The sequence below is a fragment of the Chiloscyllium punctatum genome, chromosome 49, assembly GCF_047496795.1.
Source record: "Chiloscyllium punctatum isolate Juve2018m chromosome 49, sChiPun1.3, whole genome shotgun sequence".
Classification (NCBI taxonomy): domain Eukaryota; kingdom Metazoa; phylum Chordata; class Chondrichthyes; order Orectolobiformes; family Hemiscylliidae; genus Chiloscyllium; species Chiloscyllium punctatum.
In genome coordinates, this window is record NC_092787.1 from 52,194,975 (window position 1) to 52,339,153 (window position 144,179).

The following is a 144,179-nucleotide window of genomic DNA, read 5'->3' on the forward strand; positions in this document are numbered from 1 at the left end:
CCAAAGGTGAAGTTATGGTGAGTGTCCCTTACATCCTGGCAACATTTGACCGAGCGCCATATCAGTGAACCCAACCAAGAGTAATGGTAGCAGGAATCTAACTGAAAACTCAACTGGTTGGAGTCATACCCTACACAAAGCAGAATGCTTGTTGGCTATCATAACAAAGCTGTTGACCCCAGGAAACATTGAGGAGCTCAAGAGGGACTACGCAGGTTGGAGAACCGTGAAGCCCCTCTTTGAATTCCCAGCGGACTGGTGGGAAACAGTAAAAGGGAACATCAAGAGGTTCTTCATCCTCAAAGGTGCTCAGGAGGCGAGAGAGAGGTGGGGAAAACTGTCCCAGCTCCAGAAAAGTATGCAGAAGCTGCTCCTGCTGCAGACGAAGGGAGTTGATGTCACAGAGGACCTCAAGGAGGTGAAGGGCCAGCAAGCCTCGCTGTTTGCCTCGGAGGCCTCCAAGATAATCTTCCGGTCCAGGGTCCGCTCGGTGGAGCAGGACGAGACGTGCTCACGTTACTTCTTCCAGAAGGTGCACAAAGAGAGCTCCGTGCTCAGCAGCCCAAAGGAAGAAGATGGCTCGATAACGTCATCTCAGGCTGACGTCATGAGGATCAGTAAATCCTTCTATGCCAATCTGTATGACACAAAGCCAACTGACAGCGCGGCCTCCCAATCGTTCCTGTCCTCTATCATGGAGGTCTTAGATGACAACACGGGAGAGGCTGGACCAGCCGCTATCTCTGGACGAGCTGACTGAGGCCCTCGAGTCCTTTGAAAAGAATAAAACTCCCGGAAATGACGGCTTACCGGTTGAGCTCTATTCTGCTCTGTGGGACTTGATTGGCCAGAACCTGCTGGAGGTGTATGTCAGTATGCTTCGGGCAGGTACTATGAGTGAATCCATGAGGAAGGCATCATCACCCTCATCTACAAGCGGAAGGGGGAGAGGGAGGAAATCAGAAATTGGAGACCAATCTCACTATTGAATGTGGATTACAAAATTTTGTCAAAGGTTCAAAGTTTGTGAGAAGATTTGTAACTCGGGTGCTCGTTGTTGTGGTTCTGTTCGCCGAGCTGGGAATTTGTGTTGCAGACGTTTCGTCCCCTGTCTAGGTGACATCCTCAGTGCTTGGGAGCCTCCTGTGAAGCGCTTCTGTGATGTTTCCTCTGGCATTTATAGTGGCCTGTCTCTGCTGCTTCCGGTTGTCAGTTCCAGCTGTCCGCTGCAGTGGTCGGTATATTGGGTCCAGGTCGATGTGTTTGTTGATAGAATCTGTGGATGAGTGCCATGCCTCTAGGAATTCCCTGGCTGTTCTCTGTTTGGCTTGTCCTATAATAGTGGTGTTGTCCCAGTCGAACTCATGTTGCTTGTCATCTACGTGTGTGGCTACTAAGGATAGCTGGTTATGTTGTTTCGTGGCTAGTTGGTGTTCATGGATACGGATCATTAGCTGTCTTCCTGTTTGTCCTATGTAGTGTTTTGCACAGTCCTTGATTGGGATTTTGCACACTACATTGGTTTTGCTCATGCTGGGTATTGGGTTCTTTGTCCTGGTGAGATGTTGTCTGAGAGTGGCTGTGGGTTGGGTGCTGTTATGAGTCCTAGTGGTTGTAGTAGTCTGGCTGTCAGTTCAGAAATGTTCTTGATGTATGGTAGTGTGGCTAGTCCTTTGGGTTGTGGCATGTCCTCATTCCGTTTGTCAAAGGTTATCGCCAACCAGAACAGGTCTGCTCTGGGGTCAGTGATTCACCCTAACCAAACCTGTGCTGTACCGGGCAGGAAGATCGCTGAGAGTCTCGCACTCCTCAGGGATACAATTGCCTATGTGCAGGACAGTGGGTTGTACACCTGCCTCATCAGCCTGGACCAGTAGAAATCCTTTGACAGGATATTACATACGTATATGAGAGATGTTCTCTCCAAAATGGGCTTTGGGGAGGGAATCTGCAATTGGATCAAACTGCTCTACACCAAGATTGTCAGTGCAGTCTCAATCAATGGGTGGGAATCAGATAGCTTTCCAGTCAGATCTGGAGTCAGGCAGGGCTGCCTTCTCTCTTCTGCCTTGTTTGTGTGCCGCATAGAGCCATTTACCGAGTCCATCAGGAACGAGCCTGAGAGGGGTGACTATTCCTGGCAGCGGGGGCCTACAGGTTAAGGCCTCCCTGTACGTGGATGACATCGCCGTTTTCTGCTCGGATCCGCTGTCCGTGCACAGACTCATGTGCATATATGACCAGTTCGAACGGGCCTCAGGGGCCAAGATAAACCGAGGCAATGACCACCTCCAGCACAAGAGCATCTAACCATCCCTTTTGATATTTAATGGCATCACCATGGCAGAACATTCCACAATCAATATCCTGGAAGTTACCATTGACCAGAAACTACACTGGACATGTAACATAGATATAGTGGTTACAAAAGTAGGTCTTAGTCTATGAATTCTGCAGCAAGTAACTCACCTTCTGTCCCTCTAATGGTTGTTCATATGATCTAGGGCAAAGCAATTGGCTTGACTGACATTCTATCCACCAACTTCTACTGTACATTTACTCCTTTCACCATCAATATACAGCAGCAGTAGGTGCCATCTTTAAGATGTACTGAAATAACTAACCCTGTATCCTTTGTTAGCACCTTCCAAACCTACAAACTCCTCCATCCCAAAGGACAAAAGCAGCAGATGCCTGGGAATGCCACCATCACCTCTAAGTCACACATCAATGTGACTTGGAACTATGTTGCTATCGCTTCAATGTCACTGGGTCAAATTGCTGCAACTCTCCTAACGAGCAGCATTGAATGTCATTACACTCAAAGGACTGCAGCAGGAAGCTCATTACCACCTTCTTCAGGATAATTAGAGATGGATAATAAATGCTGGCCTAGCCATCGATGCCCATGAATGAATAGAGAAAACCCTAAATTACTTCAGATCTGTATCCATGCAGTGAAGTGTTGTGTATGTTTGAGAGGCACAAATGAGTAATTGTACAAATCTACTTTTACACTGTATATCGATTCATGTAGCAGATTGCACTGCTAATCTTTTTTTTCCCTTGAATGCTTCTCCTGCTTTGCACATAATGTTCAGAGAATGAAATTTGCAAGCTGGAAGTTACACAATTATTTCACAAAAGCAATTGTCTGCTCAGTTTGAAAACTGCAAAGAACACTCTGAATTCATTGAGCTAAGATCAGGCGGCAAAGTTGGGAAGTTTGCACAATAAATTGGTTCTCTCTTCCCCCACCTCTCCAACCATAACTCCACCCCATTTAGATACAGTGCACGCCATCTACTGATGAGTATTTCATTTGCTCGTTTTGAATAATACCCCAGGCAATATTGACGCACAGACGGACATACCACGAAACAATGGAGGAATTAACATAAGGAACTGGAGGTAAGAAGTTAAGGTAAGTAATTCAAATGTAGAATAACTTTTTATCTGTTTCCTCCTGAAATACATGCAAGGTTCTCAGTAACCTAAGATGCAATTACAACACTTATGCAAAGTGATCCATTGAACATATTTTAACATAACACAATGAGCAATCAGGCAAATGCTTACTTTTCCACATGGAATAGCATGATGTCGATGCAAAGTGCTAGTCAGTGACATTGTACTCTGAATGTCGACTGTGAGCTCACTTAATCAAAGTAACTTTGAAGGTAATGGCTAATGTCCATCATACAATACAATAGCCACTGACATTCCATGTTTTCCTCTCTAGGGGAGTTACGTTGAAACTTTTCATTCCAGCAAATAACCTTTTCTGGTTAGTGATAAAATGCACGAAAGAATGGCTATTGTTGTGGAATTTGTTCCGTATAAAGCTTCAATGTTTCGCAGTTGGCTTCCACCCTCCCCTCCTTGACCTATCACCTTCATCTCCTCCCCCACTCACCCATTGTACTCTATGCTACTCTCTCCCCACCCCCACCCTTCTCTAGCTTATCTCTCCCTGCTTCAGGCTTACTGCCTTTATTCCTGATGAAGGGCTTTTGCCCGAAACGTTGATTTCGCTGCTCGTTGGATGCTGCCTGAACTGCTGTGCTCTTCCAGCACCACTAATCCAGAATACAGTATGCGTTGATAATCAAGTTGGGCTGCATGCAGTGTCGGTGACTTTTCTAGAATGAAATCCAAGAAACTTTCAATGGTGCAAATATATTTCCACACTATATCTTGGGATACAAATGATTCCCACTCATCAATTCAATCTGTCTTGAGGCTTTCCTGTGTTTGGAGTGATTCAGAAGTTCAGGTTGAAGGGAAGAAAAAAAAAGTGTGTTGATTGCTTTACAAGATTTTGAAAAGTTCAGTTTTTAGCATTGTTGCACTGATAACACTTCTGACAAACCGATGAAGCTCTCTAAATGTCTACTTTGGTACAGCTTTGTCTCATTATCCACGTGACCTCATTTCCTGGGCACTTAAGAACAGTACTTTCTCCAAAGCATTTGTTATCCTGATTTCATACCCACTCAAGTCTTTTCTATTACGTTCAGTTGATTTGAATTTGATTTCACCGTAGTATTGCAAACCTCCTTGTTTTCAGCTTTTGTAACTCTCCATTATTTAGTAATGATGATCAGCTGAGCTGTGTGACTTGCTAAGCCTGGATTGAACACAACAGTTCAGCAACCTTTTACAATTCTTTTTTGTAACGTCAAGACCCACTATGCTTTCATTTAAACAGTTTATTTTTTAAGACAGCATGTTGGAAATTTGTGTCCTAATGCGGCCTCAGAAAGCATGTTCAAATGATTCATTTGACAATGCAAGCACATATTCACACGTAAGTCTGATGCACTTATCAAAAAACAATCTCTTTTGCGCAGCATTTCAGTGTGAAAGACTTGTGAGCCATACAATTGAAAATTATCATTTTCAGAAATTATGGCTTTTTGTGAGGTTTAAACAAGAACAGCACCCACAGGAACCCTGTCTACCTGCTATGCTTGGCATGTGCCGTCGCGGTAGTTTCACAATGACCCACTGTCTTCATTCAGCAAGAATCACTTGACTCCAATAAATGAATGCTGCATGCATCAGCAAAATTGACCTCATACTGTGTTTCATCAGATAAAAGACACAGTTTAGACATACATAATCATTGCTCATTCCATCCTCCATTTATTTGAGATCCCCTGCTTATTTTTTCCATCTAATTTCACAAAGATGATGAATCTGGTTAGATTATAGGTGACAGACACAGTTCCATAATTTAGAGCTTAAAAATGTGTTGTTGGAAAAGCGCAGCAGGTCAGGCAGCTTCCAAGGAGCAGGAGAATCGACGTTTCCGGCATAAGCCTTTCTTCAGGTTGGCTTATGCCGGAAACGTCGATTCTCCTGCTCCTTGGATGCTGCCTGACCTGCTGCGCTTTTCCAGCAACACATTTTTAAGCTCTGATCTCCAGCATCTGCAGTCCTCACTTTCTCAGAGTTCCATAATTAGCAAGAAAATGAAACTTATGCAGAAACTGAGTGTGAAATTTAAAGTATGATTGGAGGGCCATTGAAAAATTCGAGATTGCGTGTCACCTTGTTTTCTGCAATTGGCGGTTAATTTATAAATGTGGCGTGGGTGTGGCAAATTTAAACTGGGCTGCATCACATTTGTTGCATAAAGTAGATTTTAATTCAGATAGTGCTAGAGTGCCTTAGAGGATATGTGCAGCTTAATGCACTGAGCACAAGGAATGGGAAACTGAAAAGCGAGGAAATGGAAGCTCTTCATTAATGTGTCTTCCAACACAGATACCATGATTTATGCTTTTGAAAAATGTATATTTACAAAGAAACAAAAATAATCCCCAGACACACTCCAGGAAAGGTCAAAGCTAGCAGCTGAAATTAGCAGCGAAGGCCTTGTGATATTATCACTAGCGCCCCTGGGGAGTTGGGTTTGCATCTCACTAGGCAGATGGTGGAATTTGAAATTTAAAAAACGTCTGAAATTAAGAGTCTAATGACGGCCATGCAACTGTTGCTGATTGTCGATGGAAAAAAAAGAAACATCTGGTTCACTAATCTCCTTCAGGGAAGGAAGGCTGCTGCACTTATCCTGGTTTGCAAAATGGCTGATTCTTAACTACCCTCTTGCTTTGCCAGTTAGGAATGGACAATAACTGTTGGCCTGGCCACTGATGGCTGCATCCTGTGAATGGATTAATAAAAACAAAAACTAAGTTCAGAAGAGAAAGCAGATGGGTCCAATATATAAACATCCTGTCTCCACTGAGAGGCTAAAAGAAGAAGCAAATGATACATATTCCCACTCATTTGGGAAAAGATGTGAAAGATTCAGGAAGAGGAGTTGAGAATACAACCAGTTAAATCTAAACTTTGCACTGCCTGGAAGGTTAAACCTGTGTTAATTAGTTTAATCATTGTGACAGTGGTGTTTGTTATATGATTTTCTTTGTCAGTGAAGTTGAAATCTACACAGCTATGACAATGTATATTCATTTGTTAATTCCAGTAAGGCAGCTTTACAATTTAAGTCCAGCTTTATTTCACTGCAAAGTTACTCAGCCTGCATTGTACTGAATGGTAACTGCAGGTCTGAGAATGTGCATGATGATCATAATTAAAACATTTGTGTAGCAATGGAGTCTATATGTTAAAGAGCTGAATCATGTGTGTTTATGAATAAGCAAGTAAATTTAAGATGGTCCTGCATCATATTTGCTGCTGGAGAGATCTAAGGCTGAAATGCTGAGAAATATTTCAGGCAGTCTCTGTAACTGTACCACTTAAATGGCTTCCCACAATCAATGACAATCAATATAGGGCCAGTTCTTGTGGCAACACAGCAATACAAGTACATGATGCTTCTGTCACTGATGGGTGATGTAGTATTTGTAACAAGGTCAGCCAGGTGGACCTCATAGAATATGAGTTACCTGATTGGGGATGATAATCTGATCCAGTCAAGGAGCCCCAGCTGACAAATATAAACAAAAGTGTCAGAGGTTCTTTTTACTCTGAGAACTGGCTGTGATAGGGATGGATCAGTGTCAAGGAATCTTCATCAGTAAATTAAGGGTGACTTGGTGACAGGATACTATGTCTGTGGAGTTATTTCAGATGTCTTTGCAACAATGCATTTTTTTAACATTTGTTCATGAGATGTGGGTTTCACTAACTGGGCCAGCATTCATTGTCCATTTTAACTGCCCGTGCTGCAGTGAGCCAATTGTAGTCCATTTGATGAAGGTAGACCCATATTGAAATTAGAAAGGCAAATCTAGTCTTTTGGCTCAACAACAGTGACACAACATTTTGGAAAGTGCTGTAGAAGGAGTTTAGATTAGATTAGTTACAGTGTGGAAACAGGCCCTTCAGCCCACCAAGTCCACACTGACCCGCCGAAGCGCAACCCACCCAGACCCATTCTCCTACATTTACCCCTCCACCTAACACTACGGGCAACTTAGCTTGGCCTATTCACCTAACCTGCACATTTTTGGACTGTGGGAGGAAACCGGAGCACCCGGATGAAACCCATGCAGACACGGGGAGAATGTGCAAACTCCACACAGTCAGTTGCCTGAGGCTGGAATTGAACCCAGGTCTCTGGCGCTGTGAGGCAGCAGTGCTAACCACTGTGCCACCGTGAGTTTTGCTGAATTTCTGCAGTGCATCATGCAAATGGTGACTGATGTGACACAAATGTTACTTGTCACTGTTCAGCTTGAACCTGGATATTGTTTAGTTCTTGCTGTTGTTACACGTCACTGAGGAAATTTATTGGAAATCAAGCCCCGTATTCCCAGGGTCATTGCAAAAGTTAAACACTTTAAAAAGCAAACATAATTCCCCAAATTAGCATCTTCCAAGTGGAGGTCGACTGTAACGAAAGATACGTTTCAGTACTGAACAAGAATGATTACTTTATTACAAATAAATAGATTCTAACTAACATTCAACTATGAACTATTAACACATAAATCTACTAGTAAAAGTTTTAACCCCACCCCCTCTCTGCATACTTACATGATGACAGGAAAAATAAAACATAGCTGTTATGGGTGAAAGGCAAAATTGAGAAGGCAGTACAGTCCACAAAGTTTGCTGACATGGTCTGTTAGTTCATCAGAACAATGTTTCTCGATTTTCCTTCTCCCAATATTTTCACCTGCTTGCAGGAGGTACAGGGTGACTGCTTCCCACTTATAAAAGTCTTTCAAAAGGTCTGGACTGTGTTGAGAGACTTAAGGAGATTTATTTTCACAGTGAGTGTTGGAAATCTGTGCCTGAAAGAATGGTTGAAGTGGGAGCCATTATAACATTTAAGAAATATTAAGAAGCATTAAGTTGGAATGCATGCAAAGCTGTGGGCCAGGTTCTGGCAAATGGGATTAGAACAGAGCAGTGCTTGATGACTGTCGCAGACCCAATGGGCTGAAGGGTCTCCTTCTGAGTTTAATAATCTATGACCACATGGAAATGACTCTGTGACTTATCAATAAACAGCCACAGCTTACTGTAACCGGAAAGTGGGGGGAAAAAAGGTTTGAGATTTTTGTTTTACTACAGAACAAAACAGTTCTTTCTCCTCCAGAAATCTAATTTCTTTTTGACAAAGTATTCACCTCTGCACCCCTCAAGATATTGATCTGCCTGGGAACCAATCACATATAGCTGTTGGCAGGTAAAGGCATTTGACATTAATAACTGGTTATAAGTCCACAGACCAATCAGCTACTTTTTTTAAGTAAAAGCTCAATTGAAACACATTGCTTGGCTCCAGCTCTTATGCGAACCAGGCTTTGACTCCTGCTTGAACAAGTAGCTGTGTAAACAGTACTATAATGAGGGTCAGATTATTTGCTTTTTAAAAGAAGTACAACACCCTTTCCACAATCCTAGTTTTCTTTGAAACAATTCTGCCCCTCTATCAGTGCACAATATAAAATGCAGATAAAATAAACAGATAGCCTTTTTCCGCTTTATTTGGAAACAGGACTATTTCACTATCAAAGGGTCCTGAACATTGTGCAATCATTGATGAACATTCTCACTTCTGAGCTTCTTGTGAAGGGAAGGTCACTGAGGAAGCAGGTGTAGATGGATGGGCATATATCAGTAACCTGGGGAACTCTAGCAGAGATGTTCTGGAGCTGAGATGACTGATCTCCGACACCACAACCATCTACTTTTTTGTGCAGCATAGTTCCAAGTAGTGGAGAGTTTTCCCTCTGAGTCCCCTTTAATATAGGTTTGTTGGGACTCTTTGATGCCATACTTGGTCAGATGGCTGCCTTCATGTCAAGGGTGGCTGAACTCCACTTCATCACAATCTTCAGTGGGGGTCTCAACAGAAGCACATGGATCACCTCGCACTATCTTCATTCAATGCTGGTACACATGCCACATTGCCCTTGCTCCAGTTCAGGGATAGAGACAAAAAAAACTGCAGATGCTGGAATCCAAGATAGACAAGCAGGAGACTGGAAGAAGACAGCAAGCCAGGCAGCATTAGGAGGTGGAGAAGTCAACACTTTGGGTGTAACCCTTCTTCAGAACTTCTACCTGAAACATTGATTTTCCCACTTCCTGATGGTGCCAAGCTTGCTGTGTTCTTCCAGCCTCCTACTTGTCTACCTTGTTCCAACTCAAGCAGTGCACCCTTCAGTCGGCCCATCTAAGGAATTAACTACAAGAGATGAGGACCATTTTGTTGGTCCCTCCAGAAGCTCAACTGCATTTGAGTTATATGTAAGGCTCACAAAGTTAGAGACAAGAAGCAAAGAAGTAAAGGGTAGCAAAACAAGTCACAAAACCCTATGATCAGTTTCATTTAGAACAGTTTGTAACCTTTTTTTTATAAGAACAGTCTCTGCTGTATTATTTAGTAGTGCTGGATGTTTGTTTTATATCGCAGTGATTTACATACCATATTGATGAAGCAGCCATAGAGAGGTGATAACATAGTGGTAATGTCACTAGCCTAGTAATCCAGAGACCAAGGATTATGTCGAGGGAATGGGGCCAAATCCAAGCAAGGTAGATGATGAAATTTAAATTCAATCAATAAACTTAGATGAAAAGGTCTTTTAAAGTTCACATAACCATTATCCTCCATGGAGGACATGTTCCAAAATTGGGAAAGCTTTCTGATAGTCTAGGCAATCGAGAGTTTGATATAGTTACATCCCCAGAATATAACCTTGCACACAATCACTCAGACAACACCATCCCCATCTGTTCTAACCCTCTGGCAGGTCAGGCCCAGCAGAAGTGGTGACACAACAGTATAGTTGGCAGGGAGTTGCTCTGGGTGTCTACACAGGAGATACGAGATCTCATCAGACTAGACAGAGCTTAGCACTACTCAAGTAATTCTTCCAGAACTGTTGCTTTACAAAACCCTTTCCTCAAGTTTTGTTTTTCCCCTTTAGTTAACTCATTATACACTCCTATATACATTATGTCATACTTAGCACATCCTCTTTTCCCACATGTCTCTGAATTCACAAATTCCAGCAGTCTGCTCATTTTGTAATTCTCTCAGAAAGCCTTCATTTTGGACTTGAAGACTACGAGGTTCTTGGCTTGAGGATTGTTGTCTTTGATTCCATCTTCTCCATCATTACTTGGCTGGAGGATTATTTATTTTAGGGATGTTCATCACAGCAGACATCATTCTCTGTAGATGTTTATTTGATGTGGATATTGATGTAAATGCTTTGATCTCATGAGTGTCCATCATCGTAAAAATGCATACTGGTTAAAAAAAAAGTCATTTCATGTGGTGTCCTGGATTTCTTAATCAGGCAACTTGTTTCCAGTTGGAAGAAATTGACCTTTTTTTCAGTTCGAGCAGGCAATTTCTTCTCTAGGACCATATCCTGGATAAGAAGCTTACTTGCATTGAATTTTTGATCGTGTTGAGTTTCTGGTGAAGGAGAATCTCCACAAAGACATGCAGAATGTTACCTCTATTTCTCTGTGACACTTGCCCCTTAGTGTGATGTTGATGGATGGATCTCCAGTTCCTCTTGGAATGCCTGGGGAATCACTTCTAGTGGAGATATAACTTCCACTGTGGGTTTCTATGCTGTTTAAAGTTCTACTGTGTATGTGTGTACCCTGTAGTAATTTCATTGTTTTGTAACTGTTTTAAGCACTGTATTTTGTGTCGATATAATTTCAACATTGCTTTGAATCTGATGCTTAGAAAGATGGCATTCCTGTAATCAGGAATGCTGTTTAATTTTAATAGACTGTGAAGTTTGCAAATACCTTCACAGCTGTACTTTTTAATTACCAGTCTTGGTTAATTCTGCATTAAATTATTCTAGGAAAGTCTTAAAGTTGTATTCATTGGTTGCTATGTAATGATTTACTGCTTCTGGCTTTCCTCTTGCAAAGCAAATATGCTTTAAGAAATATTTCAGCGTTTATAATTCTGGATTGTAGAAATTTTCTCTTGACAAAGAATTTAAAGTCATTTTTTTAACGTTTCAATATTTGTAAATTCTCTAAAATAATTCGGAATACGTTTCAGCACAATAGTCCCAGTGTTAAGAATCAAAATGGAGAATTGTCACAATTTTAGCTCGCTCATGGGGAATTTCCCAACATTTCTTTACTAAACAATGGCTTTGGACCAATTTTCCTTTTTCCTTACGAAGATTCATGCTTTCTTTCCCTCATCATGTATATCATGTACTTTTGCTCTTTTCATCAAGAATTTATTTTCGGGTATCTTAATGCACTTTTTCATGCCTCTGAAACACTTTATTGGTCATATACTTCTGAAGTGCACTTAATTATATTTAAATTTGTTTCCAGTCTTTCCAGCTGTGTCTCAACTTGAAGTTCTAACCTTGTTTTGAATGGTTGCAGCTGACACTTATGTTGCCCATTCACAATTTTGACTGTACTTATTTTACCACTGAGTAATCCCCTTTTATTTTTCCAGCCATACAACATTGAGTGTGTGTTACAGTTTCATAGTTGGTTTCTTCTGGACTTTACGTAATGGTTCCTGCTATTGCCAGCACATCATGATATGATCCCTGGATAGCAATCACTGGTGGCCTGTGGTTGCGATGGTGTGCTTGCATTAATCCTCCCTCTCAGGGTAGTCTAAGGGGCTATTTGATACAGAGAATGGACCATAAATCATTCTCTGTATAAGTGGTTCTTATCTTATGTGTTGTTAATTACATGATGTAACTATATACAGGTTGCATTAACTCTAAGGGATATTAACTATTAACTGTTACTAATAAGACATAGACATGATGCAGGTGTCCAGCAGAGGAAGTAGTGGAGGCAGGTAGAATTACAACATTTAAAAGCCATTTGAATGGTACATGAGTAAGAAGAGTTGAGAGGGATATGGGCCAAATGCTGGCAAATAGGACTGGATCAGCTTAGGATATCTGGTCAGCACAGATGAGTTGGACCGAAGAGTCTGTTTCCATGCTGTACATCCCTATGACTCTATGACACCAGGGCACCATGCCATACTCCTTTACAATTTCTACCAGAGTCCATGAGATCTTATCAAGCAAGGTAGAGCTTGGCAGAGCTCAAACGTCAACCTTTTTAGAACAAGTACAACAGAGGGCATTCTAGAAGCAGCACCAGGCATACCTAAAAATGAGGTGGTAATATAGTGAATCCAGAACAGAGGCCCAATCACATGCTACATTGCATAAGCATCATGTGACAGATAGAGCCAAGTGATATCCAAGCAATGGATTAGCTCTCCTGTACTGCTACATCCAATCCTGAATGATGGTGGATAATTAAATAATAAGTAGGTCAACGAGGATCCACAAATATCTCTTGGCATAGTCAGGACTGAGTAGGAAAGAAAACAAGAGATTTTCAGCTGATACAGAGGGAAAAAAAGTCAGTGGAAACCTGAACTTAAGAAAACAGTTAGGAGAGGGAAGAGGCAAAACACCACTGGATAAAATTAATAGAATCTCAAGATGTGATGGAGGCTGGTGACCACAGGGATCAATGCAGCTATATAATTGTGAGAAAATGATAAGTAAGTTTGCAGTTGTCACAAAGATTGGCTGGGTGGTTAGTAGTGAGGAAGAAGGTCTGAGTTTACAGGATGATATGGATGGGTTGGTCAATTAGGCAGAGCAGTGGCAGATGGAACTTAACTATAAAAGTGTGAAGTGATGATGCATATTGGAAGAAGCATCAAGGCAAGGGAGTACTCAATGATTGGCAGGACATGAGGAAGCTCAGAGGAACAGAGGGAGTTTGGACCATGATGGCATCAGGACAGGGTTCAGACAGTGGTTAAGGTGGCATACAGGACAGTTGCGTTTATCTATCATGGCATAGATGGAAGACCAGGGAGTGTAAGTTGGAGCTGTATAAAACTTTGGTTAGGTCACAGTTGGAGTACTTGTGCAGTACTGATTACCACATAGTAGGAATGATCAAAGTTTGTGGGAAGATTTGTAGCCCAGGTGCTCATTGTTGTGGTTCTGTTCGCCGAGCTGGGAATTTGTGTTGCAGACATTTCGTCCCCTGTCTAGGTGACATCCTCAGTGCTTGGGAGCCTCCTGTGAAGCGCTTCTGTGATCTTTCCTCCGGCATTTATAGTAGTTTGTCTCTGCCGCTTCCGGTTATCAGTTCCAGCTGTCCACTGTAGTGGCCGGTATATTGGGTCCAGGTCGATGTGCTTATTGATTGAATCTGTGGATGAGTGCCATGCTCTAGGAATTCCCTGGCTGTTCTCTGTTTGGCTTGCCCTATAATGGTAATGTTGTCCCAGTCGAATTCATGTTGCTTGTCATCTGTGTGTGTGGCTACTAAGGATAGCTGGTCGTGTCGTTTCGTGGCTAGTTGGTGTTAATGGATACGGATCGTTAGCTGTCTTCCTGTTTGTCCTATGTAGTGTTTTGTGCAGTCCTTGCATGGGATTTCGTACACTACATTGGTTTTGCTCATGTTGGGTATCGGGTCCTTCGTTCTGGTGAGTTGTTGTCTGAGAGTGGCTGTTGGTTTGTGTGCTGTTATTAGTCCTAGTGGTCACAGTAGTCTGGCTGTCAGTTCTGAAATGCTCCTGATGTATGGTAATGTGGCTAATCCTTTGGGTTGCGGCATGTCCTCATTCCGTTGTCTTTCTCTTAGGCGTCTGTTGATGAAATTGCGAGGGTATCCGTTTTTGGCGAATACATTGTATAGGTGTTCTTCTTCCTCTTTTTGCAGTTCTGGTGTGCTGCAGTGTGTTGAGGCCCTTTTGAACAGTGTCTTGATTCAACTTCTTTTGTGTGTGTTGGGGTGGTTGCTTTCGTGGTTCAGGACTTGGTCTGTGTGTGTGGCTTTCCTGTATACCTTTGTGGTGAATTCTCCATTCGGTGTTCTCTGGACCATCACGTCAAGGAATGGGAGTTAGTTGTCCTTTTCTGCCTCTCTAGTGAATCGGATTCCTGTGAGTGTGGCGTTGATGATCTGGTGTGTGTTCTCTATTTTTGTGTTTTTAATGATTACAAAGGTATCATCCACATATCTGACCCAGACTTTGGGTTGAATATGCGGTAAGACTCTGTTTGTTCTTATCTTTGCATTACCGCTTCTGCTATGAGTCCAGAGATGGGTGAACCCATGGGTGTGCTGTTGATTTGTTCATATATTTGGTTGTTGAATGTGAAGTGTGTTGTGAGGCACAGGTCCAGTAGTTTGAGTATGCAGACTTTGTTGATAGGTTCACCATCCTGTTGTCTGTTCTGTATGTCCAACAGGTTGGCTATTGTTTCTCTGGCTAGGGTTTTGTTGCTAGAGGTGAACAGTGCCGTTACATCGAATGAGACCATAGTTTCTTCCTTGTCTATGTGTATATTTCTGATGATGTCCAAGAATTCCTATGTTGACTGTGTGGAGTGTCTGGTTCCGCTGATCAGGTATTTCAGTTTCTGCTGTAGTTCTTTAGCCAGTTTGTGTGATGGTGTCCCTGATAGTGATACTATTGGTCTGAGTGGGATGTCTGGTTTGTGCACTTTAGGTAGTCCATAGAATCTGAGGGTGTTGTTGCTTTCAAGTTTCGTTGTTTGTAGGTCAAACCTGGTTATGTCTCTTTTTTGTAGGTTCCTCAGTGTGTTGTTTATCCTATTAGTGAGCTGTGGGGTCAACCTCCCTCTTTTGGTAGGTGTTGGTATCTGCAAGTAGTTGTTGCGCTTTTTGGATGTACTCTGCTTTGTCCAGGATGACCGTCATTCTGCCTTTGTCTGCTGGCAGTATGATTATGTTCTTATCGTTTCTTAGTGATTTTAGTGTGTCCCTCTCCTTGGTGTTGAGGTTATGTGTTTGTCTTTTCCTTATTATCAGAGGTACGATACTTTGTCTCACTGTTTGTTTTGTCTCTTCTGTCATTGTTCCTGAGTGTGCATTCTAGTGCTGCTTGGAAGTCTGCTGTTTTGGCATCCCTGTGGTTGTAGTTGGACCTGTGCCTCACAACACACTTCACATTCAACAACCAAATATATGAACAAATCAACGGCACCCATCTCTGGACCCATAGCAGAAGCGGTAATGCAAAGATAAGAACAAACAGTCAACCAAAATTGAACAAAAATTCAACCCAAACTCTGGGTCAGATATGTGGATGATACCTTTGTAATCATTAAAAACACAGAAATAGAGAACACAAACCAGATCATCAATGCCACACTCACAGGAATCCGATTCACTAGAGAGGAAGAAAAGGACAACCAACTCCTATTCCTACACGTGATGGTACAGAGAATACCGAATGGAGAATTCACCACAAAGGTATACAGGAAAGCCACACACACAGACCAAGTCCTGAACTATGAAAGCAACCACCCCAACACACACAAAAGAAGTTGAATCAAGACACTGTTCAAAAGGGCCTCAACACACTGCAGTACACCAGAACTGCAAAAAGAGGAAGAAGAACACCTATACAATGTATTCACTAAAAACGGATACCCCCGCAATTTCATCAACAGATGCCTGAGGGAAAGACAACGGAACGAGGACATGCCACAACCCAAAGGACTAGCCACACTACCATACATCAAGAACATTTCTAAACTGACAGCCAGACTACTACAACCACTAGGACTCATAACAGAACCCAACCCACAGCCACTCTCAGACAACAACTCACCAGAAGGAAGGACCCAATACCCAGCATGAGCAAAACCAATGTAGTGTACAAAATCCCATGCAAGAACTGCACAAACACTACATAGGACAAACAGGAAGACAGCTAACGATCCGTATCCATGAACACCAACTAGCCATGAAACGACACGACCAGCTATCCTTAGTAGCCACACACACAGATGACAAGCAACATGAGTTCAACTGGGACAACACTACTATTATAGGACAAGCCAAACAGAGAACAGCCAGGGAATTCCTAGAGGCATGGCACTCATCCACAGATTCAATCAATAAGCACATCGACCTGGATCCAATATACCGACCACTGCAGCGGACAGCTGGAACTGACAACTGGAAGCGGCAGAGACAAACCACTATAAATGCCGGAGGAAAGATCACAGAAGCGCTTCACAGGAGGCTCCCAAGCGCTGAGGATGTCACCTAGACAGGGGACGAAACGTCTGCAACACAAATTCCCAGCTCGGCGAATAGAACCACAACAGTAGGAATGATGTGATCGCACTGTGGAGATACAGAGGAGATTCACAAGGATATTGCGCAGGATGAAGCATTTTCGATACGGAGAGAGTTTGTATTGACTTGGTTTGTTTTCTTTAGAGCAGGGAAGGTTGAGGGGGAGACATGACTGAGGCGTATAAGATTTTCAAACAGATTTTGGTGTTGGCACCAATCTCTGAGAATAGAGAAGAGGCTGTCAATGCATAATTAACACAAATGAACAGGACAGAAGACTGAAGACAGGAATGGTCAGAGTTTGTGGTTTGGATAACACCCAGTTCCATTGTTGGGGAGGTGTCAAAGCAAACCTGTTGTTTTAATGAAATCAGAAAAGGAAGTCTTTGGGGATTCTGTGCCGTATGGATTGATGCGAATCAAGTAAGGGTAGGCACATAGATAAGTCTTTTCAGTGGTAATCATGTATGCAGACTTATGAAGGTTTATAATGTCTGATGAATGTGACTCGAGTTGAACTGTTGAGATAAGAAGTGAATGATTCCTCCAAAGTGAAGGCTAAAGTGGAAAAAACTGAGAGGTCTCACATGATTCCACGTTTGTTTGGGAAAGAACAAGAGTGCTTATAACTGTTGGAATGGAGAAGATGTGACAGTTTACATACACAGACCTACCACAAACAGCCGTAAAGATAATGAGCAAGTAATCTGCTGAGTTATAAAAATTATCCATCTTTGATTGTCTAAGAAAAATAGCTCTGATTTTTCTTTACCAGAGTGCTTAAGGTTACTGCTCAGAATTGCTGAACTGGTAAGCAAGAAAATAGACTCTAACTGAAAACATTCAGCAAATTTTCAGAAATAAATAATTTAATCGTTGATGTTCATAGTTCCTTGAAAGTGGAGTCCCAGGCAGACAGGAAAGTGAAGAAGGTGTTTAATATGCTTGTCTTTATCTGCTAGTGCATTGTGTATAGGAGTTGGGTAGTCATCTTGTTGTTGCAGTTCTGTTCGCCACGCTGGGAATTTGTGCTGCAGACGTTTCGTCCCCTGTCTAGGTGACATCCTCAGCCTCCTGTGAAGTGCTTCTGTGTTGTTTCCTCCGGCATTATAGTGGTTTGTCTCTGCCACTTTCGATTGTCAGTTCCAGCTGTCCGCTGCAGTGGTCGGTATATTGGGTCCAGGTCAATGTGTTTATTGATAGAATCTGTGGATGAGTGCCATGCCTCTAGGAATTCCCTGGCTGTTCTCTGTTTGGCTTGACCTATAATAGTAGCGTTGTCCCAGTCAAACTCATGTTGCTTGTCATCTGTGTGTGTGGCTACTAAGGATAGCTGGTCGTGTCGTTTCGTGGCTAGTTGGTGTTCATGGATACGAATCGTTAGCTGTCTTCCTGTTTGTCTTAATGTAATGTTTTGTGCAGTCCTTGCATGGGATTTTGTACACTACGTTGGTTTTGCTCATGCTGGGTATCGGGTCCTTTGTCATGGTGAGTTGTTGTCTGAGAGTGGCTGTTGGTTTGTGTGCTGTTATGAGTCCTAGTGGTCGCAATAGTCTGGCTGTCAGTTTGGAAATGCTGTGGATGTATGGTAATGTGGCTAATCATTTGGGTTATGGCATGTCCTCATTCTGTTGTCTTTCCCTGAGGCATCTGTTGATGAAATTGCGGGGGTATCCGTTTTTGGCGAATACATTGTATAGGTGTTCTTCTTCCTCTTTTTGCAGTTCTGGTGTGCTGCAGTGTGTTGTGGCCCTTTTGAACAGTGTCTTGATTCAACTTCTTTTGTGTGTGTTGGGGTGGTTGCTTTCGTAGTTCAGGACTTGCTCTGTGTGTGTGGCTTTCCTGTATACCTTTGTGGTGAATTCTCCATTCGGTGTTCTCTGTACCATCACGTCGAGGAATGGGAGTTGGTTGTCCTTTTCTTCCTCTCCAGTGAATCGGATTCCTGTGAGTGTGGCATTGATGATCCAGAGTATGTTCTCTATTTCTGTGTTTTTAATGATTACAAAAGTATCATCCACATATCTGACCCAGAGTTTGGGTTGAATTTGCGGTAAGACTGTTTGTTCTAATCTTTGCATTACAGCTTCTGCTCTGAGTCCAGAGATGGGTGAGCCCATGGGTGTGCTGTTGATTTGTTCATATATTTGGTTGTTGAATGTGAAGTGTGTTGTGAGGCATAGGTCCAGCAGTTTGAGTATGCAGACTTTGTTGATAGGTTCCCCGTCTTGTTGTCTGTTCTGTATGTCCAGCAGGTTGGCTATTGTTTCTCTGGCTAGGGTTTTGTCAATAGAGGTGAACATCGAATGAGACCATAGTTTCTTCCTTGTCTATGTGTATATTTCTGATGATGTCCACAAGTCATCTTGTGGCTGTACAGGATCTTGGTTAGGCCACTTTTGGAATATTGCATGTAATTGTGGTCTCCCTGCTTTAGGAAGGATGTTGTGAAGCTTGAAAGGGTTCAGAAAAGATTTACAAGAATGTTGCCAAGGTTGGAGGGTTTCAGCTATAAGGAGAGGCTGAATAGATTGGCTAATCTTCCTGAAGTATCGGAAGCTGAGGGGTGACCTGAGAGGTTTATAAATTCATGAGGGGCATAGATAATTAGACAATGTATTTTCCCTGGGGTGGGGGAGTCCAGTATTAGAGGGCATAGCTTTACGGTAAGGAGTGAAAGATTTAAAAGGGACCTAAGGGACAACGTTTTCACCCAGAGGGAATTTGTACACTACGTTGGTTTTGCTCATGCTGGGTATCGGGTCCTTTGTCATGGTGAGTTGTTGTCTGAGAGTGGCTGTTGGTTTGTGCTGTTATGAGTCCTAGTGGTCGCAGTAGTCTGGCTGTCAGTTCAGAAATGTTCTTGATGTATGGTAATGTGGCTAATCCTTTGGGTTGTGGCACGTCCTCATTCCGTTGTCTTTCCCTGAGGCATCTGTTGATGAAATTGCGGGGGTATCTGTTTTTGGCGAATACATTGTATAGGTGTTCTTCTTCCTCTTTTTGCAGTTCTGGTGTGCTGCAGTGTGTTGTGGCCCTTTTGAACAGTGTCTTGATTCAACTTCTTTTGTGTGTGTTGGGGTGGTTGCTTTCGTAGTTCAGGACTTGGTCTGTGTGTGCATGAATGGAATGAGCTGCCAGAGGTCGTAGTGGAGGCTGGTACAATTACAACATTTAAAAGGTAGCTGGATGGGTATTTGAATAAGAAAGATTTAGAGGGATATGGGTCAATTGCTGGCAAATGAGACCAGATTTATTCAGGATATCTGGTAGACATGGATGAGTTGGACTGAAGGATCTGCTGTACAGCTCTATGTCTCCATGTACAAAAGTTTATTTGCAAACAGCTCCTCAGGAATGTTCTCATGCATGCCATTTTAAGACCAGTGAGCAGAAAGGAGAATGTGCTTTGTTTCCTTTGCCCATCATGGTAACCCTTGTATTATGATGAATATTTTGGAAATGGTGAGCTTTTCAGTGAGCAGAAGCTACAGAGATCGTAATTCAAATGGGAAGACATGCCCTGTCAGCTGAGAGCTCAGGCAACAATGACTGCAATACCCCTATCCATTCAGTTGTTGGAAGACACCCAAGGTTTTGCTGTTATTTAGCGTAAACTTTACACTGTTAATATAATCCTATTATGATTTTGGCTCAAGTAATAAATAATATAAATCAATAAGCAATGCTTGGCAGTAAATATTAGTTTCCAAGTGAAGACAGGTGAATTCATGAGCTTTAAATGCCATCTCAGGGGAAAAATTGCAGCTCACTGTCAAACGAAAGATATCATATATCTCCTCATAGTGTTTTACTCCCAAATTATTCAGTATTGGTAGTGTTTCTTTATCTCTGAAACTTCCCCCGGGAGTTTTGTTGATATTTGTAAATCTGGATTCTTTCAGGAAACTGAACAAAATCCTCATTCAATGTAAACGAGATGAACGAATCAAAGAACTCCAGATGCTGGAGATCTGAAATAAACAAAAGCAAAAAAGACACTGGACTCAAAATGTTAACTCTATTTTCTCTTCACCGATGTGGAGATACTACAGCTTGAAGAAGCATATTTATGTACCATTTTTTTTACAAAGAAAGGTAGAGATAGATGTGTTGAGCAGTCTGTGAGCAGCTTGTAAGGCCTTGGGTCCTTTTGTTTAGAAGTTAGAACAATAGAAACAGCCTGAATGGGTGTGGTGGGGTGTGGGTGGGTCAACCTCTCACAGAACCAGGATTTTTAGTTTTAGCTTTCAGCAGTTGTTGGAGTCTTGAAGCTGGTTGTGGAAGCTATTATTCCTCTCAATGTTACAGTTAAAAAGTTGGGGTTCTCTTCTTGTTGCTCAAATTGCATGTGAGGCAATCTATTTTACTACATTTGCCTTACCCACGGATGTGTTTATGTGATGTTGCCATATTGCAACAGTTAATCAGCAGTAATTAATATATTTATTATTTTGCTAAGCATTTCGATGAAGTTACAGTTAAGCCAATGTTTCTCTTTTATTTTTATTTTGTCTGCATTTTAAAATACAGTCTGTAGTGTAAACATAATGTGTATTTTACTTAAAGTCAAATAGATTTGACCAAACAAATTGCATTTGGAATATTAAGCCTAACATCATAACACCTTTAAATTAAGAAAATGTTAGTCTGGTCCATCTTCTTAATATATTTTGAGGAGGTTTCATCTGGTCCACAGCAATGCTTCCATCCCTGCTGAGTTTCTTCAGTAATTTTAATTTTTGGTTAAGTTACTTCTGCTTTTATTCAATACATTATATGGCCACCCATGATTTTAGAGCCAGATATGTGCCATTCCAGGGGATATCTTGAAAAACATTGTAACCCTTTATTTCCTTTTAACTTATATTTAATATTTTGTATAAGTTTGTAAAACACGACAGTCAATCTTTCCTCAGCACTGAGTGGTGGCCTTTTCCATAACATGGGGCATAACCGTTTATCCCTTCTTCCTTTATTGATGACCTTTGTTGATGATCAATATTCTTTGAATTTTTATGAAATTTCAGATCATCGGAAACAGGAAATATAGAGAGAGATATTACAACTCAAGTATTTTACTGCTTTCAAACAAGGAGTGGTCCACAATGTAAAATGGGTAGTATCTGAGTAATTGTGAACATTGTCTCTTTGAATGCATTTACATAGTTGGCTCGAAACACTGTAGGAACAAAGCTCATTCACCTTTTCTTTCTCTCCCATTGATCTCTCTCCTTTATTAATTTCCCTCTCCTTCTTTCCCCAGTCCCAACCCACATTTTTCACCCATCTCCCACCTCCCAAGGTCCATGGCCTATAATTGGGTGTACAGCAAAAGGAGCAGTAAGATTGGCATGACAGTGACTACAAAAGGCAAATAACTCGAAGGATACTTGGACAGTGAAAAGAATCATCAAATAAAGCAACAAAGCTAATAATTTGTGTGATTGTTCGAAGTAGAAACAATTAAGTCAATGCGCAGGAAATTACCAAGTTGTGAACAATAGCTGGGAATTTAAATTCTGTAACAGATTTGGTACTGGCCCTAAGAAAATGCTGCACAATGCAAGGAACCACTGAGTGTTTACAAATGGGGTTCCAGGCCCCTTCATGTCCTCAGTAAAAGGAGCAGGAACTGCCTTGGGTGACTAGTCCAATAATTTGCAGTTTGTGAGGGATCATGACAGTACGTCATGTGGTCTTGGGTAGAGGGCTGCTAAACGAACAAGGTTCATAGCTCCTTGAATGTGGGAGTCGCAGGTAGACAGGATAGTGAAGATGATGTTTATTATGCTTGCCTTAGTGCATTGAGTACATGAGCTGAGAGGTCATGTTGCAGCTGTACAGGAAATTGGTTAGGTCACTTTTGGAATACAGCAATTCTGGTCTCCCTGCTATAGGAAGGACATTGTGAAACTTGAAAGAGTTCAGAAAAGATTTACAAGCATGTTGCCAGGGTTGGAGGGTTTGGGCTATAGGGAGACGCTGAATGGGCTGGAGCTATTTTCCCTGGATCATTGGAGGTTGAGGGGTGACCTTATAGAGGTTTATAAAATCATGAGGGGCACAAGCCAAGGTCTTGTCCCGGGAATGGGTGAGTTCAAAACTAAGGGGTGTAGGTTAAAGGTGAGAAGGGAAAGATTTAAAAGTGACACAAGGGCCAACCTTTTCATAAGAGGGTGGTGCATGGTTGGAATGAGCAGGCAGAGGAAGTGGTGGAGGCTGGTATGATTACAATATTTGAAAAACATCTGGATGGGTATATGAATAGGAAGGGTTTCAAGGGCTTTGGGCAAAATGCTGGCAAATGGGACGAGATTAATTTAGGATATCTGGTCAGCATGAATGTATTGGATTGAAGGGTCTGTTTCTGTGCTGTACAGCTCTCTGACTCTATGACTCTGCCTGGGAATGGCTGTTACACTGACAGCAACCACAGAGCTTTCATTTTGACAAAGTTTGCCGTTCTCACCAGCTATAAACCTCCAAGAATAGGAGGACCACATCTGCTTGGGGACAAATCCTAACCCTATAAGGTGACTAATGACTCTGCATTATCACCCAACCATGTGAAGACAGTAGACCTATAGTGAGAATCATGGAGACCCCAGGGACTCTCAAAGCTTAGAACTCTTACAGGAGTTCTCCAGTATGTACCAGAGCAGGGCTTCATGTCTGTGGTAGTCTGCTGCTTTCTCCACAACATTGCAATCATGAGGGCACAGCCATTGCCAACAGAATATTGGGAGTCACTTCAGGAGGAAAAGGCATAAACATCAGGTACCACCCAGTGAACACTTGCTCAAAATCTGCATCAGTTGTGTAACGATCCAAGGGTATGAAGAGAGTAATATTGAGGAATGCTTTAAGCTAGACACTGATAAAATTCAACATGGAAATCAGAATGGATATCTAATGAGCTCAACCCACTGCTTGCTCAGAAGGAGCTCCGTATCGGACACTGGGCACCATCATCTCAGAGGACACTCTATGGGCACGGTGCACATGTACCATGTACCCATGAACATTGGCATCTAGGGCATAAGAAACCACTAAGAACCCTCATTTCACACTTAAGGGATACTTCTGCTCTTCAATTCTACACCTGAAGGTGCCACAGCAGCTAGCATTGGAATGCTGCAAGGATACTGTGCCCTCAGGGACTGCACCCAGCTCATGGACTGGACTCCACTGGGCACTTCACTCACTGTCACTGCACACAATCACTCTGAGCCTATTCAGTTGCCTATTGCATCTCTGCCTTGCATTGCCTTTTTGTGCTTTTCCCCCTCAACCAGCGATATCATTCTCTTTTTGCTACTTTCCTGCTGCACCTTCAGCGTAGACACAAAGGAAGGAAGCTTGTTACGGTTATCAGCAAGTCTCATTCAGGTCAAGGGGAATAACCATAGCTTCGACCATTCTCCTAGGAGCTAGTCCACAAGCTATCATTGCCTCATACATGGACTGACCCCACTTGTGTCCAGTGACTTACCACGAGAGAGCTAAACTCCAGATTAGCCTCTGAATTTCACACAGGGCCTGGTTGTTGCAAGGGGCAAACCAAGTGATTGTGCTTCTTGATCAGGGATGTGGGTATTATTCTGTCTTTCTCTTCCTCCTGGAGTTCCTGTGATAGGACAGCTGGTAGTTCTGGGGTCTCTGTATGCAATAAATCAGAAGAGATAAGGAGGGAAGGATGTAAAGCAAACGGTCTGTTGTTACACCATCTACAGCTTTTACGTTAAGTCAGAAAGCAAGATGAGAAGACAGGAAAAAGGCACATAACAGTAGTTAACATACCATTACCCTGAATACTTTCGGTGGTGCCCAGTGCTATGAGCTGTATTACATCTCATTCTGTGATGCACAGCACCAACCGCAGTGAGATGATGAAGGCATCCCTGTCCCCTGCTCATATGGTTTTTCTACATTTTATTGTTGGCATTTGAGGTCAGAGTAACAGTGATGTGTTGCAACATGTTTGGATGACATGCCTCCATGGTTGCATAGCTGGAGGACTGTGAAAGCACTGAGAGGTGGCCTCATTGGGAATTGAAAGTCAGGTGTCATGTCAAAAGGTTAAGAACCAGGGACTCAGCTGTCCATGACTACCTGGTCAGGTCTACGTCCCCCCCAACAACCCACCCACCCTTCCTGGCACCCTCCCCTGCCAACGCAGGAATTGCAAAACCTGCGCCCACACCTCCTCCCTCACCTCCATCCAAGGCCCCAAAGGAGCCTTCCACATCCATCAAAGTTTTACCTGCACATCCACCAATATCATTTATTGTATCCATTGCTCCCGAGCGGTCTCCTCTACATTGGGGAGACTGGACGACTTCTCGCAGAGCGCTTTAGGGAACATCTCCGGGACACCCGCACCAATCAACCAAACCGCCCCATGGCCCAACATTTCAACTCCCCCTCCCACTCTGCTGAGGACATGCAGGTCCTGGGCCTCCTCCACCGCCGCTCCCTCGCCACCCCGACACCTGGAGGAAGAACACCTCATCTTCTGTCTCAGAACACTTCAACCCCAGGGCATCAATGTGGACTTCACCAGTTTCCTCATTTCCCCTTCCCCACCTCACCCCAGCTCCAAACTTCCAGCACAGTACTGCCCTCATGATCTGTCCTACCTGTCTTTCTTTCTTTCCACCTATCCACTCCACCCTCCTCTCTGACCTATCACCTCCATCCCCACCCCCATTCACCTATTGTACTCTATGCTACTTTCTCCTCACCCCCCTCTCATTTATCTCTCCATCCTGCAGGCACCCTGCCTCTATTCCTGATGAAGGGCTTTTGCCCGAAACATCGATTTTCCTGTTCCTCGGACGCAGCACCACTCTAATTTAGACTCTGGTTTCCAGTATCTGCAGTCTTTGTTTTTACCTGTGTGCACAAGGGACTTGTGCTCTATTGAGCAATGTGAGCCATTGATGGTGTGGTGAGTATGAGATATCCTCAGTAGATACATTCACTAACTTACATAAGGTCATTATTCCTCCTCTGACACTGCTGCCAGGTCCTCAGGCCAGGTTCCCAGGAGTTCACTTTCTTTTCTGCCTGCTCCCTTTCCCCTTAGAGTGCATTCTTTCGGGCCTTCAGTTCTTCGTCAGGATTGTGATGTTGAACTTGCTGGTGATTTCCATTGCCAAGGCACCTTCTGCACATCTGTATATCACATATCCCCCTCTATCCTTCTCTCTATCCTGCTGTTCCCTTTACTTTCTCGACAATCACAACACTAGCACTCAGTAACAAACTGCTTTCACTTAATGCTGCTTCTGTGGAAGAGGGATAGACTACTTTGGGAACAGAAAGCCAGCTGGCACACACGTTGGCTTTGCATTCCATTATAAACATCTATTGAATGTGTAGCCAAACAACAGTGAGGGTTGTGCATGGCTACATGTGGAAATCATTCAAATAAATGGAAATAAAAAGTGAGCTGATACTTTCAATGGGACTGGATACAATCACATCATAAATAACAATTTTTATCCAAATAACTTTAACAATATGTGGCAACACAAATACAAACCATTTTTACTTGATTAATGCCCTGCACTGATGGAGTTTTCAGTATTTCAAAATTATTAGAGAACATATTATAATGGACAATCAAATTTTTTGGATTTAATGAATTTTCCTTTGAAATTCTGGATGTTGAACCTCATTGAGACACTTGAGGTTCATTAGTTGTTTCGTTTACAACCAATTATTTTCCTTATTCAGCTGAAGACCTGTCCATATCAGCTGTAGATTAAATGTTCTCCAATGGTAAGTCATTCATCATTGTGAAGTGTCTATTGCAAGCGAACTCAGCTGATGTAATGTGTTAGCTTTTAACACAAGTCTTCTGTAACTAATTAGAGACCAATACCATTGAGCTAAAATTGGTCAGGTATCAATAATTTAAGGAGAGCTGATCATTGAAGTCACACACTTGTTTTTCCAATTGATGTAACCTTCAGCTTGTAGGTCAAATGCTGTAAGGTAATTATGTTTCGGGAAAACCATTCATCAATCTTAATTGATCTATTCAAAAATATCTCTAACACCTCCCTTTTGTATATTCAATTATTTCTTAAGGGATTTTACATTCACTATTTTATCTGAAAGACATCTTTTGATGATATGTTTGAAGAATGTCCTATTTTTGGCTTTTACACTATTTAACCCCAATTTGGTTTGAGGTACTGAAATAGAGTGGAGAGACAGATCTACCGTGGTCTAAACAAATCACGCTGTATATTTATCCTTTAAGATAATCTTTTCAACTAAATTATTTGATTATGGTTTTATACAGCAGGTCTAATACTTCCTTCTGAGGTCTAGTGTCAATTAATGTCTGTGTGTGTAATGTACAAAGCATCTTGGGTTGCATTTGTTTGTCTTGTATAGGTCTGAAAGGGTTAATACGGACTGAGTACCATCCATTGTGGTGATATCATGAGGACTTGTGGGGAGAAAAACTTAGGAGCTTTAAGAGTCAGATTTTTAGACTAAAGCCTTCTCATAATCTTAGCAATAAAATCAATCTTTATTGTAGGTGGAGTAATGCAGAGATGAAATAAACAATGGTAGTTGGAAGAAACTCCCCTAGTTAGACTAGAAGGTGGCTATCCACACCCACAATAGATTCGTCAGGGTCTGGAGAAATTTGTGAGTCGAATGTAACGGTGACAGATACCATCGAAGGCCCTTGATAAATGCAAATTACTCCCATTTTAGGTTTGCTCGCTGAGCTGGTAGGTTTGATCTCAGACGTTTCGTCACCATGATAGATAACATCATCAGTGACCCTTCGTTGAATCTTCATGAGAACAAACCTACCAGCTCTGCGAGCAAATTTACAATCTGAACTTCAACCTGAGCTACAAATCTTCTCAAAAATCGCATATAAATTACTGTTGCATTTCAAAAGACATATGTGAGTTTTGGTCATATTTTGATGCAGCTTAAATACCAAATTAATTCAATTTTTCAAAATCTCTTTATTCAGGGGATGAAAGCTGAACTGCGGGTGATAGTGTTCCCCTATACTTTTAGTCCTTGTCCTTCTAGTGAGTCGTGGTCATTTGGAAGGTGCTGTCTAAGGAGCCTCAGTAAATTTCTGCACTATTTTGTACCAGTGGTGGAGGGAATGAATGTTTGTGAGTGTGGTAGCCATCAAACAGCCTGCTTAGGTCTGGGTGGTGACACGCTTTTTGAAAGTTGTTGGAGGTGCTCTTATCCAGGCAAGTGGGGAATATTGTTAGGGCCTGTAACTTTTCTGGTATCCAATGCCTCCAGTTGTTTCTTAATAACATGGAGTGAAATGAATTGGCTAAAGTCTAGAAGCTGTGACAGGTCATTCACTTGATACTTCTGGCTGAAGGTTGTTACAAGTTCTTCAGTCTTACCTGTCTCTGTGCTGGGTTCCCCTACCACTGCACCCCCCAACCCCCATCCTCCAGTGAGTTGTTTGATTGCCTACTATCGTTCATGACTGGATGTACCAGTGCTTAGATCTGATCTGTTGGTTGTGGAGTGCCTTAGCTCTGTCTGTCATTTGCTGTTTGGCATGCAAGTAGCCTTGTGTCATATCTTCATCTTTGAGCACCTCATTATTAGGCATGTCCGGTTCAGAACCTAACATCCCTGCTGAGCTCCTCACTGTAAATAGATTGATCTCCTGGCTTGATGATAATTGTCATCTTTGGTATAAGCCAGGCCATGTATTTGCAAATTGTATTTGAATACAATTCTGTTGCTGCAAATGACCCACGGTGCTTCATGGAAGCCGTCAGTGTGGAGTTGTTGGATTTGTCACACAGTGATAGTGCCACACAACACAATGGAAAGTATTCTCATTTGAAGTCAAAACTTTGGCTATGAGAGACTATGAGATGGTCACTTGAACTGATACTGTTATGGACAGATGTATCTGTGATGGCAAATTAGTAAGGATGAGGGTAAATATTTTTTATTTCTCGCAACCTCTGACGGACCCAAACTAGAAGCCCTTTCGGAGTCAAATAGTTTGTTCATTAGTGATACTAACCAGTTCACTCTGGTGGTCAGAATTGAAATTCCAACTCAGTATATTCTGCACACTCATTGCTCCCTCCAAGTGTTGTTCAACATGGGTAAGAATTCAACAGCTGAGGAGGATGGAAACATACTAATCAACAGGAGCTTTCCTTTCCATGTTTTAATCAATGCCTTGAGACTTCATGGGGCCCAGTGTCAATGTTGAGGACTCCCAGAGCATCTCCTTGCTGAGTGTATACCATTGTGCCACTACCCCTGCTGGGCCCATTCCCCGAATAGGGCAAGACATACCAAGTATTGTGATGGTGTTGCCTGCGACATTGCCTGTATATGATTCCATGAGCATAACTACATTAGGATTTTGCTCCACCAATCTGTTGACTAGAGAGTGCTCAAACTGGAGGCTTTAACCCCATGATGATGATAAAGAGTACTTCCCAGAGTAGACATTGCTAATTTTCCTGAATTTTCTTTCCGATGCCAGGCTCAAAGCTAGGTGTTCCATTTGCTTTCATTCTTTTGAGTCATTTTGGCTGCTTGGTACAACTGAGTAGCTTGTTAAGCTGTTTCAAAGGACAGGGAAGAAACAACCAGATTGTTGTGGTTTTGCAGCAATGTACAGGCTGGACAAGAATGGTAGCTTTCCTTTCTTAAAGGCTATTAGAGATCCAGAACAACATTTTACACAAACAGTTTCATATCACCATTGGACTTTTAATTCCAGATTTTATTAAAATTGAAATTCCACCTTGATGTGATTCAAACATTAGAAGAAAATTCCCAAGATCCCTGGAATACTAATCCAGTTACAATACAACTGTTTCAATACCTTCTCTTTGTACTTCTCTCTGAAAGTCAGAAGTCTGTGTAATTTGAGCACACAATCCGGAGTGTACAGTGCTTAGTGAAGAGACATTAAATTGAAGCCGTGGTGTGAAGCAATGGTACCTTAAAGAGTTAACTGACATCACAAGATTGACATAGTAAACAGGTTCCTGGTAGATCCGAGTTTGGTTAATTGTCTCAAATTTATGCATAACTGTTCCTGTTTTATTAAAGAGTACACACTCTTAGATTGAGCCTTGTGTCTCAAAAGAGAAAATTAGGCTCTACAGATGCAATCTTACAAAGTACTGAGTAATGTTTTGGGTAAATCACTACAAGTTATCTTGAATTCACCTACTTATTATCAATGAGATTTCTTAATAAGTACTGAAACAAAGAGTTAAACTTTATTGCATGTAGCAATCAAAGTAAGACCGCTCAAGTAAGCATGTTAAGTTTCATAGCCCAACTTAGCCTCACATCAATTGATGATGGAATCTGGCCAGGATTCTACCAACAGCAGTCAGTCCCTGGAAGTGTTCAAGGTTCGATCTTTATATGAAGCTGTTGTCCAGAATTCTGCTAAAAGTAGACTTCTGGCATTTGATTCTTCTTTCTTTTCTCTTTTTCCAGTTTGTGATGTGGCATTATTGATGATTCAATAGATTATTTCATCCCCAATATTTATTAATTTCCTGGGAAACCCAAGCCTGTAGTTTGTCTATTTATCAGAAGTAGCTCCCCTTGTTCCATTTGCTATCTATTTAAAATACAGGTTTTCCTCCAATTAACACCTTTACTTTAGAACATTCATTCTGCAGGCAGAGTTAATTGTCCAATTGTCAGGAGGCAGCAGGTTATCAAGCAGCATCTCTTCCCTCCCAGGGAACAGATCGTTTATGTTCCTTCAACTGCTACTCAGGGATGACTAATTTGCATATTCCTTTCATAAGTGTGTCCTTGTCTTTTTGACCTTGAGAAACAGTTTATTCCAGAAATTTATTGCTCATTCTTTTTGTTTATCGTTTGTTGATTCAATCCATGAACAGTTATTAAAGTTGACATTGTCATAGTAACACGTAATCGATCTATTCTGGTTACCAAGACGCACAGTGGCTCAGTGGTTAGCACTGCTGCCTCACAGCACCAGGGTCCCAGGTTTGATTCCGCCCTCTGGTGACTGTCTATGTAGAGTTTGCACATTCTTTGTGTCTGCGTGGGTTTCCTCCCACAGTCCAAAGATGTGCAGGTCAGATGAATTGGCCATGCTAAATTGCCCATAGTGTTAGGTGCTTTAGTCAGAGGGAAATGGGTCTGAGTGGGATTACTCTTCAGAGGGTCGGTGTGGACTGGTTGGGATGAAGGGCCTGTTTCCACGCTGTAGAGAATCTAATCTAAGACTGAACCTTCCTTCTGCTGATGGTTTTCTTCCCTACATTGGGTCAGTACCTTAGATTAATACCAAGATAATATGTGGCAGCAATGACTCCACCCATGTTTTCCAGATAGTTTTAGGTCATCTAAAGATTAATTTAAAAACTCCATTATAAAAGAGATCAGTTTTCTCTGTTCCAGGTATTCAGGTTTTAGTGAAATATCACCTGTCTTTTTGTCTTTCTGTCTGTCTCTATTTCTATGCCAATATGGATTGCAGTGTCTTTGTTTCTTGTTAATTCACTCAGTCATTGACCTGGAAAATCAATAATTTGCATTTGTTTAGTTAGGTTTGGATAAGTTTGAGATTACTTTGCAATTCCTTTATATTGCAATCTGTCCCTTCTGCAGTGTCAACAGATTGGAGCATGTTAAATGAATCTGTCACAAGAAATGCAGCGGTAAGTGATTGATATTGATTCTATTAACAATTCAGGTGCCTTAAACTTGTTTGACTAAGTACTGACTTGATTGTCATTAATTAAAATAATTAATGAAGATGATCATAAAAACAATCAGAAACTTTACATTGTGCTTCCATATTTAATGCACAATGGTTATGAGTATTTTGTTGTATTGTTGGAAACTAAATATATTATGTGCATGTGATTTAATTGTAAAATGTTCTGATGAAGTGTCACTGGACTCAAGAAGGTAACTCTGCTGTCTCCCCACAAATGCTGCCAGACCTGCTGAGTTTCTCCAGCAATTTCTGCCTTTTTTTGTTTCAGATCTGTTTCAGTTTGTTGCTTTATGTCTTTGTAAATGCACGTCAGTGTTTGAATGGCATATTGAACATGAGAAAGAACAAAATCCCACTTGTGTCGCAGGTCAGTATAGTTCAGACATCCCAAAGCACTTAAAAGTACTGTTTTGGAGCATGGTCCCTATTGTTCTATAGGCAAAGGGGGGAAAATGAGCAGATTATTCCCTTGTGATGGTATTGTTGCAGGTGCCACATTAGGAGATATCTTTTCATTTTCAAGCAATATCATGCAATATCATGTTATAATAGTGAGTGGAACTAGACTATCAACACTGAAATTAAATCATTTGACTTTCATATCCAAGATTTTGTAAATTCAAAATGATTTTTAAAAAGGATACAACTGACCTTAAAATGGCTGTTCTTATTATCTGATATGCCCAAGAAACAAATGCATAAATGTGGTCATTTTGGAATTACAATTTTAATCAAGAAGCACTGATAACTCAGTCAGGCCTCAAGAAATTCACATATCGCTTGTCTCACTCACACTTACACCTGGACTTCACCAAATAAATAAGGGGACAAAGATTGCCTGTGGAATATTCAGTTTGAAAAAGGGGAACAGACTTATTCTGGAATATATTAATTAACTACATTTTAGTTGCTTGATTTCAAGCAGCAAAGAGAAGATAAGCAACATGGACTGATAACAGCGAGGATACTGAAAGCTCTCCTCTCCCTCTCTGACCTTTCAACTAATGCAGTGAAAAAGCAACTTGGACATCAACCATCCACTGAGAACTCAAAATCTATACAGTTCACCGCTGCTAAAGAAGGAGAACAACAATTAAACATTTGTGATTCCACTCTAAGACCTCAGGACTCTAAAACATTTAAACTACACTGTCCTTCATTTCCTTTTTGAGCATGTCCCCCCACCACCTTTAAGCTTTTTATTTGTGCTTGTGTATTTGATGTCATATTATCCTTACTTTTTCCGATTAGTAGGTACTAAAATTCCTCTTTCTTTCACTCAAAAGACCTTTGGAGTTGGCTGCTTCATCCATTCAACTCAGTTCTAATTGAAGTGTGACCACAGCTTACTGAAAATAATAATAAAATATTTATTGTAACCAACCAACATAGCATTAAAAGAAAAGGAGTCAATCCTCATCTGATTTTCTGGGGGCAGACTGGCTCCATGTTTAATATTTCATTAGAAAGGTAATATCAAAGACAATGCATCTTTCCCTTAATGCTGCCCTGAAAAAATCTGGTAAAAAGCTGGCATTCCCACTTTAATTCCACTGTGGCTGTAACTACACTACATGGTTTTCTGCAGTTTAAAAAGTGGTTCATCACCAGCCCCTCCAGGCCAATAGTGGTTGGCAGCAAATGTGCTGCTCACATCTTGGGAATGGGTACAAAATGATAAACATAATATGGCTAAAGTTTGTGAAGTTTAAAGCCACAGGCATAGATGTGACATATGAACCAGACCTACACTTTCAAAAAAATCAAAGCAGTAATGCAATTAAAATGCTCAAAAGTTACTTTTTATCACAATATCATATGAAGCCCAATACATGTTTCTCTTCTTTGTCTCATGTATGATGCTATTGGCATGTTTGATATTTGACATCATTGTGTAATATACGTCGCAAAATCTTTGTCCCGTGAACAGGTCAAGACCTTCATTAGAACTGCTGACAAAATAATTACCAAGCTGGTCCCAACAAGGCTGCAAAGATGAAATGGTCAAACGAACACAAATATCTAAATGTAATCAGGCTTACAGCTTTTTTAAAAGTTAATTGTATATTAACAATCAACTAATTTGTGATGATTTCCCTGTAACTGTAGATGCAGGAAATATTAGTATAAAGTGTCCTTAGAGGGACTGATTTTTTTGTGAAGAGCAAACATTTACAATTAAGTGTCAGCTTGCTTCAGCTATTTGTATTACTCCCTCAAGGTCAGAAGGCTGCATGTTTAGAACACCAGATCTAGACTATTATTATAGTATTGGGCATTGATGCATTAAACTGGCTTACTATTCCCTATGCCAACTATTCCAGTTAATTTCAAGCCAAAGATAATATAACATTATTGAATAAAGTGCAATGAGTTTTCCATGTTAGTCAGCCAATGCAACAAGAAAGAAATTAACTGATCATTGATCTCATTGCATTACAGCTGATTACAACATTTTTCCACGTACCAACATTTACATTAAGAACTAAGAACAATACTGGCCAGGAACAGGCCCTTCAATCCTCCAAGCCTGCACCCCCACAATTTGCCCTGCTGTATTAAAACTGTCGTCATCTACAGGATGCATATCCCTCTATTCCCCACCGATTTGTGTATTCGTCCAGGTGTTTATTGAATGCTGCTATTTTGACAGCTTCCACCACCTCCTCTGGCAGCATGTTCTAGACACTCATCACCATTTGTGTAAAAAATCTGCTTCGCACATCTCTCTTAAACTTCCCTCCCCCATTCTTCCCCCACTCCCCCAACTTGAACCTGTGCCCATAGTAATTGAGAGTGTGTTGCTGGGAAAGCACAGCAGGAAGGACAGCATCCGAGGAGCAGGAAATTGACATTTTGGGTATAAGCCCTTCATCAGCTGCCTGACTTGCTGTACTTTTCCAGCATCATACTCTCGACTCTGAGCTCCACCATCTGCAGTCCTCACTTTTTCCCTAAGTAATTGACCTCTCCAATGAGAAAAAGCCTCATTTTCCACACTATCCATAGCTTTATAATCTTTAAATCTTCTAATTAATATATTAAATTCATTTACTTCATTAATATACAAAATCATTTCAAGGCACTTCCCAGGAGCATAATCACATAAAAGTTGATACCAAGCAATCCAAGGGAACACTAGAAAAGGCAACTCAGAAGAAAAAACCCAAGAAGCATATCCCAAACAATATAACAGAGATATAGGGGTGGATAGACTCAAAGAATTCGGAGTTGAGAGTGTGGTCATGGAAAAGCACAGCAGGTCAGGTAGCATCCGAGGAGCAGGAGAATTTGGGTGGCATGGTGGCTCAGTGGTTAGCACTGCTGCCTCACAGCGCCAGAAACCCGGGTTTAATTCCCGCCTCAGGCAACTGTCTGTGTGGAGTTTGCACATTTTCCCCGTGTCTGCGTGGGTTTCTTCCGGGTGCTCCAGTTTTCTTCCACAGTCCAAAAATATACAGGTTAGGTGAATTGGCCATGCTAAATTGCCCGTAGTGTTAAGTGTAGGGGAATGAGTCTGGTTGGGTTGCTCTTTGGAGGGTCGGTGTGGACATGTTGGGCTGAAGGGCCTGTTTCCACACAGTAAATAATCTAATCTAATTGACATTTGGGGCAAAGCTCTTCATCAGGATTGAGGCTTGTGAGCTGAGGGGGTTGAGAGGTAAATGGGAGGAGGGTAGTGCTAATGATGATAGGTAGGAGGTGACGGTGGAGCGGATAGGTGGGAAGGAAGATGGGCAGGTCATGAGGGCGCTGCTGTTTTGGAAGATTGAAAATGGGATAAGGTGGGGGAAGGGAAATGAGGAAACTTGTGAAGTCCCCATTGATACTGCGTGGTTGGAGAGTCCCAAGGCAGAAGATGAGGCATTCTTCCCTCAGGCATTGGTGTTTAGGGTGTGGCAATGGAGGAGACCCAGGATCTGAATGTCCTTGGCGGAGTAAGAGGGGGAGTTGAAGTGTTCAGCCACAGGGTGATGGGGTTGGTTGGTACAGGTATCCCGGAAATATTGTCTGAAGAACTCTGCAAGTAGGCATCCTATCTCCGCAATGTAGAGGAGACCGCATTGGGAGCAATGATCCAGTAAGTGACATGTGTGGACAGCCAGATAAAACTCTGATGGATGTGGAATGCTCCTTTGGGGCCTTGGATGGAGTGCGGAGAAGCTGAGGGCGCAGGTTTTGCAATACCTGTGGTGGCAGGGGAAAGTGCGGGAGGAGGGAGGGAACGGTGGGTTGGTGGGGGGTGTGGACCTTACGAGAGACCCGCGGAGGGAATGGTCTTTACGGAAAGCTGATAGGAGTGGGGAGGGAAATATATTTCTGGTGATAGGGTCCGTTTGTAGCTGGCAGAAATGGTTGAGGACGATGCGATGTATGCGGAGGATGATTTGGTGGAAGGTGAGGACCAGGGATGGGGGGGTGCGGTGGATTCTGTCCTTGTTTCAGTTGGAGGGGTGGGGTTTGAGGGCGGAGGTGCGGGAAGTGGATGAGATGTGCTGGAGGGCATCAAAAACCACGTCGGAAGGGACATTGCGATCTTTAAAGAAGGAGGCCATCTGGTGTGTTCTGTGGTGGAACTGGTCCTCCTGGGAGCAGGTGCAGCAGAGGTGGAGGAATTGGGAATACGGGATGGCATTTTTGCAAGAGGTAGGATGGGAAGATGTGTAATCCAGGTAGCTGTGGGAGTCGGTGGGTTTGTAAAAAATGTCAGTGTCAAGTCGGTCGTCATTCATGGAGATGGAGAGGTCCAGGATGGGGAGAGAAGTGTCTAAGATGGTCCAGGATGGAATGTGTTGGTGATGTTGATCCTCCTAGTGGGAGCATGAATTGGCACCGATGCAGTCATCAATGTAGTGGAGGAAAAGGTGGGAAGTGGTGCCAGTGTAACTCCGGAAGATGGACTGTTCTGCGTAGGTAACAAAGAGACAGGCATAGTTGTGGCCCATACAGGTGCCCATGGCTACCCCTTTCATCTGGAGGAAGTGTGAGGATTTGAAGGAGAAATTATTGAGGGTGAGGACAAGTTTAACCAAACGAATTAGTGTCAGTGGAAGGGTACTGGTGGGGACGTCAAGAGAGGAAGAAAAGGAGGGCTTGGAGGTTCTGGTCATGGTGGATGGAGGGACTAAATGTCCATGATGAAGATGAGGCAGTGTGGACCAGGGAAACGGAAGTCTTGGAGAAGGTGGTGGGCGTGGGTGGTGTCCCGAAAGTATGTGGGGAGTTCCAGGACCAGGGGGGTAGGACAGTGTCAAGGTAGGTGGAGATGAATTTGGTAGGGCAGAAACCGGCTGAGATGATGGGTCAGCAGGGGTAGTCCGGCTTGTGGATCTTGGGTAGGAGGTAGAAACAGGCGGTAGGGTTTCCCAAACTATGAGGTTGGAAGCTGTGGATGGGAGATCCCCTGAAGTGTTGAGGTTGTGTACGGTCTGGGAGATGATGGTTTGTTGATGGGAGGTGAAGTCATAGTCAATGGAGTGGTAGGAGAAGGTGTCTGCAAATTGGTGCCTGGCTTCAGCGGTGTGGAGGTCAGTGTGCCAAACTACCACTGATGAAGGGCTTTTGCCAGAAAAATTGATTCTCCTGCTCCTCAGATGCTGCCTGACCTGCAGTGCTTTTCCAGCACCACACTCTTGATTCTAATCACCAGCATTTGCAGTCCTCACTTTCACCCGGTTATTATGTCTGTGTTGAGTCAATCACCGTTGATCAAGATAGAGAGGTCCAGGAAGGGGAGTGAGGTGCCTGAGATTCTCCAAGTGAACTAAAGGAATTCCAGAGCATCAAGTACAGCCTCCTGTGGTAAAACTATTAAAATGAGAGGTAAGAATTTATTGGATTTGCTTCATCAATCTGCTGCCATATACACTCATTCCATTATGTTATAACAGCATCCACGACAAAATTTTCACAAACACACCAGTTAATCCAACATTCATAATGCACTTCAACACTCACAAGTTAGAAGTAAAATATATACAATGGAGTAAGTTCTTCCTGGTCCTCTCTTGAACCTTTTAACATGAGACTACTTAAAGTCAATCCCATAGGCAATTATTATAAACTAACTTCAACGTATTCCTAAACTCGACAAATGAATCGGCTGACTTTGAATGTTTGAATTGTCATGCTTTCAGGTATTACATCTCAGGAGTATTGTACGATACATCGAGATTAATGGGTCAGTGAAGCTTCTTCTATTAAGAGAGCAAAAAATTTCAGAGCTGAGACAGTCTGCTGCATAAAGTCCTATAAGGACTGAGACAAACCTGCCAATTGCAAATGAAAACATAATAAATTACCCTACATCTGAAATGATTCTCTGTTAATGAATAATTTTTCCCTTGAAGTTCAGAGACATATTTGCAGCTGTAATGACACTGCAAATGACATTTCTGTTCAAGACTATACATTGACGAAGTCTTTGGAATTATTCCAATAATATTTCCAGTGTCATCCTTTGTGATCAGAGAATTCCTACAGTGCAGCTAGAAGCCACTTGGCCCATCAAATCTGAACTGACCCTTCAAAGAGCATCCACCCTATATTTACCATGGCTAACCTACCTAGCCTGCACAGTCTTGGACTCCACAGATAATTTAGAATGGCCAATCCACATAGTCTGCACAAGTTTGGATTGTGGGAGGAAATCCAAACACCTGGAGGAAACCCACACAAGTATGGGGATAATCTGCAAACGCTACACAGTAACCCAAAGTCTGGATCGAACCCAGATCACTGCTGCCGAGAGGCACTAAGCCACTATGCTGCAATGACTCAAAATTCAACTGGGGTTCATGATAAAAATTCTGAACACTGCTGGTCAAACATCTGGATGCCAATTTACACATGAGTGAACAGTGAGAACTAGGAGCAGGAGTAGGAAATTCAGCCCTTTAAGCCTGCTTCATTATTTGAAATTAAAAATCACGCAACACCAAGTTATTATCCAACAGATTTTAACAGTGTCATAGAGTCAGAGATTATACAGCACAGAAATGCACCCTTCAGTCCAACTTGTCCATGTCAACCAGATATGCCAACCTTATCTACTCCTATTTGCCAGTACTTGTCCCATATCCCTCTAAACCCTTCCTGTTCATATACCCATCCAGATGCCTTTTAAATGCTGTAATTGTACCAGCCTCCACCACTTCCTCTGGCAGCTCATTCCATACATGTACCACCCTCTGTGTTAAAAAATTGCCCCTTAGGTCCCTTTTATATCTTTCCCCTCTCACCCTAGACCTCTGCCCTCTGGTTCTGGACTCCCCATCACAGGGAAAAGACTTTGTCTATTTATCCTAGCCATGCCCCTCATGATTGTATAAACCTTTATAAGGCGTCTGATGCTCCAGGGAAAACAGCCCCAGCCTGTTCAGCCTCTCGCTATAGCTCAAATCCTCCAACCCTGGCAACATCTTTGTAAATCTTTTCTGAACCCTTTCAAGTTTCACAACATCTTTCCGATGGGAGGAAAATAAGCAAACTAAGTTAAACAAGTGAATCACTGAGTTAATCATAGCTGGACTGCTATCTGAGCCACGAGCAAACTAGCATAGGTCAATAAAGTGAAGCAGTTAAATGCATGACTCAAAGAGTGGCATGGGTGAAATGGGTCGATCCAAGGATCCGGCTATTTTGAACCTGGTGATGCATAATGAGGCAGATTTAACAAATTATGTTAGAGTAAAAGATTCCCTTGGAAGTATTGACCAAAATATGATAGAATTTATTTGAAAGCATCAGCTTTCGGAGCGCTGCTCCTTCATCAGATGGACTATAACCTGGTGATGTGTGTTTCTTTTTAACTTTGTCCATCCCAGTCCAACACCGGCACCTCCAAATCACCACTATTTGAAGCAATCACGGCTGAGGTACTCTCAGCATCAATTCCACTTGGCTACCTGTTCTCTATAACATTTCAATCCATTACTCATTAAAAATCCGTCTAATTCCTCCTTAAATTTACTCAAATTCTCTCACTCTCATGTCGTTACATACCTGCCTACATAATGCTGCACTGAACATTCTTAATACCATCAAAGAACTATTGAGAGACCAGCGCAAAGAACGTTGCCCCTGTTCTGGAAGAACCATAACATGGGAAAACAGCATTCCCAAGCAGACTGCATCCCCTTCTGTTGGATCTGCACATGGATATGAGGAATTTAACCAACATTTCTTTACAAACAAGACCCACTCATCAATGATAAATGTAAATATTATGGAAGTAAAATAGCATTTCCCTAGATGATACGAAAATCCTTTTGTTCCAAATCCCTTATTTCAAATTTGTTTCAGAGTTCTTGATGGTGCAAGATTAGATTTTAAAAAAGGTTAAAATTGTTTTTCTGCTTGTTGGGTGTCTCGCCTGTTTATTGAAAAGCTGGTGAGATATCCAAGCTACATCTCCAGGGACAGGGACCAAATTATCTTCTTCCAGTTAAGCAGTTTGGAGGACAGCCGATGGCCTTTCTTTCAAATAGGTCCCTGAAGGGTGGAAGCTTGAGGCCAATGGATCTCACTTCGGGCATGCCACTGAGAAGGTAATGGCCTCTGCCGAATAGACAACCCGCAATGCAAAGACCAAGTAAGTATTTTTCGTTCATAGGTGCTGGTGTTCTAGCAATGTGAGTAGTGAGGAGAGGGAGGCAGGAGGAGTCAGAACTAAGGGCATAGGTTTGCTCTCAGTGTCCACTCTTTTGCCTTATGTCTTATCTTTTTATTTTGCACAATTTAGTGCAGCTGGAGGGAATTAGTCAAGGGCAACCGATTATATGGGAACATCAGTCTCTGCAAGTTCTCCTCCAAGACACTCACCAACCTGACTTGGAAATATATTGCTGTTCCTTCACTGTCACTGGGTCAAATTCCTGGAATTCCATCTCGAATGGCTTAGTGGCTCAACCCACAGTTGCATAACATGTTAGGGTCGAAAAGGGTGAATGCTGAGGGGTGCAGTAAGCCCTGGAAATAGACTTGGATGGGTGAATAGGTCTGAATCTCAAAAGAAGACAAACCTACCAACTAGATCTCCATCTTTGTCAGAGCACCAATGCCTATTTTCCAAATGTAACTTATACCTGAAAGCTATTATGCAATAATCTGCACCTTGTTTGAGACAAGAGCCTGTTCTAGTTAGATTATCGAGTAGTTTTCTTCTACTGCACCACACTCAATCTCTTTGGATCTCAACCTAAAAGAAGAATCATACAACTCGCCCTAAAGTGACTGTAGTTGGGATCCATTACAACATGAACCAGACAAAAAGAAAGCAATATTTTTAATGATATTTTTGAAATATTTCAGCTTTTGCTGAGAGACCCCGTCTTGCACTGGGCCAATTAATAATTGGAAACTTGCCAGGCCTTGATTGTTCAGTGAATGATTAGAAATTGCATCCACAAACCAAATGAAGCATTGACACTTTTGAACTGCAAAAGCACTTACAAGTAATCTTGCTACAGTTATTAAAATCACCATTTCTAATTCTGAAATGGAAGCAGTTATAATTCAGAAAGCTTTTTGTTACGATCCGGTAGATTCGTGCTACCACTCCATGCTCGAATAGTCGTCTGTAAATTATCTTAAAGAAAGTAAAACAGATATCAGAACTACATAGTACCAAAAGTGATGCATTCTGTTGTCAGTGTGAGACACTGTACTGATGTCTACATTCATGTTGTCACCAGTCTTTCCTCTCCTTCTCTGCACTAATCCATAAAGTATAATACATAGTGGAACAGAAGATATATCCTGTCAGAAATGGCTTTTTTTTCCCCAGTGAATTAAGGATCAGGGCTAAATTATCTGATTCCCAGAGCTGGGTCTGCCATTCAATTAGGTCACCGCTGATCCGCCATTAACCACATTTCTCCATCTCTGTTCCATATCACTTATTGCCCTTATCAGACAAAGACCGACCTCATTTTTAAAAGCTCCATTATCGCATTGATAGATCTTAAGGGTAGAGTTCTTAATTTCTATTATCATAGATTTGCAAACATTATCTTGACTTATTGCAGGAAGGAGAGGGGCACTAGTTAATGAAAAAAAAAAGCAATGATAATATTTTTAAATAATATAATGAACCATTTGCATCCTTTAAAATGAAGCAGATTAATTAGTTAGATTTGATGAGCAACGTGCTACACTTTCTGTAATTCCCCTCATTAACTTTATGTTAAACAGGATTAAAATGTATTTAAAATATTCAGTGTAAACTTCCCTATGGCCGAGTGAGTATTCACTAGAGCTCTCAACTGTACAGATCAGAGGTTGAAATTTCTCAGGGGGGGTACTCTCCTCATGTATGTGCTAACACATCAGTGCCAAGCTCATGTCTGCTGTTGTTGAACACAATACCCAATGCACTTCAGCCTCAGGGATGTTTCGGATTTCATCCAAATCTTCACTGAATTTCTACCGAAGCAAAATGCTGAGGATGTTGGAGGTTAGAATTACAACAGAATACACTGCCAATACTCAGCAGGTCTGGTGATATCTGTAGAGAGAGAAATCCCCCAACCACTCCCTTTCCTACATGATCATCCTTGGCCTCCTCCATTGCCAAGACAAACTACAGCTCCTATTGGAGGAACAACACCTTATCTTCTACCTGGACACCATTAAGCCCGAAGGACTCAACATTGAGTCCTCCAATTTCAAATAACCTCCCTCCCCATCCCCTGGCTCCCTTCCCAGCCCCTTCCCCTCCCTTTCACTCCTCCCTGCCACCAACCAAATTCATTCCTCCCATTGACCAACCAGGTTGTACACTCTACCTGTCTTCACTTATCCCCACTTCACCATACTGCCCCCCCCACCCCACCTCCCCCTTTATCTGCAGTTTCTCCTGCACCCACCACCATTCCTGAAGGAGGGTTACACCCGAACATTGACTTCTGCACCTCCTAATGCTGCCCGTCTTGCTGTGTTCTTCCAGCCTCCTGCCTGTTGACTTTGGATTCCAGAATCTGCATTTTCTTTTGTCTCTGACCATTCCAATTGGCTTCAACATCCATACATTCAGCCTGGGTTCCAACTGATGATAGCTGTACCATTTGCTAGAAGGGTTGGACTCATGATCCTCCTGTTGTTTGAAGCCCAGCTTGCTTCAGACATTTCCGCAATATTCTGCAGGTTAATTCAAGAAAAGTAGGCATTTGAGCACATTAGCTGAAAACTGTACAAGCCTGAGGAACTATTCCACAACAAGAGCTACACTTTCAGGATGGCAGGGAGAAAATTGAAGAGGAAAATATTTCAAGTACATTATAAGTAAAAGTATCAAGGAATGGAATTTATTTACACTCTAAGGCAAGGAATGTTACTGTAATAAACTACATTTTGTCAATTAGTTCTTGCAAAAATGAAAGATTAAATATGCAAAGTTCAAAAGAAGTGTCATTGTATGTTTGTGCTCATCTTGATTTCAGTGATATGTGGATTTTTTTTTGCAAATACCTTCAGGCACTGTCAGAGAGACTGTATCAAATTTTAAACACTGAGATAATGAAACCAGTAATCACTTCACAGATCCTATCAGGGCTTCCGTGTGATTAAATTCAAATTGCCAATGAATAATTAAAAGGTTATTTTCACAAAGTGCCTTAGCAGAGTCTGTTGGCTTTTGTAATGCTCTTGAAGAGTGGTTCCTTTGGGAGTGAGCATTTGCTCTTTGCTTGCTGGTGGGCGACTAATTGCATGTGGAATAGCAGAAAACAAGAGGAGGAGATGCAATCATCTTGCTCCCATTGAATCCTTGGATCAGCTTTCTAAAAAAATGGTCTTCTCTGCTTAAAGCCGTCATGTTCGCACTGATGTTCTGTTAACATTAGATGAGTGGTCCTCTATTTACAATGCTCATGATGTTCAGAACAGCTGTGTTGATAGTGGTAATGCTAAAGTTTCAATGGCTACAAATGTAAAGAAACAAAATCTTAAATCAAGGTTCAGTTATTCCTCTGTGAAAGTGCACAATAATTTTGGATACTTTAATATATTCCTCAGATGGGTGTCACCAGAAAGGAAGTATAATAAGTGAAGTATATTTGTAAGAATATAAGTTGGCAATTGTGCCATTAACCAGATAAAAATATTGCCATTTAATCACTTATCCCCCCTTCTCTACCTTTTTGCGATCTTTAACTACCCTTTTTGCCCTGGCCCAGCACTTAACTTCACCTAAAATTTTCCAATTCTGATGTTAAAATTGAATGGCTGTAACATCAATGTTCAAGAGAAATTATATTCAAAGCAAAAATTGTTTCTCTCTGCTTCAACTTCACTGAAGCAAATTAAGTTTGCATTGATGCAGTATAAAGAGAAAATGCTAGGCATGTTCCACAAGCCAGACAGCAATGATGGAGAAAGGAAAGAGAGACAAAGGAAGCTAGATTGCACAATCGTTGAAAATAGGCAATTGCAAAGCTCTATTAATGCACAGCTATTGAGTAAAATATAGGCAATTTCCCATCTTTATACTGCCTTTAGACTAATGTAATTGCAGCACCATATTGCTGTTCATTCACTCGACATGACAACGTCAGTCCCAAATTGTGACCTAATTGCACCACTTAAAGCCAAACTGTATCACTTCAAGTTATCTTGCATCTGCCTCTGAAATGAGCACTATGGGTATGACAGTGAGGTCTGGAGATCAGAGTTGAGAGTGTGTTGCTGGAAAAGCACAGCAGGTCATATTCCTGATGAAGGGCTCCGGCCCGAAACGCGATTTTCCTGCTCCTCGGATGCTGCCTGACCCACTGTGGGTATGACTTGAGTAGTAGACAGTGAGTTGTACTGAGGAAGCAACAAAGAATGACAGGAAATGGAGGGTATGGGCTCCCAGATTTTTTTCCGGCATTGCACTGGAGGAAGAGATGAGGTTCATGCAGCAGAACTGTTCCCTTAACATCTGAGTCTGATGTACCTCCCAGTGAGAGCCTGTCTCCTCCTTCTCTCTTTCTAGTGGATCACCCTGATCTTAACTTACTCTGTTCATTCTCCAAGTAATACTGTCAACTATGTAAAAAGGAAGCTCCATGAATGCAAGTCCTTTCTTTCAGGACACTGCAGTTCTAATTATAATATTAGTTGGAATATAAATACCATTTTTTGTGAATTTTGAGTGGAAGGGCATCAAGGCACCTGATCTAAAGTCATTGAATAAGAACGATTGATTGTCAGCAGCATTTTCTCAAATTTAAATTTGTAATTTATTATGAAAATTTATAAGCTCAGATACTCAGGCAATGATACCCCTATGAAGAATGAAATATGTTCATATAAACATTCAAGTAAGTTTGCATTTCATTTCTTTGTATTTTCTTATTTAAGCTGCTGATGGATAAGTTTCAGTCTTTATTCAAAGAAGGCCCACGAGTACCAAATTTAAAATGCCAACAAGAAACACTTCTTTTAAAATCAAAGAGAACATTAATAAATGACACAACTGGGCAACATCTGTAGCCATCATGTAATTGAAATAATTTACAAATATCAGTGAGAAAATAGATATAAACAGAAAAAGTGATCACAAACATATAGTTATTAGGAAGAAATTGAGACAGTCTCTGTTCAAAGCTGAATTGTAAAGTTAGTAAAATAATTAAAAAGCAATTATATATTTTTCTTGTCATACACCTTGTAACCAAAAGAAGGTTGAAATTCTGGGATTAACCCATACTTGCCCTGGTCTGCAGAGTATCTGATCATAACATCTACTTGACTATAAGTGGAAAGCCCGCATCTACTGTCTGAGAAGTGTCTATAATTTATCTATAATTATGTGTGAACTTCGATTTCAGGATGGAGAAAAAATACTGTGTGAATTTTACAGCTGTGTGAAGGTGATTTTTTTTAAAGAAAGAATCAGGAAGTCTTTCACAACAGCGAACTAATGACAAGCTTTCCAACAAAGCATGTGACTTAAGCTAAATTGATCATTCACATGGTGAGTTCATTGCTCAATAGGGACAAAGTTGAGTTTTATGATTTACGGAAATAGGTAGTCCAAGGTCACAAGCAGGTTGCACTCAGGAAATAATCATATCAGTAGATGTACAGGTTTTAGATTGTGGAAGTCTTCAGTCAGCGAAGAAGTCTTCAGTTCTTTTATAGACCAAGGAGACAGGCTGGGAAAGCTCAAGGAGAGCAATCAGTGTGTTATCATGTATTTTTTTGTCTCTATGAGAGACAGAGAATCTCATTTTATGAACTTGCAGAAAAACCAGTGGACAAAGCTTTCAACCTTGTCATTTAAGGGAGAAATTGAAGGGTTGAGGTTGGAGACATACTTCACTTAAGATTAATTATTTGTAAAGGATATTGTTAGGAAAAAGGATTTGTTAGTTCTTTGTGATGTTAAAAGAAGATCTTTTCAAATAGTTTCACGTGGAAATGTAATGTTTTTATTCCTTTGTGTAATGAACTTTGTCCTTATATTAAAAGAATATTGGCAACCTCCTGTGAAGACATTCAATGACTGACCTCTACAGTAACAAATTATAAAAATAAACTTTTGATCCATCTACTTATCATTTGGGATCTAACCTACCAATTATAACAATTGGTCTATCTTGCATGCTCCTTACCATCTATCGCATTCAACACTCGGAGGGACAACTTCAGTGGGGCACACTTGAGAATAAACCCATTCCTTTTCTTCTGAATAATGCAAAAATCCTAATTTATTTTATGCCAACATCTGTAAGGTAAATCTGTGTTCAGTTCTTGTTGCAACTCTTTTACTTGAGGATTTTGAAACTAATTATGATTTGAGGTAGTTAGTAAAATCAAATTATTGTTTCAATTTTAGTATTTCAACAATAAATGAGTAGATTATAATATTGTTACCTACTGTTTGATTAGTCTTTTCATGATGTCATTTGATCACATTGTTGATTCTGTCTTCTCCATGATCATCCTGCTAACTATAAAAGCTACACTGACTATTCTTGTGCATTAAGTTTGATGCCTTCAGTGAGGCATGGTGATAGTCTCCTTTCAAGTGAATCAGAATGAAAAGTTCATTATTCATCTGATTTAAAACAACACCCACCTCTCCCTTTGATAACATTCATTGTGGTTTCCATTCTGCATGTTTCAAAAACCTTTTTGTGCCTATTCTTATCAGAGGAGCTGACTGCAAATCTGGGCTATGTATTAACAAGCCAGATGGATGTTTGCTGATGTCAGCAGTTTCATCCTGTGTGCAAACATGTTGTGCTGATCACCAGTTTGTTTGACAACTTGTCTCTGCAGACTTCACACTGAGATAACACAGAATGTCTTCACCTCTGACATCAAGCCTCCTGCTATAACCTGCTGCAATGTTTTGTCAAAACATTCCCCATTTTCATTTTTCCGGTATCACTTGCAAACTGCAGCCCAATTAAATTTGATTGCGGCTACGCACAATGGGAAGTGCATTCAGCAGTTTGGTTCCTATAGTGACAGTCCAGCAGCAATACTTCAGCGCTCTGCATTCCAATTGTTGTGGAGAAAGTGAGGGCTGCAGATGGAGGAGAACTTCCTGATGAAGGGCTTATGCCCGAAATGTCGATTCTACTATTCCTTGGATGCTGCCTGACCGGCTATATTTTTCCAGAGCCACATCCCAATTGTTGACCAAGCTTTGGATACTTTGACCAGTTTATATATTTAAAAACACTTTGCCCACCTCACCTCACTTGGGTAAAGAGACACTGGGTTTGGTTTGCAGTTAAACTCTATTTTATTAACAAAATATTCCACATTCAAAATGCTGTGAGCATTTCCAAAGTTCTGTGTGGGAGCATTTCTTAAATTTCCACAATGTGTACACTCTATCTAGCTCTGAGAAAGGATATTATGTACAATGCTCCACATGTGTTTGAGCTGGGCCATTGGAATCCCCTTATTCTCTGAGATAGGGCTTGGTCTCTTTCACAAAGGTGGGTCTCACAGGTCAGGGCTGATTTTCCCTCACTCTGTCCAGGTGGTCAGATGTCCTTTGTTGGGCCAGGTTGAGCCTTCACTGTAAGCCTTCATTGAGTCTTCTCTGATGAGCTAGCTTCCAGGTCAATATGTTTTCTTTTCTCACCTTGCACCAAACCTTTCAGAATATCCTGTGACCTTTGGCCAATGGGTCATGAACTGGGTTCAATTCATCCAATTGAGTCACACCAACACTGTTGCCATGCCAAGCATTGTAGAGTCCACATATTCAGGCTATGAAGATGTCAGAATATCTGATCGATAAATTTCTAATACACAACTCTTGTGCTTTCTGTAACTGGTTCCCCTTGAAAAATTTGTAATCTCTTTGACTCTGGTGTTCACTGTTCCCTGTCCCCGATAGCTGTTGGCTGCTGCTTAATGCGGATTGACCAATTTTCTGTCAGGCCCAATTTCTCTGGCCGTGGGTCGATTTAGAATATTCCGTTTTGGGCGCCTGATCATCTGAACACAATAAACACGAAATCAAGATAATGGTCTTTTAGCAGAAGTAACCCTGTGCAATTACAATCTGTTAAATTTATTTCTGTTTTGGGAATATAGGACTGGAATGGTACTTACTTTGTGATTTGCTTTTACAGCAATGAACTTCTGATGTTAAACATCAAAATTCACCATTGGAAGGAAAATCAAAATAGACCTGTAACTTTCAAAAGGGAATTTAATATTGATCAGGCTAGGTGATGGAGGAATCAACTGGATTGCCCATTCGATGCACCCACAAATGAGCAATTGGCTAAATGGACTCTTCCTGTCCCGTCTGATTTTGCGAGGATGTGAAGAATGCGTGGATTTTGATATTTTGCATCTCTATGTAATTAATCAGTGTGTTTTGGGCCCAGCTTCATCAACCTTTCTAGAACAATATTGCCATTAGAACCCATGGGCACAGCCTTAGAATTAGAGGGGGTCAATTTAAAATGGAAATGAGGAGACATTTCTTCAGCCAGAGAGTGGTGGGCCTCTGGAATTCATTGCTCTGGAGCGCAGTGAAGGCCGGGACATTAAATGTCTTCAAGGCAGAGATTGATAAATTCTTAATCTCACAAGGAACTACGGGATACGGGGAGAGTGCGAGTAAGTGGCATTGAAATGCCCATCGGCCACAATTGAATGGCCGAGTGGACTCAATGGGCTGAATGGTCTTACTTCCACTCCTATGTCTTATGGTCTTACAATGAGTGCAATCCTCTTACCAATTAATGCAGGACTTCAAGCAATAAGCTGTTGAGTTGAAATGATGACTTGATTTTGCCTAATGAGCAGAACATGAATTCTGCTTAACCTGTTCTTAACGTGTGAAAAATAAAACACTGAAGAATGGATTGTGCTGCTCCCAAACAGTAAAATTGCAATTTACATGTTTCATGCCTGTAAAAAAGTCAACAGTATTGTGAGAATATATGTAACCTGAAACACAATTTAAAACTGAAGGATGATGACCTGAGTAATAAGCAAAACTATCCTATAGCTGTTCATTCTGCATGGAGAGACATTGGTGGCCTGAGGAGCTTGGGATGGAATGAGTTAGTTGTGTAAGTGCCTTTGCTTTTCTTTCCATCTTTATGAATTTGCATTAAAAACATAAAGATAAAGAACAGTTCAATGAATATTTATTCAGGAGCACCAATGTTTCAGTGGGCCCAAGGGTTGAGGAATAATTTCTATTAGGTTAATTTACAAACAACCACAGGCAATCAAGACACAGCCAGCTAGTTGAAGAACTGTTTTAAGAAGTACAGATTTTTGTGTATCCACAGAGGATAGAATAATCAACAGCTTATGAAGGTGAAAATATCCATTCTGCAGTTCGTCACAGTTTGCTCCCAGGAATACAAATGTTATTAGGATACTCGAAGGACTTCTCAAATCTCAATGTTTCTACATTAAAAATAATGAACAAGACTGAGGAAATCAGCAATGTAAATGTTAATTCAAACATGTACCACTTTGGGTACCATTAGACACCATCATTTTGTTTAAAAAATTATGTTCAAATACTGATGCGCTTTTTTGCCTCCTACAATTTCACATCTTCTTTTTAATGAAAAGAATATAATACTGTGAACAGGTGAACTATTTTTGAGCTTACACAGCAATCAATTTACAGGCATCAACATTATCCCTATTAACTAGATTGATGTGTTCTTCGAGTCCATTTTCCCATCTTTGATCCATAGCACTTGATAGATTCATTTTTTTTTATTGATAATGATCAGATAATTGTTGTTGACAAATTTGTTTCATGCAGATACTCTTTAGGAGTGCCAGCAGTGGGAAATAAAATCTCAGATGCTCAGTGTTAGCATTCTGCTCTCCCAGGTATACAGCATAGTTTATTCAGTGTATTGTCCTTCCTGTGGTTCTCTGACAATATGCATATCCTCAAAAGAAAAGTCACCTACTCACACATAACTTCACCAAAAGCAACAAATGGCCAAGTGCAACTGCCAATTATTGCTGAATTGATAAATTTGTGGGTGCATGACCTATTGAGAACTGAGTTAAGACAAGTTGCATATCCAGAGGTCATGATGGGACATTTAACAGACAGGAACTGGTGACTTCTACTGTACAAGGTGCAAGAGTCAAAGGGTGGCCAGACCAAAGGCCCTGTAGGTTGGCCATAAAAATCTGTTTTGCCATTTCAGAATTGTAGATAATTTGCTGGTGTTTATTGAATGACTGGTCAATCCAGCTTCACTTCAAGAAGACATTCCCAACAAAACACACCAGGGACTCAGGATTACAAAGTGCAGCACCAGGGCTTCATCTTGTTTTTTGGCCAGGGATCTGAAAATAAAGATGAAGCCGACTGTGAAATTTGTGCTACTCACAAGCCTAAACAGCATGAACTATGAAAGCCGACCGTTGTTGACACTTTTGTTTGGATTAAGGTGAAAAGTTGAAATTGTGAAGGTTTTGCATAATAAGCTTGAAGTGTATGGCATCTCTGAAGTAGTTGTCTTTAGATAATAAGATCAAAAAACGTTGGTGATCACAGTGGGTCAGGCAGCCTCTATGGGTGATCTCCAACAGTGATCTCCAGCATTTTTTGTTTTTATTTCAGATTCCAGCATCTGCAATAATTTTGTTCCTACTTTGTGTCAGATAATGGCTCACTGTTTACTAATGAGTCTTTCAGTTAATTTGAAGCCAGTTCTAGGTTTGAACCTGTCACAAACTCACTGAGGTAACCACAATTGAATGAAGCTGATTTTGGGCTCTGGATGGTTAAATTCCAATTCACCCCACTGCAGAGTGGGGGTTATTACATTCAGAATTGCTGATACATAGAAGGTTGAAAACTGAAGATACAGCTTCCTATTCCACTTAAGAAGTTTACTCCAGCATCTTAGCCCTCTTTGAACTCTCATATATGAGAGGTGACCTTTCTCTGTACCTTCTCTGTAGCTGTAACACTGTATTCTGCATTCTGTTCTATTATCCTGAAGTACTTACGTAAGGTATCATTTGTCTGGGTTGCACGCAATACTTCACTGTATCTCAGTACATTGACAATACTAAATCAAATTACTCAATTATGCCCACAGAGGTATCATAATGTTTATAGGGAACATTCTTGCCATGAACAGCAGGCCACATATTATATTAGAAGTACCAGATTGTTGACACATTTGGACCAAGATCATCAAACGTGGAAATGGGACTTTCATTGGAAAGGTACGATCATTCCAGGGACTGCAGACTAGTAACAATCTTCTTTGTTCACACATTGGAAAAAGCCTTGCAGAAAAACCATGGGGATATCATTCTATTGTAGATCAATCATTTGTCAATACTTGAATGTGACAGGCCCAATGACGAGTATCATAACATAAATGACTCTCAGACCTCACACTGTCAAGAGTGGAATTAAAATTAACAGTTTACAACCCAAAACCTACCAGTCTTCCAAGTCTTAAGACAATGCATCCTGGCAGAATGGTTCTGACCTAATTTGTGAAGTTTGAGACATGGAAGAAAGATAGGGTAAAGATAAATGTAAGCATAGGCACTGTTGGATTGGCTGGTGATAATTGGTAATGTGACTATGCCAGTGATATAACAGTTTAGGTTAATGCACTGGGGACACAGGTTAAAATCCCAACATGGCAGCTGTTGGAATTTGCATTTTTATCATGGAACTTAGCTAAGCTCAGTAACAGTGACCATGACAATGATCATTGATCATTACAAAAGCCCTTTTGATTTACTAATGTATAATAATACATTATCTTTACCTGATTGGGCTTGTATACAATTCCAGACAATGTAACTGGCTTTTAACTGGCCTCTGATATGACTGAGAAAGCCACTTATGTAAAGGATAACTAATGGTGGGCAACAAATGTTGGTCTTGGCAGTGATGCCAATATCCTTTGAAAGAATAAAACAAATGATGCTAATAACAAGGAATAAAAGCTTGAGCAGAAATGTTATATAAGATAATAATTGTCTGAAAGGTGTAATGCTGAGGGTCATATTAATATTGTCTAGAGTCATAAAGTCAAAGAGATGTACAGAACGGAAACAGACCCTTCAGTCCAACTTGTCAGTGCCGACCAGATATCTTAATCTTTTCGGGTCCCATTTGCCAGCACTTGGCCCATAATTGGGTGGGGTGACAGCATTAGATGCCGCAAGAGAAACATTGGAGCTTGTCTTATAGTCTTGGTAACATTGTCTTTAAAGCGATTTTCTTTTTATTCATTTGCTGGCTAGGTTAGCATTCACTGTTTATCTCCAGCATTCACTGGAGATAAACCCTTGAGAAGATGGCGGTGAGCTGTCTTTTTGAACTGCTTTAGTCCATTTGCTGTAGGTAGACCCACAATGCCCTTAGGGAGGGAAATCCAGGATTTTGACGCAGTGACAGTGAAGAAACAGCATTATATTTCCAAGTCAGGATGGTGAGTGGCTTGGAGGGGAACTTGCAGGTGATGCTGTTCCCAAGTATCAGCTTTCCTAGGCCTTCTAGATGGAAAAGGTTTGTGGGTGTGGTAGCCCCCGTCTGAGGACCTTCCATGAACTTATATGGTGCAACGTGTAGGTAATACAGATTGCTGCTACTGATTGTCCAATGGTGGAGGGGATGGATGCTTGTGGATGTAATATCAATCAAACAGGTTGTTTTGTCCTGGATGGTGTCAAGCCTCTTGAGTGTTACTGAAGCTGCACCCATCCAGGCAAGTGGGAAGTGTTCTTTACACTTGCGATTTGTGCCGTAAGGATAATAGACAGACTTTGGGCAGCCAGGAGATGAATTACTTACTGCAGTATTCCTCACCTAGACCGGCTCTAGTAGTCACTGTATTTATATGGTGAATCCAGTTGGGTTTCCAGTTAATGGTTAGCTCCAGGATATTGATAATGGGGGATTAAGTCAGTACCAAGAGGCAATGGTTAAGTATCTGTTATTGGACATAGTCATGGCCTGGCATTTGTGTGACATGAGCATTACTTCTCCCATCGACCCAATCCTGGGTAATGTCCAGCTTTTTTTCATTTGAACATTGTGCAATCATCAGCAAACGTCCCCACGTCTGACCTTATGATGTAGCGGAGGTCATTGATGAAGCAGATGAAGATGGTTGGGCTGAATGCAGGAAGAACTCCTGTAGAGATGTCCTGGAGCTGAGATGACTAATATAAAACTACCACAACCTTTGTGCCAAGTATGACTCCAACTAGCAGAGGGTTTGCCCATTGATTCCATTTTTGCTAGGACTCCTTGATGCCACACTCAGTCAAGGAAGCCTTGATGTCATAGGCTGTCAATCTCACCTCACCTCTGGAATTCAGATCCTTTGTCCATGTTTGAATCAAGATTGTCATGAGGTCAAGAGCTGAATGGCCCTGGTGGACTGGACATCACTGAGCAGGTTAATGCTGAGCAGGTGCAACTTGATAGCACTGTTGATGACCCCTTCCATCACTTTACTTATAGTTTAGAGTAGACTGAAAGAGTAGTAATTGGCTGGCTTGAATTTGTCCTGCTTTTTGTGCACAGGACAAATCAGGGCAATTTTCCACATTGTTCAGTAGGTGCCAATGTTTAACTGCACTGGAACAGCTTGGCTAGGTCAGAAGCAAATTCTGGAGCACAAGTCTTCAGCACTATCGCTAGAATGTTTTAAGGCCCATTGTCTTTGGAGTGTCCAGTGCCTCCAGCATTTCTTGATATCACATGGTGCAAAGTGAATTGGCTAAAGGCTAGCATCTGTATTACTGGGGACCACTGGAGGAGGCTGGGATCGATCATCCATGTGGTAGATTTAATGAAGCTTGCTGTGAATGCTTTAGCCTTATCTTTTACAATGATGTGTGGGGCCCTTATATCACTGAGAATGAAGGCATTCGTGGAGTTTGTCTTCCAATGAGTTGTTTGCACCTAATTGCTGCCATGCAATAAAGTACATTCTGTCTCTTCTTTTTTGACTTCCAAATGAGTTTCTTCTACCTCACTAGACCAAACAGGCCCTGTAGATTCCTCCAGGAAGGCAGGTGGTAACAGCATGTCTACCAGATGGATCTTAAACCAAAATGAACTGTGATGACGATTCATCTTACAACAGATTCAGTTTGGCTGGATAATCACATTCAGACAATAAAGAATCACAAATACAACCTGATTGGAATGTGCTGTACTCTGGACTTCACTGAGCTGTGCTTGGTTGTGTGGGAATAAATAGCTCCCTAGACTGAGTGCCACCATTAGTGCAGGCAGATGGGAAATGGCGCTCTCATTTAAGGTGTTATTTAGAAGCAAGTGAGGCTTTGCTGACATGAATTTAAATATTTCCCAATTTTGTGCCTGCAGTTTCTTCCACTTGGCAAACCTCTGTCTCACCTGTTTCTATTTGCATCTGTTAATACATCTAAACTGTTCTTCTCATTTCCACACAATAGTCCCAGTTGGTTGGAGCTGCTCTCTTCTTTTTGTCTTAGAAGCAAAAGGACAAGTGTCGGTCACTCAGCACATTGTGATGCTCCCCCATTCAATCAGAGCTTTGATTTTGATTTTAACCTCAACTTCATATTCCTGCATATCCCTGTTTTGTGTGTTTTCCTTTGTCCTTCTATTTCCTTTATAATCTGTTTCCATTCTCCTTCTCCTCATCATCTCGTGCTCTGTCTTTCTCCTTCTCTTTCTCACTCCCATCGCTTTCTACCCTCCTGTCTCAGTGATGTCAGTAAAAAAGCTCATAAATAGATTGACAAGCAGTATTTCAACAATCAGGACACAAGAAAACATTGGACGAAACATCTCTGATTTGTAATTATAAAGTCAGTTCTGCTATAACGCTTCTTCTGCTAATGTGATTTGGCTGTAACTTGATTGGTGAATAGGGAATGATGTTTTTAAAATGCGAATTTGTGAAACATGTGTTGGCTATAACGTGATTAGATCTTTAAGTTCTATTTGTGTTGTGTGATTTTTGTATAGCGCAGGATCACACTGGAACAGGGATATCGCGTTATAGAAGAAATGACTATGTCATATAAGGCAATCTAACAGCATGAATTATATTGAACTGAATTAACTTTATTGTCAAATATACTCAAAATAGTACAGTGAAAACTTTACAAGTCATCACTTACGGGGCCATCTTGGATACAGATTCTTAAGTATTTGGTATAAAATAGAAAATCTAATTAAATAAAATGTCTGGCATAGAAATGCAAAAGGAAAAATAAAAAATAAAAGTGGGTAGTTTACAGTCCTTCCAGCCCAGTCTGTGCCAGCACTGAGCCTGCAGACCACACCAGACCAAGTTTCCAGACCACACCAGGCTTCGAAAGCCAAGGCCTTGCCTCCAGCCTGCAAGGGACAGACAAGCAACGACCTCGAGTCCAGGCCAGGGAAAAAGCACAGTCAGAGAAAAGAAACATTGAATGCATTAATGTTTCAAAGTTTAAAAATCACACAACACCAAGTTGTAGTCCAACAGGTTTATTTGGAAGCACTAGCTTTTGAGGTCCTGCCTCTTCATCAGGCAGTATCCATTTTATATTTTCTTGGAGTTCACCCACTTGGATTTATGAAAATTTGTTGGTCAAGAAAGCATCATGGTTTCAGGTGCCAAATTATAATGATGATGCAGACAAAATAAGTAACAATAATTCATAACATAATTATAGGCAATCATAAAAATGAAAACACAATATCAAATAATAAAAGGATTGTAGAATTACTGTAGACTGACATGGCAGGTTGCCTTACTTTAAAGAATACAAATTAAATATCTATTGAATTCTGTATTTTAAATTTAAAAAGTCAGACAGAGTTCATTTACATGCTTTTTTATAAGCTTTATAAAGTGAGGAATTGGCTGTTTCATAATGTGTTTGTTCTGTAACTTACTTGTAGAAAGTTCAACTTCCTCTTTAATTCCATTTTATATGTATTCTTCTATAGTTGTGACAAGGTGCCGTAGCAACCGGAAACACGGTTTATGAGTTGAAGTCATAATTAGAAGGCACAGGCTTGTGTTTCGGATATATTTACTACAGATTTTGCAGAATAATTTTAAACCAGAAATTCCAAAGGGAGAGTAAGAAGCAATTCATATTTTTGTCTTTCTCAAATTAACCGAAATTCTAGGAAAGTAAGCTTCAGTACTTTTGAGACCTAGCAATAAACCTTAATAACCTTTGTCAAGTCAGCTTTCTTGCTCCAACTGTACATGAGCCGATGCTGGTCGAAAACTGATTGGTTTCTTGGGGGTTGCTGTTCATACCGCCCCTCTGCAACTTTGCTTCTATTTGGACTCCCTGCTCCTTTTTTTTGAAGGTGAACCACTGGTTACTGCTCTGACCTTGGCTTGGACATGTTGCCATTCCATTTTACCAACTGCCACTTCTTGCTACATCGATTTCCCCTTGTTTAAATTTCAGGCTCATCATTCGCAGAATAAATTATATCATCTACGACGCCAATGGTCAGTAAAGCACAAATCTCAGAGATTTATGCAATCCCAAGTCAATGGAGCAAGGTGGCACCAATACCCCAGCAGGTCAGATTACTTTCAGAAGGCAATAGCTAAATGCTCAGCTTGACACAGAAACCCTTCAAATTTTGAAAGTGGAACTGATGTCCATCTACAAATTGAAAAGATATTGGTGGATATGGTGAGTAGACAGATGGCTGCTGTTAATTGTGAAAATTCTGTTATAAACTTCATTCATGTTATTGAACATCACACTGCTCATCGTAATATTACTGAAGATTTTGTTACACTTTGTTACTGACCAGTATGTTGCTGATCATCATGTCACTGGTCAATAAGTTACTGACCATTGTATGTCATGCTATTGATAGCCACACAACTGATCACCATATTACCAGCTTCAGACTTGTTTTCTTCATTTATTATTTATGAAATTTGAGCTCTCTTTACAAACGTTCATCACAACGTAATTGTGAGACTTGAATATTAGTCCTGACTGTGCATATCTGCACTTTCCCAAATTGCAAGCAGAAATTCTAAATGACAAATCAAATATAAGCATCTTTTTTCTTCAGCAAATAAAGCTGGAAGAGAATTAGCCATCCAATTCAGGATAATCTACTTCACACTGATTTTTATCGCCAATGACCTGATGTTAGTTGCTGCCATAACTTGTAATGGATGAACTGATTTAAAACTTATGAGTCACTGCTGTTAAAATGGCTCAGTATTAACTCCCCTCCCCCCAAAATCCATCTCCTGATTACTTAGTATATTTGACACGTTGGCACCACAATTACTGCTTCAAATTTCAAATTAATAATTAGTTTTTTTTATTAGATCCATTATTTAAGTTCATGTTGAAACTATCCACTTTATCACTGCAATTTCCTTAAAATGAAGCCAGCCTCTTGATCTGTTATTTTTCTGGTTGTGAGAAAAGGCTATGTTGATTAGGGACTGAAAATCTTCTGAGCTCATTGAGGTACCCAGTGTGTCACTTCCAGATAAATGCGAGGTGGTGCATTTTGGAGGATCAAATTTAGGTGTGAACTATACTGTAAATGGCAGAACCCTCAGGAACATTAAGATACAGGCGGAACGGTGGCACAGTGGTTAGCACTGCTGCCTCACAGCGCCAGAGACCTGGGTTCAATTCCCGCCTCAGGCGACTGACTGTGTGGAGTTTGCACGTTCTCCCCGTGTCTGCGTGGGTTTCCTCCGGGTGCTCCGGTTTCCTCCCACAGTCCAAAGATGTGCAAGTCAGGTGAATTGGCCATGCCAAAATACCTGTAGTGTTAGGTAAGGGGTAAATGTAGGGGTATGGGTGGGTTACGCTTCGGCGGGTCGGGGTGGACTTGTTGGGCCGAAGGGCCTGTTTCCACACTGTAATGTAATCTAAACTGGGTGTGCAGGTCTACAGTTCCCTAAAAGTGACATTGCCAGAAGAGGTGGTGGAAGCAAGCATATTGGTGACATTAAGAGCATTTGGATGGTTCATGAATATGGAGGGAATAGAGAGGTACAGACTGAATAAGGGTAGAAGATTTATTTTATAGTTTATTTAGGGCATGATGATCAGCACAGGGCCTGTTCCTGTGCTGTACTTCACTTTGTTTTTTGTCCTATGTCCTGCAACTCAGATGATAGAGGTTCATTCCAGATATCCACTCAATTAGTCAAGATAAATGGCCTTGACTTGGTCTTTGGGATCACTGGTCGTGCTAAGAGGCTATTACTGTGTTGTTCAGCATCCATTCTAGTGCAGTGGCTAAGAGGGTATCGAGGTCTATTTAACATTTACTGTAGTTTGAAGCAGTGAGTGTGATTGTGGTACTTGGTAGGCACGGACCACCTTTGCATGGTCAAATAGGCTGTGGACCTGGACCTTGCTTGAGTTAAAAAAAGGCAATATAATTGATTTATTAAGTCTGAATGTGCTTCAGCAATGCAGTGCCTTTGTGAAATAAATCGAGATTATTTGCACATTTTGTTCCTTTCTTTAGTTGGTCAAATTGTCCATGTTTTTGATTCGATATATTCACTATCTCTTGCCAGAAATAAATTTCTGAAGAGCTTTTGATAATCTGAACTTCAACGATATCAGATCTTGTGATTGAGGAGCATTTGGCTACATTGAGGGAAATGCAGTGAGAGTATAGAAATAATTTTATGGAAGAGGTTTGAGTATCCTATTGGATGTGCCTATGATGAAACTGTAGAGAAAGGAATGGAAGGGGAAAGGCCCGTCAGATGGTTAATCACTTGGTAAATTCCCTTTGTGCTCTGGACTCGATGTTTATTAGCAAGCCAATTGTACTGAGAGGCATAGAGTCAGAGAGTCATAGAGATGTACAGCATGGATACAGACCCTTCGGTCCAACCCGTCCATGCCAAACAGATATCCCAACCCAATCTAGTCCTACCTGCCAGCACCCAGCCCATATCCCTATAAACCCTTCCTATTCATATACCAATCCAAATGCCTCTTAAGTGTTGCGATTGTACCAGCCTCCACCACTTCCTCTGGCAGCTCATTCCATACATGTACCACCCTCTGCGTGAAAAAGTTACCCTTAGGTCTCTTTTATATCTTTCCCCTCTCACCCTAAACCTATGCCCTCTAGTTCTGGACTCCCCAACCCCAGGGAAAAGACTTTGTCTATTTATCCTATCCATGCCCTTCATAATTTTGTAGACCTCTATAATGACATCCCTCAGCCTTCAACGCTCCAGGGAAAACAGCCCCAGTCTATTCTCCCTGTATTCTGTGAGATCTAACCTTGCTAACCAGTCTCCCATGGGGAAACTTGTTGAACACCTTACTGAAGTCCATATAGATCACATCTACCATTGTTACTTCCACAAAAAAACTCAATCAAGTTTGTGGGACATAATTTCCCACGCACAAAGCAATGTTGCCTATCTCTAATCGGTCCTTGCATTACATGTCCCTCAGGATTCCCTCCAAAAGCTTGCCCATCACCAAGGTCAGGCTCACAGGTCTATTGTTCCCTAGCTTGTCCTTACCACCCTTCTTAAACAGTGGCACCATGTTTGCCAACCTCCAGTCTTCCGGCACCTCACCTGTGACTATCACTAAGGGGCCCAGCAATCACTTCCCTAGCTTCCCACAGAGTTCTGAGGTACACTTGATCAGGTCCTGAGGATTTATCCGCCTTTATGCGTTTCAAGACATCCAGCACTTTCTCCTCTGTAATATGGACATTTTTCAAGATGTCACCATCTATTTCCCTACATTCTATATCTTCCATGTCCTTTTCCACAGTAAATACTGATGCAAAATACTCATTTGGTATCTCTCCCATTTTCTGCAGCTCCACGCAAAGGCCACCTTGCTGATCCATGAGAGGCCTTATCATCTCCCTAGTTACCCTTTTGTCCTTAATATATTTGTAAAAACCCTTTGGATTCTTCTTAATTCTATTTGCCAAAGCTATCTCATGGCCCCTTTTTGCCCTCCTGATTTCCGTCTTAAGTATACTCCTACTGCCTTTAAACTCTTCTAAAGATTCACTTAATCTCTCCTGTCTACAACTGACATATGCTTCCTTCGTTTTCTTAACCAAGACCTCAATTTCTTTAGTCACCCAGCATTCCCTATACCTACCAGCCTTTCTTTTCATCCTGACAGGAATATACTTTCTCTGGACTCCTGTTATCTCATTTCTGAAGGCTTCCCATTTTCCAGCCGTCCCTTTACGTGCGAACATCTGCCCCCAATCAGCTTTTGAAAGTTTTTACCTTATACTGTAAAAATTGTCCTTCCTCCAATTTAGAACTTCAACTTTTAGATCTGGTCTAAACTTTTCCATCACTATTTTAAATTTAATCGAATTGTGGTCGCTGGCCCCAAAGTGCTCCCCCACTGACATCTCAGTCACCTGCTCTGCCTTATTTCCCAAGAGTAGGTCAAGTTTTGCACCTTCCCAAGTAGGAACATCCACATACTGAATCAGAAAACTTTCTTGTACACACTTAACAAATTCCTCTCCATCTAAACTCTTAACATGTTGGCAGTCTCAGACTATGTTTGGAAAGTTAAAATCCCCTACCATAACTACCCTATTATTCTTACAGATAGCTGAGATCTCCTTACAAATTTGTTTCTGAATTTCCCTCTGACTGTTAGGGGGTCTATAATACAATCCCAACAAGGTGATCATCCCTTTCTTATTTCTCAGTTCCATCCAAATAACTTCCCTGGATATGTTTCCGGGAATATCCTGCCTCAGTACAGCTGTAATGCTAGCCCTTATCAAAAACACCACTCCCCCTCCTCCCTTGCCTCCCTTTCTGACCTTCCTGTAGCATTTGTACCCTGGAACATTAAGCTGCCAGTCCTGCCCATCCCTGAGCCATGTTTCCATAATTGCTATGATATCCCAGTCCCATGTTCCTAACCATACCCTGAGTTCATCTGCATTCCCTGTTAGGCCCCTTGCAATGAAATAAATGCAGTTTGATTTATTAGTCCTACCTTGTCCCTGCCTGCCCTGACTGTTTGACTCGCTTTTTTTCTCAACTGTATCAGTCTCAGATTGATCTCTTTCCTCTCTATCTTCCTGGGTCCCACCCCTCCAGCTTACTAGTTTAAATCCTCCTGAGCAGCTCTGGCAAATCTCCCTGCCAATATATTAGTCTCCTTCCAATTTAGGTGCAATCTGTCCTTCTTGTACAGGTCACTTCTTCCCTAAAAGAGATTCCAATGATCCAAAAATGTGAATCCTTCTCCCATACACCAGCTCCTCAGCCATGCATTCATCTGCTCTATCCTCCTATTCCTGCCCTCACTAGCTCGTAGCACTGGGAGTAATCCAGATATTACTACTCTCAAGGACCTCCTTTTTAAATTCCTGCCTAACTCTATGTAATCTCCCTTCAGAATCTCAACCTTATCCCTTCCGATGTCATTGGTTCCAATTGGACAATGACCTCTTGCTGGCCCCTCTCCCCCCTGAGAACATTCTGCACCCTCTCTGAGACACCATTGATCCTGGCACCAGGGAAGCAACACACCATTTTGATTTTACGCTGGTGGCCACAGAAAAGTCTGTCTGTACCTCAGACTAGACAGTCTCCTTAAGACTCAATGTACTCCTCGTTGCATTAGAGGTAGTCTCAATAGCAGAAACTTGATTGTTCGTCCTATGTTCCCCTGAGAATCCATTACCCCCTACATTTTCCAAAACAGCATACTTGTTTGAAATGGGGACTCCTGCACTACCTGCCTCCCTCTTTTACCTTTCCTGGAGTTAACCCATCTATGTGACTGTATCTGAGACTCTCCCCCGCCCCCCACCTTCCGATAACTGCCATCCATCACATACTGTTGCTGTTGTAAATTATTCATTGCCTCTGACAGTCTCTCCAACCGATCCATTCAATCCTTGGATTCGTGACCAACAACATTTATTGCAGATATACTCCGCAGTAATCGTTAAACTCTCCTTCAACTCCCACATCTGACAAGAATCGCATGTCACTCTACTAAAGGTCATTTTTGCTCCTTCACAATCTACAGACCCAGAAAATAACACTGTTTTATTCATCTACAAAACACTGCCCCAGGTTAAATTAAGAGTTATGGCTCATATTTTAAATTTAATCAAGCGACATATCTCAAAAAACATATAATCAAGAAAGAACCCACTCTACTCACTACTGCAGACTTTCTGTAGGCTACGCTTTCAAACAATTCACTTATCTGATTCTCTGCTGTGACTTTACCCAAACAGTTCCTCCAAGATCAGTTGTGAATTTCACTATTTGTTAATTTTCCTTAACTTGTACATGCTGGAAGCAAACTGTATGTAGAGGTTAGGGTTCTTGCAGGAGATTTTTCATGGCACTATAAACAATGTGCAGTCAGATGCAAAGGGAACCTCTACTGGTGCACATCTGTTTGTGGATGCCAAGGTAACTGGAATTGTTAAGATGTTCAGTTAAAAGCAGACGTCTCTGCCATTTAGTGAGGAGTACTGAAAGGAACATTTTTCACTGATAGAGGAGAATAATAGACAATCTTTAAAATTAATGAAAGGATGAAATTTTCTTTTCAGATTAATCATCAAAATGTTGTTGTGCACTTGATTAAAATTACAATTAAAGTGTCAAATGCAGCATGAGTGGCCTGAGCCCATAGAAGGGAACATGGTAGGTTTTCTTTGAATCAACATTGAATTAGCATGGAGTTCGGTCTTTTTGGAGAGTTTGACACAGCTTTGCTGGAACAGTAATCAGTTAAGATGCAAGGTTCCACTTTAGGTGCACTTGATAATACTGGTGCTGATTGTGTTTGAAATCAGGCTAGTCTTGCAAAGTAAAGTTATGGTTCAAATTTTCATGATAGCTGACTTGTATAATTATACACATAAAATCTTCTGTGAGCCAATGCAGTCAAGCATCACATTTGAACACCATCTTCTGTCTTGTGTTAAAAGATATTCCTTAATGTATTCCAGAGTTTTATTATTACAGCTGAAATATATTCATCACAATAAAATAAGCAATTTTGATAAAATTGGAAAGGCCATCACTTAGGTAATGCAAACTTTAATAACTGAATATGACATTTAGAATATATATGGTAATATTGGCACACACATTTTCTTTGTAAAATAAGTGGTTAACAGTTATAAAATTTTAAAAGTTGCTTAATGTGTACTGTATCCAAATGAAAATAAGCTCTATTGATAAACTAGCCACAAAATCATCTAGCCACAAATCCTCCAATCTGAGGCTAAGGCCAATGTTTGTGTGGTTCTCTTCAGTGCAATGCTATTTAAACCAAGGGTAAAGGTAGTAGAAACTCGATTTATCCACATTACCAGTTGTTTGGATTGAAATGCAATCCAGTCCAAATTTTCTTCCTGGTCTGCTATAGTCATGTAACCTCTAATATGCACGTCATTCAAATTCCTGGAGCTTTTATGCTCAATTTACTGTATTCCAAAGAATCCTACAATAAACATAATGGAAGCTCCGAGCCTTTATGTAAGCGCACTCCAACTAACGAGTAAACTTTAAAAAAATCCAACGAACTTTTCATTTATGCTCTCGGACTGTCTGATTACATAAGCAAAAGCTGAATGTTTACATCCCAAAGAGCCGTGTTCTCATTATGTGTGTGCACTGCATTCTTCCGTCCTTGTTAATGAAAATATGATTTGTGCAGAACAAATCAACTTTCAATTTAGAGCCAATTGATCCTTCAATGTTAATCTTACATTAACTCGTGTATAATTTCAACACTGTCAGCACTGCCACCTTGGCTTTGCAATATTGTCTATCCTGTGCTCGAGAATAGCTTCTCTAAAGCTTCTTATGGAAATAGTGAAATCACTTAATTAGTTCAATTTAGTGACATATGTGTTTCCCTCTTTGTCACTGTTATGTCCACTGGGGATGATATTAAAAACTGGCAGGCTGGTTGTAATTTTCAAGTTTGATGTCTGAACAAGTGGATCTACTCAAAATATTTTTCAGTACATGGAAAGAATACAGATTGAAAAGAACAAAGTTATTCATTGAGGTGAGAGTCTGAACAAAAGCTTCCACTGGTTGACTTTGATTGGACATCAGACCTTTGTGGTTCTCTTGTATCTTACGAATGATTACTGCTGGCTACCTGGCATTCACTTAAATGAAAAATTGTATTTGTGTACAGAACCAACCTCATATTTTGTTTCAATTACAGGCGGGTTTGTGGAGATGGAAAACTGGGCAAATTGAAAGCTCTGTATGATATCCGTTATCCTAATTGGAAATGCCACAGTTGGCCAAAAAAGTGCTTCTTTGGTAAAACGTGAATTCAGTCAGAGAGAACTAACTATACTCTGGGTTAAATATGACGGTGATCCAGTTCAAACAATGTTGCAGCATGAAATTACCAACGGCAAAGCATGATGTGAAATCAACTTTCCCCTTGAAACGTTTAATGAAAAAACAGTCACAAGGCTTCATGCTCAAACTTATTGTAAATTTAGAATTATTTCAGCTTTGTTGTTCAGTGCATTGAACTATTTTGAGCTGTTGGGATTTTGAGTAACATTCAGCGTGCCTGATTAGCTTTAAATGAGGGCAGGTCAAATTTCAGCAAAGTGAAGAACCAATAAGCAAAGACATATATGAATGAAGATGTTTGAGTTGTAAATCAAAGTTACAGTCTTTGTTATTGCTCCACACATTCATAAACTGTGTTTGCAATTCATAATTCATCTCATGGAATTAGGCATGGGTGTTAATACAATTGTACAATGCAATTCAATACAGTATAGAAACAGGAACATTGGGCCACCAAACCTGTGCTGATTCTAATCCTTATTTAGATCCATTACTTATCACTCATTCACCGTTTCTATTCCTCTGTCTCCCATTCATGTAACTATCATGATATGGCTTAAATGTTGCTAATGTGCCTGCTTCCAACGCCTCCCACTGGCGGTGTGTTCCAGGCACCCACCACACTCTGGGTTAAAAATTATCCCTGCACTTCTCCCCTACTCTTTTCCCCCTCTCAAATTGAACCTGTGCACTTCTGTAGTTGATTTTTCCAGCCTGAGAGAAAGCCTCTGTCTATCCACCCTATCTATGCCGCTTGCAATTTTGTAAACCTCAATCAGGTCGCCAAGCAGCCTCGTCTTTCCAGTGAAAACAGTCCAAGTTTATCCAACCTCTCCTCATAGCTAAAACTCTCCTGACCAGGCAACATTCTGGTAAACCTTCTCTGTTCCCTCTCCAAAGCACCCATGTCCATCTGGTAGTATGTTGTCTAGAGTTGCATGCTATATTCCAAGTGTGGCTTAACTGAAGTTTTGTACTGCTACAGAGCAATAAAAGCTAGAAAATAATTAACATAAAAGTAAGGCTACACAGAAATAAAGTCAAAAGTCACATGACACCAGGTTATAGTCCAACAAACCTTCAGAGCGCTGCTCCTTCATCAGGTGAAGGCTTAAATAAACATAGTAGTAAAAATAATGCATTTGAAAAATGCTTTCGGGTAATGTTACAAAGTAAGTCAAGAACTTTCTTTTAACTGACCATTTTCAATTTCTTGTAAATATACGTCAGCAAAGAAAAAATTCTAAAACTCTTTAATGCAGAGTTCAGTGGTGTTTCAAAGATAGTTCTTTTGCTAGCTGAACCAGACAATGTCTATTGGTTCCTAGTCCAGCTACATCTGTACTTTAAAACTTTGCATCCTGGTTTTCAAATCCTTCAATGACTTCACTCTTTTCCCATCCCTTTCATATCTTTCTTTCGAAATTCTCAGTAATCTCCAGGTCACTTCAAATGATGTCACGTGTCTCTTTGATATAATTCACTTCACCATTAGTGATTGTGCTTCATCAGTTCGGCCTTAAGCTCCAGAATTCAATCCTAAACCTCTCAGCCTCTCTGGCCCTTGAAAGTGCTCCTTTAAAAGCAATCCGTGACCACCTGTAACCACAGCGGCCTCCTCGCTCAGTGGTTGGAACTGCTATCTCACAGCGCCAGGTACACGGGTTTGATTCCACCCTCGGGTGACTGTTTTTGGAGGTTGCACATTCTCCCTGTATCTGCGGGGATTTCCTCCAGGTGCTTTGGTTACCACCCACAGTCCAAGGATGTGCAGGTTAGGTGGACTGGCCATGCTAAATTGCCCATACGGTCCAGGGATATGCAGGCTAGCTGGGTTAGCCATGGGAAATGCAGGGTTACAAGGATAGGGTAGGGGATGTGGGTCTGGTAGGGTGCTCTTCCGTGGGTTGGTGTGGACTTGATGGGCCAAATGGCCTGCTTCCACATTGTAGGGATTCTGTGGTTCTACCTGTCTGAATATCGCATGATAAGAACAAAGAACAAAGAAAATTTACAGCCCAGGAACAGGCCCTTCGGCCCTCCAAACCTGAGCCAATCCAAATGTCCTGTCTAAGCCTGTTGGTCAATTCCTAAGCATCTGTATCCCTCTACTCCCCACCTACTCATACATTTATCCAGACGCATCTTAAATGAATTTACCATGCCTGCCTCTGTGTGACGTGCTTGCCATGTGTATCCCCCTTAAACTTCCACCTCTCACCTTGAAAGCATGACCTCTCGTTATTGAATCCTTCACCCTGGGAAAAAGCTTGTCTGTACTCACCCTGTCTATACCCTTCATGATTTTATAAACCTCAATCGGATCCCCCCTCAATCTCCTTTTCTTTCATGAAAATAAACCTAACCTATTCAACCTTGCTTCATAGCAACCTTCCATACCAGGCAACATCCTCGTAAACCTGATTTTGCAGCTTTCAATATTTCACTGCATCAAAGGAACTGTGTTGTTGCAAGTTGGTTGTCAAGAAATGAGCCTTTTAGCAGTAAGGCTTGTTCTGTGGTTCTTCTTCTGTTACCTGATCTGTGCCACAGCAGACCAGTGGCATCTAAGGGGTTTTTTTGTTCAAACTCTTTCATGCAATGTGGGTATTCCAGCTATGCCAATATATTTTGCCTATCTCTATCCTTCTTGAACACGCCTTCTTTTACAGACTATTTTACCTCACTAGCCTTTTTGCTTTGGAATTATCTGATTTCTTGCTTTTCTGAAACAATGTCCCATTTTTGCACATCTTCTGGAAGGGTGACAGATAAAGCATTCACTTTTTTGTAGTCATGTGCTGGTGAGATTTCTTTGCTGCATAAGTGCATGCTGGTACTCTATCACTCTTGAACTCTCATTTGGTACTGCTCCCAATGGCCACCACCTCACTGACATAGCCTGTACCTGTTTGGTTTTACTAAGCTGTCTCCTCCAGGAAATTAACTCTCATATTGCGGTGTGTGTCTTATAAGGTCTGAAAAGCTACTACTAATAGCTGAAATTTTTTTTCCTTGCTTAGGATTTCCATGAAGTTTTCTTTTCCTTGCTTAGGATTTCCATGAGGGCTTCTTCTGTAGGGATCTGAAATCTTTAGGTCTTCACTGCTGGCATGCTGAAGGATACTGTGACCATTCAACTTAATTGGAGGAATTTATAGAGCCCTTTTTGATCTAATGTGGTAAAAGAAAACAACTTTCTGGCCTCTTGCAATTACCACAATATTGTTAATTGCAGCACAGCTTGTTATAGGTTATATTGATTGATAATAGCTCCCAGGAGGGCAACAAAAAGACTCTTTAGAATTCTCCTCATATTATCCTTTGATGAACTAACTCATGGGAGACCCTGATTGTACCTGACCGAAATGTGGGAAATCCCTGAACACATTGAAAGGCCATCAGAAACATGCAAAGGCAAAGTTGAGGTATCAGAGTGGGAATGCAGAAACCTCCAAAAGCAACTCATCCGGTCCATCCTCCCGGCCAGCCCATGGGACAGGGTCTGTAGATTCATGCAGCGAATTTATCAGCCATCTCCAAAACCATCCGAGTCATCCTCCCTCAAGAGGGCTTGTTAGTTGATTAATCAATCATGGTAGTTGGAAGTGACAGATAAAAATGAAAAAAAAAACATTGAAAGATAAGCGACTCGGCCTGCAAGTTCAAACCATCTTGTAGATTAAAAGGTACATGAGGCAAAATTGTCCTGAGTCAGTGTAAAATTTGAATAATGTCTACTGCCTTTCAATAATACCTGTACACATTGTACATGGATTCTGGATTAGTGGTGCTGGAAGAGCACAGCAGGTCAGGCAGCATCCAAGTAGCTTCGAAATCGACGTTTCGGGCAAAAGCCCTTCATCAGGAATAAAGGCAGTGAGCCTGAAGTGTGGAGAGATAAGCTAGAGGAGGGTGGGGGTGGGGAGAAAGTAGCATAGAGTACAATAGGTGAGTGGGGGAGGGATGAAGGTGATAGGTCAGGGAGGAGAGGGTAGAGTGGATAGGTGGAAAAGGAGATAGGCAGGTAGGACAAGTCCAGACAAGTCATGGGGACAGTGCTGAGCTGGAAGTTTAGAACTAGGGTGAGGTGGGGGAAGGGGAAATGAGGAAACTGTTGAAGTCCACATTGATGCCTTGGGGTTGAAGTGTTCTGAGGCGGAAGATGAGGCGTTCTTCCTCCAGGCGTCTGGTGGTGAGGGAGCGGCGGTGAAGGAGGCCCAGGACCTCCATGTCCTCGGCAGAGTGGGAGGGGGAGTTGAAATGTTGGGCCACGGGGCGGTTTGGTTGATTGGTGCGGGTGTCCTGGAGATATTCCCTAAAGCGCTCTGCTAGGAGGCGCCCAGTCTCCCCAATGTAGAGGAGACCGCATCGGGAGCAACGGATACAATAAATGATATTAGGGGGCCGTGGACCTGACCAGGTAGTCACGGAGGGAACGGTCTTTGCGGAAGGCGGAAAGGGGTGGGGAGGGAAATATATCCCTGGTGGTGGGGTCTGTTTGGAGGTGGTGGAAATGTCAGCGGATGAGTTGGTTTATGCGAAGGTTGGTAGGGTGGAAGGTGAGCACCAGGGGCGTTCTGTCCTTGTTACGGTTGGAGGGGTCGGGTCTGAGGGTGGAGGTGCAGGATGTAGACAAGATGCGTTGGAGGGCATCTTTAACCACGTGGGAAGGGAAATTGCGGTCTCTAAAGAAGGAGGCCATTTGGTGTGCTCTGTGGTGGAACTGGTCCTCCTGGGAGCAGATACGGCGGAGGCGGAGGAATTGGGAATACGGGATGGCATTTTTGCAAGAGGTAGGGTGGGAAGATGTGTAATCCAGGTAGCTGTGGGAGTCGGTGGGTTTGTAAAAAATGTCAGTGTCAAGTCGGTCGTCATTAATGGAGATGGAGAGGTCCAGGAAGGGGAGGGAGGTGTCAGAGATTGTTCCTCCGCCTCCACCGGATCTGCTCCCAGGAGGACCAGTTTCACCACAGAATTTGTCCCATAGTGTCCCATAGTGTCCAGGGATGTGCAGGCGAGGTGGGTGAGGAATAGAAAATGCAATGTCATAAGGATAAAGGGGTGGGTCCGGTCGGGGGTCGGGGTGAGCTCAATAGCCTGCTTCCACACTGTAGGGATTGTATGCGTTTCGTATTAATATATTCTTCAGTCAGGTTGTCCCGTCATCCTCCAATGCTCTAATGAAAGCACAGGCTTTTATCTTTATAAAAAGAGTTTAATTGGTTTTGAGATAAATAAGAAGAACAAGAAATATCTGACAGGCATGGTCCGCCTAAGGCTTTAATTATTAAAGCTTGATGATTACTGCAGGTCACCTCAGGGATTCAGAAGGATGCTGGAGAATGAGGTCTTATAAGTATTCTTTCATTTACAAAATGGCCTGAGTGGCAAAATTAATAATTGAAGAACAGAAGGAATACCAGTGATTCAAGCATTAAATTACGGAATCATGCAGCACAGCAGGAGGCCATTGGGTCCATTGTGATTCTGCTGGCTGTGTGGATGAGATATAATTGTACTCACTCCACTGCAGACCCTCATAACCCTGCAAAACTTGTCTTTCGAATGATTGATTCAATTCCCCTTTGAAAGTCTTGAACAAAACTATTTTGACTGTCCTTTCAGGTAGTGCATTGCAAATCAGAATAACTTACTCTTTATTTTGCAAAAACATCTCCTCTCCAATTAATTTACAACTTACTTTAAGCATATTTTCATTCTGTCTTGATCCGAGAGGATGAGGTACAACAAGCAGACTATAATATTTGCAAAATGCCAACCTTCTCTGAAAGAATTCTACTGAATGATCTCTTCCAACAGGTTGAAACATGGCTTAATGACGTTAAACAGCAGAGATGCATCTTTTGATTAAGTCTACTGCAGTTTTCTGTGCTTGGAAATGTGGTCACTTGCATGAATTTTCTCATTTTACATTAGCTGCAGTCTGCAGACCTCCAGGAGTTTTGCTGCATTTCTTTTATTGTGCAAGAAATGAAATGAATAGGCTGATTTTTATCAGAATCTTCCACCCACTGGAAATACTTAGTTAGAAAGAGGGAAACTGTTCACTAGTCACTGCGAGTCTGTCAAACTCAGAAAGTCCCATTTCAGAACTTAAATGCTGACTGTCCTGCTATTTCCAGCAATGTCAGCTTTGTTTAAAATTTACGACACTTGGCACTTATCGAATTCTGTTGATGGAGATTGGGAAGAATATGGAGGTTTGCGTCTAAAGAGAAATATTTTTCTCCATTAATCCTGCTGTTTCCCAACATATTCTGAACAGTTGTGATTCAGATATTTTTTTAATGTGTGGTTTGTCTCCCTCTTGTGGTTTATAAAAGTACAGAGTTAAAAATCACACAACACCAGACGATAGACCAACAGGTTTATTTGGAAGCATTAGCTTTCAGAGCACCTCTCCTTCATCAGCTACTTTATCAAAGTAGCTCTCCCTATTTACATCGATTGCAATGATGGCCTCTTATTCTAAGATTTTTGTTGAATGTCCTCCTGCCATTTTGAAAAGAAAGCTTTAGGTTTCGACTAACAGTTTACCAGTAAAAATAAAACTAGAACTGAACAATACAATGCTTTGATATCAAGTGAAATTCGTGTATCGGTGGACGTCGGAGTGCATCTGGGAAAATTAACAAACAGTGAAATTCACAACTAATCTTGGAGGAACTGTTGAGCGAAGTTCACAGCACAGAATCAGATAAGTTAATTGTTGTTTTAAGTCTGTCCAATAGAAAGGCTGCAGTAGTGGGTACAGTGGATTCTTTCTTGATTATATATTTTTGGAGATAAGTCTCTTGATTAAACTTAAAATATAAGCCATAGCTATTAATTTAACCTGGGGCAGTGTTTGTAAAGGAATAAGACGGTGTTATTTTCTGGGTCTGTAGATTGTGAAGGAGCAAAAATGGCCTTTGCAGTGATATGTACTTCTTGTCAGATGTGGGAGTTTAAAGAGAGTTTAAGGGTCACTGCGGATTATATCTGCCATAAATGCTGTTGGATGCAAATCTTATCAGATCGAGTAGATCAGTTGGAGAGACAGATAGAAGTGATGAGGAATTTGCAACAGCTACATTAGGTGATGGATGGGAGTTATAGAAAGGGGAGAAAGTCTCAGATACAGTCACATAGATGGGTTAACTCCAGGAAGGGTAAGAGAGATAGGCAGCTAGAGCAGGAGTCTTTTGTGGATATACCCATTTCAAACAGGTATGCTGTTTTGGAAAATGTAGGGGGTGATGGATTCTCAGGGGAATGCAGCACGAACAGCCATGTTTCTGGTATTGAGACAGGCTCTGATGCAACGAGGGGTATGTCGGCTTCCAAGAGCTCAATTGAGTTCGGGGATTCTGTAGTCCGAGGTACAGACAGATGTTTCTGTGGCCAGCAGAGACAAAGCAGAAAGGTGTGTTGTTTCCCTGGTGCCAGGATCAAGGATGTCTCAGAGAGGGTGCAGAATGTTCTCACTGGGGAGAGGGGTCAGCAGGAGGTCATTGCCCACATTGGAACCAATGACATTGGAAAGGAAAAGGTTGAGATTCTGAAGGGAGATTACAGAGAGTTAGGTAGAATTTTAAAAAGGAGGTCCTCGAGGGTAGTAATATCTGGATTACTCCCAGTGCTATGAGCTAGTGAGGGCAGGAATAGGAGGATAGAGCAGATGAATGCATGGCTGAGGAGCTGGTGTATGGGAGAAGGATTCATATTTTTGGATCATTGGAAAATCTTTTGGGGTAGAAGTGACCTGTACGAGAAGGACGGATTGTACCTAAATTGGAAGGGGACGAATATACTGGCAGGGAAATTTGCTTGAACTGCTTGGGAGGATTTAAACAAGTGGGGGGCGGGGGGGAACCCAGGGAGATAGTGAGGAAAGAGATCAATCTGAGACGGGTACAGCTGAGAACAGAAGTGAGTCAAACAGTCAGGGCAGGCAGGGACAAGGTAGGACTAATAAATTAAACTGCATTTATTTCAATGCAAGGGACCTAACAGGGAAGGCAGATGAACTCAGGGCATGGTTAGGAACATGGGACTGGGATATCATAGCAATTACGGAAACATGGCTCAGGGATGGGCAGAACTGGCAGCTTAATGTTCCAGGATACAAATGCTACAGGTAGGATAGAAAGGGAGGCAAAAGAGGAGGGGGAGTGGCATTTTTGATAAGGGATAACATTGCAGCTGTGCTAAGGGACGATATTCCCGGAAATACATCCAGGGAAGTTATTTGGGTGGAACTAATAAATAAGAAAGGGATGATCAGATAATTGGGATTGTATTATAGACCCCCCAGTAATCAGAGGGAAATTGAGAAACAAACTTGTAAGGAGATCTCAGTTATCTGTAAGAATGATAGGTTGGTTAGGGTAGGGGATTTTAACTTTCCAAACATCAACTGGGACTGCTATAGTGTTAAAGGTTTAGATGGAGAGGAATTTCTTAAGTGTGTACAAGACAATTTTCTGATTCAGCATGTGGACGAGAAGGTGCAAAACTTGACCTACTCTTGGGAAATAAGGCAGGGCAGGTGACTGAGGTGTCAGTGGGGGAGCACTTTGGGGCCAGTGACCATAATTCTATTCATTTTAAAATAGTGATGGAAAAGGATAGACCAGATCTAAAAGTTGAAGTTCTAAATTGGAGAAAGGCCAATTTTGATGGTATTAGGCAAGAACTTTCAAATGCTGATTGAAGGCAGATGTTCCCAGGTAAAGGGACAGCTGGAAAATGGGAAACCTTCAGAAATGAGATAACAAGAATCCAGAGAAAGTATATTCCTGTCAGGGTGAAAGGGAAGGCTGGTAACTATAGGGAATGCTGGATGACTAAAAAAAAAATTGAGGGTTTGGTTGAGAAAAAGAAGGAAGCATATGTCAGGTACAAACAGGATAGATCGAGTGAATCCTTAGAAGAGTATAAAGAGAGTAGGAGTATACTTAAGAGGGAAATCAGGAGGGCAAAACAGGGATATGAGATAGCTTTGGCAAATAGAATTAAGGAGAATCAAAAGGGGTTTTACAAATATACTAAGGACAAAAGGGTAACTAGGGAGAGAATAGGGCCCCTCAAAGATCAGCAAGGCGGCCTTGTGTGGAGCCACAGAAAATGGGAGAGATACTAAATGAATATTTTGCATCATAGTGTGGGTTGGAAGTTATATTTTTTATTAGACTCACAATGATGACTTGACATCTGCATACATGGGCAAAGTGTAATGATCCAAGAAAAGACTCCAAAAAGTAGCACAGGAATTGGGAATCCCTGAATTTTTTTAAAATTTATATACAAACTCAATGCTTTTGTCATTCCTGATCTCATTCTATGCTCCTTCACTAGGTGAATATTTAGCCCATCACTCTCTTTTGCCAACAGCCTGCTGCTGAATTAGATTGTTTGGAATTGTGATGCTATATCAAATTCCACTTATCACACCATCATTAAAACTGCTTAATTCTACCTCTGCAACACCATCTGACTTAATTCTTGCCTCAGATTATCTGTATCTTTTTTAACCTCCACACTTCGTGTTGCAATTTATTCCTGGCTGGTCTGCCTGGTTTTACTCTTTGCAAATTCTTGCTGTTTTTGCTAATACTATCTACATGCCAACTCTCAGCTTCTGTGCTGGCTGTCCTCCACCAGCCCTCTGTTTAACATTATTTTAAATTAAATTTCTCCTCTTCACTTTCAAATCCCTCTCTGAACACTCTCTCCCTCTCTCTCTGTGATCTCCTCCAGCCCTGCAACACATTCTGTTCTGTCAATTTCGGCTTCTTGAGCATTTGAATTTGAATCACCCCTTCATCAGTAATCATGCCTTCAGCTGCATTGACTCTTCCTCTCTACCCTTTTTTTAAAATCTCTTTTAAAGTGATCCTCAAAAGCTACTTCATCCGCCGGGGATTGTATTAGTGAATTGACCTCTTATTTTCCTAATATGATTCGGTGTTAAACTTTGTTTGAGAACACCCTGGAAATTTCATTGTAGCGTTTTATTGCCTGAGAGTTTCTGTATGAATGCAAGTTGTTGTTGAGCTCACGTGGGGCTTATGTCTATACCCCGGACATAACTACATGGTGAAATGATTGAGATCAATCACTACAAATGAGAAATCGGAACATTTTGACATGCTTCATTATCTGTAAGAGCAATAAGAGGAAGCAGACAATTAAAATTAATGATTTTGTCCCAATCCTCCACAGCAATATGACCACGATTTGGGCTGGAGGAGGGAAACTGACGGGAAAGTACAATATGCTCAAGTGTAAAAATGTGGCTCAACCAGCTCCTTATTTTCTGGTGAGTATGCAAGAGCATTCATTACTGCAGCTGCTGATTTGTCAGGACTGATGTAACGATATATAAATTTCGACATGCTACATTAGAAGACCAGCAGGTCACCAGAATGAGGGCACAGCAGAAACTGCAAACACGGCTCAACTTGCACGTACACAAACACCCCATAATAAGGCAGGACAATCGAAACAGAAGGCTTTAAGTTTGAGCAATTACATTTTAAACGAGCTGTACATCAAAGTCAGAAATCTCGATAAAAAGAGATTAGCCATTAGAATAGTTCTTAAAACGAACGTTGTGTTTGTGCTCCAGTAATTGGACTGAACTATGCAATTCTCACTCACAACATTGGGGGGGTGGGTGCTGTGGAGAGAAAGTGAGGTGATTAGTCCGTGTTCTGATGCATATGAGTCACTTATTGTCTCTGCAGATGCACTTAATAAAACGAAATGGTAGGGGATTAACCTTTCCCTCTCCACAGTTTTGCATTCCTCACATTTGCCCAGGGTGAAGAGGTTCTGCACGGTCTAAATTACCGGTTTACGAATATATGAATTAGAAGCAGAAGTAGGCACTAAATTAAGAATGACTCTTAGCTGATTTTAACACGCAAATCTATTGTGTAACGTGGAAATCACTCTGCAATTGTTAAGATTAAAAAGAAGACATCAATTTGAAGGTTAAATAAACTCCCTGTTAGCTTGAAACAAAATTGTGTAATTGCTACTTGCAATGTAACTGAGAGAGGTGTAAAAATGAAGCAGAGACTTTTAATTTAACCAGAAAATGGTTGCTGTAAGCAAAATGCTGAGTAACTAAGGGGCTTTTCGTTGGGTGAAGTAAGGCACACTGTTAACCCTCTCCTTTTATATCATAATACTTGTTAATGAAAAGTTTAGCTAGACACATTCTTTACTACTGCCAATTTCATGCAGCACCAATCCATATGTTGTTTCCAGTTATGAAGTAAAAAGCTACAGGAGCCAGAAATTTAAAATAGCAAGGTGGTTGAGTGGGGGAAGGGTGGTTCTGATTTGAATTTTTCAAACCATAGTTTTATACAGTCATAACATATTCAATACAGAGGAGGCTTATTGTCCATCAAGAGCATTAGATGGATTTTTGATCACAAGAGATTTGAGAGGTGAAGGAGATCAGTCAGAAATGTGGACTTCAGATCATCAGCTCAGCCATGATCTGACTGAATGGCAGAGTGAGCTGGAAGTGGTCACTGACTTACTCCTGCTTCTAAGGCATGTGTTCCCATGTTATGGCTCTTTTGTATGGCTCTTGGTCCCTACTTTCATAGCCCTATAACTTCTACCATTTTGAATATACATCTAACTCCCCTTCAAAAGTTACTATACTATCTGCTTCCTGGTCTATGTTAAGTATTCAGTACGTATTTCAGGATCATAATGATTTACTCCTGAGAAAACCAATTCTCTCCGTCACCCTTTTTGAACAGTATCCTGTTGTTATCAGCTGTGACCTCAGTAAAGGTTGCTCCTGATCTATTCTATCAAAACACCTCATAATATTGAAGACCTCTACCAATTCATTAGTCTTGTTTTTTGCAAATGTTTGCACCACAACTGATCCTTTCGGGTTCAATGATGTTTTGAGTTTTGCATGTTATGTAATCAACCTACAACATTGCCATTTCTGCATTCTTTTAAAAACCCCACAAGTACGATCAATGCTGTACAACTTTTACATGAATTAGTTTCACTCACATTTACATCTGTTTCTCAGGGGAAAGAAAAAATGTTCACTCCAGAATCATATCTTGAGTCTGGTGAAGAGAACTGTGGTTAAATCAGCTCACAATTATGGTTCATTCCATTTATAATCTGACAGATTGTACTTTGATATTGAGCATGATGTCCAAAAACTGGACCTCAAGCAGTTTTGTTGAGCATTAAAGTCTTTCCGATCAGGACCAACAAAACGGAGACATGGTCCTTCCTGATAAAGAAGGAAATTATTGTCCTTTAAGCCATTACTGTGTAACTGTGCTGTCCCAGCCCCTGGGAGTCTGAAATATTGAACTCTGTTATTTTCAAATGCTGAAAACGACCAAGGGCTAACGTTGTTGCAGTGGAAATGAAACATTCTGGTTTTGCAAGTCCAGTGGGAGCAAAATTTGTTTGGATAATAAGAATCTAGAGAGGGAGATACATTACGATGCAGTGAACCAATGGATATTCAGGGAAATCTGGGACCGCCCTAGAAATAGCTAAAAGTTGAAGAGAACAGAGTAGGATAAATTCTGAAAGTCCTTTCGAGCATTCACAGTGGGGATCACTTACAAGCTTGTTCCAGCTCCTGCTAGATTATTTTTCCTGAAATTCTCCTTGTAGCAATCATTTATAATACACAGCAATTTTATAGTGCTTGCACTCCACATTTAGCTAGTTTTTGCTGTGCACAGCCCATTTGTTGCACTGCACGGATCCTGTCTGATTGCCATTTGACTGTGCAAATAGCTTAAAGGGTCCACTGCTTGTGCAAGAGCTGTTGGTTCTCGTTGCTGCAGTGCTAGGCATCTGTGCAGCTTTATTTTGATTCATTCACGGGAAATGGGAGTTGCTGGCAGGACCAGTATTGATTATCTATTCCTGGTTGCCCTTGAGATTGTCATAGTCAGCTGCCTTCTCGAACTTCTGTAGTCCCTTCATTGTACTCAATACCATTAGGGAGGAAGTTTGAAGATTTTGACCGAGCAACAGTGATGGAATAGTGATATATTTCCAAGGCAGGAAGATGACATCCTTTGAGGGAAACTTTCAGATGGTGGTCCCACGTATCTGCTGGCCTTGACCTTCTAGATTGTACTGATCGTGAGTTGGATGATGTTGTCTCAGGAGTCTCGGTGATTTGCTTCACTTCATCTTGCAGCTAGGCACTGCTGTTGCTACTGAGCATTGTGGTGCAGGGAGCGAACACTGGTGGATGATTTGCTTTGTCCTGGATGATGGCAGGCTTCTTAAGTATTGTTCGAGCTGCACTCATCTGGGAAAATGGGGAGGATTTCATCACACTCCTGACTTGTGACTTTAAGTGGTAGGCAAAAGTGAGGACTGCAGATGCTGGAAATCGGAGTCTAGATTAGAGTGGTGCTGGAAAAGCACAGCCAATCAGGCAGCATCCGAAGAGCAGGAAAATCGACGTGACGGGCAAAATTCCTTCATCAGGACTGAAGGCAGGGAGCTTCCAGAGTGGAGAGGTAAATGAGAGGGGAGTGGGGCTGGGGAGAAGGCAGCAAAGAGGATAGTAGATGGATGGGAGTGGGGATGAAGGTGATAGGTCAGAGAGGAGGGTGATTTGGATAGGTGGGAGGGAAGATTGGCAGGTTATGAGGATGGTGCTGAGCTGGAAGGTTGGACATGGGGTAAGATGGGGGGAGGGGAAATGAGGAAACTGGTGAAGTCCTCATTGATGCCCTGGGGTTGAAGTGTTCTAAGGCGGAAGATGAGGCGTTCTTCCTCCAGGCGTCAGATGGTGAGGAAGTGGTGGTGGAGGAGGCCCTGGACCTGCATGTCCTCGGGAGAGTGGGAGGGGGAGTTGAAATGTTGGGCCACAGGGCGGTGTGGTTGATTGGTGCGGGTGTCCTGGAGATGTTCCCTAAAGCACTCTGCTATGAGGTGTCCAGTCTCCCCAATGTAGAGGAGACCACATCGGGAGCAACAGATATAATAAATGACATTGGTGGATGTGCAGGTAAAACTTGGATGGATGTGGAAGGCTCCTTTAGGGCCTTGGAGGTGAGGGAGGTGGTGTGGGCACAGGTTTTGCAACTCTGGCGGTTGCAGGAGATGGTTTCAGGAGGAGAGGGTGGGTTGTTGGGGGGCGTGGACCTGACCAGGTAATCACGGAGGGAACAGTCTTTACGGAAGGTGGAAAGGGGTCGGAAGGGAAATATATCCCTAGTGGTGGGGTCCATTTGGAGGTGGCAGAAATGTCAGCGGATGATGCAGTTTATGCAAAGGTTGGTAGGGTGGAAGGTGAGGACTGGGGGGTTCTGTCCTTGTCGAGATTGGAGGGGTGGGGATTGAGGGCAGAGGTGCGGGATGTGGATGAAATGCGTTGGAGGGCATTTTCAACCATGTGGGATGTGAAATTGCAGTTTTTAAAGGAGGAGGCCATCTGTTGTGTCCAGTGGTCATCCTGGGAGCAGATACGGCAGAGGTGGAGGAATTGGGAATATGGGATAGCATTTTTGCAGGAGGTAGGGTGGGAAGAGGTGTAATCCAGGGAGCTGTGGGAGTGGATAGGTTTGTTGAAACTGTCAGTGTCAAGTCGGTCGTCATTGATGGAGATGGAGAGGTCCAGGAATGGGACGGAGGTGTCAGGGATGGTCCTGGTGAATTTAAGGTTGGGGTGGAATGTGTTGGTGAAGTTGATGAACTGCTCAACCTCCTCATGGGAGCACGAGGTGGCGCTGATGCAGTCATCAATGTAGCAGAGGAAGAGGTGGGGAATGGTACTGGTGTAACTACGGAAGATGGATTGTTCGAAGTAGCAGACATAGAGACAGGCAGAGCTGGGGGCCATGGCTACCCCTTTAGTCTGGAGGAAGTGGGAGGATTCGAAAGAAAAATCGTTAAGGGTGAGGACCAGTTGAGCCAAATGAATGAGTGTGTCAGTGGAAGGGTACTGTTGGGGATGTCGGAAGAGGAAGAAACGGAGGGCTTGGAGGCCCAGGTCATGGCGGATGGAGGTATAGAGGAATTGGATGACAGGTTTTGGGGCCTCAGGAGGTGAGTTACTCACTATAGAATTTTTATCTGCTCTTGTAACCCCAGTATTTATATGGCTAGCTCAATTCACTTTATTTTGACAATGACAACCCCCAGGCAGGGAGAAGTCATTGATGGTAATGCCATTGAATGTCAAGGGATGACGATTAGGTATTCTCATGTTGGAGTTGGTCATGAAGATGATAGGCCAAGAATGCTACACTAAGGCACTCCTGTGTGTTGACCTGATATGGTTGACCTCCGAAAAAAACGTTCCTTTGCTTCAGGTATGGCGACAAACAATGGATTTTTATCACCTTTAATTCCCATTGATTCCAGTTTTGCTAGAGCTAACTCGTTAGATGAGGCTTTGATGTCAAGAGCAGTCATTCTTACCTCACCTCTACAATTCACCCTTTTTTCCAAGGATTGAGCAGCCCTGATAGATGGAGAAAGTGAGGACTGCAGATGCTGGAGATCAAAGTCAAGAGTGTGGTGCTGGAAAAACACAGCAGGTCAGGCAGCATTTGAGAAGAAGGAGAGCCCTTATGCCCGAAACGTTGATTCTCCTGCTTTTCCGACATTGCCTGACCTGGTGTGCTTTTCCAGTACTGCACTCTTTAGCCCTGATAGACCCAAATTCAGTGTTAGTGAGCAGGTTATTGCGAAGCTAATTTACTTTATATCATTGTTGATGGCCATGATTTGAAGATGCAGGTGTTGGACTGGGGTGGACAAAGTTAAAACTCACACAACACCAGGTTATAGTCCATAAGGTCTATTTGGAAGCATTACATGGTATTTTTGGAGCGCTGCTCCTTCATCAGTTGTTTGTCATTGTTGATGGCACATTCTATCACATTGCTAAGGTAATCCTGCCTTTATTGGATATGCCTGGGCAACTTTTCACATTGTTGAGTCGATGCCAATGTTTACTGGAACAGCTTGACTATCACGTAATCATTACAGTGTGGAAACAGGTCATTTGTCCAACAAGTCCACACTGACCCTCCGAAGAGCATTCCACTCAGACCCGATACTTCCCCTGTAACCCTACATTTCCCATGGCTAATGCACCTAACATTATGGGTAATTTAGTATGACCAATCCACCTAATTTACATGTCTTTGGTACTGTGGGGGAAAAACCAGAGCACCCAGCAGAAACCCACACAGACACTGGGCGAACGTGCAAACTCCACACAGTCACCCGAGGGTGGAATCAAAGCTGGGTTGCTGGTGCTGTGAGGTAGCAGTGCTAACCACTGACCCCCATGGCACGCCAAGTGGGGCAGTGGCAAATTCTGGAGAGCAAGTCTTCAGGATCATTGTTGTAATGTTGTCAGGGTCTCTACTGTATCCAGTGTCATTTCCAAATGTCATGTGAAATGAATCGACTGGCAAAATACTGACATTGTGATGCAGGGGTGCTCCAGAGGAGACCAAGATGAATTATTTACATGGTATTTCTGGCTGAAGATTGTTGTGAATGCTTCAGCCTTATCCTTTGCACTGATATGCTGGGTTCCCTCAACATTGAACATAAAGATATTAAGGTACCTCCTCTTTAGTCAGTCATTTAATTGCCCACTGTCATTCATACTTGGATGCGTCAAAGAGCTGAAAAGCTTAAATCAGCTCCTTCAGTTGTGAAATTGTTTGGTCTTGTCTATTATTTGCTCTTTATGCTGCTGGCATGCAAGTAGTTCTGTTTTGTAGCCAAGTTGACATCCCATTTTCGGATATTCATGGTTAACAAGTCGTCCTGTACACTTGGGAAGCAGGGTTGATCCCCGGCTTGATGGCACTCAACCAGAGGTATATACCAGTCTTTGATTTAACAGATTGTGTTGGAATACAATTCTACTTCTGCTGATCCTCACAGCACCTAATGTCTAGAGTTACTGGATCTGTCCGAAGATTATCCTATTCAGCACAATCATGGTCTCACACAGCACGCTGGTTGATATTGTTAATGCAAAGATAAGACTTTGTCTCTGTCAGATAGCTTCCCTTACTGATGTTGTCGTGGACAGATCCATCTTTGACAGACATTTTGGCGAGGATGAGATCTTGTATTTTTTTTTCCCCTCTTGTTGGTTTCCTCTGCTGCAGACTCAGCCTAGCAGCTGTGTGCTTTAGCAGTCACCAGCTCTGTCAGTAGTGGCAGCTGGTGAGCCGCTTATGGAATTGCACATTGAAGTCCCCCAATGAGAGTACATTCTGTGCCCTTACCGCCCACAGTGCTTCCTCAAAGTGGTGCCCGAGATAGTGCAGCCCTGATGCATCAGCCGACATGGAGGGGCTATTGATTTGTGGTAATCAGCAGATTTCCTTGCCTATGCTTGACCTGAATCCATGAGACCCATCAGAGGGTCTGGAGTCGATGTTGAGAAGTCCTAGAGCAATTCATTTTTTGATTATATGCCACTGTACAGAGACCCCTGATAGGTCTGTCCTGCTAGTGGGTGGGGCATGGTAATGGCATTGTGTGTAGGCTATGATTTTGCTGACTTGTAACTTTTCAGGGTTGGCTGGACTGAGTTTGCCTTTGTCAATTCCAGTGGCTCTAGCTGATTCTGTCATTGCTGTAGATCAGGAGGCCTTTTAGTCTGGTAAGGATGGCAGTTTTTCTATCCTTTAAGAGGCATTTCTTTGAGGGAAATCTGCTTGCACCATCTACCCAAAGCAGTAGGATCCAAATGCTGATTCCTGACAAACTACTGCTTCGTAATATCTCTGCTGAGTTGTCCTGATATGCTTGACCTATCTGTTGTTCTTTTGCAATCCTGCGTTCTCGTATTGTTACCCAATTAATCCCCTCAAAACCAGAACACTAAACTTACAAGTTTCAGTAATTTAAGAAGCATGCATGTTGTTGAAAACTTTGATTGTAACTTTGTACGTGGGATGAGTCTCTATGGTTGCCTTACTAAAGGAAGAATACGTTTACTATAAAGAACGTACGACAAGGATTTACTCGATTTGATTCTTATGATGATGTAGCTATCCTATTAGAAGAGATTGAGCAAAAGTGCCTGATTTCTCTGATATTTTGAACAATGGTACATGATCATCGAAAGGTAATTGATAAAGCAGATCTGAGATGCTACTTCCCCTGGATGGAAAGTCAAGAAACAGGGGTCATATGTGCAGTATAATGTAACATGTATTATGAGTAACAGTGCGGTGAAAAGAAATTTGTTCATTCAGACTGTTAAGAATCTTTGGAACTCTCTAACTCTGGAGAGTTGTGCTTTGCTCAGGGATAAGTATAGTCATTCCGAGGTTGATATATTTTTAGTCGGCAACGAATCACTGAAAAGTTACAGTGCTGAAGAAGGCCAGTCAGTCCCTCATGTCTGCACATCTCATCAAATGAGCATCATTAAGTATTTCCAATTTCCTGCCTTTTCCCCATTCACTTGCACATTATTTCTATCCAAAGAATTCCCCCAATGCCCTCTTGAATGCCTCCATTGAACCTACTTCAATCGCACCTCCTGACAATGCATTTCAAAGAGACAAGGAATGACAGAATTAGGTAGGAAAATGGAACTAAGATTTTAAAATCAAGTATGGGTGAGCTGAAATGTGACACACTGAGTCATTGGGTCATACAGTATGGAAATAGACTCTTTAGTCCAATCAGTCCATGCTAACCATAATCCCAAACTAAACTAATCCCACCTGCCTGCACTGGGACTATATCCCACCAAACATTTCTTCTTATTCATGTATTTATCCAAATGTCCTTTCAGTGTTGTAACTGTACCCACATCTACCACTTCTTCTGGAAGTTCATTCCACACATTAACCACTCTGTCTGTAAAAAAATTTTGTTCCTCATGTCTTTTTTAAAATCTCTGTCTTGTCACCTTAAAAATGAGCCCCAGTCTTGAAATCCCACAGCAGAGAGAAAAGACACCTGCTGTTCACTTCATCTATGCCCCTCATGATTTTATAAAACCTATATAAGGTCACCCCTCAATCTCCTGCACTCCAGTGAAAACAATCTCAGTGTATCCTGTCTCTCCTTATGACTCAAACCCTCCATTCTTGGCAATATTCCGGTAAATTCTGTCCAACTGAATAATATCCTTCCTGTAATAGGGCAACCAGAACTGGACACAGTACTCCAGAAGAGGCTTCACCAAAGTCCTATACAACCTCAACATGACGTCCCAACTCTGATACTCAAATGTCTGAGCAATGAAGGCAAGTGCACTAATTGCCGCCTTAACCTCTCTGTTACGCAAACTTCAAAGAATTATGTACCTGAACACTGCACAACTTACTTCTGCCCCCACTTATTCTGTTCATATGCTCTGTACTCCTATTGCTCAGTGTTGTAGGACTTGATAATAGATGGAATAAGATTAATTTAACATTCAAACAGCCCTATTCCATGTTGTAATCACAATGATAAACCAAATCAATGTATGGATACAGAAAATGAAGTTGAATTTAATACATTTAATCCACCATTTTCAATATTCTTTTTGTTTCTCAGTGTGTGTTGTAACTACTGCTGGACTGTTGCTCCATAAGTGACAATTTTCTCACTAATATATGATGCACATTGGATCAAATTTTCAAAGAATGGAGAGATATGTTGACAACTAGTTTAAGTTGTTACAACTGGAGCTACATGAGGAATTTAACATGGGTTTTGCATCCAGTGGGAATATTGGCTTGATGTAGGAATGCTTATGTTATCCCTGGTAAAACGTAAGAAACTAGAATGTGGATGATGTGGTATTGAAGAATCCAACAGATATTTCTTAGAGTTGCATTCACTTGCACATTGGGGTCTTGGCAAAATAAAGCAATTAAGTCATACAGAGCACTGTGGCTCTTGTAGCATATCATAATTCAAGTGTTCCAAGTTTGGATGGAGTCTGCAATCTTTGTACCTTTACGTCACATCTTATGGTACAGTGATGAGGTATACCAAGATATAAGTTGCCAGAGGAGATGATGCAGGCTGGTACAATTACCACATTTAAAAGGCATCTGGCTGGGTGTATCAATAGGAAAGGTATAGAGGGATATGGGCCAAATGCTGGCAAATGGGGTTAGGTTAATGGGTAGCTATCTGGTCAGCACAGAGGAGTTGCACTAAAGGGTCTGTGCTGTACATCTGACTCTGTATATTGAGCACAACAGAACCCTCCTACACTCAGGCCAGCATACCAAGATTAGAGAGGAATCATAAGAAAAGAACGCAAGAAACAGGTTTTGATTATTACGCTGCTGCCATTCAATCCACTCGGAGTCCTCAAATCCTCTTTCCCACCCAATCCTCATAATGCAGCCTCCAGCTAAAACATGAAGGCACAGACAGATTTCTATTTGTTTGCAACTCGTTTTGCTCCAGCCTTTGAATTTGTTTTCCATTCCATGATCATGATTACCAAAATGAAGCTCCATTTGTCCAGTGCATTATGGTTACTCCCGAATGTTTGTAGCTATCTTGTCGTAACTTCTTGTGGCAACTAAGAACCACAGAAAACACTTCAGATTTATGACAGATTGTAATCACCCCTAGTGAAGATGCTGAGCTATATTTTACTTACACTAAAATCCGGAATGGAATGTTAAAGCAATCCCCTCGTGATAACATTGCACGAAGAAGAATAGTCTCATTGATTGCTCCAGCTGGTTTAACAGGTGTTAGCCTGAGTTTTATTTTCCTGATGACAATTCAGTATTTATTGCTTGCAGACTGTGGGGATATGGTGAGATTTGCCAAGAGATTGCTGCTGGAAGTAATTCTTCTACTTACATTTGCCCCACCACTCTCAATAATCCCACAACAAACGCGCCAGTTTTCAATTACCCTTTGGACCATATACCTTCATGGATGAATATCCCAGATTTTTACTCGCCTCCGAAGGACTCCATGTAAATTGTCTTGGTTTTACCTTGGAGGAAGTGAGGACTGCAGATGCTGGAGAGTTGGAGTCTAAAAGTGTGGCGCTGGAAAAGCACAGCAGGTCAAGCAGCATCCAAGGAGCAGGAGAATCAACGGTTCTAGGACACTATAGTGGCAGGCCACCAGTTACATGCTTTACTTGGAGCCATATGCATTTCCTTTGTAGTTGTCCACTGCTATTAACCATAGAACATGCAACATAGAAAAGTGCAGCACAGAACAGGCCCTTTGGCCCACGATGTTGTGCCGAGATTTAATCCTAATGTAAAATATAGTAACTTAATCTACGCACCCCTCAACTCACTGCTATCCATGTCCAGCAGTCACTTAAATGACCCCAATGACTTTGCTTCCACCACCACAGCTGGCAATGCATTTCGTGCATTCACAACTCTCTGCATAAGGAACCTACTTCTGACGTCTCCTTTAAACCTTCCTCCTAATATCTTCAAACTATGACTCCTCGTACCAGTTAATCCTGCCCTGGGGAAAAGTCTCTGGCTATTGACTCTATCTATTCCACTCATAATTTTGTACACCTTGATTAGGTCTCCTCTCTTCCTCCTTCTCTCCAGAGAGAAAAGTCCGAGCTTATTCAACCTTTCTTCATAAGGCAAGCCCTCCAGTCCAGGCAGCATCCTGGTAAACCTTCTTTGCACCCTCTCAAAAGCCTTTGTATCTTTCCTTTTGTAGGGCAACCAAAACTGGACACAATATTCCAAGTGTGGTCTCACCAGGGACTTGTAGAGCTGCAGCAAAACCTTACGGCTCTTAAACTCGATCCCCCTGTTAATGAAAGCCAAAACACCATATGCTTTCTTAACAACCCTATTCACTTGGATGGCAACTTTGAGGGATCTGTGCACTTGCACACCCAGATCCCTCTGTTCCTCCACTCTGCCGAGAATCCTGTCTTTAATCCTATATTCAGCATTTGGGTTTGACCTTCCAAAATACATCAGTTCACATTTATCCAGGTTGAACTCCATCTGCCATTTCTCAGCCCAGCTCTGCAATCTGTCTATGTCATGCTGCAGCCTGCAGTAGCCCTCTATACTATCGACGGCATCCCCAACCTTTGTGTCATCTGTAAATTTACTAACCCACCCCTCAATCTCCTCATCCAAGTCATTTATACAAACTACAAAGAGCAGAGGCCTAAGAACAGAGCCCTGTGGTATCTCACTCAACACTGTCCTCCAGGCAGTATATTTTCCATCTACAACCACTCTCTGCCTTCTGTCAACCAGCCATGATGTAGGTTTTGCCTTCACCAGTATATTTTACCTAATACAGCAATGCTTCTGTTATTATTCAATTATTGCTATGGTCAGCAGTGGGCATGAACCCATCAGTATTTTTAACTCAAAATGCATCACCATAAAGCATTGATTCTGGAAACATTAGAATCTACATTTTCTGGTACACAAAATTTTTCAAAGCATGAACATAGTTTGGAAGAAGAGTCAAACTGGACTCAAAATGTTAACTTTATTTTTCTCTTTCCACAGATGCTGCCAGATCTGACTTTCTGCAGCATTTTCAATATTATTTCCAGCATCCACAGTCTCTTGCTTTTACTTTAATAGATATGATTCTGTCCATTTATCCAGAAAATCCAAAGAGAACACAACATTTAGGATGCTACTTGGATGGTGCTGTTGCTGACAGTTACCATTTGAACTATCAGCAAGCTCAGATATTTTCCAGGATTACCCTAAGATTACTGAAAATGTACCTGTTCATGTTGGCATAGCTGGCAAATTAACAGCCATGGGTAAGACAAGGCATAACAATCATCTTCATTTAGTGATGACTCAAATACAACAAGGATTGGCATCTAATACATGAAATGCCAGGTCAACATCAACCCCTTTAGGGACATTTACTCTGCCCATGAAATTGTTTTGAATCGAGTAAGATTATGGGGGTTAATCAAATGCTGCCCCTGAAGCACAAAGATGATTTGTGATATTTCCTCAGATTTATAAACTTGCTTTTACTGCATGCTAACAGTTTCATGGGCCAGGTATCTCTGCTGAGGGATTTGCTTAAAAAGGACATCCCTCATGTAGACCAAGATGGCCACCAATAAATCTTCAAATCTCTGACATCAATATCTTGCCTATTATAATACTACCACACCAAGAGAGAGACACATTTCAAAGGGGACTCATTGCAAAGAGGTCCCAGTGCTTTTTTTTTAAAAAGACAAAAACCCCATTGCTTTCAGTTCCAAACACTGACCATCTGCATAGGCCAACTACTCCAACCTACAACATAGACTTTAGGTTTGGTTTTCTGCATCATGTGGTTTCACACATATTTATTTGGCCAAAGATTCATGGTTGAAACCAAGCATGCAGCATTAGAAACGATTTGCCACAGGCTGCTAATGAATGGGTGGCATGGTGGCTCAGTCGTTAGCACTACTGTCTTACAGTGCCAGGAACCTGGGTTCAAATCTACCCTCGGGTGACTGCCTGTCCAAAATTTGCACATTCTCCCCGTGTCTGCATGCGTTTCTTCCAAGAGCTCTTGTATCTTCCCACAGTCTGAAGGTGTGCAGGGTAAGTGGATAGGCCATGCTAAATTGCCCATTGTGCCCAGGGGTTTTCAGGCAGGTGGATTAGCTGTGGGAAATGTAGGAGGGTTGGCGTGGACTTGATGGACCAAATGGCCCGCTTCCAGACTGTAGGGACTCTATGCCACCATCTTGCAACTTTTATGTATCAAGATTTTGAAGTGTAAAAAAAGGCTGGTATATGGATGATTATATCTGATGTAATCAAGAATTACCCAACTCACACAATGACCAATGTATTCCTCTTAATCCACATGTTGTTCCTTTAGCCTACGAAGTTGAAGATGTTTTCAGGTCAATGTCAAAACCCCAAGAAATATTTGGGAGTCTGTGGATGCCCCCAACAGCCAGAAACTAACAGTGCACTCTATTACTATTTAGTGAGAGAGTATAAAATTGTGGCTGAGCTACCAGAAGTGAGTGGCCACTGTAATCAATTGGGATTAAAGGTGTGTGTGCCCCAGTTTACAATTTCAGCTGCAACTTTGCTAAAACTGTTTTTCTCAATCATGCCCCAGTAATCCCATTCAGCACAAATTGCGTCAATGGCATGTTTGGCTGTGTCAATCAAAATACATAGAATGGAACTGAAAAATATGAACGTTTATTGGAAGATATGTAACAGAGACAATGCACTGCACCGTTCAGTCCACAGGAAGCAAGCATCCTCGCACTTATACAGAATAAGTCATGCAGTCCTAGGTGTGTCATTCACTGCACAATGATGCAGTTTTTCCAGTTGTTAACAGTTGCAGAGTGACCTATGATGTGAATTGACAGTTTTGTCAGCCCAAGCATTGAAGTCTTAGCAAAATAATCAAATAATTCCTTCACCTGTGAAGAAGTTAGTAATTGTGTGGTCACATGATCTCCAGATCCATGCAGTTCTGTTGTCACTGTTAAGTCAACAGGAAATTTGACATTAATTCTCTCTGTTTGTGGACCCTGCATTATCTTTATCATTAATATTTGCAATAGAAATATGGTTAAAAGATGGAAGCTTGGTAAAAGTGAACTAATTCCCACATGACTTTTGGTATGAATTCTTTAATTCCACCAAGCATCAAAGTATGGCATAAATTTTATGAAATTACATACAACAAGGAATATTCCTAAATGTTATTCCTAAGTGTTCACCACTTAAAATTCCCAGCAAGCGTATGAGGGCTCAGTGTCACACAACCCCTGTTTTAAACCAGTACCGACACATTAAGCTTTGAAGATGGCAGATTCAAGCTACACTGAGCCTCCCACATCATTTTTGTCCTTTCAGAACCCCACTTCTCAAGGTCAGTTGAAGATATGTGTGGTGATCGTGATAGTGATTACACTGGCAATACGTTATTGACACTAAAATGGATTGAAAATAAAGTTGTCAAGAAATTGCCTTTGATTTTTTTGCATCTTGGTTTAACAGTGGACTGCAGTTATGCAGCAGGCTGGTACAATTCTAGTTCTAAAAAAAATTACTTCCTGAAAATAAACTAAAACCATCCTTGTGAGCTGTTCACAGAATAGATTGCTAGCCAGAATCCTCAGATTTACAACATTTTTGTTTTGGATCAAAGCAAAGTGGGAACAGTCTAATATTGATGAAAACTATTGGAACTTAAACACTGCTTGAAAAACAAAGACAATAGGTCAAAGTTTTTCAACTTGCCCTCATCAGGTCTGGAAATCAAGAAAACCAACCAGAAAAAGGAAATAAACTGTGCCACAAAAGATGAGGGTAATTGTTGGCTGTGCAATGTTGGCGTAAGATACAACAGGCATAGCTGACTGTCTTAGTTAGCTGCTAAATTCAAATCAGGTATCTTGACTGATTGGCTGTTAGAAGGCAACACTAATTGGCTGTCTTCAAAGTACTTTCCTCATTGAAAAGCTGCAACTCAGAGAGTTATTCTATTGTTACAATCCAGAAGGACCCATTATGTCTGCACTGGAACGTTAGCTGAGTGTTAATCTCCTGCCTTTTCATTATTACCCTGCACGTTGGTTCTATTCAGATAAACATCTAATGCCCCTTTGATTGTCTCAGTTGAACCTTCCTCCATCATGCTTCCAGCCAGAGAAATCCAAATCTTAGCTACTTGATGTGTGAGCCATCTTTTTATATCTCATCTCGCATTTACTTCTTATGCAACGTACTTTAAATCTGTGACAAAACCAGAAATTACTGGAGAAACTCAGTAGGCCTGGCAGCATCTGCGAAAATAAAGTAGAGTTCATGTTTTAAGACCCTGTGATGATGTTGTCATTTTATTCCATCCTGCTTTTTTTTTTGCAAAGAAGTTGTCAGGCAGGTGTGCTGAGCTGTCTTCAAGAAAGTAAACAGTTTGTGAGGCCTTGGGTTTTTTTAAAAGTTGGAACAAAAGAAGCAACCTGGGTGTGGCCAGCTCTCTCAGACCTGGGTTTCTAGTTTTTTTTAGTTTTTAGGTTTAGTTTTAAGCAAAAGCTGTTTGGGGTCTCAAAAGAGCTGGAAGCTTCAGTGAATATCTCCTGGCTTCTATTCTCTATGAATCTTCTCTTGATTTTTTTCCCTCTTGGATAGGAGAACTGCATCTGAGAATCTGTGTCTGAATTTGCCTTTTTGCCAAAGGGCATATATATCGGACGTTACTACATTGGACTAGTTAATTAGTAATAAGTACTGCATCTGTTAGTTGGTTAAGTTTTCCAATAATTTAGTTATCCTAAATTCCTCTTCCTTTTGTTTATATTTTAGTGTTTAAATAAACTGTGTGGAGTGTGTAAGGTGTTTTCCGAGATACAGCTGCAGATTTAAGTACAACAAATGAGTCATCTCCATTTTAGAGACTTGCAACAAGTAGAAAGTTAGAGAGTAATTCACTCAAGGACAGCTATCTGTCCAACAGATGGGCGGCACGGTGGCACAGTGGTTAGCACTGCTGCCTCACAGCGCCAGAGACCCGGGTTCAATTCCCGCCTCAGGCGACTGACTGTGTGGAGTTTGCACGTTCTCCCCGTGTCTGCGTGGGTTTCCTCCGGGTGCTCCGGTTTCCTCCCACAGTCCAAAGATGTGCAGGTCAGGTGGATTGGCCATGCTAAATTGCCCGTAGTGTTAGATGGGGTAGATGTAGATGTAGGGGTATGGGTGGGTTGCGCTTCGGCGGGGCGGTGTGGACTTGTTGGGCCGAAGGGCCTGTTTCCACACTGTACGTAATCTAATCTAATCTAAAAAAAAGACCAGCATTCTTTTCTCATGCTGTGTGATATGTTGTTCACTTTATAAAGTTGGTGCTCTTATTTTGCAGCTCCTATAGGATTGTGCAGTTTGCAACTTTTAGACCCAGCAAGTGGTTACGATCTGGGAAAGAGGTGGAGGCAAATTCAATTGTGGTTGGACAAAATAATTTATGTAAGCACATGAAGGGTTAGAAAAACATCAAGGGTACAGGGAATGGACAGGAATCTGAGACAAACTGATTTGCTCTTCCAGAGAGCTGACTTGGTCAAAATGGTCCAAATGGCCCCATTTAGTGCCAAAAACATTCTGTGCCAAATAGCAAACATCAATTGAAATGCACTGTGCTTTAGGAACAAGCTGTTTAGCATTGCCTTGTATTCATGATAAATAAGATTCCATTTTCTGCTGTGAAGTGAAGACGCATTGTAGCCAAGTTGAATGTGAAAATTCAGCAATTAAAAGTATTATTATTGCAGGAATCTTTGCAGGTTAATTTAACCCAAGCTAGCTTGGGGAATTCTGAGAATATAGAACCCTCCCACTGGGAGAAATACTGCAATGAAGTTAAATGCAGAATACAGAGATTAGGAATTAAGCCTTCCCCTTCTGGCCCTATCTCAGAGAGAAAAATTAAAGTATAGGTCACAATGTCCTGGTTGATGCTATGATTAGGTTTGAGGAGGAAAATGGGCATGTGAATGAGCTTGATTTTGAGCCATTGAAATATTAGATAAAGATTCAACTGTGGTAAAATTAAAAATACTGTCAACTTATTAACTATCCTGAATTAAATGATCTTCCAGTGAAAGGTATTTGTTACTCTCTGGAGTAAGTAAACCCTGTCAATTTTATCTCTTTTTAGGGGTTAAAATTTCCGTGGAGAAATTGAGTACTGCAGATGCCGGAGGTCAGAGTTGAAGAGTGTGGTGCTAGAAAAGCACAGCCAATCAGAGAGGATCCAAGGAGCAGGACAGTCAACATTCTTGATGAAGGGACGATGCTCGAAACGTTGACTCTCCTATTCCGTTAAAAATTCTGCGCCAGGATTCATAAATGCAAAATGTAACCAGAGACTGATGACCCCTAATGCAACTGGATGGTTCAGGTTTGGTTCACGTGTTTAATCCTCACTTATACAAATTTGGTTAACCAGGATCTCTAGGAATGCAGCCTCAAAACATATGACCAGGAAGAAGAAACGCCTCGCTCCTCATTGCTGTGTTAGCGCTTTTCCTGAATAATTAAGTCAGGACAATGCGGGATTAACTTCTGACGAGCCTGCAGCCAATCAACAATGGGTGTCTCAAGCGAATATTTGGGAAGGGCCCTCTTGTGGGATGGTGGTAATGTCCCTATCTCTGGACTGGGAGGCCTGGGTACAAGTCCCAGCTGTTCCAGAGGTGTGTAATAACATCTCTGAACAGGTGGATTCAGAAAAGTAGGTTCAATAATATAAAAACAAAATCAAGTGAATAGTTACCAGTTATACAAATTACGCAATTATACAAATGCAGCAGGAAGCCAATGCACAAGAATTCAACAAGTTAAGAAGTTTTTTTTTAATGTATTATTTCATGGCATGTGAGTGTCATTTGCAAAGCTAGCATTTCAGTTTTATTATCCTAATACAGTTCATATAGTGCGATCTGTCAATTCTGCATGCAAAACACTTTTCACTGTACCTAGGAACTTATGATAATAATAAATCAAATCAAATCAAAAATTCATTGTCTTTCAACCGACTTGTTTGTCCATTTAAGAAGTCATTTAAGAGTCAACCACATTACTGTAGGTTTGGTGTCACACATAAGTATAAGTATGAATTTCATTTCCATTAGGCCTGCGAATGTTTCTCCGTTGCTAATAAGACGTTCAGGGGCTCCTGTTTCAACTAATTAAAGACAATCGCTCGACCAGATAAGGAAGGCAGGTTTCCTTCATTTGCAGAAGCATTAGCTATAGTCTTCCCAATTCTGTTCACTTCAGGGGTGGAGGACTAGGGAGTTCCAACTATTGCATCTTTGTTCAAATAAAAGGTCTAAGGATAAGCTCCATTTGGCCTGTCAGTTCAAACCTTGATGAGGGGAAAGCTATTGGAGATGATAATCTGGGAAAATATTAGCAGTCACTTCAGAAATATGGATTCATTAAGGAAAACCAGCGTGATTTATTAAACGCCAACACGCGTTTAACTAAATTGATGAGGTTTTTGGCAAAGTCATCGAAAAAGTTAATTGGTTAACATAGTTGATGTACTGGACTTGAACTTCCAAAAGATGCATAATAAAATGCCAAATAACAGTCCTGACAGCAAAGTTGAGCCCATGGGGGAAAAACTGTGACAACATGAATACAAAAGCAGCTGAGTGACACGATCCTGATCATAGTGGTGAACTTTGGTTTTTGGGCTAGAGGGAATTGTTGTTAAGGTAATGGTTCTGAAAGGATTAATACTGAAGAATACATGAAGCTCCAGCTCATCACTTGTTTGGGAAAAAGCAACACATCTTAAGATGTATTATCCTAGCTCTCCCAAATGTCTTTGTGACAATGTTGAACAAACTAAATGTAACTTGTTAAAAATAATAACTGCAGATGCTGGAAACCAAATACTGGATTAGTGGTGCTGGAAGAGCACAGCAGTTCAGGCAGCATCCAACGAGCACGAAATTGACGTTTCGGACAAAAGCCCTTCATCAGGAATAAAGGCAGTGAGCCTGAAGCGTGGAGAGATAAACTAGAGGAGGGTGGGGGTGGGGAGAGAGTAGCATAGAGTACAATGGGTGAGTGGGGGAGGAGATGAAGGTGATAGGTCAAGGAGGAGAGGGTGGAGTGGATAGGTGGAAAAGGAGGTAGGCAGGTCGGACAAGTCTGGACAAGTCAAGGAGACAGTGCTGAGCTGGAAGTTTGAAACTAGAATGAGGTGGGGGAAGAGGAAATGAGGAAGCTGTTGATGTCCACATTGATGCCCTGGGGTTGAAGTGTTCCGAGGCGGAAGATGAGGCATTCTTCCTCCAGGCATCTGGTGGTGAGGGAGCGGTGGTGAAGGAGGCCCAGGATCTCCATGTCCTCGGCAGAGTGGGAGGGGAAGTTGAAATGTTGGGCCACGGGGCGGTGTGGTTGATTGGTGCGGGTGTCTCGGAGATGTTCCCTAAAGCGCTCTGCTAGGAGGTGCCCAGTCTCCCCAATGTAGAGGAGACCACATCGGGAGCAACGGATACAATAAATGATATTAGTGGATGTGCAGGTAAAACTTTGATGGATGTGGAAGGCTCCTTTAGGGCCTTGGATAGAGGTGAGGGAGGAGGTGTGGGCACAGGTTTTACAGTTCCTGCGGTGGCAGGGGAAAGTGCCAGAATGGGAGGGTGGGTCATAGGGGGGTGTGGACCTGACCAGGTAGTCACGGAAGGAACGGTCTTTGCGGAAGGCGGAAAGGGCTGGGGAGGGAAATATATCCCTGGTGGTGGGGTCTTTTTGGAGGTGGCAGAAATGTCGCCAGATGATTTGGTTTATGCGAAGGTTGGTAGGGTGGAAGGTGAGCACCAGGGGTGTTCTGTCCTTGGTACGGTTGGAGGTGTGGGGTCTGAGGGCGGAGGTGCGGGATGTGGACGAGATGCATTGGAGGGCATCTTTAACCACATGGGAAGGGAAATTGCGGTCTCTAAAGAAGGAGGCCATCTGTTGTGTTCTATGATGGAACTGGTCCTCCTGGGAGCAGATACGGCGGAGGCGGAAAAATTGGGAATATGGGATGGCATTTTTGCAAGAGATAGGGTGGGAAGAGGTGTAATCCAGGTAGCTATGGGAGTTGGTGGGTTTGTAAAAAATGTCAGTGTCAAGTCAGTCGTCACTAATGGAGATGGAGAGGTCCAGGAAGGGGAGCGAGGTGTCAAAGATGGTCCAGGTAAATTTAAGGTCAGGGTGGAATGTGTTGGTGAAGTTGATGAATTGCTCAACCTCCTCGCGGGAGCACGAGGTGGCGCCAATGCAGTCATCAATGTAGCGGAGGAAGAGGTGGGGAGTGGTGCCGGTGTAATTACGGAAGATCAACTGTTCTACATAGCCAACAAAGAGACAGGCATAGCTAGGGCCCATACGTGTGCCCATGGCTAAGCCTTTGGTCTGGAGGAAGTGGGAGGACTCAAAGGAGAAATTGTTAAGGGTGAGGACCAGTGCGTAACTTGTATCTGCTTGCTACCGTGCAATAAACTACATCTTGTTTAAAGCAAGAAGTCTTCTTTCATTAGACTATCTAGTTGCTTTCCTCTTCAATACTTGGTTAAGTTAGTCCTATAGATCCCAAACCAAGATAAAGGAAGTGACAGCAAGTCCACTTTATGGTGGGTGAGAGTCCATCTAGTTCATGCAACACTGTGCCAACGATGGTAATCTGAAGATTTAATTTAGCAACACACTTACAACAGAATGTACATAGTTGTGTTCACCGGGATGGATGGGGACTCAGACTGCTGCTTTTATTGATCTGACTTAATGATCTAGACCTGGGATCGTGATAGATTTAATAAGGATACAGACAGTCTGATTGGATGGATGAAATTTAACTCCGTGAACTATGAAGTGTTACATTTTGGTTGAAAGAAAGGAAAGGCAAGGCAAAATAGAGGAAACAGTTCCAAAGCATGTGCAGGAGCAGAGACAGCAAATAATATGTTTGCAAAAATCATCAAAAGTGACAGGATTAAGAAAGGGATTAAAAGGGCATATGGGATCCTGTGCTTTATGCATCAATGTTTATTGTACAAAAAATGAGAAGGTGTAGCTTTATAAACTGTGTCTACAGTATTGTGTTCAATTACACCATCGCACTTGAGGGAGAATGCAAAGCCATTAGAGGTGTAGATGAGATTAACAAGAATGGATCCAGGGATAAGGGGCTTCTGTTATGTGGAGAGAAAGCAGAATCTGGTGTTACTCCCTTCAAAGCAATGGAGGTTGAGAAGAGATTTGGTGAAGATGTTTAGCAGCCTGAGCAAACTAAAAAGAAGCAATTGTTCCCTTTGGCAGATGGATCAAGGCCTCAGGAACAGATGTTTAAAGTGAATGGCAAAATGGAAAGCAACAGCAGGAGTTTTTCTTTTACCACATCAAGCTTAGTTAGGGTCTGGAATGCATGATCTGAGGTTGTGCTAGATGTAGATTCAATTGTAATTTATAAAAGGAATGGGAAAATGTACAGGGTGGCAGGAAAGAATTTGGAGTGTGGGATTAAGTGATTGCTCTTGCCAAGATATCATGGTTTGGATGACAGCTTCCTGTGTTGTAACTAGTTTCTGGCACTAGTTGTCAGATAGTATATTTCAGACAAGGGCATCAGAAATACATATGGGAGATTCTAGTTAAGTAATCTGGAACAGGACTATAAACACAATACCCATTGAAAGTGTCAGTGCAACTAGACATAAACATACAAAACAGGCCAGTAGGTGGTTTGGATTTTGAATGTAGAACAGAGATTCAAGAATAAAAAGGCAATCAAATAATACAATATTGAAGACACAATTAGAGTACATAGTGGTCACTCATTGCATACAGATGTTTTTGTTAAGAAAACCTAAATAATTCAATATAGAACAACATAGAAAAGAATGCCAATAGGATGAGTTTTGGGTTATTCTAATTAACAGCTATTACTGACATGCTGGGACAAGTAGTTTCTTGTGTTTGAAGTGTTTATAATTCTATTGAGAAGATTACTAATAAAGAGAAAGGAAATGTGGAGGAGGAAGGTGTTGAGGACATGGAGCTATGAGCATTATTTTTGTCTCAACTTTGATAATCTGCACAAGTATACTGCTAGTTGTTATCTGTTGAGATACATTTAGCATGAAAACTCCAACTTGATTGTTCAAGAAGAAATCAATATTTGTATACTTTTGCGTTCAGAAATAATTTTTTTTTACTTGGACCGATCATACATACAAAATAAATGGAGAAAATATATTCCATACAATCAGAAGATGAAGGTAGATTTCAGAGGCAGCAATGTCTGTGAACAATTTTGAAGAGTTATTACCACAGCAGACTCATGGCAAAATAAAGTAGCTGTTTAGAATAATCAGGAGTTTAATTAGAATTGCTTTGTTTAAGCCTTCTGTCAAATTTCTGCTTGGTATGCTGATAAAATCTGATGGTCTTTAATTAGTTGAAACAGGAGCCCCTGAGCGTCTTATTAGCAATGGAGAAACATTCGCAGGCCTAATAGAAATGAAATTCATACTTGTACATTAAACACAAGATTTTTTCCTTTTCTCATTACATTTTGCATTTGTACTCCACAGTAATCTCCTGTTATTGTGAATTGGGAGTGAGGCCTTCAGGGTGAGGGGGAAGTTCAGATTTATTTCTAACTTGTATGCTCATTCTACCATCATTTGTACCCTGTGACCTTAATCATTTAGTAATGTCTGTAAATGAACATTGTAAATGCAGTTGTTGGTTACAACATACTCTCCATTGGGAAGTAATGAGGCTTGTGAAATACTGCAGCTTAGACCAGTCAAAGTCTATGAAGATAGACTGAAGGAAAATGTGACAGCAACAAAATTAATAGAAAGAGAAGAGAAATTTAATTATGACAATGTAAATGTAAAGAATGACAGTTAACAGGCTGATTATGAGTCTGCAATTCTCGAAGTTATTCCACATAAACAGCTCTCTTTCTCATCACCCTTCAGAAAAAAAACGGAAAGTTGTCAGCTAAATATCTCAGACTAGATGAGTTTCATTTTCCTAATGATAATGATTTTTCTGTCTGATCAAGTGATTTAAAACAGGGCAATGAAAAGTTCTGCTCATAGTGAACTCATTGTTTCCAGGTGAATTTTTATTTTCAAGCATGCAATGCAGTCAACTTTAAGGATCACATTTTGAATGAGCTCAAACACAAATCGACAGAATCAATAGAATAGATAATGTAACCCGAGGGATTCTCATATAATGAAGCCACATCTTTCAGCTTCATTCTAAGACTTTTCTTGCATTCTTAAAGGGCCGCTTTATGAAAGATTAGCTTTTTTGACTTGTGTTACTGACAACCTTTTGTAGGGCAGTGACACTGGGAATTGGAGTTTGGTTTAAAATCTTCATTGCAAATGACTGCTCACTGTACACACAGTGGCAGCTCCAGTTTCCTGGACATGACATGGGATGAATAAGGAGCCATGTCTCTGATGTTCTCATGATTTTCTCATGGGAATTAAACTGTTATTAATCAAGGAACCAGCTAAGTCAAGGGCAGTTATCGTGTGGAATCAACTAAGGACAAGCTGCTTCTTTTTTCCATTGTTGCAAATGATGGTCATTTTTTTAAAAAAAACTTGATGCCTTAAATGGCTATTTAGTCAAAGATTTTTAGCTTGGGAATCCTTGCATTTTCCCAGTACATTTTGCTTTAACGTTTTCTCTTACTGATAGCAATGTTAATGCTAGTGTTGTATATGCTACGAAAACAATAACTACCAATTAATAGTGCAGACCAGTTGCTGACACCCATCCTGCTTTTTACAATTTAGTCTTAGAACTTATTGCTTAATTGTGGAGAGAATGAACTATGAGTAAATCTCAACAAGAAGAGAGAATTTTCTCAACAAATTGTAGTTTATTGCACAATAACAATAGATTCAAGTTGCATTGGCTATTAAGACATAATAACTAAGATTATCAGGAGACAATGATGACACCTGATGACTCCATCAGGTTAATGAGTGAGACTCATCTTTTCCCTACACAAAACTACTTCATATCAACAGATCGTGTGGAGCTGAATGCCAAATCAAAAGTTACCACATTGGGAACCATTACCTGATTCAATGTCTTGCCCATATTTAACACTTGTTGATTCCTGAATATAACAATATTTACAAATTACACTATTTAAACTGTCCTCATGTCTCTGAATTCACAAATTCAGGTGGTTGGAATATTTCAGTTTCCTTTTCAGCACATACTCTCTTCTGACTTGAAAGATTATTGCCCAAAGGACTATTGACCTTGATCCTTGTTTGACCTTTTGAATCATTTCTCCATGGAGGATATTTTATCTCTTTGATGTTTTTCATGCAGGATGCCAATCCTGCCAAACTGGTATTTGGTCAATAACTTATTTGGAGATCCCTTAATCTCCTGAATTTCCTCACCTTCCTGCTAACTCAGGTATTTACTCCATGACGTTATCTGGGGTACATCATGGAAAATAACTGCTTTGTGGAAACTTGCAGATTTTGCAGTAGCTTTTATTTCTTAGCCAGGTAATTTCTTCTTAACCATGTCCTGAAACTATGGACATTGATTTGGCTTCCATGTTTGCAGTTTAGGTTTTGTGTAAGCAATCTGCTAACTGATCTGTGGTGAAGTAAATACTATAATTCTTTACTTCAACTTGTTGAATAAGTCTTCATTTGGCCAAAATGGATATTTTCTTGGTGAACCAGGTATTTTAACATCCTCAGACAATCTAATACTGAACGTTATGTATTTAAGTTTGAAGGATTAAACGATTGGATTTGATGTGTTACCTCATCTTCTGAAATCGAATATAAATTTTCTGTACCAATTTATTAACCATATTGTTTTGCTGCCTAAACAAATTCAGTTAAAGATTCATCAATGAGTTCAAGTGGTTACACTCCTTATTCTCGCTCTTACTACTTACATCTTCTGGAAAGCTTTGCTGATCTTTGTCATCTGATCGTCTTTAGTAATTGCAGAAATGCTTTGCAGTCCTGACAATCCTATATAATTGCAGATTTCACAATGAATTATGAGATTTTTACTTTATCTTAACATCATTGGCCACTACATTGGTGACTGAGCTCTGACTGTATATTTAGCAATGCGTAAAAATCCTGGTGTATCCTATTATTTTGAAGTGCTGTTAGTGCTCAAAGGATATGCTGCCAGCCATGTCACTAAACTTCTCATCTGGCCATCCTTCAACACACTACCAGCGAATGGTAGCTTATTCTTAGTCACTGTACAGCACGGATACAGACCCCTCTGTCCAGCTCATCCATGCTGACCAGATATCCTCACTTAATCAAGTCCCATTTTCCAGAATTTGGCCTATATCCCTATTCTTATAACCATCTAGATGCCTTTTAAATGTTGCAGTTGTACCAGCCTCCACCACATCCTCTGGCAGCTCATTCCATACACGTACCACCCTCTGCGTGAAAACGTTGCCCCTTAAATGCCTTTTATATCTTTCCCCTTTCACTTCTACCCCCTAGTTTTGGACTCTTTTAAGATCTTGCCTATTTACCCTATTCATGCCCTTCATGATTTTATAAATCTCTGTAGCACTTCTCAACCTCTGACACTCCAGGGAAAATAGCCCCAGCCTATTCAGCCCCTCCCTTTAGGTCATGCCCTCAAACCCTGCCAACATCCTTTTAAATCTTCTCTGCATCTTTTTAAGTTTAAAGACCTCTTTCCTTTCATAGGGAGACAATAATTGAATGCAGTATTCCAAAAGTAGCCTAACCAATATCCTGTATAGCTGCAACATGACACACCAACACCTATACTCAATATATTGAACAATAAAGGCAAGTGGGCCAAATGCCTTCTTCACTATCCTGTCTACATGTGATTCCACTTCTAAGGAGCTATGAACCTGAACTCCAAAGTCTCATTGTTCAGCAACACTCCCTAGGACCTGACCATTAAGTGTGTAAGTCCTGCCCTGATTTTCTTTACCAAAATGCAACACCTCAAGTTTGTCAAAATTAAACTCTATTTGCCACTCCATGGCCCACTTGGCCCATCTGATCAAGGTCCTGTTATACTCTGAGAAAACTTTCTTTACAGCCCGATACACCACAATTTTGGTGTAATCTGCAAACGTACTAACTTTTATTCCTCCTGTGTTCACATCTAAATCCTTTAAATCTATGACAAAAAACACTTGCCCCAGCACTGATCCTTGAGGAACAGTGCTGGTCACAGGCCTTCAGTCCAAAAAACAAACCCCCACCATTACCCTCTGTCTCCTAACTTCAAGCCAATTTTTTAACTAACTTGCTGGCTCTCTCTGGATTCTATGTGATCTAACCTTCCTAACCAGGTGACCATGCAGAACCTTGTGGTATGCCTTATTCCTTTGAATTTGCTTGAGCACTTCAGTTTGCTACAACTTAGTCCTTCGTAACGAGTGGAGGAAAGGAATCAGTCCTCCCCTCCTAACATTCCACCCAGCAAAGTGTTTATAACAACATGAAACATCTGATTATGTTGGTTCAACAAAAGCACACACCAGTAAGAACTTAAAAATATTTGTCAATTATTTCATCAATAATGTTTTTTTAAAATAGATGTTTGACAAAGTGATATCTTCAAAAATGACCTGTTCAGTCCTTCAAATTGTCAATTTTCAGATTCCCATTGGTTCCAAATCTCCTGACGTTTTACCTCCCAATAGGTTTCAACAAACTTTTGACCATTTCCAAATAGCTTTCATAATCTGACTCCTTTAGTTTATATTGAAGTTGTTAAGGTTAATGCTGTTTAAACCGTACCAGGCTTCTAGACCGATAACTTTGCTTTCGTGTTTTCTGTTATGATTCCGCTCATGTACAATGAAATCTGTTGGTTTATGTTGTCTGAGTGAGTGACAGTGTAATCTCAAATAACACAAAAACACACACATCTCAGAATTATTCCCAGAGTTTTGAGGAACACGTTCTCGGAAAATGACAAACCAGCCTAGTTACTTATGTTCCATCAAAAGACAAGCCTTTCTGATAAAAGGAGTAAAATAATCACAACCCAATTTTTAAAAACATTTTGACAAGCAGAGTCTTTAGACACAGATTGAGAGTTATAGGCTGTTCGAGGCATTTTAATAACTTGGCTTGTTCCTTTTTAGTGATTGGGGTTGAGTCAAGATGATGAGCCAGGAGCTTTATAAAGGTTTATCTTGGGAAAAATAGAATACATACATATCTTACAGATAACATGCTCAAATCTACCCATTTAGGGATCTGAAAATGAAATTCCCCTGATGATAATCCAAGGTATTTGATACAATTGTCTTTTATCAGGAAAAACATTTAAAGCTATTCAAAATTTGCTATGAATATGAATTCCCTAAAGTTACGCTACCAATCTGCTCCATATGTGTTTGTTTATTGAAAGTTCCTTGGAGCTTTTCTTTGAAAGAAAGTTAAAAATAAAATCAATGAAATGATTGATGAAATGCAATTTTTCGTTCAACACTTTTGGTCACTATTGCATTAGATTCTTGACAGCATTTTGATTTATGAAACACTTCAGCGTTTTTTTTCAGGTGGTCTGTCTTTTTGACTTGAAGACAGGCTGTATCCAGAGTATTGAAAAATCTGATTGATTGGGCTGGTGAGCTAGAAGATCAGTGAGTTTGGCAGAATAAAAGCATTACTTGATATCCAGAAGAGTCGATGTTCAACAGCTTAAATTCCATCAAGAATAATACCATAAGAAATATAAACCTGAGCAGGCCATCAAGCCTTTCAAACCTGCTCCACTGTTCAACAAGAAGAGTGGCATCTTTACTTTCATTTCACCTCCCCCTACTATCTGACTATCAATTCCTTCCCTTAGCATCGAAAGACTTTTTTTTTGTTTTGCATGAATGAAACCCATATCTCCTAACTCCCACCCTCTACTTCAAAATAATCAAGGCATCTGATTAAACCTGAATTGATTCAATGTCAATTCTCAGCTCAGCTCAAATCCTCAGTGATCAGAATGCAGCATTTAGTGAAGGGTTCAAATAACATTATATTTTGAATGTGAAATCTGTAGAATGGGGTAAAAACAATGACTGCAGATGCTGGAAATCAGATTCTGGATTAGTGGTGCTGGAAGAGCACAGCAGTTCAGGCAGCATCCAAGTAGCTTCGAAATCGACGTTTCGGGCAAAAGCCCTTCATCAGGAATTGTAGAATGGGTACTTATTACAATTGTCCATGCAACTATTTTTCAAATGCACTTTTTTTTGGCATAATGCTCAGTAAAATATAGTTTTCATTGGTAAAAATGCTCTTGTAAATACTTTAGTATATGTTTATGTTGATGGTGAATTGATCATAGTGTATATGCTTCTGCCTTTTTCGATTCCCAGTTCTACATGCCAATATTTCAAGACAATTATATCCATCTTTCACTTAGTTCCAATGCAATTGTTGTCAGAACTCAATTGGTGGGTCCTGCTCCTTACCAGATTCTTGTGCAACAAATTGCCTGCCTATTGTTACCTCTTGCCTGTGAAAGAAAAAGCTAAAGTAAATTATAGAATTCAGTTTCACAAGCAAACTGAAATTCTGCAACTGGAATGTTGAGAAGCTAGTTTCGTAAACATGATTCAAAAATGACCAGTTGACAGCATTTCCAGATTTATTATTTGTTTTCTACCCTTTGTAACTTCTGGTGGATTGGAGGATAGTTTAAAAATTTGAACCACTGGCTTCCTGTTGCCATCCTGGATAACAGGGAGAGCAGCCGTCATACTTTGAAAGGGGATTTGATGTCTCTGCTGCTTCAACCAGCTCTAAAGAAGCCATTTGAATTGTCAATCCCAACCAGAACACTTTGTTTAATCATAAAAAGCAGCATCCTAAAATTACTGCAGTTTACCTGATGGCAACACTCAAAGAAAAGTAAACAGAGTAGGCCTCTAGCTATTACAAGTGGCCTAGCACTGAGGGAGACGTTAAATAGTATTCAATGCTGAGGTCAATAGATTATTGGATAGTGAGGGAATTAAGGGATATGTTGAGAATGCGGAAAGGTGGAGTTGAGGTAAAGAATCAATCATTACCCAAAATGGTTTGAGGGGCTAACACACTTCTTCCAACTTCAGATTTGTTTTGGGCTTATGAACTGCCAGAAGCTTCCACAAAAAGTAAGAACTTGTTTTGAGTTTGGAGAAGCAACAGAAGTTTACTAGTCCCCACAAAGATCTTAGAACCAGCCACTAACATAAGTTGTGCCCCCTGCCACGTTATCATCCCTTTCCCATATGGATCTTTCTGCACGCTGCAGTTGGCTAATTCTCCACCATGGAATGTCTGTTTGAACACAGCTCAAGCCAAGTGATAACAAAGCTGCTCAGTAAACATTCACCATTACACATTCCATTGACATCTAATACGAATGTTTGTGTATGGTAATAGAATATTGAGAGGGACCTGGAGCGAGAAACTTTATTTGATTCTCTACTACACATTCTCCTGAGAGAAAAAGAGACAATAAATGCAATCAAAGTGTTCAACACAAAAAACGTTGTAAAAGAAAAGCAAATTAGAGTAGATCTTTATTTTCAACAATTCACCAATTACAGAACCTGATGATGCAGCTTGCCTATTTCTTAGAGACCAAAAAACTGCAGATGCTGTAATCCAAGATAGACAAGCGGGAGGCTGGAAGAACACAGCAAGCCAGGCAGAGTCAGGAGGTGGAGAAGTTAAAGTTTCGGATGTAACTCTTCTTCAGGAGGTCCTGAAGAACAGTTACATCCAAAATGTTGACTTCTCCACTTCCTGATGTTGCCTGGTTTGCTGTGTTCTTCCAGCCTCCTGCTTGTCTACCCGTGTTTTTACAGAAGCCACCAAAAACGCATTGAAAGTCAAGGAGTGAAAATCAGACTGATTCTATAAAGGACGTGTCATCCACTCAGCCAAATTACTGCTCTTGCTTGAAGTCAAAAACTTTCTGTTTGAAAATTTTTGATTTGAATACTTGTTTCTGTCTTAATTTTCACAATGATTTTACACAGAATTGGCTACTTCAAAAGTCACACGTTAACTTGCCAGTATTATCGATTTTATCTATAGTTGATCGGTTTAGAACATCACAGAGGTGATTCCATGGTACTCGTGGTAGGTGTAGCTTTAAGGATAACCGGTGGTGTATTTGCCTGCTGTTTACAAGTGATTAGCTCTGTTGGCTGCCTGTCTGTATGGCAACAGGGTGGATTCAAATCCCACACCAGCTGAGGTTGCCATGCAGGGCTCTCTCTCTCAATATTTCCTTTTGCCTAAGATGGTAAGGTCCTCGGGAGTGTTGCTGAACAAAGAGACCTTGGAGTGCAAGTTCATAGCTTCTTGAAAGTGGAGTCGCAGGTAGATAGGGTAGTGATGAAGACATTTGGTATGCTTTCTTTTATTGGTCAGAGTATTGAGTACAGGCGTTGGGAGGTCATGTTGGGGCTGTACAGGACATTGGTTAGACCACTGTTGGAATATTGTGTGCAATTCTGGTCTCCTTCCTATCGGAAAGATGTTGTGAAACTCGAAAGGGTTCAGAAAAGATTTACAAGGATGTTGCCAGGGTTGGAGGATTTGAGCTATTGGGAGAGGCTGAACAGGCTGGGGCTGTTTTCCCTGGAGTGTCGGAGGCTGAGGGGTGACCTTACAGAGGTTTACAAAATCATGAGGGGCATGGATAGGATAAATAGACAAAGTCTTTTTCCTGGGGTCGGGGAGTCCAGAACTAGACGGCATAGGTTTAGGGTGAGAGGGGAAAGATATAAAAGAGACTGAAGGGGCAACTTTTCCACACAGAGAGTGGTATGTGTATGGAATGAGCTACCAGAGGACATGGTGGAGGCTGGTATAATTACAGCATTTAAAAGGCGTTTGGATGGGTATATGAATAGGAAGGGTTTGGAGGGATATTGGCCGGGTGCTGGCAGGCGGGACTAGATTGGGTTGGGATATCTGGTCGGCATGGACGGGTTGGACCGAAGGGTCTGTCTCCATGCTGTACATCTCTATGACTCTATGTGATGACCCTCAGGTTAAACCATAACCAGGTGATTCTTTCGAATTTGTGAGCGGAGGTTATGCTGATTTTACTTTCTCCTCACAGAGCTGAGCTCCTGATGAGTGTTGTCCCCAGCTGACTATGATGGATTCCTACTCTGGCCACACAGTAACAAGTTCTCTATTTACTTTGCATGCAGCTCATCACAGTCTTCTCAAGGGCCAGTAAGGATGAGTGACAAAGGTCTTTCTAAATCCTGTAGAAGAAATAAATTAACTGTTGGATTTTCAATTTCTGATGAATGTACCTCTACACTGTTCCAGCATATTGATTAGACTTTGTCAAACTAATTGCTGTGGAGAGTTACTCAGTGCAGTTTTCTTTTTTTTGCACTTTGTTTTGTTTCAGGTCAGTCACAGAATATGGAGTTGAGCAGCATGCTAAGATTTCAAGATGTCTCACAGCTGGGAGTCATTGTTAGTTATGTAGGTTTAGCATCAAATTAGCAATCAACTGACATAACTGTTATTTGTTCTCAAGAGCTGTTACGTAGACAGTATTACATTATTCTTTTAGTCTAATCTTTTTAGCTTTTTGACTGTATGTGAGCCAAGAGTGCTTTTATACCAGTGACATTTTGTTTGCAAAATTCTTTTGGATGGGCATGAGCAGAAAACATTAGTCTGGAAAGTGAATTCAGGTTTGGGATCTCCCCCTTGCTCCCCATCCCTTGATTATTATTTATTGTTGTTTTAGTCAGTACAGTAAGACTCCATTAGATCCTTTTCATCATCATCTTTGAAAACTTTTGCAGATCCATCAACTTTTGACGTGCAGCACACATCATTCATCATATTCGTAACTGACTGCTCAGAAATTCTATCTCTGGATTATTGAAAGCAGATTCATTGCTTTCCTTTTCACCTGAAGGCAGTGCCTCACGATGAGGTATATTTTATCACCAGTAAAAAATTTTCATTTGTGACCTTTGTTGGGAACTATCAACAAGTTAGTCAACTCGGATGTTAACACCATCTTTCACCCACAGTTACACCTCTTTTACTAAAGAAATGGTTGGATACAATGTTTCGAGATATCCTCCACCTTGGTGTAAATGCTATTTGTACCAGACACATGAGATGATCGTTAACTCTGTGATTTGTTTTCTCTTTGTGGTCTGCAGGTCTGTAGTCCATGAGACTGCCCCACTGTCACTGAACTGAGACCCTCCAACTCAGCAAAAGTAAATAAATGAACATGTACTTTGTCTGCCTTTCTAGTCTTGTGTTACCCAAAGTAATGTATGTTTCCATTGGACTGCATGTGTAGAGACAACAACTCCTTTATGTTTTCTTGTAAAAGAGGCAAGGAAACGACACATCTCTTTGAGTTATTATGATTGATAATGCCCTTCCTGTTGTTTTTCACCTTTGGCTTCTGTAGTTGAAAGAACCATGCCATCTTCTCCTAAATGGGTATATTGACTATCACTTGGCATGCTTTCACGTCCTGCTCCTGGATTGTTACCTCAGGTGTTCCCTGTGGATCAACTGTAGAAAGAGAATAATGTTTGTAAAAGCCTGGGTCTAAGCTCCATAAAGAAGATAGAAATTGTGTGGATTAGTCTACAGTAAGAGTCATGTCAGCAACAAGTGCTCCCTGACCAGGAGTTAGATAAGATAATTGTAACACAAAACTTCCCTCAATTTAACTCCAACAATGCTCCTTAAGCAGATCATCTGGAGAGTTCTTGTACCATTACAAGATTTCAATAATTCACAGTCAATGTGTGAATTTAATACCAATTTAACTTTGCCAAGGAACAAGAAATGTTTATGACTAGCAGATTTATTTCACATTAGATATTTTTAGGAGAGAAGTTATTCCATTCTATCACTCTAGGTTATATTCAACACAAGTTTCACCCAGCCCACTTTACACTCTTATTTAATTTTAATTCAAATTGCTATAAATGTGAAGTGTTTACATGTTTTTATGACATTCTCTGGGCAAGATATCATTCAGAATATACTATGTTTTTAATTTTTGATTTGATTCATTGTAGTCACATGTAATTAAGTACATTGAAAAGTTTTGTTTTGCAAGGAGTACAGACAGATCATAGCAAACAAGGACATACACATCATAAGGTGTTTAGACAGAACTAAGCATTCAAGGTTAGAGCTGCACAGGAGGTGCACAAAGCAAGATCAACAACATTAGCAAGAGCAACATTATTTGATGTTAAAGAGGTCCATCCAGCAGTCTAATAACAGCAGGGGAAAAGCTGTTTTTGAACCAATTGGTGCATGTGTTCAAGCTTCTGTATCTTTTGCCTGATGGAAGATGTTGGAAGAGAGCATTTTGGAGGCCATCTTTGAATGTATAAATCTTCTCACGAGGAAGATTTTTACATTAATACCACTCCAACTCAAATCTGCTTCACAAAATTTAGTTTTTAACGTTCAAGCTGTTCTATAACTTGCATTCCTATAAATGTTAGCAAATTTTTCATGAAGTGTCAATGATATTTGAGCATTGGAGGCGTCTGTTATCTCCGGAAAAATGCAAGACCAAGTAATCAATTTGAGATTTCAAGACAATAACATTTAAGTGATGTTTAAGTGTATTTTTGTTTAAATTCTCCTTCATTCTATTCAAAATCAGTTATGAGGTGAGGATTCACACTTTAAAAAAATGTTTTGTCTGACCCTAATTACAACAAAAATAGTTAGAGAGTTGATGTATTCCAAAACATGGATCTTCAGATAGTTCTGTTTGTAGTTTTTCCGCCATTTACATAAATAATATTGACCGTACTCTATATTCAATACTTCCCTCTAAGAATTCCCCATGTAACAGCACTGTTGGTGTATGTACAGTACAAGCTTGCAGTTATTCAAGAGGGCAGATTTTCCACCTTCTCAAGGGGAAATTATAGGGAATAAACTGTGCCCTTGACAAAAATGCCTGCAACCCATAAGATGTAATATGAAACTCTGACTTTGTACTCTAACCAACTAGTTGTGTTTTTTGCTCTATCTCCATCTCTCTGGCAGAGACAAGTGTGCAACACTCATGATATATGTTCATTAGGATATCTTTGTGCAACATCAGGAATTTGTAATTTGAATAATTAAATTAGGATTTACAGTACTTAAGTGTTGAAGTTGGGATGCTGTAAATGATGTCAACATTTTCCTATTAAAGAATATAAAGTATCGGCTTAATAAACTCATTCATGAATATTTGAAGACTATAATAATTCAGAACTTCAGCATTTGAGCTGGAAAAGAACAATTTTATGGGTGTCAGGAATTTGATATAATTCACCAAAATGCAATGCTTTAATATCAACAGAATTCAATATGCGTGCATAAATTGTAATGAGCGAATGGGAATTTTCACTGAGTTAATAAAAATTACTAAATGCTGACTTTGAAAGTGAACATTTCAAGCTATGTGAGGACATTCATAATCTAAGTATGGCATTTATTGAAAAACATTGGCATTTAACAACTGATATTTTGTGTCAGAGTTGCAGAGGCAAGGAAGAATTAAAGTGATGTTTTGGGCTTCTTTTGTATATGTGTGCAGAGATCTGTATGCCTGTGTGCGCATGTGTTTGTGCAATTACATTCCTCTGAGCTGAAATCTGACACATACCCTGGACAGATACAATTATTTCCTTGTGTGCCGTGGCTATAAAATGTCTAGCTTTAAACATACAGTGCCAGAGCAGCAAGCACTGTAGCTGTTGCTAATGCAGCAGTGGACCATTTCTCAAGATCAGTGTAATGTGCAATGTACAATAAACATGCAGTTTGGTCATAACCAGCAATGCGTGCTGAGCTGTCTGAAAACAACTCCATCTGTAAGCCTCCCCCATATGTCTGGAAGACACAAGCTCATATTCTTACTTAGACGATCATAGAATCCCTACAGTGCAGATAAAGGCCATTTTGGCACATTGAGCCCTCTGAGCCCTACCCACCCTGACCCCCCCTGTATTCCCATAACCAAACAAGGGGTTTTGCCCCATTGCGAACCCAGATAGCTTGCACATCCCTGAACAGTACGGAACATTCAGCCTGGTCAATGCGCCTAACCTGCACATCTTTGGACTGTGGGAGGAAACCAGAGCACCCGGAGGGTACACACACAAATGAAGGGAGAATATACAAACTTCACTGTTATGGACCAGACCAACGCCCCCCTCTGAAAATGTCAAGGAGATAGCTTAGACCCTGATGTTTTCTTATTTTAAGCACAACTGCCAGGTTGATGCAATTCAATTGGCCAAACTATCAGGCTTGAAACAAAACACAATTTATTCATGTATGATAGTTAAAATGCAGAGAAACAAAAAAGAAAAGAATTGGCTCAACTACACTTCAATTGAAATACTTAACAAAATAATAAATTACTAATTAACTGTTCCAATACATTAACATCACATAAGCACACCCTTGGCAAAGGCAAATTCAGTAAAATAGATTGTCTCACATGCAATTCAAACAGCAGGAGGCGAACCCTCGCTTTTAGCTGTGGCAAAGAGATGTAGCAGCTAATACAACCTCAACTGCTACTGAAAGCTAAACTAAAAATCCTGGTTCTGTGAGAGCTTGACCCCACCCATTCAGGCTGCTTCTATTCTTCCAACATTTTAAAAAACTTAAGGCTTCATAAGCTGTTTACTTTATTGATTTAAGCAGACTACTCACTGCCCCTCTCTCAGCCTTTCTTCATTCAAAGACACCCAGGCAAAATACATTTCTTACAGCCATAGTATTGTCCCGCTACATGGACTGTCACCCAAAGCTGGGATCGAATCCAGGTCCCTGGCGTTGTGAGGCTGCAGTACTAAACACAGTGCCACTATGCTGCCCTTACTGTGCCACAGTTTGCTCAAAGTATAACGGGATCTTGATTAACTGGACTGGTGGATAAAGAATGGCAGATGGAGTTTAATTCAGATAAATGCAAGGTGTTACAGTTTGGTAAGACCAACTAGGGCAGAACTTACACAGAACTTACACAGGGCCCTGGGGAGTGTAGTCAAACAGAAAGACCTAGGGGTACAGGTGCATAATTTCTTGAAAGTGGCATCACACATAGAGAAGGTGTGAAGAAGCCATTTGACATACTTGCCTTATTTAGATTATAGTGTGGAAACAGGCCCTTCGGCCCAACAAGTCCACACCGACCCACCGAAGCACAACCCACCCATACCCCTACATTTACCCCTTACCTAACACTACGGGCAATTTAGCATGGGCAATTCACCTGACCTGCACATCTTTGGACTGTGGGAGGAAACTGGAGCACCCGGAGGAAACCCACGCAGACACGGGGAGAACGTGCAAACTCCACACAGTCAGTCGCCTGAGGCGGGAATTGAACCCGGGTCTCCGGCGCTGTGAGGCAGCAGTGCTAACCACTATGCCACCGTGCCGCCCACTAATTGAGGAGGAGGAGTTGGAGAACATCCTATTACAGCTGTCTAAGACATTGGTAAGTCCAGATTTGAAATACAGGCAGAGCTCTGAAATAACCTCACAATTACCAGGTTCCCTGCAGACATTCTGGTGTCAGTGTGAACATATGAAGTCTGGTCTTAAAGTTTCCAATATATTTTCTTGTTTGAAAGTCCAGGGCCCTAATTTTAGTTGAGGCCGAGTTTCCAGCCTGTAAGTATTGATGTTCTCGGTAGGGAGTGACCAAAATTTGTAAGGTCCAGGCTTTACTCATTTCACTAACATAAGGGACAGTGGTTCGGTGGAGTGGTTGTCATAGAAGTGCTGAAGGTCACAAGAGGAGACCATTATGCTTTCACTGTAATTATTCTTTGAATAGTATCCATTCCCCTTCTAGCCCTAGTCCACTCCATTGCTGGATTGGTCTTGTTGGAATTTCACTCTTATCCATTGTCAAGTGTTGACTGATGACAACTGGTGTTGAGTCACATCGAAAACCAACTCAGAATCAGAAGGCAAAAGTTACACTGGTTCAGTCCCAAGATGGGTAAGTAGTCAGGCAATTCTAACTACCCCATCACTTCTTTCTACAAGGTTAAAATCACCCCGTTATTGCACATAACAGATAGCGACCAACCTAAAAGAGTGGAAGGCTTTGTAGTTTTCAAGGTTCAGGATTCTTCAAATAGAAAATGTCAGGCATTTGGAAATGAGAACATTGAAGACATGAGGTGATCTTAAAAATAGAATTCTTTGTGAAGCTAAATATGAGTATCATATTTAACAGCATTCTTTCTCTAGTCCATTATTTAGTCATTCAGCCATTGGCTCACTCGTACAGTTATGACCATTTGGAATGCTCCTATGGCATGTAATCCTTTCCCTGGAGCCGACCTGATCTATTCTAGCATGTAGGAAAGCATTTGTGGCACCTTGCACCAAGTCCTTCACCCACAGAAAGTGCCAGTACACATTTCTCAAAACTAATACATTTTGTAGTTTTAGGAGGGTGCGGAGGGTGAATAATTGTGCCTGGGTGAAATAAACTCTATGATGGAGGGAGAGGAGGAGATACTGATTAACTGGAGGACAATATAAATACACAGGAGGCTCCTTTTCTCAGATTCCGTTGCTTTCCTTTGCACAGATTTACCACTCTCATAATCTTCAATTCTAAAAAAAAGTCAAAAAGTCTGTTTCTCTCTCTCCCGAGACATTACCATACTCACTGAGTTTCTCTTTCAATTTTTGTTAACTACTCACATGCATATTGCTGCCTAAGTTAAATTTAATTGAAAATCTCAAAGAGGTAAACTTAACAGGCAAACTGACAATTTGCAGTCGCAGCACAACTTATAGAAACACCCTTAGTCTACCTTACTGCTGCTCGGATATCGCTGCTTGTCATGTGATGTTATCCTAGCTCTACACTCATTAATGTAATCAGCTCTTAAAACAGTAATGATATAACTATACCTTTTATTAAATTTCAAAACTATACTTTATTCATAAAAAAGATATCTTTATATATTGCTGCTAAAGCAGTTTGGTTCTGTACAGTAGCAGATGAAGAAACAAACATTGAAAGTTGACTCCATCCAACAAACAAACCCAAGGTATTTCTTCATTGTGCAGGATTATATTTACGTATATTTGAGGCACTAGGAGGATGCAATAACTGAACAGGCCACCATTTAACGTTAGCAGAAAGACCTCAGACAGCGGTCTTTCCCCACTGTGCTTTGGCAGCAGCTGCCCCAAGCTTTAGTGCGTCCCTCAACACGTAGTCCTGGACTTTGGAATGTGCTGGGTAAAAACAATGACTGCAGATGCTGGAAACCAAATACTGGATTAGTGGTGCTGGAAGAGCACAGCAGTTCAGGCAGCATCCAACGAGCAGCGAAATCGACGTTTCGGGCAAAAGCCCTTCATCAGGAATAAAGGCAGTGAGCCTGAAGCGTGGAGAGATAAGCTAGAGGAGGGTGGGGGTGGGGAGAGAGTAGGATAGAGTACAATGGGTGAGTGGGGGAGGAGATGAAGGTGATAGGTCAAGGAGGAGAGGGTGGAGTGGATAGGTGGAAAAGAAGATAGGCAGGTAGGACAAGTCAAGGAGACAGTAACTGAGCTGGAAGTTTGAAACTAGGATGAGGTGGGGGAAGGGGAAATGAGGAAGCTGTTGAAGTCCACATTGATGCCCTGGGGTTGAAGTGTTCCGAGGCGGAAGATGAGGCGTTCTTCCTCCAGGCGTCTGGTGGTGAGGGAGCGGCGGTGAAGGAGGCCCAGGACCTCCATGTCCTTGGCAGAGTGGGAGGGGGAGTTGAAATGTTGGGCCATGGGGCAGTTTGGTTGATTGGTGCGGGTGTCTCGGAGATGTTCCCTAAAGCGCTCTGCTAGGAGGCGCCCAGTCTCCCCAATGTAGAGGAGACCACATCGGGAGCAACGGATACAATAAATGATATTGGTGGATGTGCAGGTGAAACTTTGATGGATGTGGAAGGCTTCTTTAGGGCCTTGGATAGAGGTGAGGGAGGAGGTGTGGGCACAGGTTTTACAGTTCCCGCGGTGGCAGGGGAAAGTGCCAGAATGGGAGGGTGGGTCGTAGGGGGGTGTGGACCTGAACAGGTAGTCACGGAGGGAACGGTCTTTGCGGAAGGCGGAAAGGGGTGGGGAGGGAAATATATCCCTGGTGGTGGGGTCTTTTTGGAGGTGGCGGAAATGTCGGTGGATGATTTGGTTGATGCAAAGGTTTGTAGGGTGGAAGGTGAGCACCAGGGGCGTTCTGTCCTTGTTACGGTTGGAGGGGTGGGGTCTGAGGGCGGAGGTGCGGGATGTGGACGAGATGCATTGGAGGGCATCTTTAACCACGTGGGAAGGGAAGCCTCGGAAGACTTCAACCCCAGGGCATCAATGTGGACTTCAACAGCTTCCTCATTTCCCCTTCCCCCACCTCATCATAGTTTCAAACTTCCAGCTCAGTTACTGTCTCCTTGACTTGTCCTACCTGCCTATCTTCTTTTCCACCTATCCACTCCACCCTCTCTATCCTACTCTCTCCCCACCCCCACCCTCCTCTAGCTTATCTCTCCACGCTTCAGGCTCACTGCCTTTATTCCTGATGAAGGGCTTTTGCCCGAAACGTCGATTTCGCTGCTCGTTGGATGCTGCCTGAACTGCTGTGCTCTTCCAGCACCACTAATCCAGTATTTGGAATGTGCTGGTCTATTACATCAGCAGAGATGCAAATGCATGAATTAATGAATGCCCAACAGGCTATAGTTATATGCCTTCTTAATTTAATCTAATCTCACATTGCACCACTCTATGGTTGTCAGTTGAGTGCCAATTAAACAGGAATACAGTGATTTGTGATGTGAAGCAAGAGATATATTCATTTCCCGTTGCATTCAAAGATGAAGCACCAAATTGCAGCACAGCACAGAAAACACAAGTGACCCTCTATAGGGCCAGTGATCATTTCAGGAACCTTTACTAATGGGAAAGTAGGAAGGTAGAATTATTTCTTGTCACCCCGGATGTAAAACTAGCATGTGAGATTATCTGCCTACCATGGAAAGCATGATTGTCATTTTATTAATTGCAATAGAAATTAAAATCAGAGTGTTTTAATAACATTGACCCTTTCAATGCTGCTGTGTGCTAGTTTCACATTCGAATTTAATGCAGAACATTCCATTTGATTTGAGCATTGCCATATGTAAAGATTGATAAATATACATTTCTTTATATAATTTTATATAATATCAGCTTCAGTCCAATTTCAGTGGGAATGTGCAGAAAGCAAGCACTTAAAGCATGGGTTTTGGAACAAACGTAAATAGAACATGCTTAAATGTTGCATATTTTATCATTAATTGCTCTTTAATTAATATGCACAATAACTGATAGCCTTGTTTCGTGAAATGCGAATTACACTAGGGAAGGGAAATGGATCAATTGATAGGAATGTTAATTTTAAATTGCCCATTACACCCTGCTGCTACAATCATATGAATCCATAAACAGCACCACAGGAAATCCATTTACAGTGGGCTGTGAGTAGCCTGATATTTCTAAATACTGTCTTGCACGTCCCCAAAGTAATTATGAATCCACTTGATTATGTCGCATATGTTGTCCATGTAAATAAAGCAGCTTTTTCCTTCAAACACTCACTGCTGTACATTACACAGATAATCTGTCCATTTGATCTTTTAGTCAGCAGATTTTGAACACGTCGGACAGAATTTAAAGAAGACTGAATGAACTTAAAGCTGAAATAAAGTTGACTGTTTAAAGCCATTTCTGAATTTTTTTGAGTTCTGCCAGCTTGATGCAAAGTTACAAATGACTGCTGGAAATCATGGGGTTTGACTTCAAGGAGCCTCTGGTGAGTACATGTATTTGTCAGCTATCCAGGACTCTTCACATCTGAAACAAAACAAAACAAACATAAGCTGAACTGTGGAGTAAATGAGTATTTGTATCTGACATGATGCGATTTAGTGATAGTTTTAACAGCTTTTGGAATGAAGTGCTGTTTGTGTTATGAGCTCTGAACAAAGGTTTAAGGTGGTTCAGTTAAATAATGCATTGTAAAAATATAGCTACAAAATTGCTCATTGTAAATTTATATTTTTCCTTAATCACGTTCAAATTTATTAACCTATCTTTAAACTCTGATACCTCGTAATTATGATGTGGCTGGAATAAAGATGGATAAAACTGAATTTGAATTATGAGGGAATTGATTTTTTTTCAAGTTATTGTTGAGCAGTGTCAAAGTTTATTCCAAATTCTGGATTTGACTTCAACAGGAATAGCAATTTTCTTACCTTATATCAAAGATAGAGTCATAGAGATGTACAGCATGGAACATGCCAGATATCCCAACCCAATCTAGTCCCACCTACCAGCACCCGGCCCATATCCCCCCATATCCCTATTCATATATCCATCCAAATGCCTCTTAAATGTTGCAATTGTACCAGCCTCCACCACATCCTCTAGCAGCTCATTCCATACATGTACCACGCTCTGCGTGAAAAAGTTGCCACTTAGGTCTCTTTTATATTTTTCCCCTCTCACCCTAAACCTATGCCCTCTAGTTCTGGACTCCCCAATCCCAGGGAAAAGACTTTGTCTATTTATCCTATCCATGCCCCTCATGATTTTGTAAACCTCTATAAGGTCACCCCTCAGCCTCCGACGCTCCAGGGAAAACAGCCCCAGCCTGTTCAGCCTCTCCCTGTAGCTCAGATCCTCCAATCCTGGCAACATCCTTGTAAATCTTTATGATGTCACAGTTGGAGTCAAAGAACAATGTCTAGCCAGTGAGAGAGAGTCAGAGAGAGAGAGAGAATGTGAGTTTATTTTTGAAGAGAGCTCACATTTATTGTCCACTCCAGGTGTCTCTGAGATTGTAATGAAGGCAGGGTTACTGTGTCACTGCAATCCTCATTCATGTTGGGTAGGGAATTTCATCTTTCAATCCAAATGAAAGATTGGAGACAGATTCTTAAGCCAGTGACTTGGAAATGATAGCATTCTCATGATGTTGCAGCTCTGTTTATTTTAGTGTTTGATGTAAAGTTCATAGGTTGCTGTGGTGAATCCTGTAGATGCAGCAGCTACCAAACGCTGGTGGACAACAGATTAGAGATTGTATCCAATATCACCAATCTGTTTGCTTTAGCAGCTTGTTTTGAGTCTCCTGAGGGTTTCATTTGAGCTATGAGCTTTTGATCTTATTCAAGTTTTCACATTTCGAACTGAATAAGAAGGCTTGGACTGAGCAAACGATGAGAGGTTTCTTACAGAGCACTGAAATGATGTCCTCCTTGTGAAGTCAAATTTTGATTTGGCTGGGCCTACTTTAACTATGAGTGAGTAGTGACCACTCTACGATGGTGATATTGGTGGACATAGCCAGGGTAATACTGCTGAAGGTTGGGGCATTGCGGATGGGGTCTGTATTGTTGGAGAAAGGGTTAGGGTGAGGCTAATACTAATCCCAACCCTATCGCAGGTCACTTGCATAAAATGAGCATTGTCATTTGTCAATCCAAGCTGGGATGATTTTCAGAGCCAGTGATATGGGCTGCTTTATATCCTCTCTGTGAACTGAACTGTCAACCAACTGTGGATATTAGAAAAGACTAAAAATTGTTTAGCTATTGAGTATCCTTTATTGTCACTTGTACTCAAGTCCAGAAGTACGGTGTTTTTTTACAATGGCTGCTTTTAATGGTGCCATCATAGGTACAAGTACCTAGCAACAAATCTTACGAGTTAAAAAAAAGGGTTGGTATATAAAACAGGATTAAAAGGAAAACAGTAGCATTACTTATAGTGTCTAAGAATAACTTAGAAATGAGGTAGTTATAGCACTACAGTACAGTCCAGTAAGCATTCCAAACAGCAGCAGCTCAGCTCATGGAACCACAGGCCCAGGTCCAACATCACCCCAGTCACCAGTCTGCTCCTTACTGGCACTCGGAAGCAATAAGGTAAGTCACGCTATGCCGGGACTCACTTCACCTTGCACTGCTCCGGGATTCCGGATTCCCCTCATGCTGCTCTGGCACTCAGTATGCACCACACACCACTGTGGGACTCGGTATTCCCCACGCACCGCTCTGGAATTTGGCATTCCCCCAGGCACCGTTCCGGGATTCAGTATTCACGACATGCCACTCAGGGACTCAGTATTCCCCACGTGTTGTTCTGTGACTGCTGAGAGAGAGAGAGAGAGAAAAGAAGCTAAAAAGAACAGGCTGAGCAGAGGAGCTCCTGTTGGAAATTCCTACTCTGCCACCAGTTTGCCGTGTACTTTTACAGATATTTCTTTGAGGGATTCTTGCTGTCACATTCAAGGGGCTTGGATAATTAACTTTGCTGGGAATAATTCCAACTACTGGAAGATTTTCTCTTTTCCAAAGATTAAGAAATTCAAAAAAGCTTTCCAGCTCCACTCAGTGGTAAGAGTGTGGAACTGCAGCAAGGAACGACCATCACTGAATGAAGCATATTGCAGACACACATTGAGGAAAACCTACTTTTATAGGACTTCTCGGTTTAGTGTAACTGGCCACTTATTAGTATATCAATCATTGTCCTGTAAACATATTTGACGTCAATTGTAGTATTTAGGTGAAGCAAATTTGGATATCAGGGAATAGCTAAAAATCATATTTCATATCCAAATCATTTAGATTTCTATTATAAATCATGCATCAATATTTACAATGGTAAATGATTATATAACCTTGTTACACTAAAATTACATTGTCCCATGGTACAACAGTACAATAAGTCCAGCAACACTGTGTTTGGAACGTGGGAGGAGGTGCCACAGAGACAGTAAGCACTGCAGATGCTGGAATCCAGAGTCAATCGATGTGAAGCTGGAAAATCACAGCAGGTCAGGCAAGGAGCAGGAAAGTTGATGTTTCAGCCTGAAGCATTGCCTTTCCTGTTCGTCGGATGCTGTCTGACCTGCTGTGTTTTTTTCCGCTTCACATCTATTGACTCTGGGAGGAGGGGGCAAATGGGAAGTGGTGATGAGGAATATTCCCTTCATACTTAGCTCCAAACTCCAGTCAGAAATCACGGCACAGCTACAGAACTGGCTGAACGTGAAAGCCATACTTCTTGATTCATAGCTCACCAAAAGCCGGAGTGCTCAAGTAATGCTTCAGCAGCTTGGCTGTTCAGACAAACAGCTGGAGCTTACCCCTGCATGGTATCGAGACTTCTGGTGGCCAGCTAAAGTGCTGCATTAGCTTGCAGTCACGAGGGAATAGTCCTGCCCTGTCTGATGAGAGGATAAAATATGACACAAAGACAAAAGCTTCAGTCTTGCCAAAATTTAGAGAGGAAATGTTTTCTTCTCTGATATTGTAGGTTTTTACTCCTACCTTTCCTAGTCTATCAGCCTTACTCTGGATATTGTTAACCTAAAACAGTCCTAATAATGGGGTATCCATAGCTGTCCTTTATTGAAGCAAAGTGCATATCATCATGCTGCAATGATGGGAATACATCACAAGCTTTCTGAAAAAAATACAAGTGAGCTGTGAACAGAACTGAGAATCAGACCAGAAAAAGTGACCAGCCTACTCCATTCCAATCACTGACTGATGACTCCTGGTTCAGAGATAGATGAATATCGCTTACGAAGCACATTCTGTTATCCTCCTTTCCATGCATGCTGCCTGTGTGATCAATCCTTCACACTGTCTAGTCTTCAGTGATAGATCAATTGACCACTGACAAAGTCTACCACAGCTACCACACTCAGTTGACTGTTCACCTGTTAAACCACCTGTTTGTTTCCCTGGAAGGAGGCTAATCTCTCAGTTTTAACAAAACCAGACCAACCTGCTCACAGTTGCTAATAAAAGCTATTACCTTCCAGTTTTTGTGTCTCCCAAACAACCATTTGGTATCTGCACAGCACAACCCTGTTGTCACCCATACTTTATTTTGTCAACAAGTTGTCACGGGTTCAGTGCATCTCCTAATGAGTTACATATACATATCCCTTCCAAAAACTACTTAAGAGATGGCATAGCAGCCTTCTAATGATTAGATCACCATCTGACTGACTACATTTCAATTTTCTTTTTCCTCATTTTGGCTGACCCAGCCAATCTAGGGAGACTACATTCAATATAAGATGTTGGATCAGTAGTGAGACTTACTAGAGTGATGGAGGTGTTGAAAGTCGTACTGGTGAAGTAGCGTTGGATGCCATCTACATTCAAATAGAATCCGGCATCACGTTTTCAGATAAATTTGCCAATGTGTAGGTGAGAAATTGGACAGGCAAAAGATAGAGCCTTGTGGTGCTCCAAGTATAAAAGCGCAGGAGCGGGGATCCAAGATGGCGGCGACCCAGCAAGTCTGAGTCTACAGTGCTCCTCCCAAGACTTGGGCAAAGGGGTCACCCACCCCCACCACACTCAACAAATCATTTAAAATAGTTTTTACTTAATATAATTAGTTGCTTAGTATTGAATTTAAACAATTTAATCTCCAGTAAAAATGACTAAAGGGAAGGGAGCCCGCAGCTCTCAGCAAGCAGGAACCCCTCACCCACCCTCTCCAGCTGCAGCAGAGGCGTCGCAGCTGCCCCGGGCACTTACCTACCGTGGCGAGCCTTTGGAAATAATCTCCAAACTCAATGCGAAGATCAACGCTTTCATTGAAGAGTCCCGAAGCCGATGGAACTCACTGTCGGCCGCGCTGCAAAAGCACCGGACCTTAGAGAATCACATTGACGACCTCAAGAATTGAGGTCGTCGAAAAAATATTTGTTTGCTGGGCCTTCCCAAACGGGAAAAAGAAGGCCAGCTTACAGTGTTCCTTGAACAGTGGCTTCCACAGCTTTTAAATCTGGAGGCTGGATCAGGCCAGGTAAGGGTGGAATGGGCCTATTGGGTTGCAATATGCGGGCCCGGCTCAAACCAGCGCCCCCGCCCGGTCCTGTTCCGGCTGCAGAGCTACAAGGAGAGGCAGATACTCTTAGGAGCTTCCAGAAATCTTGGGAAAGATTCCCAAGCCATGATTTATAAAGGATCCAAGGTTATGTTATTCCAGGACTTTTCCCCAGCTCTGGTCCAAAAATGGAAGGTGTTTGATGAAGCGAAGAAGTGTTTAAGGGACACTTAAGATATTCAGTACTCCTTGCGCTACCCAGCAACGCTACGCTTTAACCATGAAGGATCCGTGTATAACTTCGGATCGCTAGAAAAGGCCAAGGAATTTTTGGACTCTCTTAGATAAATTGTAAGAGTTAATTGATGTTATTTTGCTTTCCCCCCACTCCGGTTTATATCCCCCCTTTTTTTATATATTAATCTTTTTTTACCTCACTGTTTAATACTATCTTGGGGGGTGGGGAGAGGGATTTATTTATTTGTTCTCTACTTAACGATTTTTCCCCCTTTTTTAATTATATATATATATATATATATATAGGCCGGGGGGGGTATTGTTAATGTTGGTGAGGGGAGGTGGTTACCTTATTCTATTTTATCTCTGTCTTTAGGAGCAGGGTTGTTTTCCCTTGTTATTTTGTATTATTATATTCAATTATTACTTGTCAAGCTGTAATTTTATAGTTATATATGTTTATACATGGTATTAACATTACCAAATATATCCAGGTGTTGGTGTGGGTGGGGGGGGGGGGGGGAAGGTGGGGTTGATAGGGTGCTCACTGTCAACTCTAGCTCTGTAGTATATTTGAATTTTCTTCATCCTATTGAGGAGCGCCTGGGTCAAGGGTGGGACACTGGTTGGGAGAGGATACGATGGACTTTTGGAAAGGAAGTGATACCCCCTGGGAACAAGGGGGAAAATCTCCATTTAAATACGTTTTATTTTTTTTATTTAGAAATAGCTTTTTATTATCCTGTTGCGAGTGTATTAGAGAGCCTTTATTTTTGTGAATTTTATATGCTGTATGCTCAGGATGTTCTGGATATGGTTTCCCCTCCCGAGGGGTCTCGGATTTGCCCAGACGATTATGGTTGATCAATCATTTAAGTGGTGCACCTGGAATGTCAAGGGGAGTATTCACCAGTCAAAAGGAAGAAAATATTATCAAACCTCAAGAAAATAAGGGTTGATATAGCTCTCCTACAGGAGACACACTTATTAGATAAAGAACACTTGAAATTATGACAGGGTGAATTTGATCAGGCCTTGTTTTCTTCTTTAAGCTCAAAAAGCAGGAGAGTTGTTATTCTTATTCGGAAGAATTTCCCTTTCAAAATCCTAAATCAGATAAAAGATGAATCTGGATGATATATTCTGATTAAAGCCCTTATAAATGGAGAGGAATATAGGGTTTTAAATTTGTATTGCCCCCCCCCCCCCACCCCCCCGGCACAGCCTTTTAAATTTATAACAGAAGCCTTCTCAAAATTGATGGCTCTTGGTGCTCATCATACAATTATAGGGGGAGACTTTAATTGTATAATGGATCCGGAAATAGATAGGATTCCCAAGAGTACTGCGGGAGTATCTCCCAGATCTAGACAATTGCTGGATTTGAACAAAGAATTAGGACTAGTAGATGTATGGAGACGCCTTTACCCATAGGGCAGAGATTTTTTTTTAACTCCAATCCACATAAATGTCATACCAGAATCGATATGTTTTTTGACCCCTCAATTTTTTAAAGTTCCATATCATCCTGTAAAATAGGCAGTACAACAATTTCTGATCACGCTGCTGTATATATGGAAATCAAGGCGAGGAACAATGAGACATCCCCCCGGCATTGGCGTATGGACCCCTTTCTGATGAAAGATAGTAAATTTGTAAAGTACTTCTCTCGAGAATTTAAAACTTTTTTAGAAATTAATTCAGATACGGCTAGCAACCCATCAAATATGTGGGAGACCATCAAAGCTTACGCACGAGGTTTGATCATCTCATACTCAGCATCCCAGAAAAAATTAAACGGAGAACAACAGCGTCTGCTTGAAGCTCGCTTAAAAGTGGCTGAAACAGCATACGCTGACAGACCTTCTATTATCAAATTGCAAAGGATTACGGCACTTAGGACAGCTGTAAACACCACCCATACCCAAACGGCTAAGAGGGAAATATTATTTGCAAAACAAAGGTTATATGAATTTGGCGATAAACCGGGTAGATACTTAGCATTTCTTGCAAAGAAAAAGAAGGCCCCTCAAACTATCATGTCTATCAAGGAAAGTACAGGTATTTTGACTCATGATCATAAAAGGATTAATGCAATCTTTAGAAAAAATTTTTCTGATTTATATAAATCGCAGGATTGCGAAGACAGGACTAGGAGGATGCAGTCATTTTTTAAAAACCTGACCTTTCCGGACCTAACTCCAGAACAGGTATCAGTCTTGAATGTTCCCCTAACAATCCAAGAAATACTTGATGCAATTAGGCAATGTCAGAGTGGTAAGGCACCTGGCCCAGATGGTTTTCAAGCTGAATTCTATAAAGAATTTACAGGAATATTGGCTGGTCCACTTATGGACATGTATAACTATTCATACAGTCAGGGCTGCCTCCTGCCTTCGCTGAAAGAGGCGAATATCTCTCTTATCCTTAAAAAGAGAAAGGACCCAGAAGATTGCGCGTCATATAGACCAATATCCTTGCTAAATGTAGATTTTAAAATCCTCTCCAAAACGTTAGCATTGAGGCTAGAAAGGGTGTTGCCACATATCATAAAGGAGGATCAGACGGGGTTTATTAAGGGCCGTAGATCATCCAATAATGTCAGAAGGGTTTTAAATGTGATTCAAACCTGCATCAGGGAAAGATACCAGGAGTAGTAGTCTCATTAGACGTGGAAAAGGCATTCGATAGGGTTGAATGGTCATATTTGTTTTACACATTGGAAAGATTTGGCATTGGAAAGGTGTTTACCAAATGGGTCTCAACATTATATAGTAATCCCAAGGCAGTTGTGATTACCAATGGATTAGGTTCGGATAGCTTCAGTGTGGGTAGGGGCTGCCGTCAGGGATGTCCTCTCTCGCCATTGTTATTTACGCTAATAATTGAGCCACGAGCAGAAGCTATACGGGCTGACTCTAATATAACGGCCCCGAAGATTGGTACAGGTAAACATAAAATTACCTTTTATGCAGATGATGTTCTTCTATTTCTCAGTAATCTTTTGATGTCCGTGCCTCACTTAATCCAAGTTATTAATACATTCAGTGTATTTTCAGGCTACAAAATTAATTTCTCAAAATGGGAGGCTATGCCAATGGGTGGCCTCGCTAGTATTGGACGGATCACTTATTGGACGGATCCCACTTTCCCTTTCGGTGGTCCCTGGAGGGTTTCTTATATTTAGGCATTTTTATTGCCCCAGTATTTGGTCAGTTATACAAGGCTAACTTTGTACATTTACTGGAAAGGATAAGGCAGGACTTCCAGCGATGGGGAGACCTTCCAACTTCCTGGCTGGGTAGAATAACACTAATTAAAGTGAATGTTCTACCCCGTCTCCTATACCCTATGAGAATGCTTCTGGTGATGCTGCCGAGGCTGGCACTATGTAAATTATATGGCTGGTTGGGTTCCTTTATCTGGGAATCATAGACTGCCCCTCATTAAGCTGAAGAAGCTACAGCTTCCACAGGCAAGGGGAGGATTGGATTTCCCAGATTTTAGGAAATATCAGTTAAGTTCCTTATTAAGTTACACAGCTGATTGGGTCTTGTCTGACCTGCAATCAATCTGGCTGGACATCGAGGCTTCTCAAGTAACATGCTCACTTATTAACCTTTTATTTTCAGACAAGATGAAAATCATTACGGATCATTGTAAAAACCCTATAATACTAAACACAATTAAAGCTTGGAATATAATGTGGCAAAATGAGGGCAACTCACATAAAACATCCCCCAGTGCTCCGATAGTGGGAGCATGGGGATTTCAACCGGGGCTTACAGATGCCATTTTCAAACTCTGGAGATCCAGGGGTATCTCCTGTTTAGGGGATCTGTTTAAAGATGGGGTCCTGATGTCTTTTGAACAGCTGCGTCAGAAATTTGGATTACCTAATGGAGACCTCTTTCGATACTTCCAAATTCGATATTACATACAGAAGAAGACTACGTTATTAGATAGTCTTTATAAATCAGATAGAGAACGTAGAGTGCTATGGCCAATGGGGGTATCTTTCATCAGTATTATTTATCATTTTTTACATGATGAAGTATTGGGAGATATGGACAATCTGCTTAAAACATGGGATCAGGATTTGGGACTAGAAATCTCTATAGAAACGTGGAATGACATTTGGGAAAACGCCAGAAGAATCATCATCTACAACAGAACTCAGGTCATTCAGTTGAAGATACCTCATAGGGCCCATATAGCACCAGACCGATTGGCAAAATTTAAGGCTGGAGCATCTCCAATGTGTCCCAAATGTAAAATAGAGGTGGGCACTCTTGTACATTGCTTATGGACCTGTCATAAGATCTGTAGATATTGGACTAAAGTAGCAAGTGCTCTGACAGAAACCTTAGGAATGGAAATTAGAGTGGACCCTGTATCTCTCCTTTTGGGCTTTTTGAGCTTACCCTCCCTGGATATACACGGGAAGAGATTATTTTCTATTCTCTCTTTCTGTGCAAAGAAAAATAATTTGTTAACTGGGTGGCTGAGGGCCCCCCTGGACTTTCAAATTGGCACAGATTAATTATGGAATGTATTCCCTTGACTTCCTTACAAATATGGTGCACCAAAAGACCGCATTATTCCATAAAATATGGCAGCCCTTCTTGAATTACATAAATACAGATATATCGACCATCCTAACAAGGGCTTTTATTTAATTGAGATAGCGAACCTGGCTGGTCCGGGGGCCCTTGGGAGAGGAATCTCATGTGAATACAGGTTTTGTTACATTTGATATTAATACATTCCGAGCATGTATCTCACTACCCAATTTCTGTGTTATCCATTGGTTTTTTTGTTCTCTTATTTGAATAAAGTAAGAGACTTAATTATACACTCTGGTTAGTTATAGGTTAGATTAGTAGTTAGTTGAGTTTTTTTTCTCTGTATTTTTCTTTTGTTAAATTTTGGTTATTATTTATTTAAAAGTTAATTGTATATCAATGTTTATACTTGGGTTTTTTTTTATTTGTAAACTTGTAAAAATATATTAAATTTTCAATAAAAATATCCATAAAAAAGCGCAGGAGCAGATCAATAAGTAACAGCAGGTGATTTGCTGCCTATGGCAGGACAATAACAACATAACCAGAATTGAGATCAATGATTGTCAAATAGATAATGGAGGTTGAGGTGTTTGTGGAGGCTGGTGCAACAGGTAATTAAGAAGACAAATGGAATTTTGTCCTTCATTGCTAAAGAGATTGAGTTTAAAAGCAGGGAGGTTATGTTGCAGCTGTACAGGGTGCTGGTGAGGCCACATGCAGTTTTGGTCTCCTGATGTGAGAAAGGATACACTGACACAAGAGGGGTGCAGAGGAGGTTCACTAGGCTAATTCTGGAGTTGAGGGGGTTGTTTTACAAGGAGAGACTGAGTAGACTGGGATGATATTCATTGAAATTTAGAAGGATGAGGGGGAATCTTACAGAAACATAAAATTATGAAGGGAATAAATAAGAAAGAAGTAGAGAGGATTTTCCACTAGCATGTGAAACTAGGACAAGAGGGCATAGCCTCAAAATTAGAGGGAGCAGATTTAGGACTGAATTGAGGATGAACTTCTTCACCCAGAGGAGAGTGAATCTGTGGAATTCCCTGACCACTGAAGTAGTTGAGGCTTCCTTGGTTAGTGTTTTTGTAGCTAAGATAGATCATTTTTTGAACCGTAAAGGAATTAAGGGATACGGTGAGAAGGTGGGTAAGTGGAGCTGAGTCCACTAAAAGATCGGCCACGATCTTATTGAATGGCAGAGCAGGCTCGATGGGCCAGATGGCCTACTCCTAATTAGATTAGATTAGATTAGATTCCGTACAGTATGGAAACAGGCCCTTCAGCCCAACAAGTCCACACTGACCCTCCGAAAAATAATTCACCCAGACCCATTCCCTTACCCTATATTTACCCCTGCCTAACACTGTGGGCAATTGAACATGGCCAATCCACCTAACCTGCATATCTTTGGATTGTGGGAGGAAACTGGAGTACCGGGAGGAAACCCACTCAGACAATGGAAGAATGTGCAAAGTCCACACAGTTGCCTGAGGCTGGAATCAAACTCGGGTCCCTGGTGTTGTGAGGCAGCAGTGCTCACCACTGAGCCACCGTGCTGCCACAATTCTTATGTTCTTATTTTTAAACATGTTAAAGGTCAGAGACAGTTCCAGAGGATTGGGAGTCAATAATGTATTTTAGCCATAGTCATATAGGAGCAATGTTCGTTCTAATCTGTGTGACTAGATGGATATTGGGAAGCCCCCCACACATTGATCATCATTCTATTCACAGGAGAAAAAAAAAATTAGAAGGAACGGTGCATGGGAGATCAATTGTACGCTTGATAGGAACGATCATTTTTATCAGCAAATGCACCTCCATTACAGGCAGCACTGTTCTGATCTTGCGACTGACCAGTTTGTCCCTGCTGGATAGAATTGTCTGTTGCTTTGAGTACTGCCCTGACATTTGTTAGACTTTAAGCATTCCATGCTCTGTGCTATTCTGCAGTGTCATTGGCAGGATGTCTTTCTGGATGTATGATCATCAGCCGTCTCTGATTTCCTGGTCTCTTGACTGCAGCATCTGACCTCTCTGTATAAGAGCATCTCTGTAATCTTACTTTCCAGGATCCTGACTTCTGCCCTATCTCCGATACACTTTGACCTAGTTTACTAGCAGTGGTAAGATATAAAGCAGCCATTTTTGACTTCCAACATTGGATTTCAATTCTCATGGACTAAAATAGTTTTACAAAAGGAAAGGCTCTGACTTAAGATGCCTGTAGTGATCACCTGATCACAGGTTGAATTAACTCATGAAATCATCACTGAACAAGAACCAGTCTAAGATGAGATTAACATCAGACCAAATTTTAAATTCTTTTAATAGAGTGCCAGTTGGGTTGAGTTTGTTGCAAACTTTCTTGCTGAGACCTGGTGGAATTTCTCACCCTATCTTACCAAACTTACCTTAGTAACTACTTGCCCCATCTCTATAGCAACCCTGTAGCCTGATTTTAGTCCATCTTACCATACGCCATCTCTGGAATAACTTGTCATTCACCGGACGCCTGCCAAAAGAATCATGGAATCACTACAATGTGGAAGCAGGTCATTTGGCCCATTGAGTCCATAGCAACTTTCTGAACAGCATCCCACCCAGACTGACCCCACCCCCCTTCCTGTAACCCTACATTTCCCATGGCTAACCTGCACATCTTTGGATTGTGAGAGGAAACCAGGGCACCTGGAGGAATCCCACACAGACATGGGGAGAATGTGCAAACTCCACACAGACAGTCGCCTGAGGCTGGAATCAAACCTGGGTCCCTGGTGTTGTGAAGTAGCAGTGCTAACCGTTGAGCCACCTGAAAAGACTGGAATCACTTGCAGCTTTATCAACTTTGAAAGGTGGTCGTGCAGTTGGACAAGTGTTGGCAATCCACCATTGGAGTGTCTCACCAGCAATGTAATGGCGTAGCAGTCTAGTGACTCAGCCAAGTACTTTGGGGACTTGAGTTCAAATCCTGCCATGGTAGATGGAGGAATTTAAAATCAATGACAAAGGATCTAATGATGACTGTGAAACCATTGTCAGTTATTGGGGGAAAAAATGAATGCCCTCTAGGGGAGGAAGATACTGTCCTTACTTGGTTGAGTCTTTATGTGACTCCTGATCCACAGCAGGGATGGTCAATAAATGCAGGCTGCCAGTGACTCCCATTAAAAGAAAACTCTCCTGTGTCCCTAAGGCCTTTACTCTAGCACTCCCTCCCTTCAGTAATGTTGTACAGTGGCAGTGATGCGTTCCACATGATGTGGCGCAGTAACTCACCAAGGCTACTCTGACAGCACCTTCTGAACTCACAATCTTGATGATGTGGAAGGACAAATGGCAGCAAATGCATGGGTACACGGAAAGGTGTACATCAATGTCACACACAATCCTGACTTGGACCTATATCACTGTTCCTTCACTGTCATTAGGTCAAAATCTTGGAACTGCCTTGCTAACAGCTCTGCGAGAGTCCTTACACCTTATGAAATATCAGCACTTTAAGAAAACAGGTCATTTTTCTACGCAATTAGGGATGCACAGCGAATGCTGGACTGGTTGATCAATAATGCCTACATCCCATAAACAAATCTGGAAAAACAACTGTTTTCTGTCTGGGCAGACAAGAGAGAGGGGAGAAAAATGATTTGCAATGATAGAACTGGAGAGTATTCTCTCCCTGCTTTTACTTTCAGCTTCTCTGAAGAAAATGTCCACAGAAGAACAAATCAGACACGTCCATTCACTCTGACCTCAAAGATGCTTACAAACAACAAATTTTACTACTGCTGAGGACACAAAACATCAATTAATAATCGTAGTGTCAGGTTAAAACCTTCCACCTCAAGGATGATAAAATCCTTTCAACTGTAATTCCTTTTGTCTGCACTGAGCACTCTCTCCTTTTAAAACTTTACTGCTTTGTTTGTGTTTTTGTTTGATATCATGTTTTATTGTTCATTTCCAGGGTTAGTAAGTAATAAATTTCTTTTTTTTGCACTCAAGAAAATCTTGAACTTGGCTGCTTAGCTTTTGAACGAGGGAACCGAGTTTCGATTATTCGCTTGGGAACTCTACAGCCTTCTGGACTCAATATTGAGTTCAACAGTTTTTAGGCTTGAGGCATCTTCTCCCATATCCTTACCCCAACCCTCACACACCAGGCCTTGTTATCACATGGTCTCCTATTACACACAACTCATTGTTACACACTAAACGTCCCCATTTGCTGCTATTCACTCTCTCGGGTCACATTTTAACCACTCCTTTTTCTGTCCAACTGTCCTTCTCTTTTTTGGGGCTCTGATTCTATCTATTGTTCACTCCTTACCCCCTCCCCCACCCTATACTCTGTGTAAATAACAACCTTTTCCTAGCTACCATCGGTACTGAGGAAGGGTCACTGGACCTGAAACATTAACTTTGATTTCTCTCCACAGATACTGCCAAATCTTCTGAGCTTTTATAGCAATTTCTGTTTTTGTTTCTCCTTTCCAGCATCTGTAGTTCTTCATGATTTTATATTTCAATTAACATTGTTATAGCTGCAAGCTAAAATTACATAAAAAACGAAGGTTCTTGTGATGCAGTGGTATTGTCCATACCTCTGAGCCAGGAGGTCTAGGTTAAAGTCCCACATACTATAGAGGTGTACTAACACCTCTGAACAGCTTGATGAGAACGGAATCTCCATCCTAGTAATCAGAGACTTCGTCTGCGCACGCAGGGACGAACAGGGGCAGCAGACTGGTATGTGGGAGGCAATGGTCTTCATAACCCAGACGCTTCCATGAATCATGTGACTATCTGGATACCTCCATGGATAGGCTGCAGGCTGCCATGGAGACCCTCGGGTCTGCTGTTGACGCTCATCCACCTGCATGCAACACTTCAGGCATGGCAACAGAGGAAAATAGGAGATATGGAAGTCATTCCAGATGGCCCTTCCACAAGGAGACTGTGGGGGTGGGGAGGGGGAAGGGTAGGTACCAGGTATCCGGCCTAAGGAGGAACCAATCTCCTCTCGAGACCCTCTGGAGCTTTGCAGGCCCTCCATATTCACCCTGCCAGTCCCACTCCAACTATTGGGAGTTCAAATCAAGGTGGCTTGAGCAGCTGATGGGCCAGTGGTAGTGTCTGTTAATTCAGAGACTCACATAATGTTCTGGGGACCTGGGTTCGAATCCTGCAAATGGCAAAATTTGAATTCAATGAAAATAAGAGTCTAATGTTAATTGATTAGATTCCCTAGAGTGTGGAAACAGACCATTCGGCCCAACAAGTCCACACTGACCCTCCAAAGAGCAACCCACCTGTTCCCCTACATTTACCCATGACTAATCCACCTAACACTATAGGCAATTTAGCATGGCCAATTCACCTGACCTGTACATCTTTGGATTGTAGGAGGAAACCGGAGCAAACCCATGCAGACATGGGGAGAATGTGCAAACTCCACACAGACAGTTGTCCGAGCCAGGAATCGAACCCAGGTCCCTGGCGCTGTGAGGCAGCAGTACTAACCACTGAGCCACTAGATAGGGAACACCCTTCCAGTTCATAATCTCCTTTAGGGAAGGAAACTGCCATCCTTACTTGGTCTGGTTTACATGTGACTCCAGACCTACAGTAATGTGGTTGACTCTTAACTGCCCTCTGGGCAATTATGGATGGGCAATAAATGCTGGCCAAGCCAGAAACTCCCTCATTCTGTGAATGAATTTTGTTGTCTCATAGGAAGGTCTTTAGCATGTCAGGGCCACCCAGAGACAAATGTTCCCGCGGATACCCAAACAAACTTCCAGAGCCAATGTCCCTCATTGCTGAGAGGGCTGCTTCTGCCTCAAATGGGAAAGCTGAAACAACACTAAACCATTGCAGGTGAGAACGAACAAAACACACACCATCTGAGGTCGATGCCATAGCACAAGTGACAGTACACTGTGTGTGGAGTATCACAGATATAGACAGTTGATAGGTTTTGCACTACAGCTATTGTGTAGGTCCAATTGTAACCATGTCAGTATGAAGGCACCAACACCATGCTATTCCTTGGATGCTCCCTAATGCATATCTAACTCTAAGATATCTTATAACCATTCTCTCATCTAGTGCACAGCCTGTGCAATGTAACCTGTGTGTCTCCGTCTACGTCTTTTTGATCTATACATCCTTGCATACTATGGTCTGCCTGAACTGCTCACAAACAAAGCTTCTCACTGTACTTTGGTACACGTGACAATCAATCAATCAATTAACTTTATGCCCACACAGGATGTCGCATGAATTGATACTTACTGCTACAGATGAATGTGATGCATACAGGGCAATGGGTTTGGCTGGCACTACTTCCCCTAATGGTCAAATATCCTTGTTCATTCCCTAGCTTCTGTGTGCACATGTATTAATAATAATTAAGTGGTCAGTCAGGGAAGTGTAAAGCACATAAAGTGCCAATGCATTTGGATTGGGAGGTATTACAAGGCAATAGTTCAACATGATGTTCATTTGATGTCCACAATAAACCTGCTATTTTCCTCATCATTGTTCGTTGATTACAGCTTCAGATAGCAGGGTATGGACCAGAATAAGTGTAACATTGATTTCTGAATAAACTTGTCCTATATTGCAATGTCTGTCAAAAGAATTGCGAACATCAAGCATTAACTCTGTTTTTCCAAAGTCCCAGCCCATTCAACCCCTCCCTATAGCTCAAACCTTCCAATCCTAGCAACATCCTTGTACATCATTTCTGAACCCTTTCAAGTTTACCAACACCTTCCCATAGCCGGGAGAATGCAGTATTCTAAAACTGGCCTTACCAATAACCTGTATAGCCGCAACATGGCAGCTGAACTCCTGTAGGCAATCCACTAACCAATGAAGGCAAACATAGCAAACGTTTTCTTCACTATCCTGTCCATCTGCGACTCCACTTTCAAGGAATTATGAACCTGCACCTCTAGATCCCTTTGTTCGTTAACAATAACCAGGATCTTACCAATAAGTGTAAATCCTGCCCTGATTTGCCTTTCCAAAATACAACAGCTCACATTTACCTAAAGTAAACTCCATTTGCCATTCCTCAAGCCATTAGTCCATCTAATCAAGATCCCATTGTATTCTGAAATAACCTTCTTCAATGTCATCTGCAAACTTACTAACCATTCTCCCTATATTCACATAAAAATCATTTATATAAATGATGAAAAGCAGTGGGAACCTACACTGGTCTCTACAGCATAGCACATGGTCATTGGCCTCCAGTCTGAAAAACTGCCCTCCACCATCCCTACTATCTCCTACATTCAAGCCAATTTGGTATCTAAATGGCTAGGTCTCCTGGATTCCATGAGATCTAATCTTGCTAATGAAATCCATATAGACAACATCTACTGCTCTGCCCCCATCAGGCTTCTTTGTTGTTTCTTCAAAAGAACTCAGTCAAGTTAGTGAAATATGATTTCTCACACACAAAGCCATGTTGGCTCTCCCTAATCAGCCCTTGCCTTTCCAAATACATGTAAATCCAGCAAGTTAGCCACCACTGATGTCAGCTCACTGGTCCAAAGTTCCCTGGCTTTCCCTTACCAACTTTCTTAAATAGTGGCACCACATTAGACAACTTCCAGTTTTCCAATACCTTACCTTGTGCCTATCAATGATGCAAATATCTCAGCAAGGGGCTGAGCAATCTCTTCCCTAGCTTCCCACAAAGTTCTGGGATACATCTGATCAGGTCCGAGAGATTTATCTACATTTATGTGACTTAAGCCATCGAGCACCTCCCCCTCTGCAATTTGGATATTTTTAAAGGAATCACTAATTATTTCCCCAAGTTCTCTAACCTCCATATGTTTCTCCACAGTAAATACTGACATGATAGACTCATTTAGTATCTCATCCATCTCCTGTGGTTCCACACATAGAGAGCTGTTGATCTTTAAGAGGCCCTATTCTCTGCCTATTTACTCTTTTGTCCTTAATGTATTTGTAGAATCTCTTCGGATTCGCCTTAACTCTATTTGCCAAAGATATCTCGTGCCCTCTTAACTATACTCCTACTGCACTTATACTCCTCTAGGGAATCACTCAATCCCAGCTGTTTAGATCTGCCATATGCCTCCTCCTTTTCTAGTCATGCAACATTCCCTACACCAACCAGCTTTGCCTTTCACACTAATAGATACATGCTGTCTCTGAAATCTTGTTCTCTCATTTTTAAAGGCCATCCATTTTCCATAAGACATAGGAGCTGAAAATAGGCTGTTCGGCCCATCGAGTCTTTTCCATCATTCAATCATAGCTGATAGGTTTTTCAATCCCATTTTCCCGCTTTCTCCCCGTAACCTTTGATTCCCTTGACAATCAAGAACTTACCTATCTCTGTTTTAAATATACTCAATGACCTGGCCTCCATAGCCTTCTGTGGCAAAGTATTCCACAGATTCACCACTCTCTGGTTAAAGCTGTTTCTCCTTTCTAAAGGGTCTTCCCTTTACTCTGAGGCTATGCCCTTGGATCCTCATCTCTCCTGCCAAGGGAAACATCTTCCCAACGTCCACTCTGTCTAGGCTGTTCAGTATTCTGTAAGTTTCAATCTGTGTTCAAGAAAATGTTCTTCTTCTCTTTGTGGATGTACCTACTAGAGAAGAAACAAAGCTTGACCTTCTCTAGGGAAATAAGACAGGGCAGGTGACTGAAGTATTAGTGGGGGAGCACTTTGTGGCCAGTGACCTTAATTCTATTAGTTTTAAAATAGTTATGGAAAAGGATAGACCAGATCTAAAAGTTGAAGTTCTAAGTTGGACCATGACCTTATCCAAAACAGCATACTTGATTGAGGTGAGAATAGTCTAGAGAGAGAACTGCACCACCTGGCTCCCTCTTCTACACTTCCCAGTGGTAACCCATCTACTTGACTGAATCTATGGATTTTCTACCTTCATGAAACTGTTATCCATCACACACCCGGGTCCTGTCAATGAAGGAGGTGCTCTCATTGTTTGCTGGTGCTTAATATTTTTACTCACTTGAGAATGGTATATTTGCAGTTCATAGTATAGAAGTATTCACAAGCATAAGAAAAAAAAACTGCTTGTAGATAGAGACTGCTCTGATTTGCGTGCTTAATTCAAGCCATTGTTTCCTTGACAACAGGTGCCAGTTATAATTGACTACAGTGGCACCAAGTCATGAACAAATTACAAAGATGGATAAGAAATTGATTTTTAATGAGCACTTCACAAATGGAAAGAATTACACTAATGATGAAATCATGTGCTGACCTAGAGATCTAATTTCCTGGACACCTAGAAAGCTCTGATCATCATTTTTGCATCCTGTCATTGCATGTAGCACATTATTGTGAATTGTTTGAGCTTATTCCAGTTGAGGTGTGCTTTGTAAATGTTGTACTGCTCTTTAAAAAGAACTTAAATTTTGTGCCACACATCTAAGAGAATTTACTACCTCAAGGCTTGTATAGAAGGATAATAATGAGCCAGATTTTGTTGCAGTGAGACATTGTGCAACATATGCCATTCGTTAAACATGTTTTTTTTCCCATTATCATTTCTCTACTCTATTGCTGGACTTGTGAACTGGTAATGGTGCAGTAAGAGAAACAAGGCATCTGGGACCTGAGGGAATAGGGCAACCAAATGGGTATATCCTTATGCAATGAGACTGAAAAATTGGTTATCAAGCAGCAGATGGACTGGGAAAGATGATGAACTGAAAGAATAAGGGTTTGAATTCCATTATCGTGGATGATGAAACTTGAAATCAGTTAAGAAATCAGGAACTGAAAGCCAGTGCAATGGTACAAAACTATTGTTATTAACAAAAACACACTTTGCGCATCCCAAAACTACTTTATTGAATCAGGTTGAACAGAAATCTTACCTTTCCTGAGATAAATTAATCCATACCGTCATTCAATAGCTATGTCATAAGTTGCTAATCATCTGCAATACAACCAGTAATTTGCTAAGAGAACAACAGATTTCCCTCCAGGGATGTGGGGATTAAAGGACGTACTACAGAGTCTTAGCAGATGCACTGGTCACAATCTCCCACGAAGTGTTAAATTCTGCAAAAGACCCAAAGGATAGGAAAACTGCAAATGTTACAACTTTATTTAAAAAGAAAATGAGATTTTAAAAAAGAGAGAAACACAGCTAGTCTATTATTGGGAAAATGTTAGTCTATTGATAAGCTTATAAGAGCTTATTATTTAGAAGTACATAATATGCTGAAAAATGTGTTGCTGGAAAAGCGCAGCAGGTCAGGCAGCAAAGGAGCAGGAGAATCGATGTTTCTGGCATAAGCCCTTCTTCAGGAATGAGGAGGGTGTGCCAAGCAGGCTAAGATGAAAGGTGGGGAGGAGGGAATTGGGGGAGGGGCATTGGGAATGCGATAGGTGGAAGGAGGTTAAGGTAAGGGTGATAGGCCGGAGAGGGGGTGGGGGCGGAGAGGTCGGGAAGAAGATTGAAGGTCAAGAAGGCGGTGCTGAGTCTGGGGGTTGGAACTGAGAAAAGGTGTGGGGAGGGGAAATGAGGAAGGTGGAGAAATCTGTATTCATCCCTTGTGGTTGGAGGGTTCCTAAGCGGAAGATGAGGCACTCTTCCTCCAGGCGTCGTGTTGCCATGGTCTGGCGATAGAGGAGGCCAAGGACCTGCATGTCCTTGGTGGAGTAGGAGGGGGAGTGTTCACCCACAGGGCGGTTGGGTTGTTTGCGGAACGTTTCAGAGAACACCTGGAGGAAGAGCGCCTCATCTTCCGCTTAGGAACCCTTCAACCACAAGGGATGAATGCAGATTTCTCCAGCTTCCTCATTTCCCCTCTCCCCACCTTATCTCAGTCCCAACCTTTGGACTCAGCACCGCCTTCTTGACCTGCAATCTTCTTCCCGACCTCTCCGCCCCGACCCTTCTCCAGCCTATCACCCTCACCTTAACCTCCTTCCACCTATCGCATTGTCAATACCCCTCCCCCAAGTCCCTCCTCCCTACCTTACATCTTAGCCTGCTTGGCACACCCTCCTCATTCCTGAAGAAGGGCTTATGCCCAAAACGTCGATTCTCCTGTTCCTTTGATGCTGCTTGACCTGCTGCGCTTTTCCAGCAACACATTTTTCAGTTCTGATCTCCAGCATCTGCAGTCCTCACATTCTCCAAATACATAATATGACCAAGTCGAGTCAGCATGACTACAAGTAACAAGCAGGATAGATAAAGGGGAAGCAGTGGTTGTAATATATTTGGATTTTGAGAACACAATTAATAAAGTACCACACTTCAAGCTACTTAATAAAATAAGAATACTTGACATTAGTGGGAGCACATTAGCATGGGTGAAGGATGAACTAACTAAGAGAAGACAGAGAGTTGGGATAAGGGATCATTTTCAGGATGGCTTCCTATAACTAGTGGTATGCCATAGGATTCAGTGCTGATGCCACAATTATTTGCAATATGCCCTAAAGATTCAGATGAAGAAAGTGAATGTGCTGTAGCCAATTTTCCAGATGGCCCAAAAATAGATGGGAGGCAAAAGGTTGGGAAGACATAAAAAGCCTGCAGAGGAATATAGACAATTTAAGAGAGTGGGCAAAACTTGGCAAATGAAATATAACATGGAGAAATGTGATGTGCATTGACAGGAAGAATAGAAGAGTTGAATATTATTTAAATGGGGAAAGACTGCAGAAAGCTACAGAACAGAGGGATTCATCCATGAATCACAAAAAGCTAATATACAAGTTCAGGGGACAATCAGGAAAGCAAATGCAATATTGATCTTTATCACAAAGGGAATGGAGTATAAACGTAGGAAAGTCTTGTTAAAACTATACAAAGCATTAGTCAGACCACAGCTGGAATGTGGTGAACAGTCTTAGGACCCTTACCTCAGGAAAGATATACTGGCATTTCAGGCAGTCCACAAAAGGTTCACTAAGCCAATACCAAATTGTAATTAAATGTCTTCTGAGGAGAGGTTGAGTAGGTTGGCACTGTACTCATTGTAATGTGGAAGATGTGACCTTTATGAACCATACAAGATTGTTAGGTAACTTGAGATGGGAGGTGAGGAAAGATTATTTCTCCATGTGAGAGGGACTAAGATCAGAGCATATTATCTCAGAATAAGGGGACACAGATAGAACATAGAACAATACAGCGTAGAATAGGCCCTTCAGCCCTCGATATTGCGCCGACCTGTGGACTTTTCTCAGCTCGGCCCCCTACACTATCCCAAAATCATCCATGAGCTTATCTAAGGATTGTTTAAATCTCCCTAATGTGGCTGAGTTGACTACCTTAGCAGGTAGGGCATTCCATGTCCTTACCACTCTCTGTGTAAAGAACTTACCTCTGTCATCAGTCTTAAATCTATCACCCCTCAATTTGTAGTTATGCCCTCTCGTACAAGCTGACGTCATCATCCTAGGAAAACGTCTTTCTCTGTCTCCCATATCTAATCCTAAAATTATATGATATTTAAGACAGAGGTGTCTCAGGGTGTAATGAATCTATGGAATCCTTTACTTCAGTGGGTTAATAAATTTGGGTTGTTAAGTGTTTTAAAAGATGAGATTGACAGATTTTTAACAGTAAGAGAATCAAGGGTTATGGGGAAAAGGCAAGAAAGTGGAGTTGAGCATTATCAGATAAAGCATAATCCTTTTGAATGGCAGAGTAGACTCGATTGGCTGAATGGACTATTGCCTTATGATCTGCTGAATATATTTAGAATAAATAATATAAGCAAGTAACCCTGGACATTATTGGGAATGTTAGTCTATTAATAAGCTTAAAACACAACTCCTTAAACCAGATAAAAGTGGCATGGAATACAGCTAGAACAGAGTTGAACTCTTTGAGTTTGCTTAGCAAGAATGTGAATCATAAAGGTTATAGTATCTGTTGCTTGTAATTAGCATTTTACATAATTTTATTGTTTTAAGTTTTACTTTTCTTGACTCATTAACAAGATTCTGGATCCTATCTGCAGGGATGAACTGACTGTCAAGAGCTGTTAAACCTTTTACTGTTAAACCTTTTAAAGATCAGTGCTGTAGCTAGAGGTCTGAGAACCGTAGGTCCGTCTTAAGGGCCCACTCAGTTTCAGCACATGTATATCAATGACGTTTCTGATGTCCTGGGCAGGACTGGAAAGCAGGTGAGATTGAGGTGTACAAAATAATGAGAGGAATAGATAGAGTCAATAGCCAGAGACTTTTCCCCTGGGCAGGATTGACTGTTACGAGAAGTCATAGTTTGAAGATATTAGGAGGAAGGTATAAAGGAGACATCAGAGGCAGGTTCTTTATGCAGAGAGTTGTGAATGCATGGAATGTGTTGCCAGCTGAGATGGTGGAAGTGAAGTCATTGGGGACATTTAGGCAACTGCTGGACATGCGAATGGATAGTAGTGAGTTGGGTGCATAGGTTAAGCTATTATATTTTACATTAGGATTAAGTCTCAGCATAACATCGTGGGCCAAAGGGCCTGTTCTGTGCTGTACTTTTATATGTTCTGTGTTCTATTAGCAAATAACTCTTCTAATTTAGAGCTGTAAAGAGCTCATAGATCTAAATCTCAGTAGTATAAATAAGGAGGATTAGAGTGTAAGTCTGTACATTTAGTGAGTAAGAAAGTATGGTAAGGAGGTGAGAGATGCTGCTTTATTTCTAACCTAACCTAACCTTCAGGAGAGTAAGCATTGAATATCTACATTAGAGGGGACAGAGAGTCAGTGGCTGTTCAGTTGGACACTTCATTCCAGAAGATAGGCACACCCCTTAGGATAGGGCCTTCTGATTTGGTCTGTTGGTGAGGATAGTAAGATGTGACTGAATAGCAATTAGAATCATAGAGTCATAGAGCATGATAAAATCCCTTTGGTCCAATTCATCCACATTAACCATGTTCCCGAACCAAACTAGTCACACCTTCTGTGTTTGGCTCATATCCCTCCAAACCTTTCCTCATCATGTACTTATCCAAACGTCTTTTAAATGTTGTAACTGTACCTGCTTTCAGCACTTTCTCTGGCAGTTCATTCCACATGCAAACCACTCTCTGCACAAAAAAGTTGCCTTTCATGTCCTTTTTATATCTTTGTCCTCTCTCCTGAAAAATATGCCCCTGAGTTTTGAACTCTCCCACCCCAGTGAAAAGACCTTTGCTATTCATTTTATCTATGCCCTTCATGATTTTAGAAACCTCTAAGGTCACCTATCAGGAGGTTTATCATCTATCCCTCTTTTGTCCCTTTAGGGGATAGGATTTTAGGTTTTCCCCTTTAATAGTTCCTGAGAGGATTCCAGTCTGTCCCCTTTAGCAGTCATCTCAAATGGTTCCAGTCTGTCCCCTTTAACAGTTCCCAGGGAGGGTTCCAGTCTATCCTCTTTAATAGTCCTCCCCTGGAGAGTTCCAATCCATTTTCTTTAGCAGTACCCCAGCCCCTCTTTGAGGAGGGGGTCCTAACTTTGGTTCCTTATTATTTGGTGTTAAAATACAATGGAGCTAATGGCACTCACATTCAGGTTCAGTAATATCCTTTTATGAAGGAAATCTTCCATCCTAACCTCTTATGGTCAACATGTGACACTAGAATTGCATCAATGTGGCAAACTATAATCTTAAAAGCTCTTCAAAATGACCGAGCAAGCCACATAGCTCCATCAAAAGCTAAATAAGTCTGATATTAAAAGTAAGCATGAACATGACAATGGCACACATAACCCATAAAATCATCCCTGACATATGGGGCTGTGACAAAATTGGGCTAGCTGACCCACAGTCAGGTCAGTCAAATGATTACATCACATACACCAATTTGAACAATTTGATTTTTTGGATATCCAACAAGACAGCTGTGGCAGGCACAGAAGGCTGTGGTTAGCAAGAGGTTTCCTTCAGAGTCCTCAATTTTGAACTGTGCACCCCAGGAAGTTTCATGGCATCAGGTCAAACATGGGCAAGTAAACTACCTACTGATTATTAACTCCTGTACCAAGTTAGCTATGAATGAACATTCCTCTATGCTGAACACCTCTTGGAGGAAGCACCGAGAATGGCAAGGGCATAGAATTAATTATCCTTTGCTAAGTGTGATTCAACAGCGCCACTTCTCACAGAGCTGGTCAAGTGCTAAAGGATATTGCTGCTTGACTGGGTCAGTGATTATTTCAGGGTTCCATCAAAAACGGAAAGAATTAACTTGAAAAATCATTTTTAAAAAAATGAATGGTCTTTGAGAAGACTATGCTTTTTTCATGGATGGTCTTCAAGGAGTCAAAAACCTTTCCTCAGCTAGGTATCTGTGAATTGATAAAGATCTTAAAGCATAAGTGAAAGGGAAGACAAGCATAAAAGGTTTTGCTTCATTAGGTGAGGAAAGTGATCAGACATGCATGAAGAAAGTGGTGGTGTTGACAGTTTTGAAGCTGTGTTCATCTCGGACAAGTGACAAGCAAGATTTGTGTAGTTTCTCCCATTTACTTGACCAAGTCTGACAGAGGTCAGAGTGCAGCACAGAATCTGATAGAGGAGCAAAAGGAATGGAACCCCAACTGCGTGGACAGTCTAGTGATGATATTATGAAGTTTCACAATTCCACCTTGTTAATCTTTCCAGCAGCATGACCTTCACAGCTGAGGGAAAATGTATTTACAACTAACATAAACTGCAACCTTGTGCAGTTGTACCAATGTACAGAAAAGCAATTACACCTCCTGCAGTAACTCTTCACTGCATTTTGGTCAGCAATGACAGATTCAATTTCAATCATGCCTGTGTTGTGTTCATCACATTTGATTATTTTCACACATGGAATCAAACTAATTTTGTGTCAATTGTTCAGGGTGAGCGCTATCTCATGAAACTAGCAACACAATGGACATTGATACAAGCTGCCATTTGTCATTTATTAATTATAATGTAATTGTTCAGATAATAAATGTAACAGATGCGAATAAAATCACTTCATCATTGAACTACAATTGTTTGAGGCATCTGTTCTGTATTTTTGAACTGCCCCTGTTGTGACATTCATAACATTGGGCTTGTTTTCAGTTTCCCTTCTGTTGCACAGCTGTACTTGGTGCTGTAGAGGTGCTTATGAATCCCTAAATTGACAGGTGGAGGTGTTAATTTGTGCACTGACTTGTCTTGTTTAATCGCTGTAATGATCATCGTTTTGATCTCTTCAACCCCGTGTTTTTCCTTCCATTTGGGGCTTTCTTAAGAGGATTGATAATCCTTCTTATGTTTTATTTTTTGACTTGGCAGATACTCCATCTGGCATTTAGATCGTTGTTGTTTTCCTGTGATGTTTAAACTCACACATTTCTTTCTCTTCTTGTCCTTTTCTTTTACTTGAACTTTGATGTTCATTTGGTACTGAGCTCTCGACCAACTATTCACATGCTCAGCTTGGAAAAGAAAAGTTACTTCCAGGGACAGATGGGTGTTGCTGATATAGCCACTACTTATTGCCCATCTCAAACTCTATATAAGAAGAAAGTTGTATTTAAGTATGACAAATTGCTCTTCTTGAGGGAAAACTCAGCTATACTGTATTTACCAAAAGTTTAAATGATCATTGTGGAATATCTTCTTTTGTAAATTCTAAAGTGTAGGTTTTGAGTTTGCTGTATGTTAATATAGAAGTGTAATCTTAGAGGTAAATACATGTCAAACATAGGTCAGCTATTGATCCGCTGCAATTATTTACAGTGATTATAAATATCCTGAGATTGCTTTCAAAATTATGGCATGGAAGAAGAATAGGAATATTAAGAGTTGACTATCACTCTTCCCTTTGTTGCAGATCTGTTATTTTAACCATTTTCTAGTATGTTTGATTTATTTTTCTGAAGAAGTTTAAAACTTAATAGTATTAATCATTCCCAATCATGTTTTAAAATCAGTATGTATCAAGAGTGCAGATGCTTACAAAGCTTCTTGAAGTGTTAGTGGACATTCTAGCTGTGATTTTTTTTAAATTTCAAAATATACTTTATTCATAGAAATAAATCTTTGGTACCTGTACAAATTGCCATGTCGTTCATAGCTATATACATTGCATGTCTTAACATTACAAAGAACAGATTGAATTAATCGAATTTACAGTTATCCTATTTACAGTTCCCTTTATTAACCATCCAGTCTCTTAGTATTTAGCTGTGGCTTCAGCGGAACCCACCTACTGAGTGGGTGCCCTGTTTTATGAAAGCAAAGGAAACTTCTTTAACCCCCAGTTTATGGGGTTACCATTGCTCATTTGACTGTCCTGTCTCTGCTGTAGCTCTCTACATCCCCATGGTGAGCATGAACTGCTGGACCTTCGCTGGGCTGAGGTAGCTATCCAGCTCCTCACTGGGGTCATTTACCCGCTCTGGTGTCATTGAGCCAAGGCAAGGGTCCACAATGTCCAGACTGTCAGAGGATCACAGCTCTCAGTTGCCTGTAGTTGTGGGGCAGTGGGTACCCCCTGGTTCTCCCTGGGTGGAGGGTGGACTTTGGGGGTCCGTTGTTTCCTGGTTGGGAGGAAATGCCCTCCTCTTTACCTACGGCGCTCTGTCTCTTCTTCTGGTGGTGATGACCTTCTTTGCACCCGTCCTCCCCCTCCGAAGAGCTGGCTGTCCCTCCCTCGTGCAGCTGTCTTTTCCCCCTTTGCTGGGAGGCTTTGGGAGCCTGGCAAGATTTCCTCTTCCTGTTTTTAACAGGTATCCACTCCTCTGCCTGCTTGATTACCTCCTCCTCCATTTCTTCCATCTGTCCAGCTAGAGCTAGGATCAGCTGCTGTGTCTCTCCGCTGGCTGCCGCCTCCTCCACTCCAGCCTGTTCTTCTTTCTGGGTGCCACCAGACTCCGTTTCCCTGCTGTCCGGGTGGATCTTACTGGTCTTTGGGGGTCCATGGCTCACATTGCCACCTCCAGCCATCTGTGCGTGAGTGGGGCCCCCATGTCTTGGGCAGGTCTTATACATATGGCCCGCCTCTCTGCACAGGTTGCAGCTCTTTTCTTCCTGACAGTCCTGAGTCAAGTGACCCTCCTGTTTGCAGTTCCTGCAGATGGTCACCTTGCAATCCGCTGCCACGTGTCCCGACTTCCCGCAGGTTCGGCACACTTTCGGCTGCCCTGCATATGTCAGGTAGCCTCTGCTCCCTCCGATTGCGAAGCTCGAGGGTGGGTGGAGGATGTTCCCATTGTCATCGGCCCTCAGAGTTACCCTGACCTGCCGCTTACTGGTCCAGATCCCAAAGGGGTCGATCACATCAGTGGCTTCTCCCTCAACTTGGACGTACCTTCCCAGGAAGGTCAGGACATCAGCCACTGGAACATAGGGGTTGTACATATGGATTGTAACAACCCGATTCCTCTGTGCAGGAAGCACACACAATGGGGTCGCCAACAAGATGGAAAACAGCAGTACCCCTTCCTTCTCCTTGAAGACCTTCAGGAGCTGTTCGCACTGCTTCTCTGAAGGTCACATCAAAGTAGCCTGCCCCAGGGAAATCCTGCAGGTAGTACACGTCCGCTGCAGCAAACCCACAGCAAGCCAACAGTACTTTCTTAATAAACAGGATGCGGTCGACCAGTGTACAATCCTCTACCTTCTTCACAGTCACCCGGACTGTGTTTTGAACCCCTTGCCCAGGGCTGCGGGCAGCCATTGAG

General features: G+C 41.4%; 1 long non-coding RNA gene across 1 annotated transcript; it reads left to right on the forward strand.

The window, feature by feature from the left end:
• Positions 1–3,341: 3,341 nt before the first annotated feature.
• Positions 3,342–92,653, forward strand: LOC140469463 (uncharacterized). The gene is made up of 3 exons (XR_011956119.1): positions 3,342–3,424; positions 31,264–31,313; positions 91,858–92,653. It is a non-coding gene; the product is annotated as an uncharacterized lncRNA (long non-coding RNA).
• Positions 92,654–144,179: the final 51,526 nt, after the last annotated feature.